This window comes from Larus michahellis, chromosome 4 (genome assembly GCF_964199755.1).
Source record: "Larus michahellis chromosome 4, bLarMic1.1, whole genome shotgun sequence".
NCBI classification, from domain to species: Eukaryota; Metazoa; Chordata; class Aves; order Charadriiformes; family Laridae; genus Larus; species Larus michahellis.
Window position 1 is genome coordinate 70,294,049 of NC_133899.1, and position 144,179 is coordinate 70,438,227.

Sequence of the window (144,179 nt, forward strand, 5' to 3'; positions counted from 1 at the left end):
CTTTCAATATTAGCAGGGATTCAGACACAACAGAACTTACACAGGCAAGTTTTGCCTATTCTGAGAAATACGTATTCACTCTGTCCTCTTTTCACTACTGTGAATGCATAAATAGAATCAAAGGTAGTCCATCCTGCACCTCCAGAAAAAATGTTCCTCCCCTGGCTAACGTATCCAACATACACACCTCTTAATCATCTGTTTCTTGCCCCCATTATAGGGACACGCTAAGAGCACAGCCCAATTACTCTGTGCTTTAGTTACCTCCGAAAGGCACAAAACATTCTGAAGAGCAATAAGAAAAACTGGAGTTATTAAAATTTATCCAAGGCTTAGGCCAGGACCTTGACACGTAGGAGGCTGAGTTGCAGAAGTGCTGAACACCGTATCTGCCACTGACACCAGTATAAACAGCTCTTGCTCACTGTCTTCGCAAATTAGGCCACTGCATTTTAATTTATCATGTAATCATTGATTACTTGAGAAAAAATCATTCTTCCTTTCATGCTCAAGACAAAAGCGATGCACTAAAGAAGGGTACAAAGAGAAACTTCTCACAGAACGTAACAGCAAAGCCACCAAGATTGTCCCTGTCTTCCAGAGAACTGCGTGGAGATGAAATGGCATAACCTGTACCGCACACCAGGGAACAGCAAGGACCAGCTGCCCCCTCAGAGAGCTCTCTCGGCAGAAAGCCAAGGGGGACGGGAGCCAAACATGGCAGGCAGAGCCAGCGTTGGCAAGAGGGTCCAACAGAGCCATCAGCACGGCAAGCAGAAGGCCCAGTCGATGCAAAAAACACTGAGAGCAGAGACAGGGCTGGAGACAAGGCAACATACTCGTACAAAGGGCCCATCCAGGTTGCAGGTGTGACAGCTGAAGACAGGTCAGCTCAAGAAAAGGTTAAACTCCCAAACCTGAGCCTAAATGGGGCTCCTGGGACCATTGCAGGGGTGGATGCCCCAGGTGAGGCAGGTCAGGGCCATTAAAGCCTATTAGTACCCTCAGGGCCCTGTCAATATAAGGTATTGTTGCTGCCTCTTATTGCAGTGGGCAGGGAAGGATTTGGAAAAAAAAAAACAACAAAAAAGAAACACAAGCAAACCCCCAAAACCTCAGTTCTGTGTCTGTTTCCTCTTATGCTTAATTTTTTGTGCTATCCATCTTCTCTGTGCTGAGGACACAAAGGCTAGAGTTCTTAGAGAAATTAAAAGGAAAACACAGACTTAGACCTATAAGAAAGAAAAGCTCAAGTGCAAATAGTCCTGCAGGTCATCTCCCTAATGCCTAATTTATTTGAACAGCTGTGTACCAAAGCTAGCAGAATTAAGTGTCTCCTTTTGTTAACTATGAACCATTTTAAGTAGAAGTCCGAAAATGTCATAACATTTTGTATTTAATCTATACAACTCCAGATTCAGTGGGATGTGTGGGGAAAATATCTCTTTTGTAAGGCTTTTAATCTCCCTCTGTTTATCGTGAACAATTGCATTCACAGTGGCTTTTTCTACACTTGGATTTTTTTGGCAATTAATACTCAGTGGGTACGGTTTAACCAGTGATAACATCAATGGGAATGGTATTGGTGCCAATGGTTTGGGAGCTTATAGTCTCATTTCATGTCTGAGTGCATCTGAGCAGTCTCAGGTTACAGTTTAACTGTAGTTATGGCCTGTAGAGCTGCACTTTCTTAAACATAAACAGATCCCACCGTAGATCAGGCCACTGCTAAATTTTCCCAGCACCATCATTGTCATAGGTGTGACTGCATCGGACTGCTTGGAAGAAAGCATAGAAGATGGAGACAGTTCCCCATGATTGTACTGTAAAGGTCACTATTATCATAGGTGCTAAGACTTAAAAGAACTTTTCAGCTGTGTTTTGGTTTCGATGTGCTTTCCACTCCTAACATTCCATTTATATCCCAGATCCCAGGAGAAAGTACTAAAGGTAACCCATGTTCGTAATCAAAGAAACAAATATAATGATTATGCCTTTTAAAGGAGGGATCTTAATGTAGCGTAGTCTTCTCTTCATGAAAGGCAACCGCGTGGTACCAGCTCCTTGGCGGTGGAGCTGTAAGAGGACGCCACTGTCCTGAGCCTCCTGGCCTGGGGAGAGAAGCGTCACAGTGTCACAACTAGTGTCTTGGTTGGTACTGAAGCAGGGAAAGGCAAAATTAAATTTCCCATCTTTAACTGCTTTGAGGATTTTGACATACACAAAGAAGCAACCCGCTTGCCTGTTTTGTAGCCATTCTGTGAATAACAAGACAATTTCAACCACTTTCTGACTTTCACAGTTAAAAACAACTTTGCTCTGGCATTAAACCCAGCTGAGTTTTTCCTGACTCTGCTGTGCACTGTGTCTCAGAAGTCAACCCCTGAAATACTTCACAGAACCGGAGAGAAAGATTTAGGCTGTACTTTGAAAGAAATGTAAATACAATGCTTCATTAGGTGGATTCAGGCAAAATTACCTTTATGTTTAAAATGAGGACCATGATCATTTAAAACCTGAAATAACAATAATGGGGAAAGAGTAATGAAGAAAAAGTAACAAGTTAGAAATACTTGTGTTTGGTGGGGAGTGCTTTCTTCCTCGCTAGCTCTTTCTTTCTCTCTCTCTCTCTCTCTTTCTCTCTTTCTTTTTCTTTTCAGATGAGATTACCAAAGGACTGAAAGAATCCAAGCCAGACTTTGTCAGATACTGATGCAACGGGACTTAGGATAATAGTTTTTTTTCTAATCTCAGACAGTTATAACTCAGGAGCTGGAGGCTGGCTTCACCAATATGATGAAACTAGCTTTAAATCCTTCAGATGATCATGATGATATTATTGATGGTTTGTGGTTTGTTTTTTGGGTTTTTTTTGTTCTTTGCCTAGTTTCTTTTTTACCTTTTAGCACGTGACAGAATCCATTCTGAGACTTATTCTATAGATGCTTTACCCTTCCCAAGAAAGCTGAAATTCATAAAAATTAATATGAGTCCAGAAGTGAAGTTTTTAGATCAAATAGCAAATGTCTGTGAGCTGTATCATAAAATCTTGAGAGTTTGCGACAGTGGATCCATGAGAATCCAAGTAGCTATAGGGGAAGATTTTGTTGCCTGAGCAGAAAGTGGCATGGGGAGTTGTGAGAGGTGAGGACCTCTCACCTCGAGCTGCTGGTGGGCAGCTACACTTATAAGGAAGGAGGCTTGAATGAAATAAGGCAAAGACACACTTGATTCTGAAATGAACTGACAGTCAGGAATTCATCTTGCTATGAAGATCATCTTCACAGCTTTCCTAATTTTGTTTTACATACTGTATTCATACTATTTTTATGACAATTGCAGGAAGTGATAAACTTGTTTTATTGCTCTTCAGAGGTACTATTGTGTCCAATTAGCTTGGTGCTATAGTTTTCTCTAATTAGATGGGAAATACACATCATAGTTAATTACACTGTACATCATTCGAGAGGCTGGAAATAATTAAACATGTTGTCATTATTCAACTGGCCTGGAAAAAGTAAATACATTTCAAACACTAGTCCTAAAATACTCTTTCTGACACTGGCATCCAGTTACATCAAAACTTTCAAAAAAGCCTGAATACGTTGTCAGAAATACACGGCAACTGTCAAAACAGTGAGCTGTGTGCGTCCACAAAATATATATTCTTTCCTTAAAGGAAGAAAGTATATACTTCTGTGGAAAACAAAACAAAACAAAAAACCAAAGTGACTATGTGAACAATATAAATGTAATAACAATGAATAACACTTAACATAAACAACGGTATATAAGCAATGAAGCTAACTGAAACTACAAATACACACGACTTTGAAAATCAAGCCAGCAAAATTTTCTTCTTCAGATTTGCCAAGTAATTAAAATTCAGCAAATACTTTCACTGCAAAATAGTGCACTGTGATATCTGAAGAAGAGATGACCTCAGTTATACTACTTCATTTTTGATGGCCTTGCCCTAAATATCCTCAGATTCAGCTGCAGCTTTATTTTCACTAAAGGCCAGAGCCTACAAAGGACTTAGTAGACTTAAAAAAAAATTGGGCACAGAAACCTCTGCGCTGAGTGCACAGGCTCCCTGCAGAGTGCATTCAGAGAGCCAGACCCCTCTCAGCAGCACGCCAAAAGGCAGCCAGGGCGGGGGGCTGGAGCCACTCAGTGTCCCTCAGGTCAGCAATCAGTAGACGAGAATTAGCCAACAGGGACACTCTGCGGTCAGAAGCACATTAGAAGTGTCACCCACCCCTCCTCAGGTGTGGGTCCCTCAGGTGTGGGTCCTTCCTGGAGGAAGAATCTCTTCTTGTTCCTTTCCTTACACTGAAGTAGGCAGACCTCATGTTTGACTTTATAATTAACCCATAGGCCCAGGTCATCACTGTGGAAGGGTACCCTTTTCATTTTGGACAGCAAAATCTACCCTGAATTGCCTGAGGTGTATATCTTGTATGAGATGTATTGCCCAGAGAGGTGGTGGAGGCCCCATTCCTGGAGACATTCAGGGCCAGGCTTGATGAGGGTCTGAGCAACCTGATCTAGTTGAAGCTGTCCCTGCTTACTGCAGGGGGGTTGGACTAGATAACCTTTAGAGGTCCCTTCCAACACAACACATTCTATGATTCTATGATCTATAACTTTCTCAATTGGTCTGCTCACCTCTACTTCAGATGCACCAAGCATTGGACACTTTGCAAGTGGGCTCTTACAGAATTACCCCTCTTTTACATGAAATCTGCATAGGACAGTAAAGAGTTTTAGGAAATTCGCTTACATGGGAGGCTGCTCTTCGAGATATCCAGGAGCTAAAACTTCTGTTTTGTGAAAAATTTCCAACATAGAACAAACCACCCAGACTCCAAACCGTCCAGGAAAGTAAGTTTTAGCAGGGGTGACACAAGGGAGGGAAAATTACTGTGGTTGATTAAACTTTTAAAGTGTAATTTACAGAGTGGGATAAACCACAACAGAAATAGAAAGTAAAATGTAAGTGGTAAAATCAAAAGCAAAACTTAATTGTTTAAAAATGGTAAAAAGATATTTTTTAACATTGTGGAGATTTTTTTTTTTTCTGCATAAAATGAAAATTTGACAACTGTACGAAATATGAGAAATGCAGTTTTGACAGAACCATACATTCCAACAGAATATGATTCCCTCAAGATTTCTTTGTCCTGGGCCATTTCTTAACTCTTTCAAGAGATTAATTCTGAATAGACACAAAATTTACCTTTAAGTCTGCTTGTTGTCAGAGAATTTAGAAAGGTTATCAGATGAGAGAGACAACTAGAAGAAAAACTCTTTCTTCATCAGGTATTTCAAATTAGCTTTTAGAACCTAATATCTCTGATGGTTTGTGAAATGTGGGGCTATGTTTACTGAGAACATCAGCAGGAAATTTCTTGCTTCAACTTGCCTTTACAAATGAAGCAAATCAGATACAAATTGGTTGCTAGTGACTTTGCAAATTTGAAATAACTTATTCTTCTCTGGAGCTAAGACAAATGAGATTTAACTGCCTTATAAAATATTTTTCTATTTAAAACTGTCATTTTTATGACTTTTTTTCTGACTTGACAGTTGCATTAAAACAAAAAGAAATTTAAACCTGAAACAAATATGCCTCCACAGTTGTAACTTGAACTTCAACCGGTAACAAAATCAAATGTCAGCAACAAAATGAGTTCAACCTAAAACAATATCAAGATTAGAAGAGGCATTTTCCTCTGATCTTTCTGTTCATTTGAATTTCTAAACATGATTACCTCAAATTATTGATTTATACAAATTAAACATACTTTTACTTAATTGAAACCATTCATGAACCGCCAAACTCTTTTGTAAAATTATGCAAGTGGGCAAAAAAGAGGTTTAAATAATTTTTATTTTTATTTTTACTGCAATGAGAGTGAAGCTGCGTAAAAGCTTCCTGAACAAAACCAAGCAAGTTTTGGTTAGTAAGTGAAAGCAAAATAGTCATGCCTTAAGGCTGATTCATTTTGTCATAGATAATTTTGTCTACTATTGCAGTTGAAATACACATCTCTGGTGACATAGGTGCATATACCCAGAATCTAACTGAAAAGCCCACCGAAACCACTAATGTTATTTTCATTGACCTCAAAGGGTCAATGTAGTCCTATGGCCTACCTGTTAGTGTGCAACTGTGGTTGCTTTCAAATGCGAAGTACACTCTGTCCATTTACAGCTATAAGAACAGGCAATAGAATGTACATAAGCAGCTTTATTTTTAAATGAAACATGTAGCAGTTACATACAAACTTTTCTATATGTCTATATTTCTCTGTCTATTCACATATAAAGCAGAGACATTCTAGAATTAATTGAAAAAATAGAGGATAGTATTATTTTTCTAGAGTTTTATATCTAATAATGTTGTTGTAATTCACCCTACTAGAAACATAAATGGATAATTTGGTGGTTTCCTCTTAAAAATCTAATTTGACTTGGTGTAGCAATGCTAAATGAGCTTGGTGTAACAAAAATCACCCCATTGTATTTGTTGCTGTTGTATTACATTTAAAACAAGCCTGCAAGTGACAGGAACAAATAAAAGATTGTCAGGTCCTAACTGCTTCTGCAAGAAAGGCACTTCACGAAACTTCAAACTGCTGGACCGGGTCCAGTAACATCAAGCACAGCAGATTGGCAAATTTATTGAATTTCCACATTTCCTTTAGTGGAAGGAAAATGAGGGCAAATTGAACGCCACATTAACACACTTTAGTCCAGCAGCTGTATGCAAAGTTGATAACTTCAGGAAGAGGATGTTCAACCTTTGACCTCTGGTTGCAGGTCTGGTTTTCTTACACACCTGGGAGTCCACGGAAAGCCCATAGAGCAAAGGAGCTTTCTTCCACAAAGCCCTTGGTAAACAAGCTATAACGCTTCAGCTTTAAAAGGGTATTTCTCAACCTTTATTTTGTTCTTAAATGCAAATAATGGTCACATGAGCTTCCATATCTTTCAGTCTGTCTGTGGGGTTTAGGCTGTCCATCTTTTTGTTATTTTATGGGGGACTGAAGATAGTGATATTGATTTCAAGGAGCTTGGAGGCTGAGGGGCTGCTGAACGGAGGCCTCTGCAACACCAAAGTGGTGTTGGGGTTGTGACACATACTACAGTAGCAGCAATTTAATGAAGCATTTCTTTATGTACATTAGTTAAAAATTAATTTAGAACCCGGGAGCCTGATCCTGATTTCGAGAAAATCAATGTTCAAACACCCACTGAATTGTACAAAAGAGAGATAAACTTCTAAATTATTGACCACTGCTGCTTATGTCATCTGTTTGCAGTTCAGGTGTCTGGTTTCTTAAGGGATTTCAGAAAGATTCAAAGCCTTTCCTTATCTCAAACACTGAGCAAACTCAGACAGACTCAGACATAATCTGTACCGCGGGAGGACTAGGCTGACAAACCAAGGCGATGCATCACTCCCATGGCACTCTGGGTTTTTCTAACACACGGAATTACACTAAATAGCTTCACCTTTGCTCTCCCAGCTGTTCAGAGCAAGCAGATCCAGTTCTGACTGTCCTAGACCATCACTGCCTCACCATACCAGTAACAGAAGGATATCTATTCCTAAGCAAATAGTCATGGCTCCAACCTCTTCTCAGGCACCTTTTGGTCTGCTGGTCCTTCAGAATCTCTTTATTTCAGTAGCATTGTCACAGACATGATTGCTTAGGGGTAAGAGAAATAAAAATTTTGTAGGAAGAGGAAATATTTGTCATTGGAATGAGTGATAACTGAAAAAAATAGTCCAGCTTTCTTAGACAGAAAAGACTTCTTTTTAAGGCTGAAAGAATAGTTTCTGTGTAAAACCTTGTCCACCTTTTCCAGCTATACTTACTTTAGCTTCAGTTAGCTTAACAAAAAATCTTCCTGTGCAGCATCAGGATTCCTTGAATTAAAAGTGGTAATAGTAGTATAAATCTGACAAGGAGTAGCTAAGGCTTTCCAGATGTAATGATGTGAAACCCAATTTGCACACTTAGAACACCATACTTAGGGGCAATAAAGTCAGTTTTGTTCCTCACATTTTGAAGATTTGTTCTACTTCATTTTGTTTTCTTATTCAATTCATTTTGGTACGTGCTATTAGGACTAGGTGTGCCCTATTTTTATAAACCAGGGTAGTTCTCTATCAATCACCAGAAAAGGCAGATTTATGCTTACTAAGAAATTGGAGGAGATTGTATAATTAGCTGCAAAGCAAGAGCAGAAAAGATCATTTCATTGCAGAGCAGAGCATAATAAAAATTCACTTACTTTGTTTTGTTAAAATATACATCTTCTAAATTGCTCATTTTGATGACTAGATGGTGAAAGTTAGGCAAACTGACTGAGGCAAGCAGGATAACAAAATAAACCCAAGGCAAAACATTACAAAAACAGTAAGAAGGGATTCTTTAATCTTTCAATGGAGCTGGTCCAAAAATAATAATAAAATTTCATTTTAGACATAGTCCCATGTAAAATAAGCCTTACTTTTGTATTATCTGATTCTGCCTGTTTTACTACTTTACTAGCTATATCTTTAATGTAATTATATGTTTAAGTATCCTTACCAGAAGTATGTTCTTACCTGTAATGACTGCAAGTAGATATGAATAGGCGTGGGAGGAAAATAAGATTTTCTGTCTTGTAAATAGATAGTTTGCCTTTTTACTGTAGTTTGCCTTTTTTTACCTTAACTCACAGCAACCTGGCAACCATTTTTCTGACAATCAAAATACGTAGTTTTGCTAAATTCTGGATATTTGTTCAGATTTTTTGTTCTCAAGAAAAATAGTAACTGAGCTTGGTAGAACAAAAGATACACATAGTCCTGTTTCTTGTCTTCAGTGCTGACCAAGGAAGATGCAAGAAGAGTAGAATAATCTACAGAACAGTATAGAAACACGGCAAATTTTATTAAAGAGGTGTTTTCGTAGTATAATCTAACAGCTTCCTCTGATCTGAAGTTCAAGGTTTTCCTGAGTAGCAGGTTGTATCTTATGCTTATTAGCCTTTGATAGATTATTCTTTTCTCAGTCTGCTTAATGAGATTTTAAATTCATGTAAATTTTTGGCATCGGCAACATACTGTAGCAACAAGTTGCACAGATTAATACTTTTTTTGTGCAGGAAAAAAAACCAAACTACCCAAACCATTTTGTTTGAACCTGCTATATGAAAACTTAATTTGATTTCCATTGCTTCCTGCATTCAGAGAAACGGTGAATAGTCATTGCATATAAAACTGTCTTCCCCAGATGAATAATGCTGCTTTAGATTTATGCCGTATTTGTGTCTTTTCTGTCTTGTATAATCCTAATCTATATGTATATGTATATGTGTATGTGTATGTATGTGTATATGTGTATGTATATGTATATGTGTATGTATTTGTATTTGTATTTGTATTTGTAATATAGAAGACATTTGTTTCATTAATCAGCCTTCTCTCCTTTTGATGCACCTTGTGTTATTTTACTGTATCCTATTTTAGGATAAGAAGATCAGAAATTAATTAAATGTTGAATCTGTGGGCACTCCACCAACATATACAGCAACATATCGACATTTTCCATTTCATGCTAAGTCCCTTTCCTAATACTTCATAAGCCTTGATTGTGAGGTATTTTTAAGCATTTTTTTTTAATATCAGACCTTGACAAGATTAAGTATGTCAACATTTGTAAAAGGCCTCCTTTCCTTTCTAGGGAGGAGTGAAGGAAGAATAAAGTCTGGCATGAAACATTTCAAATTTAAATCTATAAGATCTTAAACTGAAAAAAATATTGGTTTTGGAATCTTACTACAGAGACCTAAATTAATATGAAGAACAAACGATATAGGTAGTAAATTTAGTTAATTTCTTGAAAACAGCTGAAAAACAACTGCATAAATTGCCCTGTGCAGAATCCCTCCATTGTGCTGGCAGTCTCAGACCGGCTTTTCCTACCAACATTGTATTTGGATATATTTTTCAGCATCCGTGCTGTCTTTGCTTTTCTGCCCAAACATAGAAAAGCCTTCAATTCTCAGAAGAAGGTACTGTAAATGGCAAACAATAAAGCCCCAGCCCTCTCCTGTCATATGCCGAATGCCTTTTGTGCTCTTCAGTCTCCCATTTTGGAGACTGGAGCTGGATGAATTATTAGCTCATGCCGGCATTCCTGTGTCTTTGCTGGGAATGAATTATCTATCTCGCTATCTTGCTCTCTGGAGCTCTTGCTTGGCTCCTGGTCTGCCCTTCCCCACCGTGGAATTTGCACCACAAGCCTGTGCGCAGGAGAGCAGCACCCAGGCTGCCAAAGCTGCCCACATCACCCCCCCACCCCCCCGCTCCCCCCGGCCATTCGCCTCTCCACACCCAAAAGCAAGAAGGAAGCATTTGCCCTCTTGACTAGTCGCAAATGCGACTCCTATTTTTGACATAACCGATGCTTTTAATGGGAATTTCTCCTTCAAAGCCTTGCTCTGAACACTCTGACTTTGTGAAACCTATTTGCGTGAATGATATTCGAAGATAACTGTCTATGGCCTTTCCAATTTTATTTGAACTGTACATTTAGATGAAAAGAATAAAAAGATTCTTCGATTAAAAAGAAAAGGAAATCAGTTAGGTGACACTTAAGAGTTTTATCAAGTCTTCAATGATCTGTAGAAAGTTAAATATTTGTTTTGCAAAGCAAATTCCACAGCACGTTCATCACCACGGCTCGGCTCCCTCAGATATGATTTATCAGTGGGAGCACAAGACAGAAGTCAGTGCTCCGGCACTCCATTGCAAATGCAGATGCTGATCCTCTTTCTCACCTACAAAATGTCACTTAACTTGCAGCCTTTCACTTACCAGATTTTAACAGGCTGCGATTATTTTTGCCTGTATCAAAAGGAGCTTGTGAAAATCATGTTTTACCTGGCTACTATGAGGGCGTGCAAGGGGAGTGGAGATGTACTATCTTTTTCTCTCAGCCTCAGGATGTTTAGTCACGTTTGGCGGTGTAATATCATAGGGACGACAAACATGGTAAATGCTCACTATTCCTGCCCATCTGCCAGTGGCTATTACGATTATTACCTTTGCAGCAAGGAGAACAGAGCACATTATAATGCAAACTGAAATGGGATAAATTGTATTTTTGTTTTAGCGTGTTAGCATAAACTGAAGTCGCTGGTAGATTCCTGCTGCTGAGGTGCTGACCTGGAGATGAAGGGCTGCTCCCCTGTGCCTGCCACCGCGTCGCAGACAGCATCCCCCCCACCTTCTTCCAACGAACGGGGCGGATAGATACACCTGCTTTGATGTCATCTCCTTGGAGAGGGTCTCTGTAGTTGCTGGCCACCTAAAGGTACAGGCAGGTGTACACACACGCGTGCATGTGTGCACAAACACACACACACACACGGCATGCTTGAGTCCTGGGGAGACTGAAGCAGATATTTCCCTTGTGCAGTCAGGGTTACCCTGTAAAATTGTTTTGCCTCTGTGATGTCCTCTTTGAGAGGGGGATTTCTAAATTAGGCCAATGAAGGTCTTAATGGCACAATGTAGCTTTTAATTCGTATTTACGCTGAAGCCTCAGCACAGTGTTACAGCAGCATAAAAGACTATAAAATTCAAATAAATTATATTTACAGCCACTGTAAGGCCTCTTTATAGTGTGAAATTGACAGAAACGAGAAGCAGGTGCGTTTGCAAAGTACTTTGAGGAGAGCCTTGTTCTATAAATTGGAAAGTGTTATAATCTTTCAACTCGCTATATAGTGAAGGCTTCTTCAGCCTTTCCTCCTTTTTGTTGTGAGCAAAGGTTTGGCTGCAATCACTTTACACTTTTGGCTGACAAGAGTATAAGACATTGCCATCCGTGACACTATCCCTACTAACCTGATGAGCATGCTGGAGAGGCTTGCTCCTGCCAGATCCTTCACCACCCCAAAGGCTGTCAAACCTGTTGTCACTCACATATTTTGGAGTGTGGCAGCTCCAGCAGAGGGGGGGAGAGGGGAAGCTGAAAAGGTACAAGACATGGGAACAAATTAGGAAAAGAAGGGGAAAAAAAGAATATAAAGAGGACATTTTTCATGATGCCATACAATAAACTACAGAACAATGATCCACAGAGTGCTAAATCTCGCTAGAAAAGGAAATGGAAGTATTGTTGTAATGAACAGTTACACTTCAAGCATCTCTTTAGCTTCCTTTGGCCAGTTCTAAAATTCTTTATTCAGTCATTAGTGCAAGTCTTGAAACTGATACGATTTTTTTTTTCTTTGCTCCAGATAAAGAATTATAAATTTGGCCTTTTGTGTCTGTATGATTCATTCCTGCAGTGTCAAACTGAAGTCTTTAATGTTTGGGTTTGATAACCTACTGTATACAAGCAATTTATCAAAAGTGTTATTAAGTTAAAAGCTAGCTGATTACAAAAGATTTTTCTATTTGATTTACCAAAAGTGACACAGTAACCAAACACACATACTCTCCTGTCTGTGATTCATCTATATGACGCTTTTATCTCAAAAAACGGAACAAAAAAGTGATAAATAGGTCAGACACCGTGAGTTCTACTTTTCCATCGAAAGTTAAACCGCAGTGTTGCGTATGGAACAAAGAGTTGTTCATGCAAATCTCCGGCACGACAGACCTGAATCTCTTCTTACTAAAGTCACTACAAATTAGAAGGTAGCCCAGTGAAGCCAGCGTGCCAGTATCAAAGAGCACAGAAGAAAGCCACTCCCAGAGTCCTAGTTATATGAAAAGCAAGGTGATGCTATTTAGAAACCTCACCCTGAAAGGAAATCTGATGCATATAATTTCATCTTCTTAGAGAAGAGAACCCTGATAACTCTGTCAAGGAAGGCTTTAAATCTGGATCTGTAAATCTGGATGTTGGAAACAGGAAGCAAGGGTGACTGAAACACCATGGTGCAGTGGTTCACACTTTCTGAGCTTATTTTACATTGCTTACACAATGATGTGCAGCACTCAGAAGATTACATGCCCACAAATTCTTAGAAAGGCTGTGCGGAAAAAAAAAATCTATAAAGAGGAAGCTGAGGTGCCTTAATTTACCAAGTCGCTAAGGTCTTTAGACTGTACTTAAAATCTTGATACTCAGGCTAAAAATCAGTCATCAGTTCTCATTAATCACCAATGGAACTTCTCGTTCACGGGCCCAGTGCACCAAAGCATTAGAATTCCTCTGCCAGTGGCACACCTATTTAACACTTTGCTGGAGTTCTGCTCTCCCAGTCTTGATTTAAAAGGTCCCGATAGATATTTTTTCAAGCCTTGCAACAAAATTCAAGGAAAAAAGGGCAAAATTAAAATGAGTGAGGTGAGTGAACATACATTTTCTAAAAGTTGTATTAAGATTATATGTACCGAGACAATTTCCCGTTAGAAGATATGAAAGCTCTGATCTTGTCCTTGCTGTCATCAAAGTCAGCAATCCACTAGAATAGAAATATACGGTAAAGTGCCTGGAACCTTATCCTGGTGTACCACCGGTTTTGTGCTACAATTTATTTCAGGCAAGTTAATCCTTATTTCTGACCACATTTAGTTAAGAATTATGGCCACTGGTGGTGAAACCTAATGGGTTTTGACCACTAGTCCATTAATGAGTTATGCCAAGGGAGAGAACTTTAAGGAAAATTAAAGTCAAAATTGACTCGAGACAACTGCACACAACCAGCTGTCCAGTGAAGCAACTGTCCTGAGTATTAACTGACCTGATTGTAAGTGGGTCAAAAATTTTTTGGCTTAGAGGAGAGAGGATATTTGCTGCATGAGATCACATGATCCTCTTTCTGGGCAACAGGGATTTTCCTAGGAAATCCGTGTCCCTGTAGAGTTTGAACAGTAGTGAAAAAGCAGATAACTTTCAGAAGTCATACTTTTAAATAACTGTAAAAACTCTCTCTATTATATTTTTTTGAGCCATAATTCACCAAATTTGTGCAATCACATTTATGAAATTACAGTGTTATTAATCACTAAATAGCTGAGGTAATGTTGAATTCAGGCTAGTACCATTCATGAAGGTGATCCCTAGAAGACCCTTTCCGATAGTTAAGAGTAACCAGAGCTATTTAGCAGACAGAGAAACTGAAGCAAGGAGGTGAAATATTTTATATAAATGTGTTGTATATAAGTATCTCTCCCTGCTGAGGTCCCTGATAAGTTGATATTTGCTGTCTATCTCTCGTTATCTATGTCGTTGTGCCAAAAGAAGCAACATTAGTGTCTAATAGCAAGATCCTCAAAGGTACTCAGACAATTTTCTTCTCTTCCACCCTTCAGGATATAGCCAGAGATATGTAGATAAGCAGAGTGACTAATTCCTAAGCTCTTTTTAAAAGTAATGTTCAGATCCTATCTGTTTACTCGTGGGCACAAAATAAAAAGTTTTCTGTTAAGAAGACGACAGTGCAGAGATGACTCTCTGGATATCACTTATAGCTTAGGAGTTCAGCAGCACTAAGAGGAGCATTACCTCTATGGGATCAGAAGTTCAGAGCAAAGTTCGAGCTACAGCTTTTGCTGCACTGAAATTCTGAGCTGATTTCATTCTTTCAGGACTTACTCACAGTCACAAGAACTTGACGTGAGAGCAGAGACAGTGTGAAGGGAACAATAATTAGGATCACCATTTCCACCTATCTGTAGTTTATGTATCTTACAACTGATGGCCTTTTTAGTTGTCCCTAAACCCGGAAACTGATGTTGCTCTGCTCATGATTACCAGGTGTAGTGACACTAAGCATTGATCAAAGGCACACCAGCAAAATAAAAATTTGGATTCATAGCCACAGTTTATTTAACCAGATTATAAAGATAATGTACTCAGAAGAGAGAAATAGCAACATCAGAAATACATGGGACACAGAGATGAGCCTTTCAGGAGTTTTATAAATGTGTCAAGTCTTCAGCATTAACTTAAAAGTTCTTTGTAGAACAATTCTAGTGAATACATTTATAAATGTATTTCTAACCTCTTCCTGGAACTCATGCATTATTTCTCCATTTTTACCAGATGCAAACAGTGGTGAAATGACTGATGCAGTTTCGTCTTTAAAACATAACTGGAAAAATCATTGCTGCAACAGCGTAGTCTCTCTTTAGTTTTTCTTCCTTCCCTCTCTGAGTTACTTCTCATTAGCTCCATCCCAAACAGATACAGCTTTCAGCGCAGCTGTTCCTACCACAGCATATGCCTTGTGCTAGCTGTCTTTTGCTTCCATCCTTGACAGGAGAGTTTTACGCTTATCCTGTCATCTTTTTGAGGCAGCTCATAACATACCAAGAGGCGATAATCAGAGTTCAAATCCAAGTCAAGCCAAACTGTGAACTAATGATTACCAAAAGTAGACAAACAATGAAAGATGTCACCACTCTCATTCACTTTACCCCATTTACATTTATCTGAACAGTCAAGGAGGGAAAATGAGAAGCCACTTGTCACCTGTTAACCAGGATGTCCAGGATATATGCTGAAAAGTGTGACACTGGGCTGAACGAATAGTTTCCATGCAGTATTGTCAGGGCAGCGCCTGCCCTCCAGGATAGCAGGCTACACCAGCAGGCAGGCTGTACTCTGTGATTTCTGAGGCTCTGAACCGTGGTTTGAGATCTGATTTACTTGGCTAGCCCACTAATTGACTTTAAAGGAAATCCCAAGGATAACGAGGTGAGTTTTAATGGTGAGATATAAGGCACTTTCTTTATATTTTGAAGATTGGTATCACCTACTCTTTTTACTGACTGACTTAGTTATTCCTGAGTCTGCAAATTACTGGATTAGTTTAAAGAAGTTATTGTTAAGACTACAATTTTTTCCCTGTAGAAACAGAAAGGTCCAAACTTCAGTCTTAAGCCCCACAACCTGGACCAAAGAAAACCAAAATAGCATCTTAGAACCACGCAGTAATTTGGGATAGCAAGGATATCCAGAGGCCATTAGTCCAATATCCACTCAAAGCAGGGGGGAATATCTAAGTTAGATTCAGCTTTGAAAGATCAAGTTGCTCAGGATCCTATCCAGCTTAATCCAGTAGGTATTCCAGCTAAAGAGAAGCTACTCCTCACTGAGAAAAGGTCCAACCACCACCACTGTCTGCTTATTGTGCAACCAGTGCCCTCGTAGGGAGCAGGGGACTGACCTAAGTGGAGGGATTTGCCTGTGGTTCCATACATGCCTGGATCTTTTGTCAAAAGTTCTTTGATGGACCTTGATTGTTTCTTTTCATTCTGTTTAATAAAACTACGCAGATGGACACTCCCAAAATTGCTCTTCAGTGTGCCCAAGTGAAAAACACTCCATGGATTTTTTAATGGTTTTTGCTAATGCATATAGAAAATGCATCTTTCCCGAGAATCATGTCACATCTTTCAAGCAGATATTACAGGCAAAAGGAAAAAGGAGCTGGAGAGCCCTCTGGGACTGTGTCTAGGAACTATGTTCTTCTAAATAGCACATCATCTTCCTTTGTTGCTTGAGATATCCTATACAAAAAGGAAGTTTCAGCAAAATCTTAAATGGCACTGGCCCAAGCCCAAAATTTAACCATCAAAATCTTAAGAAGGGAAAAAGATGGAGAGGAGGAAACTCAGGATATGACAGACACTTTGACTTCCTTTGAAACACAGACTCTTCCTGCTTTCCATTAAAGTTCTCAATGAGTATTTCCACTCCATGAAATATTTGTCAGCTCTCCCTTTGTGTGGGCAATTGATCACTCCCAACAGATTAGACCAAGACTCCTCTTCCTCTCTTGCTGTGACTCTGGTCTAGACATTTCCTAAGTCATTACTTCAACACACTTCTCTTTCAATAATACCAATAGCTACCCTTACAGCTGAAGCTGAAATACAGGTGGTGAGGTGTAACATTAATACCACTGCCGTGGATTGCTTTTTCTTATTCTGTAATAGCAAATGTGAATGTGTTTGATGAACACAGTGGCAAAAACCTGACCCAACAGAGACCTGTCAGGGATCAGGGAACGTGCTGTTTTCAGTGCAGGTAGCATCACAAACGCAGGAATAACTGCTTAATGTAGAGATTGAGAGGACATAAACTATCCATGAATCAATCAAAGAAGTTGTAGCCTGAGTTGTTCACCGATTCATATGCCATTGGTATCTGATTTTGCTCTGCATTAGATACCTTTTCTGCTATTTTTAATTCTTCTTGGTTGAGAAAACTGCTCACTCAAATGTCATATGCTTCCAAAGCCAAATATAGATATGAATTTCCTTGGATTTTAAACATATGTATGGTGCTAAAATTCACAATGATGCATGTTAGGGAAAGATTCTGTTCTTGTTTCACACTTCTGACAATCTGGAGCACCTCTTTCTACTTCAGTGAAGATACAATCATTCAATCATAGCAGAATGTGGGTCCTTGACTTTAGTGTGGCTTTGTGAACTATTTAAGGTGTATTTTTCTTCACCCCAAAAACATGCATCCCATGAAAAAAAACAAACCTTACACACCAGTCTGCCCTTCAAAACAGAAGAGCACAGATAAAAGGTTGGGATTATGTCAATGTATGAACATCAGGGATCAGATTTTATAAAATATTTCAACTCTTAAATGTGCAGAACTACCCTAGAAAGCTGAGGCACCTCCAAAAATCCCGCTAACAACCTATCTGCTTTTTAAGACAACAATATAGCTTTTAAAAACTATTCCCAAGTCAGGATCATAGTCAATCAGCAGCTACGCAATAAACAGCTATAAATAGCTATGCATTCTCCTTATAAAAAAGAATTCTGGCTTGAACAAGCAGATGAATTTGGCTAATGTTGATTGTTTTACACATGCATAGGAACTGCTTACATATAAGGGTAATGTTTGAAGAAAATGCCTCATTTACTCATGCAAAGGCTATTAAGGCTTCTACAAAGCAGAAAATGAATTAATACACTCAAAATCTTGCCTTTGAACTACATAACATTGATGACTGCTTAAAGGTAGTTATGCAGGTTTACATTTCTTCCCATGCCTGATACCAATGGTGATGAATTTGGTGAAAAAAATGTTGATGATGTTTACTAAAAGTGTGGGGAGATGAACATGCTGGCAAATAGCTTTTGATTTTGTTTGATGAATTCTGGCATCCTCGAATTTAATTGCTCAAAGTCTGTCAAACAGAAATGAAAGAGACAAAAAACCAAACAAAAAAACCCAACAAAAAACCCCCCCACCAAACTAACAACCAAATAACCTTACAATTTAAGTATGATTTCGGACAAAAATTTCCCAATAAAATTGATTAAATCAAAAAGGAGAAAGAAAAATTAAAATTTCTGAATCTACGTAATACATTCTTTATGAAGTATTTTTGGGCTTCACCTTATAAGAGTTCACAGTCTGAATCCACTTGCTGAACTCCTCAGTCTGTGCCAAGGTGGATTTATATCTCCTGTGACTGTATTCAAAAGATCCATCATCCTTATTTATTTTCTGTCGTTTGCGATGTTAATTGTGAATCTTAGGGGCACACTGTGGTGTCCCCAAATATCCTATAAAAAGCAAAAATGCAGAAGGACAAGGGAATATAAAAGCTTCTCCTTGTACACTCAGCAGAACCATGGCAAGAGAAGTATCTCCTTGGGCCAGCACCATTATCCTAGCTTTACAGCTGACACCAAAATAGTACAGTAACTGGAGACACATAAATATCACAGATTATGTTCCCCTTAGTTAATTCCAAAACATCTGTGCATTAGACCACAGCCATAGCCAGACTTGTCAAATGTCAAAGTGATGCTGGTAAATCAACACTTCCAGGCATGTGACTATACTGTGACGAGCTCCCAGGTCAGCCAGGGCTACCCTGCAGGTGGCCCTGGTCTCACCCTGTTCCAAGTGGTCCTGCCGATCACATCCTGTGAAAGAGCTCCTGTGGGGACAACATGCTGGCTCCTCAGCTGCATTTACACATACAAACTCTTTCTAATGCCTGGATGGTTCATAGAAAATTGTTTCACTGGCATTTGCCGTAACTTTTTGTTTTGCTGAGTCAGTTTCCCTTAAAATAAAGATTTGCTCACATGAACATCAGCAGTTTCTCCAAGTTGACCTCATATTCATTATCCTCTTTGGGGATATTCTACGTAAGCTAGCAGGCATATTTCCTTTCTTCTAAATTTAGTTTCTTGTACTTTCATCTTTCTTTTTTAACAAAGAGCAACATGACAAATCCCTATTGTCAGTTAAGTTACAAGATCTCCCACACTCTCCTTTTTTGTTTCTCATCTCAGAATTAGTGCTGTATTTTGCTTGAATTTTATTTTTTCTTTCAAAACATTTGTTTTAAAATATAATGTTTACTATTTTGAAATAGAAATAAGTAGGATGAAATAGCTTTTTATTTGTGAGGTACAGTTTAAGAATGAGCTGAGTATGGACTGTAAATGTGACCGCCAATTAGGTAAAATTCTTTGATGGCTTCATATCTTTGTTATTGAAAGAAGGACTTAATGAATGGGGTGGGTGACCCTAATGTACATAATTTTAGTACCAAAATTACTATCTGGTAAAAGTGCATGCCTAAATTCAAGGGTGATTCTAAGATTTCATTCAGAAAAAGAATGAAAAGAAAAAGAGAAAAGGATGAAAGTTTGTTTGTTTTTTTTTGGCTAACAGGAACTAAATTGCACGTTCAAAAACTCTAATCAAGACAAAGCTAGTTATATAGAAAGTGGGTTGAGTTAATATTGAGACATAGGATCATTCTAATATGTAAAAAGAAAAGCAACTTCCCATGTCTTGACTACGGTTTCAGAAACCATTAGTTGGACTCAGTCCTACACAGAAAAAGCTTTTGGCTGCACTGGAAAATCTTCTTAGTATAAATCAAGATTTGAATGCAAACTGAAATACTGATTTAATCCCAGAGTAGGTTTTCTCATTGTGGTTTAGATACCTGTTTACAGTTTAGCTGTGGGAAAAATTAAAAAAATAAAACCCCACCATATTGCACAGGAAAATGAGAGTTCATATGAAGGCTTAACTCTTCCTGCATATAAAGTTTAACTACACCTGTACATCACACTAATATAGTTAGCAAAAACTTTACATATAGACCATACCTATATGAAAGCCTTTATCATCTTGTATACTAAAGTAGATCACCACAATGAGCTGGTAAAGGCTTTCTATAAAAATTTAGCATTAAAAAAAAAAAAGAAAGAAAGAAAAAGCCAATGTTAGTTCCTTGAACAAAATGAACTACACTTGCTGAAACATTTTTTGGCCAGAACAAATGTGTCTGGTTTTGCCAGCATAGCAAAAGCTAGATAGATTTTTCTGTTTTGTTTTTCACACTTTATGTGACATATGCTGCAAAACTTTCCAGAGGAGTCCAGGCCAAAGTCTTCCCAGTCTTAACTAGGATAGTTTATACCTCCTTTACTCTTCTTCCTTCTCTTTTCTCCCCACATATGTTCATCATGCTTCAGATTAATTTTAAACTTCAGTCTTGCTCGTGTGTAGCCATAATAACACTTAGGATAACTGTTTTGCTCAGGATTATTTTTTTATATATATATATATATATATGATTATATTGGTGTATTATCAGCAGAATTTTTTAAGGCAGTAGAAACTGAGATTAATAGATTTATGGTTCTTTATCCTGCAGGAATTGCCTCTATACTGGTAGTGCTTCAGCAGACGTGTTTCAAGTGGTAGAATTCTGGGAGCTGACAAGGCTTTACATAGCTCACTTGGCAAAAGAGCAACTTACCACAGGGTGAGAGTGTGAAATTACAGCAACATGGTAGCTGCCAGGTGCATGTTCTTATCCCACAGAAAACATGACGGAGCCTACCTCTTACCTGCCAGCTTGTCAAACAAGGCACCAGGGCACAACATGGTGCATTGGATGTAAAAATTTTCCTAATGGAAGGCAGAGCAAGCACCTTAGATGAGAAAATCTTCAGTCATTACAAGTAACTACAAAACTGCTGGGTTTGCAGCTAACTACAAAGAGGAATGTGAACCAGAGCCTTTACTTAGTTACTTATAAACCTCATACTCACTCTTCAGCACACAACTTCTATTACACTTCTTACATATCATCAGCGACTTTGGCCCAGAAGGTCTCACTGAATGCACAGGAGCTTAAGAAGGAAAATGCAAATGCAAATGTGTTTACTCAGGGGTAAAGAGGTGTAGCAAGGAAACCAGCTGAATATTGGAAAGTACTCATAAAAAGTCTATTCCCTCCTATAGGTAATACCTTCTCACTCTTCCAGCTCCTCCACATGTAAATCACATCAATTTACACTCCATTTCACTGACTTATACTCTAGTAAGTGAGTGTAAGTGGGTCTTAAGGTGTCTAACTGAGCATAAAGGACTCTAAATTACACACTTTATGCGTCACCTCTGAACTTAGCTCATAGGTTTTAAACAAAAGCAGAGTAATAAATCGACAGTTTGGAGGAGGGAGGACATTAAATGTATGTCCATTTTGGTTTCTTGAGGTTATCACTGTATTTCATCAAAACTAATAAAAGGATCCTGCCTTTTTACTTGAAACATTATTGAACTCAAACTGAGATATGCATAGAATTCTTTAAGCGATTATTTAAGCAGGTCAAAAAAATAGAAAGACCTGAAGACACTAAATAAATCAGGGTTTGGGTTTTTTGTCTGGGGTTTTTTCCTATCTCAGTTTTGATCTGTCCCTGAAAATAAAAGTTTCAGAGAAATGCATGTTATTTTCTGTTTTGGACCATGTGCTGAAATCTCTGTTGTTAAACTTCGTTCTGATTCACTGTCATTTTTACAATGGAATATGCATTTAAGTAAATTGCTGATGAGGTTTGTGGCAAAGCTACCAGGCTATGAATAGCATCTCAGAGTCAGTAAAATACTATTTAGAAACACTGGAATCTATTTATTACCAGATGACTTACTCCTGAGGTCAATTATTGCTACAAACATTTAATTAAATGGTGATGTAAATTTGATGAGCCTACTCAGTAAAAGCAAGGCCTGTTCTGCACTTTGAAAAGGTGAATAACAGAACTGTCCTTCCATCATTCCAGTTAAAATTAATTGGTCTCTTGGAAGGCTAGTTATAGAAAATATGCAAACCCCTTGATTTATCTTCCCCAGAATATTATCTCCATTAACTTAAAAACGTAGAGAGAGAGGTTTCTCAAAGCAGAATAAAAGAACAATGTGATTTACTTTGCTAATGAAAAAAAAATCCTGAGGGTTATATTTTGCTAAGGAGAGCTTTTGGGGGACTTCTTTCTTTTTATTTTTTCCCCTGAGCTTGGGGGTGGGTTTCTTTAAGGTACGAAGTGGAGCTGGAAGGGAAATAGTATTTAAGCTGAGAAACCTGTTATTATTACTGCTCTGCCTCCACAGTTTTAAAAACAGATTCTGGTACTTATGAGAGTGGGGAATTGCATTGCTTCGTGACTTCCTCCCTGATAACAAATTAATTAGATGCCAAGTGCTAAATGCTGGATTCAATGCATTCAAAGGGACACTTATGAAAACAAAAGAGTTTGGCATTTGAATAGCCTGTGTTTGTTTCTGGAAACATTTATTTATTTTAAGACTTCAAAATAATGACAGTCCATAGAATGTAACACTCAAATTTTAGAGCTCATATTTCCTCACAAAGATCTTTTATTTCAATTTTAATAGAATTCATTCTTAGAAATGATAATTATACACCAAGCTCACCCTGCCAGCATCACAGTGTACAGCTATGAAAATGAAAAGACTTGCTTTTATGCATTTGCTGAACCAGAGGTTTTCTTGAAATCCCTTTGTTGAAAGCCTGCACAATATTCTGAACCACACAGTCTTTCGGTCTTGATTCAGTAACGTTTTCAGTGAAATAAAGACATTTTCTGTTTTTATAATACAGCCCATCAATTTACCCTCAGTTCAAATCACTTCAGCTGGACAAACTTAAGAACAGTTAGGAGAGAGACTTTGTGAGTTTCAGAACCAGAAGGACACAATGAACTACTTGAATTTTTGAAACACAAATGTTGCATACGTACCTGTCCTGTTTAGCATCTCTAACAATAATCTGAAGAAGATAATGAAGTGCTCTTTCTTCAGGTTTGCAGGTGACACCAAGAAGAGGTGGAACAGCGGGTGGAGGGACCCAGACTTGTTGAAGAAATTATGCCAACAGGAGCCTTATCAAATTCAACAAAGACAACTAAAGTCCTGCACATGGGAAGCAGAGCCTCTTGCAGCGTTACATGCTGGGAATAGACTGGTTGAGGGCAGTTCTGCTGAAAAGGTTCTGGGGGTCATAGTGGGCAGCAAGGTGAGCATGAGCCAGCAATGTGCACCAGCAACAGCAAGGGCCAACTGCATCATGAGCTGTAGGAATAAGAGGAGAGCACACTCAGGAAATCAAGCGAAGTGTTTATTGCTATTTACACATAGAATGGTTAGAGTTGGAAGGGACCTTAAAGTTCCAACCCACCTGCCATTGCCAGAGATACCTTCCACTAGACTAAGTTACTCAAAGACCCATCCAACCTGACCTTGAACACTTTGAGAGACGGGGTATCCACAACTTCCCTGGGCAACCTGTTCCAGTGTTTCACCACCCTCACAGGAAAAAAAATCTCTTCCTAATATCTAATCTAACTCTACCTGCTTTCCTTTTAACACCATTACCCCTTTTCCTATCACTACACTCCCTGACAAACAGTCCCTCACCATCTTTCTTGTAGGACCCTTTTAGGTACTGGAAGGCAGCTATAAGGTTCCCTGGAGCCTTCTCTTCTCCAGGCTGAATAACTCCAACTCTCTCAGCCTGTCTTCATAGGAGAAGTGCTCCAGCCCTCTGATCATCTTCGTGGCCCTCCTCTGGACTCACTCCAACAGGTCTACGTCCTTGTGTTGCAGCCCGCAGGGCCGGATGCAGTACTCCAGGTGGGGTCTCATGAGAGCAGTTTAGAGGGACAGAATCACCTCCCTCGACCTGCTGGCCACTCTTCTTTTGATGCAGCCCAGGATACAGTTTGGCTTTCTGGGCTGCAAGTGCACATTGCCAGCTCAAGTTGGGTTTCTCATCAACCAACACCCCCAAGTCCTTCTCCTCAGGACTGCTCTCAATGCATTCTCCACCCAACCTGTATTTGTACTTGGGATTGCCCTGACCCACATACAGGACATTGCACTTGGCCTTGTTGAACTTCATGAGGTTGGCATGGGCCCACCTCTCAAGCCTGTCCATCCCATCCCTCCCGTGTGTCCATCGCACCACACAGCTTGGTGTTGTTGGCAAACTTGCTGAGGGTACACTCATACCCACTGTCCATGTCACCAACAAAGATGTTAAACAGCCACTCATTAGACCACTACAAGACTACTTTGTCCAGTTTGGGCTGACTCCATACAGTAAAGACACTGATAAAGACGAGTGAGTTCTAGAGGGGACTTCAACGTGACTGGGGGCTGGATTGCTTGCTCTGTGAAGAGAGGTTGAGGGACCAGGGCTTGTTCACCCTGGAGAAGAAGGTGGCCTCAAGGTGACCTAACACCTGCATGGAGGATGTTGAGAAGACAGAACCAGCCTCTTCACAGTGATATGTGGTGCAAGGATGAGAGACAAGAAGCATAAACTGAAAGAAGAGTGGTTCACATGATATATGGAAAAACTTTCTCCCCATGAGAGTAATCAAAATGAAATAGGTTGTCCAGAGAGGCTGTACAGCCTCCATCCTTGGAAGTTTTCAAGGTCTGATAGGATAAAGCCCTAAGCAACTTTATCTGACAACGAGTTGACCCTGATTCCAGCAACGTGTTAAGCTAGAGTAAAGCAGTACCGTAGTAACAGTGGAAAGGAAGTCCCTGGAAGAGATGTCCTAGGTGTCAAACTGCCTCATTAAGGATCTTGTCCTGAATACACATGTACCTCTCTAGCATTTGTGCAAGGAACTACTAGAGTTATAACACATCATTCTGAATAAACAAATTTTCCTCTTCTGGTTTATGCTAATTTCCCATGAAGGAAACTAACCTTTTCCAGTCACAGCACATTTTGGAATGACCATGTCATAGGTATTTGTGTCAGCCAAGCTGTACATATTGGTCATGCACTTCATAATATCTCTGTCCATCAAAAACATATTGCACAAATCTTTGTGATCTCTAGCTCCCTGAATTTCAATTAAATATACCTCTTTCTCTATGGGTTTGTTGCATTTTGATTCTTTAAGTGTGAGCTATCTTAATTTTCTTTTTATCTTTATTTAAGTAAGCAAATTACATTAAAGTAAAACCTTGCCTAGAATTTTTTATTTTATTTTATTTTCCATTAGAATTAAAGGGGACGTTATTTTGGAGGTTAGATAATAGTTGATGAAAATTCCTATCAAGTAGTGTGAGTTTCCCAGGTAAATATACACAGGTAACTCATTTAAACATCTTTAGTAGTAATTAGCCCATTTCCCCGATAATACTATGAAAGTATTATTGGAATGCTTTTAAGAAATGCATTTTATTCACTCAATAGGCCAGAAAACTTTCTTTGGAACCATTATTCTACATCACGTAAATACATATCCAGTCACATAATGATATTCCTCTCTTTGCCCATATATAATTTACAGTTTTGTAAATTCTATTTACTTTTCAGCTGCAAGTCAAGCATACCTATGAAAAAAAAATGTCAAACCTGAATATTGCTACAAACCTTCAGAAATGTGCACAAATTTCCAGTAGGTACACAATTAATCACTGGTTCTGCTGAGATCGCAGCAGCAACCTATTCATAATTCAACTTTTACCATCGCCAAAAATACCGGCATGCTGCACTCATTTGCATGTTTTTATGAAATCTGAAACCTAATACAGTTATAAACCCTTTTCTGAGATGTGGAGGATGCAGAGCACCGGCCATCTACTTTGAAACAGCTACGACTGAAACTGAGGATCAAATCAGTGAGAACAACAACTCCCTACCTTACAGAAATCCAGAATGGGAGGGCGAAGGAAACAGCACAGATTTGGCCATCCCTGAGAAGTTATCAAACCTTTGCAACATCATTTGTAAGTCTTTTTCTGGCTTTTAAGGGATGATATCTTCAATTGCTGTGAAAATAACTACTGCTTTTAAGTTAGAAACAAAACATAGGGGTTGGGGGGGAAGCAAGCAGGCAATCAGGCTGATGCCACTTTTATGACTTGAGAGTTCAGAGACTGCAAGAAAACTTGAAGTTTTGGAGATTTCAACACAGCAAGGCATTTACTGCTAGCCATGATGGCTTGTGACTTGTATGGGTTCTTTTGAAAGACTGGAGTCAATGAGGATTTACCTTCAGCTAATCATTGTCTTCTGAGAAGTTAGTAGGGGGGGATTTTCCACCCTGACAATACCAAGAGACTCCTTCCCCACCCAGCATTCAGTGATTCACCACTGAGCAAGATAACCAGAGTAGATGCTCTGTGATTCACACTGTCTCAAAAAGGGGCACTGCTCTTTCACGGCTGTCCGGCTGGATTTGGAATTGGTGAAGGGCTGACATATAATTTGGCATATTCCACCAACCTGAGCGAGAGACAGTCCTGTGGTGAGGAGATCCCTCCGCAGAGCACTGACACCAGGTAAGCAATGTAAAAGAGCCTGCTGCCATGTTCAGCTGAAGTAGGACCCATGCCAGGAAGTGATCTTTCCTCTTAGCACTTCCAAAATCATCTCCCAGATGTACAGGCTGTGCAGGGGAGGAAGGGAGAGTGTCTGATCTTTTATTAGAAAGTTGCAGACTTGCTTAATCTAAACACACTAGGATAATACAGAGAGGCAAGTTGTATAAATGTTGAACTTGGATTAAAGATTGTTCCATTATAGACGTATCCCTGGTTATACAAATATATTTATTTGTGTATAGATGCATTTGTACACTATACATATATACGGTGAAGATCCCTGCCCATGCTAGAAAAAACTAATGAAAAATTATTTTCAGAAAATATTGCATTGCAAAATGTAATAAAGCAAACAACCTTAATTTGCATTTAACGTTGAAAAGTGATTGGTTTGTCCTGTTGTTTCATGGTTTGAGAAGTATATTCAAATGAAAATAAAAATAAAAATGGCAGGCTGCTGATTAACAATACAACGAATCAAAATGAATATGAAACAACTTTCAGATATCCACTGCTCCCAAACTTTCCTCTGTCCCTACCTCATGTTTTTCAGCTTTCGTATCTTTGATTTTCCTTTCAGCCTTCCTCTCACACTTCCACTGAAGGTTGCACAAATAGTGTAAGTGATAGACTGTTCCCTATACCTTTTTCTTTAGGGGATTAATTTTGCTAATAGCTTTCAAATCAAGTGTGCTGTCACCAGCCATCTTGTCACTCTTTCACCGTGGAGGGAGGAGCTGATAAGAAGAGAGAGAGGTCACAGACATGCAGAAAATGCAGTGTAAGCCAGATGAACTATTTGGATGAAGACAGTGAGGGTTGTCTCATTTTAGAAGGCCCACATAATCCTCCATCAACACCCGACCAAAATAGGGCCACTGCATTCCCAAAATGTAAACCAGGTGTCATCCATCCTTTTTCCCAAATGATTTGTCCTCTGGTGGATGGCCAAAAGGTAGGTATTAAGTTTCATTCACAGCATAGACTTGTTATCAGAAGATGGGGGAGGACTTGGGATATGTGGCCTAGAACACTGCTGATCCATTCCAGTCAAAAGTTCTTCCCCCCCAGTTTCCTTCATGAAGAAAACTCTCAGTGGCAACTCCACAGAGCAGGAGATCCCCTCCTTGATCAGGAATTGTGCCACAAGGTCACAAATATAGTTACGTTCTGCCTATGGCTCAATATCTCTTCAGCTTACAGTTGTCTCAGGCTGGTTCCTCTCATAAACTTCCCTGGCAGTAGTGTGGCAGGAGTAGGAGAGCCAAAAACCACTGAATTTGAGCAGTTTCTGTTAGGTGGAGAAACTGTTAGGAACACCCAGCCGAGCGGTCAGTAGCTCTAAATGATGCTGTCAGCTATATAAGCTGGAACAGAGTTTTCACATTGACCTGCCATTGCTAAGCAGAACTGAGAACAAAGACTGTGGTGGTCCCTGGTATATACCATGCTCTGTGTTTAGATACAGGAAAAACACTTGTGATAAGACAGGAGGAGAAAATCTTAAGGGAAGACATAGTTTGCGGGGAAGAAAATGAAAAAAATATAAAAGTAAGAATATGTAATTTCCAGAAGATATGCATATCTATGGGGCACGGCCATTTCATCTTCCACTTTGCATTATCTTTGCCTGTGGTCAAGTTGGGGCAAAGTTGAAAGTTGCTGGCATTTGCTATCTGTCCTGCGGGGGTGAAAATGGCTGTATGAAATACAGGAACAGAGATTAACTGCAGCATTTTCCCTCACCTTCTTTCATTTTCTTTCATAAGTTATAACAGCACAATCGCCCGTGTTTATTACATCGCACTTGGTGATTTGGGGCTTGAGATTCTGGGGTAAGATAAGGGGAAGTTAAGAAATGAAAGGGTAGGGGAAAGAAGGAGGGAAAAGGAGTACAAGAAGAGAAAAGCAGGCAGCATGAGAAGAGTTATGTCCTTGGAAGCAATAAATAAGCTGAAGTGAAGAACTAATAGTAAGAAAGAGTTAATCCAGAGCATACCTCAGCATAGATGCATAAAATAACAATCTCAATTACACAAGCAGCAGCAGCGGAGTAGTCAATCCATTGGCAGAAAGGAGGTGAAAGCTAGCAAAGGTGATTAAATAGCAGCAAAGTCATTCAAAAGGCTTGAATATGCTATAGCATTTAGCAAGGCAAATTAAATGGCAGGAACAAGCAAGCTGTGAAATGGCTGGACAAAAAACTGTCAGAATTTGCAACAGAGCAGCAGAGAAGCAGAGGACATGGGAAGTCAGAGGTAAAGTCCTGTCCGTGGCCCTGAGGGCCAGGAGAATGGACATCCTTCTGGCTGCTGCAGCTGGAAAAGAGTTTTTCATCAGCTACCTCAGCAATACTATAAACTTGTTCCATTCCCATTGCGTGACTAGCTGTTTCTAGTGGAAGTTCAGAAGTTTCTTCAGAGCGATGTTATGCTCTATGCTGATGAAGATGGGGAAGTAGACTAGAAATAGAATTCCTCAATTTTTCAAACATGGATAGCTGTCAGGAGTCTTGGATAAATACCTATTTCTTGATTGTTTCTTGAGAATGAATGGCAGTATTGATAACAGGTGATGCATTCTGCTGTTTTGGAAGGAAAATAAGACAGTGGCAGCTGGGGTGTGTGGGTGGGTGATGTTGTAGTTGACAAGGAACTGGTAACCAACAAAAGAGTGGAAAAGAGGAAAAAGAGTATTTCATTACTTAAGAGAGTGCAGGAGCTGAATCCATTTGACTTGTGAAGAGAAGGTTCATATGTCATTTGATCATCATTTATAAGTAGTTGCATGAAGAAAATTATGTATAATCAGTAGTAGGAACCAATGACTGAAAATTCAAGACAGATGAACTTAAAGATATAATTAGCATTGAAGAAAATTAACCATCATGATGGATTATCAAGAGTTTGACTACCTTTCTAAGCTGTATGTTCTTTCTCAGTTAAAATTTACCCCCTTAATGCAAGCATTTTTAAATCAAATTAGGCGTACTCTAGCAATGCTACATAGACCCCTTAGATGATTACATTGCTACTTTAAAAACATAACAGCTATTAAAGATTATTTTGTTTAATTTCATGGTACAGAGTGTATGAAGATATAAAGTATTTCTGGTATTTACAAAATTAATTGAAATTAAACCAGTATATGAAAAGTTAAGAAGGCTGGCATTATTCTTCACTTTTGTGGTGCCTTCTGCTCTTTTTAATGCTATTTAACAGTTTGCACACGCTATCAGAAAGTTCTGTTTTAGTGAAAGTAGAAAAATTAATTACAGGGAGTTATGAAAGTAAACTGAGCCTCAGCAGATTTCTTGTGGCCTTCTACTATTTCTAGTCTAAAGAATTCCTAAGCAGTAAACAGTGTTTTGTTCACCTGAACTCAAGTGAATAAAGTTCCTAGGCCTCTGAAACCAGCCTGCATGATGTAACGATACTACAGTTAGATCTGCCTGGATCTCTGTTAAAAGCAAAAACAAATAAACAACCCCATGCAGATTCATGTTTTCCTTTTATATAAACCACCATAGTTTCATTGACTCCATTTAAGTTATACCAGTGCACATCAGTTAAGAATCTGAACCATAAAGTATATACTATTTTATCCTTCTACAGGAACTTTCTGTCTGATAATCTTCACTTATGAGAAGGATTTCCTTGTGAAGGAAATGATGCTCATTTGTCCCATTTTACAGATAAGGAATACAACATCTGTACAGACCACAATACATGGTTTTGACATTTATTTCTTTCAAAGCAGGCCTTTGACATTTGGGTTCTTCATCCAAGTTGCAAATCACCTTTTGGGACCCAACTCTGCCAGGTATTGCATATACGTGAAAAGACAGCTTTGCTCATAATATGTACTATTTAAAAAAAGAAAAAAAGAAAAAAAAAAGTTGTGGTGAATGATGAAACAGGCACTGAGGAGGAAAAAGATCTCAAAGACAAGCATAAGCAGTTACATGAGAAGAAAACCCAAAGGAAATACTTGAATTAAATAAAATAATACACGATGCTTAATAAACCCATGAATAATGAATGAAAACCATCACTAACAGTCCTTACCCATTTCTGGCCACCCATCTAGTCATTATCAGATGACAATTTTACCTTACAAAAGAAATTATTCACAAGGAATTTGGAGTGCTTTTAAGTTTTAGGCTATGTCAAGGACAGTGACCAGAGCATAAAAGATGGATTAGGAAAAAGTGTGTAGACAGCCATGGGATATAACAGATCCCCAATTCTGAGATTTATCCTGCCTTGCTTGGGCACATTGGTCTTGTAGATAAACATTAGTGATAGAGTATAAAAACTTGCTAAATGTGGAAAAAAAGCATTACCAATATTTCTGGGTTGAAACTGCTAGAAGGTTACAAACACAGCTGGTAATTAAAAAACCTAAAAGCAGAAAGCAGAAGCGGTTAGCAATCAGTAATAGATCGACGAGGAGGAGTAAATAATGAGGAAGAATGCAGACAAGTGCAGAAAGACATATAGAGCATTCAAAATGCTAACAGATGACAGGCAGTTCAGTGCAGATGAATGAAATGTAATTATGACTTTGATGAGCTTTCATGGCACAAGACTACTCTTTGTTCGAGATAAAATATGAGGAGTATAGATGAAAACAGAAGAAAAAATTGGGAGGCAAGTCATTGTGCATTATTAATGACTGATAAGAAACAGAAATAAAAAATACAACTCAATGCATTTAATGAGTCTTAATAGTCCAGTCATGTATGGCTGTGGATTGGTATGCGCATGCGTCATAAAATATGAGCACTTGGAAAAACAGTGAGAAACAAAAGGGAGCTTCTTCACGTACTGTTAAATACAAGGTGTCTGTCTGAGCACTGAGCTAGAAAAAGATCATCAGTTTCCCTGACTTCTGCTTCTTCATCCATAACTTTTTTAATCAAGATGTGTAACTTGAACAATTGACCTGGTGGTTTATGGATGCTTTGCACGTTTCTCTAAAGTGTCAAACAATGGCACGGCCAGAAGTAGCGGGGTGTTGGCATAGCTATAACAATTCTTTGATTCATGGCATCAAAATTTGTGCAGTGTGGTCTGACTCAGCTGACTCAATAGAGTTTTCCCTGCACAAACAGGAGACTTTTTTTGTCCGTTTATCTCAGAAGTATAGAACTACAGATTTGTAATAGTAATCAAATCCATAGGAAGCAATTTCATGCCCTCTCTTCTAGTACAAATGCTGAAGAGATATTCCCAAAGGACCTACTCCCATGCCTCTAAGGACAGATTTCCCAGGAGATGATAAATTTCTTAATGTTATCCACTGCCAATCTAGAATAAGTCTAGCTAAGTCAAACTGATTCTATGAGAACATAAGGTAAGTGATAGGAGACCAGGCCCTGAGGATATGGACAATGAAGAGTCCACAGGTACTGCAATGCACTCCTTAGCTCAGATATCACTTGGCACAAACATGATTCAGCATTTCTAGACAGTTTAGAATATGGAAAGGAAAAAAAAAAGGGGGGGGGGAACCCAAAAGAACTGCTAACTCCAATCACACAACTGAAAATTGTGAGATTCAAAACCTGCATTTCTAGTGGAAATCATGACGGCAATCTGCAACATGATATGTAAGTCTAAAACAATGTTGATTAGGAATTTCTTTTTTCCAGTAATTGTCTTATCCACTTACTTTGTATCGGTTGGTCGATGGGTTTGTTGGGTTTTTTGGCTTTTTTTTCCAGTTTGAGGATTTGTGGTTTTGAAAGTTAGAGACTTTTTTTTTCCCTTTAAATTAGAGGTGTGACTATTGACTCATTTGCAGTGGGGGATCAACCAGGGCTGGTTAAAGTTGTTACCTCCCCCAGTTGTCCGCCCATCTCTTTCCTCGTTTTCCCTCAGCAGGAAGAGCTTTCTTAGACTGGCAGCAACTCCTGATAGTTACCAGTTTACAGCCTAGCATAAAAAAGGAAGCTAAAAATTGACCCTTGTCAGTGGTAATACTTCTTTTGCTGTCAACTGCAGATGCTGAAGAATACATCTCAGTAATACCTGCTGGGCAAAAAGTACCTGCAGGAGCACAGCAAAGGGCTTTGAGCAATAATTGCTTAAACCACCCTAGTTTAGGTGACTGCAAAAGTCTGAGTGTCTCAAGGATTCACCTTAGTCTAGAAATTAGCACTGTCAAATTATAAATTATAAGGAAAATCACAATACAGCTCTTCAATACTGCAGCTCCACTGTGAGACTGTCCAATCTCATGTACAGCAATGAAAAAGACTAAAGTGAAGCATTGATACTATTTTCAATGAGCTTAAAAGCTTTCTCACATGTAGATGAATAATCATATCTTTCAAATATTTGCTGTATCAGACTATCCGGTATGGATTGGTGAAATCATCACTGCCTGAGAAAAGAGCCGAAGGTTGTTTGTGAGCTTATAAAACGTCCCCTCAGAGACTTGATGTTATGAACTGGCCTAATGAAGCATTATGTGTTTTCAGTAAGTCAGCTGTGCAGTTGCTGGTGGTTAATATTGTGTCAGAGTCCTGGGGGCACTCATAGGCCCTGACTGGGTCCATCCTCCCTGGAAGCCCACGCACACCCTCTCGCCTGGTGCGGGGGCTCTGTGTTAGTTTGGGGCTGGCACCTAGACCCGTCCTGAGCACTGCTGGGGGTGTGCAGATCTCCAGTCCTGTCTTCTGGATGGACCCTTGACATAGGCAATAGCTTTCTCTCCAGCCCTGTCTCTGGTCCTGTGTGGATTCTGAGCCTGACTCTCCACCCTGCCCTGTCTGGGACTGTCAGTGGACGCCGTCCCCAGCACCTGCTCTGCCCATCCTATCTCCCTGAGGTCACTGCCTCTGCCAGGGGGACACCCGTGACTCCCAGCTCATCCTCCCCTGTGGAGCAGCCTTGCTCTTGCTGTTCCCTGACAATAAGCTCAGCAATAGGCCAGTGATCATGAGGATGCTAAGACTGGACACAAAAATGTTCAATAGTGAACAACGAGTCAGAGACCAGAGAAATCCAAGAACAATGACAGTGGAAGTATGTAATTACCCTACTTTGTTCAATAGTGGTTAAGAGAAATTCTGTTTAGCAAATGCACAAAACAAATCCAAAGATGTTCCTGTAGTGAAAATCCAGCTTGTCTCTGCGCTTGCAGAACTCTGTCCCTCTGCTGAACGCATGCTGACAACTGTGCATGTGCTTCAAAAATAAAATGGATGAGTCAGTTCCTGAAAACTGTCCTCTCCCTAACTCATTTTGTTTGGACTCACTAAAAGTCACCAATAAACTATTACACACTCAAGCTGCTTCATTCTCTTCAGGGAGGATTTCACTGCCTTCTCTAACCCTACCACAAGAATAGCTTAACTTCTTAGCGTTCTTTTTGCCTGAGGCACAGAAAGGCAGATCATTTTTTGACGCAAGTAGAAGTTCAATTTATCCTGGGGGTATATTCCTGACTCTTCTTCGTAACTACTCCGCCTAGGACATTATACATGTGGTGTGTTTAACTAAATAAGCCCATGGTTGATTTCAAATGAAATTTATCACCACCAAGTAAGCAGAAGTAACTAAAGAGAAAATCCATCATAAACTTAGGAAGGCTCTGTTTGAGTCAAAAACAAAGAACAAGTAGACTGCAATTTCAATAATAATAATAATAATAATAAATAATAATATGAAGAAGTTGTCCAGAAAAACCTTCCCATGTGCTGCTGCCTTTGCATACAGCTGTTTCCTTTATACAAAATGGTCATGTCTCTCACAGGCTGAACGAATATAGTACACACAAAGCTGATATAAGTCCTTCCCCAGGGACTGTTCAAGACCTTGAGAATGGCGAAGACTGCAATATGGAAAACCAAGAGCGGTGGAATTTCCTAACAACCACCCCTAGCTGAATTAAACTCACCCTAAATTTGCAATAGCAGTGCCATTCTGCAGATGGGTTTTCTCACTAGACAGGTTCCTTCAGTATCCCATTCGTGAAATAATTCTAGTACCTTTCCCAGCTCTGCTATAATATGGGAATGAAATTAAGAAAAAAATCTATTGGTACTAGCAACTAAATATTCTTCATAGCATCGATGTAGCGAGTAGCCTTGTACCTTTCAGCAGGGCATTTCTGCTTCCACACCGCACACATCCCTCATTAAAGCGCATCCCTTCTATTTCTCTGCCAGCAGGCCATGGCTACCTGGATGGATGCTGAACCTTTCACAGGTTCAGTAGATCTCATCAGAGATCCTTGTTCCTTCTAACAAAGTTTCCCCTGTGTCTAAAAGGCAATGCATTCCTTTTCATAAAGAGATTATTGAAGTGGCATGAGCTCTCTTTTACTAGATCCTCAGAAAGTTTAGGACTAAACAAATTGAAGCTGGTGCCCTATGTTTCAAAACTGATGAAGAGGTGTTGACTGCTGTGACAACCTTCCTATCCCCCTCAGTCCACAAATCTGTGATGTGGGTGCTTTGCACTGCTGAAGAGCAACACAAATGGTTTCACAAGATATTTTCACTGCCTCAAAATCCTCTCAAAGACCTGAAAGCTTACTGCCAATTTATCAGGATTCAAAACAGATACCATCTGCCTAGTCATTCTGCCTGGGTTTGGGTTTTTTTTTTTGCTTTCCTTTCAGGTGATCACTCCATACCACAGTGACATCCTTTTCTGCCCTCTAGCAATAGACCCTGAAAAGGGGATCTTCCATCACAGCAACATGCAAAGACTTTTGCTCGTTTATTTCTAAGTGTGGAGGTATAATCAACGTAGCCTCTGATTCTTGACCTTGATGGCCAAGGCAACGTCTTTATGCCTTCTTCTTTGGGTAATTGAAACCAATTTTCCTTTTCACCTATCCCTTTTACAACAAAATGTTCTAAAATAAATAAACAGGAAGGATTAGAAAAGGCTTCACAAAATGGCATTACCTCTTTATCATAATCAAGGGATTAATCCAGAAAAAGCAAAAATCAATAAATTTCAATAGAAAATCTACATTCTCCTTTGTATCCCATTACACATAATTAGCTTATACTGGGATTGAAAGAGGTTTAACAACAGTTGTCAGGTAGCGCCTAAGGTTTTTTAAAACATTGTAGAACGAAGTTTGCTAGTCTTGCATAAACTGATGCATAGAAATCAAGCAGCTGTAAAGCTATAAGAACTGTGCCGGGAGCCCTGGGGTCTATGTAAGACATTGTAGCAATTTTTTCATGTTATCTCTTTAAATAATATAGAGAGAATTTGGCCAGGCTAATTGTTTTAAAATAATTTTCTCCTATCCAACTTCTATAAATCCTCATAATTCTGAAGCTGAAAGAAAACTGGATCCTCTTAGATCATTTAGGAGGACCCTTCCATAATTATAACCATCCCCTTGAAAATATAAAAAGTTACAGAAATGGACTTGACAGAGACAAAAGTGAAAGAATTATTTTAGCTTGCTGAACTTGTGGATAAGAAAGTACAAATGAATCTGTTTTTTTAATCAGTAGAAAATTAGAATGAGTGAGCTCTTGAGGCCCCTTGGGAGATGGGGCAGATGGCCTTGCAATCAGAAAGTGATGCTTTTTCTAGAGTAGATTGATAGTCTGCCTTCTAGCCTTCTCCACTTAGAATAAAAGAAGAGTGATGAACGCATAAGGGGCAACTTAATGAATGCTGTGTGACTTCCACTGAGGTAGTGTTTCGGTTCTATATAGTGCAGCTAGAATATGTCTGATAGAAGTGTGTGGATTTTTTTTCCAGAAAGGCAAAAGATCAGTGACAAAACCAGAGATGGAAAAATTTCCTTTATTTTAAAAGCTGGCTATGACAATGAAAAGGACCATAACGATTTTACTTAGAATCTGTTAAAGAAACAACTCACCCGGGCCATTTGTATGCTATTCACAAGGTTCTACTTACACCTTCCATTCCCACCATGGTAAGTAAATAGTCGATTGTAAATTTTTTTTTTCTTAGGTGTGTTGATTTCACCCCATTGCTTTTCTTGTCATTCTATGTTTCCCTTGCATTTCACATATATGAAGAAAACCAAAGAACCAATGCAAAACAATGTTTAATGACAGCCAGATTCTTATGTCAGTTATGGTTTAGCCATCTCAGTTATCCGAATTTCATCAGATGCAATTAGTCGTTGGCTGAATTATCTATATTTGTGCAACTGTTTTCAGCATGTACATTAAGATGAGAAACGAGAAACTTATAGGTAGAATTTTATCTTCCTTGCAGAACTTTTTACTTAAAATGAGATGGCACAACATGCGACGCAATTTGTCATAGTTTACTTTGGTCACAAAGTGTGGTCAGAAAAATAGACTTTTTATTGCTTCAGATATAAGAAAATGTTACAGACCAGTCTTCCTGTCTTACCTATTTATCTATCTGTTTCCAACATGTCTATCAGATGGCATCTGGGTGGAACTATTTTGATTTGAACAAAATTTGACATGAGTCTCTAAAGTACTCAGAAGGGAAAAAAAAAAAATCAACAGATTTTGACCAGCTTATTTCCTGGTTTTACTGGAAATCAACTTGACGAAGAGGCTGCAAAAAAAAAAAACCTTGGAACATCCTCCTCAGTATTAAAGACAAAAAAAAAAAAGATCTATAAGACTCCTGGATTCCTATGTCTCCTGGGACAAGACAGTGAAGGATGGCAGAAGGCAATCTATAGAAATAGTTTATCATGATACTGTCAAAAGCTAAATGCAGAAATCCCTTGGAGGACAGAAGGGAGAGCCTCTACTAGGTCAGGGCTATGAAGTGCAGCAACCCAAGGCATTATGCATACTATTACAAGGTGATGTCTAATGACATACACAAGTTAAAAAAAAGAAGGTAACAGCAGACTGAAGGAAAAGGGGGAGGGAATAAAGAGCTGAAGAGAAAGATCACAAACAAGGACAGTCCAATGGCACACTGAAGCTTTATTAGTAATTTTATTTGGAAATTAAATCCAATCCCTACATTCCAAAATGGTAGAAATTTACCATTTAAGTCATGTCACAAACGTTGCCCAAGTCTGTTTCAGAACCAGTATGGTGCTTTTATTTTAAGCTCACCATAGAAGTGAGATGTCACAGAAAATTCCCTTCCCTTCCCTTCCCTTCCCTTCCCTTCCCTTCCCTTCCCTTCCCTTCCCTTCCCTTCCCTTCCCTTCCCTTCCCTTCCCTTCCCTTCCCTTCCCTTCCCTTCCCTTCCCTTCCCTTCCCTTCCTCAAAATATTTAAAAAAAATAATAAAAATAAACTTATTTTGCCTAAATTTGATGAAGAATTCACTTTGAGTTTTTTATCTTCTGATGGCTGCATGAATTTAAGGCCTGGTCCAAAATTTGACATTACTGACAAAAATTTAGTTTATTCAGTATCTTTTAGACCAGCCTCCCAGTTACAGAACTACTTCCAGCTCCTTTTGCCCTCTCTCTTGCAAGCTGTAGAAGTCGTTCTAACAACATAGCTGGGGGAAAAAAAAAAATATTGAAAGAGACTTTCATTTTTATAATCTTTCTTAATGTTACCCCATTTCATATTCTCTTTAAAATAAGTGAGATGGTATTGTGGATCAGTGGACCATCACTCCGGGCTAGCCATCTTGTATGATCGCAGATAATTTAAAGAGAATACATTTCTATATTCACCTTTCAGTTCACAGCCTTTCAACCATGCAAAGCAGTTTGAAAATAAATAAAAACGTTTCACACTTTTTTTTTTGGGGGGTGTGTGTGTGTATGTGTTTGAAGTCCACGTAATCAGAGTATAATCAAGACTGAAAGTGGGGGGTGGGAGGGTTACCAGTTTTAACAGAGTGTGTTGGAGGGAGAAAACGGGGGAAGTTTCCCCTCGCTGCGACTCCGGCGCCGGCCGCATCCGAGCACCCGAGCATCCTAGCGCTGTGCTCTGCTGCCACCTTGGCCGCGCCGCGGGACGTGCAGGCGGCCCCGCTCCGCGCCCGCGGAGCTCCCCGCTGCGCGCCTGTGGCAGCTCTCCTCCCGCCTGGGAAACCTCAGTCGGTCAGGTCTTGCCACGCTCTCCGCTCCTGTCACCCGCTGTTATAAATAGGACAGGGATATATGCAATGTCTGAAGGGTCTGCTTTTTTTTTTGGAGAGGGGCTGGGGGGTGTGTGTGGGGGGAACGCTCTTCAAAGGAGGTTTATTTGATTGTTGTGCTTAAATTCGAAACTTAGAAATGTGAGTGGGAGGAGAATAGTATTTTTTTCTCCCCGTTTGCTCACTGTAGGATTATTCTTCTTCCTTGTCCAGCCTTATCTTGCACATTTACTGAAGGGAGCACTCAGATTCCCCTTCACACACACCGACCTGCCTCCGTGTCCGTCCTGCTGCGTGGCCACTGGGGCTCTGGAAGGAGCTCCCAGCAGTCCATCCCACGTCCGGGCTCTCAGTGTCGCTCAGCTGCAGTTAGAGGACCCCCCTCTTTTTTGGCGGGGGTAAGGGGGGTAAAGAAGGGTGACAGAAACATCATAATTTACTGAAAAAAATATATATAAATGGATATTAGAAATCCAATGGAGTTTGCTAATTTCCTTGCTTCCCTCTCTACATCTTCATGTTACAGTGCTACAGCGTTGTCTTGACATCAGTCTCCAAGCTGGTGGTACTGAGTTTGGAAAGCTTTCGTGCACTTCATTTCATCTTTGAATTGCACATGCTTTTTCTGTCATTTTTAAGGCTCTCTTCTGCTTCGGAGGAACCATGTTCTGACATGCTGGAGTTTGCTGGTGGTAAATATTTCCTTTGACTACAAAGTGCATGTGTGAAAAAGGCTTTATTTTTCTTTCTTTCTTTTTTTTTTTTTTCCCCTCATGGAAATATGTTTCTTTCTCGCTTGCTCCTTTCTCTGCTGTTATTAATAACCTGTAAATGAGTTGAATCTGGAGGTCTGAGTGAAATAGCACTTTCGGATCCATACTTTCAGCCACACCATGCTGAGGAAAGTGCAGAAGCTCTGTATATGCATGTGTGAGAGGGATTCATGCGATGCGTGTGACAGTTTGCATACCAGACTCGGTGACAAAGTAGGGACCACAGGTGAGTCCCCAAGAGATCCGCTTTGCCGAGAGGATTTTTCCAGCCCCTAACCACAGAGGAGAAGTATTCAGCTCTCCAACTGCTCCCCAGAGCTGGCGGTTCTGATTTGTTTCAACTGAAAATAATCAAGAATAGAAAATGACACGTAATAAAAAGTCCCCAGCCAAGCAGCCGTGTGCGCTGCGGTTCCTCTCAAATAAGCGCTCCCCCATGGGCTGAGGTCTCGGTGCCCAGGCAAGAGAAAGGGCTGCAAAGGGTTAAGCCGCTGACTTGCTTGCTAGGCAAAGTTTGAGGAAGAATATGTCTGAGGCTGAGTATGCTGCAGCCCCGCGTTTGAAATCTGTCACCCTCACTTAGGAGCTCTGCATCTCTGGTTGTCACCGGTGAATAATGATCACACGGCGATAAGATCGCTCTGTGGCGTTGCGCCGGAGCCGCCGGGGGAAATAGAAGAAAGGAAATTACGAGGCGTTTAACCGCTTTAGCAGGGTGTTCTTCAGTGTCATCGGTGGGTGTCAGGGTCAAATGACCGGCTGGACAGCAGCTTGGAAAGAAAATTTCCTTCCTCCTTTCCTTGAGAGAAACCTTGGGTGATGGTGACCATTGGCAGCTATGGAAAACAGAGACCTTGGTGGTGATCCCTAAAATAATACCATGCCGGAGCCCAGCTGTTCTGCCACTTTCTCCCCTTTCAACCTGCCGGACCCGGTGGGCTTTGGGTGACCTACCGAGGAGGACCCACCTCCGCAGGAGCAGGTAACGGCTAGTTAAGTCACTTTCTGGATTGACACGATCTTGATTTGACCAAAGTGTGTCCCGAGTATCTTTCTCTGATTTGAAGGGTGGGCTGATTGAGGGGCCAGGGGCAGGGAGGGGAACAGGAATAATTCCGCCTAACCTCTCTGAGCCCGTGGGGCAGGGCAGCAGCCGGCAGCCTTGCAGAAGTTTTTAGCATTCCCACTTTCCTCCGTGGTAAGGGGCATTAGGGGCAGAAATGCCTGGAATCGATGAAGGTCTGCTCTGCCTTATGTGTTGCCGACAGGTTGCCAATATCGGGGACGTGGAGAAAGAAGGGATGGGTGAACAGAGGGTGAGAGAGACTTATAAGGGTGATTTTTCTCACGAGAAAATGCACCGGTTGTCTATCAGCTTTGGGAAAGAGATATAAATCATGCGCAAATAAGCGCTCTGAAAAGTATACAGAGCCTTTAAAAAAAAAAAAAAAGACGACAGGTCTTAAACAGTCAAAAAGGACCCAGAACAGCCTTTGAAAAAGGTTTTTCATTCGCCTTTGGACCCTACGGGGCTCCTGATCCTTTCATCCCTCGGGACCAGCTGGGAGCAGCAAGCATAGACTCGACTTCAGAGCAGCGCCTTCTCCGAGCCGGGGACACAGGCTCCCCCCGCGGGTCTGACCCGTGCCGGACCCGCTCCTTCCCGGCCGGCTGAGCCCCGCGGCGGGCCCCGGGCTCCCTCCCCTCCACCCCGGGGGCCCAGAGCAAATCCCGGCCCCCAAAGCAGCGGTTCGGGGCGGGGGGCGGGGGGGAGCGGGGTCTTGTCCTCGACTCCTTTCCCCTCGCCGAGTCCCATGAAAAACGCCGGGCTACCTGCGCTCCCCCTTCCGCGCAACCACCCACACCCCCAACCCCCCCCGGCCGACGCTCTGCGCATCCGTGTAGGTGAGGGCGCAACCTTTTCTCCGAGCGGGCGGGCAGCGCGGCTCGCCACGGGGCTATCAGTACGCGGGGGCTCTCCTAAGCCCCCTCGGAGGGCAAAGGGGTGGAGAGCAGGGCGCGGGGGGGGCGGGGGAGGGGGCAGAAACAGCGCCGAGCACAGCGCGGTAGGGCTGACCCTCGCCGGGGCTCCGCGACGGGCTCCTGGGTACGGCTTGTTAAGCCTTTGAAGTCTTGAATAATTTAGCGCCCCCCCCCCCCCACCAAGCGAAGGGCGAAGGAGGTGCAGAGACAATGGCGAGTGATTCAGCTTTTGAGGTACGGCTGAGCAGAAAACGCAAGCCAGCGAGCAGCCGGGGGTGAGGGGGAAGCAAACCCCGAGGCATTTCAGTTGCTTTTTCTGTTTCCTCGACACATGGCATTGATCAGCTCTCCTCTTCTCTCCTCCATCCCTCCCCAGCCCCTCTCTTAAAGTAACTCGCAGGAAAAGACGTTATTGTGCATTTTCTTTACTAATGGGGGAGTCCGAAGCAAATTCTCTTCGCACACCCCACGTCCCACCTTGACGACTTTATCCTATGGCTCAAGTGCTTCTCGGTTTTAAATAGTACTGCCTTTAAAGGGACTTGTCAGGACAAGGCAGTAGCTTACCAGGGAACTGAGCGGCGGGGGAAGGGTTACCCCGAAACAAGCGCAGACAGCCCGGGATGTATATACACACGCAGGCACACACATGAACACTCACACGCACACGCACTGAATGTGCTGCAGGAGACATGGGGGGGGGGGGGGGGGGGGGGGGGCGCGCTTGTTAGCGCTTTAGGGCAAAAGGTGGTTTCTCCAGCGGTTTTAAAGTCTTTCTGACTGATGATGGAAATCAGACGGAATACTAAAGGAGGTCCGTCTCTTCCCTGAGGGTTGGACTTTCTTTTATTCTATGTTATATTTATTCGGTGCTGCTATTGCCTACCTAAAAGTTAGCGGGGGGGGGGGGGGGGGGAAGGAGAAGGAAAGAAGGGGGGTGGGGGAGGCGGGCTTGTCGCTTGCTGCACATGAAATATCGCCATGTTGGTGGAGAGCACGGCTGTAATTACTGCTAGCGAGGGCATCTCCCAGCTAGGACCGCAGCTCGGGGAGTTTTTCAGCTCATTCCACGCCTTCCCTTCCGATACACCCCGAGAGTCCCCAGAGCAGCGGGACCGAGGTAGCCCCGCCGCGAAGGGCGGCGATATCCGCACCTTCATTTCCCGCAGCCCCGGCCCGCCGGGCTCCGCGGAGAGGCGGGGCGGGGGTCCGGGGGCTGCCCACCCCCACCCCACTCCCCCGGGCAGCGCCGCCCGCTTGGTTCTCCTCGCCGAGAGTAGGGCGAGTCCAAAGGGACGGAGCTCGTTAAAGTGCCCTCAGCGAGCAATGGGTTAAAAGCGGGAGGAAAAAAAAAAAAAGAAAAAAAAAAGCAAAGAAAGAAAAAGAGAAAACCTAGCCTGACTTTGCCTCTTGGAAAGCTTTAGGTTGCAGCCCTGCCTTCCAAGCATTCTTTAAACTACAAATGTGGGAGGGACTCCAGGAGAGAGAGAGAGAGAGATGGCTATCAACTGAATTCATTACTGTAAACATCTCCCTGGGGTGTCAGGCAGGGAGGAAAAAAAGGCACGACTTACATTAGCAGGGAATAGTCAGAACTGAGGCATCGTTACTGCTAAGATCAGCCTGCAATCCCGGCTGAAGGCGGGCGCAGGACTTGGAGGGAGCCAGACACACGGACTCACACATATACTTACATATATGTGTCCGATGCCTTCTCCGACTTCCAAGGGTCCTGGCTCTCCGTGCCTGCTCCTCATGTGATCCTTCCACCAGTTCCAGAGGACAGAAAGAGAGAGAGAAAAAAAAAAAAAAAGAAAGAAAGCAACCCCAAGATCAGGCGTACCCGCAGTCCCTTCTCGTTTATTTTTTACCGGAGAAGGAGGAGCGGCGGGGGGAAGAGCGAGCGAATCGAGGAGAGAAAGTGCGTTGGGGATGCCAGAGCCGCGGGCTGCGCGCCGGAGGAGGAGGTGGCGAAGGGGGGAGGACGATGCCGCTGCCTCGTAAGGGCGGAGGAAGGCGCGGGAGGCGCGGGGGTCGCTCCGGAGCGGCGGCGGCGGCCGGCGGGGAGCGGGGCCGGCCGGGAGCGGCGCTGGGCGGCCGCGCTGCGCGGCGCGGAGGGCGGCGGCCACCACCGAGGAACGGCGGCGGCGGAAAAGTTTTGGTGTGGGGGGCCAGAGGCGCGGAGGGGGATTATGATTGGTGCCGGCGAGGGATTCCCAGACACCGCCAGGTACAGTTGGGATTTCATTTCTCTCTCTTTTCCTTCCTGGTAACTCTAGCCTCGGGCGATTTAAAGCCGCGGTGCCCTTTGCCTTCTCCGAGAAGGCAAAGTTAAGGAGCCGGGATCAGGTGGCGTGTCAGGAACATCGCCTCCGCCTCATTAGAGCCCCACGTCTGCGAGTGTGCGGCACCCAGGCACACACACGCACGAATTTATGAATGGCCGGCGGCGAGCGTTAGCGGGGTCCCCGGGTTATTTTCCACCGGCGTGTGCGTTAGGAGCGGGGCTCGGCGCTCGCAGCTGCAGGGGGCTCCCGGATCCCCGATCGCATTTTAGTGCCGAGCCGGGAGGGTGCCGAACCCGGTCCCCCCCCGCCACCCCCCCCCCCCCAACCCGTGGCCCCCGCACGGCGCCGGGCGGGGAAGGGAGAGCCGAGAACTACCCCTGCTGCAGGGGAAGGGGCAGAGCGCCTGTGTTAGCCACCACCATTAGTATTATCTGGGAGGTGGTTCTGAGAAACGGGACCTTTAAAGATGAGCTTTGCTCGGAAGAGGCAGTCGGCTTAGCTCGGCGCTGGAAAGTGTTTAAAGAGATCTACGGGGAGAGCAGGGAGCTGCGCCCGGCAGGAGGATCCATCAGATCCCCATCAGCAGCCTCCGGAGCGGGGCTGGTGGTGAGTGGGTGGAGGCGAGGTTAAGAGAATTGGATCAGGATTTCGGAATACAAAGGATCCCTTCCTTGGTCTGCTGAGTTACACGGTGATCTCTGGCAAAATAGTAACAAATACTGCGGGGGGGGGGAAGGGAGGGGGGGTAACAAAAAATAACAGATCGCAAAAAGAAGTCAAACAGCTGAAAAGACCTCTGTAGAGCATGAGATAAAACCCCATAAAAGATAAAGAAATCAGCAGCAAAGTAAAAGAGTAAGACTCTCCACCTTCTTTTCAGAGTGGGAATCAGTCAACAGGAGCTTTTAATTAATTTTAATGGGGGAAATCTGTTTTAAAGCTTACAATAAGCTAATAAATCCAAGGCACAAATCCGTGTAAATTCCTGTACTGTGTGTGGAAGGTACTGGTTAGATTTCTTCAGATGCTGCTTTTTGCAATGCGGAGCTCAGCTAAATAGAAAGGGAGAGGTTCCTTACACGAGGAGCAGGAAAAGATATTAAAGCAAGTCAGACCTCTCACACACACACAGACGTGTACACACACACGCACAGAAAGACGGGGTGTGTGTTAGAGAGGTTTATTTACTGCATCTAACTTTACAGTGCTTGCAGGGAAATTAAACCAGTTTCGAGGTTGAGACTGATTGCTACTTGGGATTAAAAAACCCAACCAATCAGACAAAAAAAAACATCCCCCAAACTTCCGTGGACTTAATTCCTTGCTTCATTCACTGACGTGGTCTTTCTCCAAGCGCACCTTTATATGTTTGTAGTTTCAGAGAAAATTCATGAATTGGTTTCAGATATATCTAGTTTTGGAAGGAGAAAAATCCACCTTAGCATTTTTTCAAACACTTAAAAGGTACTGTACCTATGCCTTTATCCACCTTTCTTTCCTTTCTTCCTTTAAAGAGTCAATGTATGCAGTGTTATCATTGAGGCATAATCTTTGCATAACCAAAGAGATACAACAGATGTTATTTAAAAGTCACCATTTCTAAGTGACAAAAGTGATGTTGAAGTGTTAGTGTTGTTCCTGAAAATTGTGTGAGAGGAGAGATTTCAGACATCATTACCATTTGTTGGAGGCTTGCTGTTTAAACAGTTGTTCTCTGTCCTGATCTGGTAGCGAGACAGTTAAAAAGTAAGAGAGTTCAGGCCTGGAGTACTGTAGGTGAAGCAAGTCAGAGCACTGTGCAAATACAGTGTCTGTAAAACTACCTGTGACTAGAACAGTCATCAGTGTTTTCCAAAGTCCAAGGCTGCAGCAAGAAGAAGTGGTGCTGGAATGCACCCAGCATTCTTAAAAGAGTCGCTCCTCACATACACCCACACCCTATATTTTGTATAAGGTGATGTTATCTGTGTTTGGCTTTGAGAGTCTGGATCTAATTTGAGCCACTGTTACAAGTCACATTTATATCCTGGCCTGCTGGATAGTTTGATTTAGGATGTAGACATATCTCCTTTGCGCAACCCTACACCCTCCCAGTTGGAATCTGCATTACATAGGCTATGGTTTCCTTCGAGAATCAAGAATGTGCTTGCCTTTAACTGCTTAAAATAGCAGTACCTAAACTGTAGGATGTTATTAGGGCTGACTTCCCTACCCTTCCCGCAGAAAAGAAGGAGAGGCATAGTTTTACCAAGTCAAGAAAACAAAAAGGAGTTCAAACAAGCATCGCTATCAGGCTTTTCTTGTACTGCACTTTCTATTTAAAGGACTAGAAAGAAGGCACACTTAAGATAATACTGTTTCCAGGAAGGTGAGAGCTTTATTTCTTAATCTTTTCTGCTACCTCTTTAATCTCAAAATGAGTTCATTTTTCACTAGATTACTTTCATGTAACTTTCAGGCTTTTACCAGACGGATTCAAATCCAGTCCATTAGTGACCTCTATCTGTGGGAAGTGTATAGTCAATGGTGGTGTTTTTCCCTTTTTCTTCAGCATAGTGGATTGGAAACACAGGCTATAAATTGATTTGGTCTTTTATACCTGCAGATCACCTAGCTTGTCAGGTTATCAATGTCATAGCCATTACAGGCAATACGATTTCCTAGTGTTTTAAACAGCAAAACAAGAAAACTAAACTCCAGTTCCAAACATGAATCCTGAACTTGAAAAGAACTCTAAATCAATTCCAGCTATTCCGGTGATAATATAATGAACATTTGCAAAAATCAGGAAAATAAAAACTATCCAGTGATCTTAAACATCAATAATGAAGGAATTGCATTTATGTCCGTCTGATGGTTTAATACTTACTCTAAAGCAGGCTGACTCTATGTGAAATTTTATTGCCCCTGAGTGCTTACATAATAACTGAAACTTGAGACAAACACTCAGACCAGATATACTATAAGTAGACTTTATAGTAGCAGGGTGTTTAAAAAATGTAAAAAAAAAAAATATCCAGCTGTGTCTATATTAGGAATACATGTCAGAGATCAAGGAAAAGGGGGTCTTTATAAACAGATGGTCTCTTTTAGGGGATTATTAAACCCAGCTTCCCAATACTAATTTGTCTCTTGTTTATATCCACGGCTATATTCCATGTTTTAGTTAGTGATTGTAAATGGCAGTTGAGGACTTGATCAGCAATATCTCTGGGTAGGTGTATACCATTGTTTGACATTTCCCAGATTGTAGCTGATTACCTCAGCGCTCGGTAATATGATGGGTTTAGGTGTTTCCTTGCGTCCCCCTTGGGCAGTCTTTTTAGGAGTCGTTCTGCCAATGCTTTTTATTTATTTCCTCAAGAAACCCAAAGGGCTGGAACTTGCCTCAGAGGTATAAAAATTGCTTTTTCTTTTCTTTTGGTGAAACAAATACTTGTTTTTTTTTTTTTTGTCTTATAAAAAAAACGTAGAAAAGAATAATGTAAAGAAGGCTAATTTATCATACACTGAAGATATGAGCTTTAGTTCCCCTACAGCTGTGTGTAACCCACACCTTTCAAGTAATTGACTTCTTTTACAGAAAACCAATGAAAAAATCATCATTAAAATATGTTTCTTGACAGGCATGTTTTATTCATTTCTTTAAAACAAACTCAAACCTTAATCCATAGGTAATATTTAGGAAAGAAGTGTTTGAAATAATTCTGTTTACCAAATTATATTCTAGTCACATCAAACAATATGTCCCAGGAATAGTGCAATTTAATCTGATATTTTCAGCCACTGGTGAAAGGTGTTAGGACCTTCTTTGCCTTCTTTTTTTTTTTTTTATTGATGTTTTACCCAGCTAACACTTTGGGTTTTTTGCCTCTTCGATTCCTTCTTCTGACATGGCCCTTTGAACTGAATCAAAATTAAATACTAGCAACAACTTAAAACAAATCCATCATGCTCTATTCAGCATTCGTGAAAACTTAATGATGCATAAAGAGGTCTGTAAAATATCTCTTCTAAAAAGAAATCATGTGCTATTTATCAGCTCTACGTAGAAACTATCTCCTGTATATTTTACTTCAAGCTGTAACTGCTTTATTTATTAATTTGATGTAGAAGAAACCCTTTCTAGCCTAGTTTAATGCGAGGATGTATTTATAACAGCATACGGCACAGAGAATTGTTGATCATTCAGAGGTACACTGTCACTGAAACTGATCCTTCAGTCCTTGCAGTCAAAACTCAACAGGCTTCTGATGTACAGGATCAGATCATCGCTAGACTCGGTCCTGCAAAGTGTTGATTTTACTTTGGCCCCAGGTGAGAGGTGACTTGCTTCCAACAGGCCCTGGTCAGTATTTTGTAGGATCTGTTCCTTACGAAGCAGCATATTAAAGGTCGCAGATAATATTCTGGCTTGGCCTTCAAGTCAGTACGCCACTTTTCATAATGCTTAATCACCAGCTACCTATTCACAAGGTAAATTATCATTGTAATTTTCTGCAACAGTTATGGATTAAAGACTGCAGTAAAAAAAAAAAAACTGAAGAAAAAGAATCATTTTGAAAGGTAGTTTGGACAATAATCTTCAGATTATTGTAATGTTCTGCAGTCTGGTTTTACAAATCCCGGCCCAGGCAGGGACATACCTTGAGCCACAGAATACAGAAGAGGGCATTTAGTTCCTTTTGTCATAATTTATTTGCGAATATATCACAATGAAAATGTTTGGATGAAAGGGCAGAAGTTCTGCTCTTTGGTCAAAGTTCTTTATTGTGGCCAAGTTGTCAAGGGTAATCTAATTATCTTTAAAATGCAAAATTGTATAGACATCATATCAGTTCCTTCCTTAAAACATGCTAGATATGACTGAATTAATCTGAAACTATTCCACGAGCTTTATGCAGATAAAATTGACAACACTTTTTAAATGTCAGGGCTCTTGAGGGAGAATTACAGGCAAAAGATTTTGGAATTCCATCTCTCGGACTCATTAGCCGTTCACTGTCATGCATATCGGTGTTCAGCAAGGTCTGGGCAGGCTGATGCTGGACACTTCTCTTGTAGTAAATGCTGTAAACTGTACGGAAGTACTACATGACCCATTAAAAGCACGAAAGGTCAGAGCTCTGAATGAAAACCCTCATCAGCACCTTCTGAGAACTGAAATCAGTGTGCGGCAGTGTCACTCCCAGTTTCTGCTGGCAGCCTTTGTCATTCCTTCACCAAAACCAACAGGGAAAATTAAGAGAAGAGCTTTTCTTGAGAGTACTTCCAGTCCTGCACCACGTAGCCGCCTGAGTGGCTCATACCTCGCTGAGCTGTTCCCTAAAAGGTAGCCAAGAGACACCATGTGGAAAAGGGCTGCCCGTGTGGAGAAAGGACCCAGCGCTCCCACAGCGTGTCCTAGCACTGCTGGGAGCTTTCGATTATGTTCATACACAGTCCTCAATCTTCACACAGGTTGCAGAAGACCAAACCATGGTCAAGCTGCAGTCATAGGATCATCAACCACAGGCTTGTAGGTTCAGAGTTAAAAATACTGAGATTTCCTGCATGCGTTTCCTACAGAGAAAAAGAAATGCAGTATGAGAACTGTTTTAGAATGGGTATGACATTCACAATGTCATTGAAAATGAATGCAACAAAAAATAAGTACAATTTTATATTAACATCTTAGTGACAGAACAAGAGATTTAATATACGTTTCTGAAGAAGAAATGCAGGTTTTATGTATATATACATACATATAAATAATTTGTGTGTGTTACATATATAGGTGACTGTGACTTTGTCTGTAATCACAGAAGTCTCCGTCAGACCCTTCAAAACATATATAGTTAATTTTCCTTCAAAACTAATTTTGGGGGTGAACTGCAAATCAAATTAAATGAGAAGAAAAACTTATATTTTTCTTTCAGTGTGTTGGAAGTTTCTATACTGGGTAAAAAACCCGAGATGCTCCCAAGAGGTATCGCTCCCAAGAGGTATCGCTCCCAAGGTCGATGGAAAGAGTCTGTAGCAAACTTACCTGTGCTTATGAAGTAGAACTTCACAGCTGAAAAGCTGCTTTTTAAATTAATGTATTTGACTCTAGACTCAATCCTCCTCTCTTTCACTGGCAAGTTAATTTCACAGACACTCTTCTCATGATTAGAGATTACTCATGTGAGTAATAATTTGAATACTCAAAAGTGATGTCATTTAGCTGTAATTGAAGATGATACAACCCCAACAGTGTGTCTCTGGTTATACTAATGTATATGTGCTTTCATTAGGAGTTTCTTCATGTGGGTATGGAAAAACAAGCTGTGTAGGTACAAGTCATTAGACTAGAATTGTATCCTTATGAGGGTTGTAGCAGTATAGGCGTTTGTCACAGACACAGCCTACACAGGTACACTTCTATAAAAACTACCTGTAGACTCGGCATTGGGTGTGCATGTCATTTAAGGAATTACGATTTTGGTAAGCGAGGTGCTTTTACTGAGCCTGTTGCATGCCTGAAATGCCAGCTGAAGCCATGTGAGGTGTCTCTAAATGAAGAAATATTTGTGAGTAGTACCACGTAATTTCATTTGTGATCTAGGAAGTTTTTCCTAAGTGGTGCTTCTTGTGTCATTGAGAGATTTGCATCCAGCTAAATGTACCCCATTTAGCAGTCTTGTTTGTCTGGTTTCACCGGCCACCTCATTGACTGATCTAGGTTTAACCTTATTCTTATCTTCAACCACTTAGCTTTGGAGTTAGATGCAAATGCTCCTAGACTAAACATTATTTCTTGAGCCCTATCAGTGGAAAACTTGCTGTTTGTTTTATAATTTGTTATAATTATGTAAAAAAAAATAAAAAATGCCACTTTGATAACTGAATTGCTATGAAAATTGGTATGAACCTGGATCGGGTTGTTGGAGGACTCCAGTTTAATATCTTAATGCTCTATATGCATATTGCATCATGTTGTACTGATCCATTACTGTAAGCCCCGCATTATTCATTGAACAAGGGAACGTGGAGGTGGAAAAGACATATAAGGCTAACCAACAGCTTACAGTCATCTCTCTAGTACACTTATAAAATTTTTCATTCTTGATTTAAATGTTTTCAAAGATTTCATCTGAGACATTTTATCCTTTGAACTGCCCATAGGAAATTAATTTCCAACACAAAATAAGTAAATTAAACAAGTAAAAAGTGCTGTTATCCAGGCTGGTAAATTTCTCCTTCTTCAAAACAAATTTAACAGTCTAACAACAAATTTCCTCATGCTGAAGATGAGTATACAGTTAGAGACTGCTAAAATTTAACAGAACGTGAACACATACACACAGACACACAGGGTCATTCCCCACTGTATTGCTAAATCCTGTGTATCAAATTGGTATATGCCCAACAGTGATTTTTGAAATAGCTCATCCTGGCCCTGTGCCATGCTGCTCAGTGAAGAGCTGCTTCTTGCAGCAGTTCAGCAGTAAATTGTAAAATGCATTTTGCCAGTAAAGTCTTTTTTTTTTTATTATTTATTTGAGAAAGGACTTTTGCTGTTTGACAAAATTAATTTCAGAACCTTATTCTTTAGCAGTTGCGCGATAGAATAACAGTCTTTAGTCAGAGAGAAAAGTGTCTACCATTATAGCTTTGAAAATACTTGGGCAAGAAAGAAGCATAATGGACACCTCTCGGGTTTTTTTATATGTGCACTTTGAATGCTGCAGGCAGAGCCAAGTCCCTTATAATTGCCCAGAGATGCCTAAGCCTCTGTAGCAGAACATCTGACAGTAAGGTTACTCTAAGTGCTTTATCCATGTTGTGCCCTATCAAAATCTTTTTTTATTCATGTGGTATTGTGTATTCATAATGGTAAACATGCACGTACATGCATGCAGGGACATAGACACAAACAAAAAGTAAAAATAAAAGAGATTTCTGAGAGAATTAGAATGGGAAAAGATCTTTTAGCAAAATCTAGTTCCTTCTGAAGCTTAGTTAACATCTTCCTTTTTTATTATTTAACTAGATAGCAGGGCAATCAGTGATACTGTAGAACTTTGAAATGTAAACTGTCTGTAAATTCTGTTCGCTTTTCTCCACTAGTGTTTTCCCCCCATAGTTAATAGAGAACTGTTTTCACAAGTAGTTTTCACAAACTGTTTAATACAGTTTTTAAAAGAATGATGCAATTAGATTTCTTTTTTTTTTCCTTTTTCTTGAGTTCTGGCTACAGGGTGCCTGTCTTCACACTAGAGCCTTAGTTTTTAGTTACGTATAATTCCAGGAAAATGCAGTGATTTAAAATTAAATAAAAGGAAAAGAAAAAAAGCTAACAAACCAAACCAAACCAAACCCAAAAGCAAAACCAAAGGAAACCCAAACCCACAGCCTGTGGAAATCTCAATGCTGACAAGATGGTTGTTTTCTGTCCGACGCTGGATAATCTTATCAGTATCTATTTAACTTAATATTTATTACAAAATACAGGTTTCAACTAGATAGTCTGTTATCACAGAAGTCAAACACTCAGCTCTATCCTCAGATCAGCACAGTGGATCTTTATAATCTGGAATAAATGAGATGTTAGAGTTGCTGCCAGCAGCTCTGGCAACAGAAATGTTGATCTGCCCAGATTCTTTCCTGTAAAAATTTCTTATCAGCAGATCCACACATCCTACATGGTGTGACTGTGGATTTACAGATAAGAGGACAGAATGACTGAAAGCGGATGGATGGCATGAGCATAAATAGGTCATGAGTTACCAACTGTGGAGCTTGATCCTGAGCACCGGGAGAGGTGATTATAAATTTCAGAGCCCCTCCAAGGATAAGGAGCTCTCTAGGTAGAAGAGTTTGGCTTTAATTCTTCGCCCTTCATTTGTCCAAAGTTGAAAGTGCATAAATCAGTCTGTACGAGCAGAGATGACTCTGAAATTCATAACCACTCATCTCTGTGACATTGATGGAAACTCTATTGGATCAAATGCATAGGTATTCTAATTATGAACCTCTGATATTCAGAACTTCCCTTAGGCCATCAATATCTCATATGCAATCATATTTTACAAGCTGCCGAACGATTGTCTGGTTGTGCGTGTGCCGACCGAGAGAAGACATCCTACAGTCTAGCCAACCAGCTGCAGAAAGATGATCCTCTTTAAGAACTAGGAGAATAAACACCTCTGAATTTCAGATAACATCAGTATCAGTTCACAAGCTACTTAGGTCTTGGGAAGAAATATTTGGCGATCTTGGGAAGGGGTGTTTAAGTATAGCCCTGTATATTGTCTTGTGTTGAATGATAACTGTGTTTGACAGAAAGGCGTTTCTTTTAACTCCTTCAGTGCTATGCTAAAAGAGCATCTCCTGCATATTAGAAGCAGAAATAAGGCAAAGACCTGTAGCCTTGCTATGAAATTTATGCTCCCTGCCACCATCTGGGGTACTTTTATTGACATGTATTTATATTCTGGTAGCAGCGTACTTCTCTCCTGTTTCCCTCTCTCACACTCTCTCTATTTTTTAAATACATGCGGCAGCACAGGCTGTATCAGAATTTTTAGTTAGCTCTTCAGCTAAGAAGGATCTCTTTTCAGCTGGAGTTCGTTCTGTTATGTCTGTCATGTCATTGAGGGCACAAAGTATCCTAAGGATACTATCCAAACTAAAACAAGCAATAATGCGGATGGAAGCTTTTATTTTACATTTAGATATTTCCCATATTATTTTGCAGGTCAAGTATTGCAGTACTGTACAGAGGGAAGATAAAAGCAGGAAAGGGAAAGTGACTAGAAAATAACTGTGGGAAAAACAGGATGAAAGTGAGTAATCAAAGTTGTCCAGACTGAATGAAGCCCAGAGATAAACAATCAACTTTCTGTGCAACAGGAAATCGGAGTTTCCTAATGATCGCATTTTTAGCCACCTAAGCTGTTATTCGGCTGAGGGGAGGACTGTCGGTTGTCATGAGAAGGAGAGGTAGGGCAATGCGCGATTTAGGAGGAGCTGGGAGGGGAGAAAAGGGTCTGTGAAGTTCCCCCAGTTCTTTCTGCGGTGGGCATAGCACATGGGAATCACCAGGCAGAGTTACTGCTGTCTCAGAGAGGGTTAGCTCTACAACAGAACCCCTGCTGGTTTGGTGAGTCCGGTTTGGTGAGCTTTGGTGTATTCCCTCTTAATATTACTCCATGGCCTCGTTTTTGTGACCTTAGAAACCGTGCGTGTTAACTGTAAGAAAAAAAGGATACAGAGTAAAGATGGGATGGATAAAGCAATTAGTGAATCACTAGTCTTAAATTTCCCTCTCAGGCATGGGTATATATACACAGAAAGTCTGCTTTACAAAGATAAATCAAAGGGGGATAATGAAACTTATTTGTTATTTAAAATATATGATATAGATCCTGGCAACTTTTATGGCATTTAGTTTTCTCTTGCCCTTAGACCTCTCCTCTGAAAGAGATTAAAGATTCATTATGTAACGAAAAAAACCCAAAAAACAGTTAAGGGGGGACAATAGAGTGGGGGCAAATGGCACTGAAGTGGGTCTTTATTATTCTTGCTTATAAGAAACACATTGAAGGAAATGATCATTGTGCACTGCAACATACAGGATTGTGATGTTGCTTCCGTGTCATCAGCACATTTATGCTGTCCTGTTGATTAAATCACTGGCTAGGTCAAACACTGATCAAACTCTACGTTACGGTCTGAGCTTGCAGTGTGCTCTTTCCCCTTGCAGCTGAAGGCAAGGCAGAATTCAACCCTGGATTCTAAAACCAGCGAGGGGCCAAGAAGTGGTGCACACTGAGGGCTGAACTGGCAGCGGTTGCAGAAACTCCCTGCATGTGTGTACGTGTGAGAGGGTTGGCATTTCTCTTGCCTCAAGCACAACAAATGCCCACAATCATCAGCAGCACCAAGTCTGGGCACTTAATAGGAAGGAAGGAGATAATTTATGGGGAAGGTTATACTAAAGATATATGCCCTTATTTTGTTGGAGAGGGTGTGCAATTTTTTAATGATTTTAGCATTCTCCACAAGCATTCTGGTAGAAATAATAATTGGGACAATATGTAACTCTACTTATTCGCTTACTTGTATTCTTGCAGAAAGTCTAGTAAAGAATCTGACTAGAATTCAGTGACCGTAACTGTAAAAGAGCAGAAAAAACTCAGTGGAAAGATGGCACTGTATGAGTTAACATGTTAGCCCTTCATTCTTTCAGATCAGGCTTCCTGTGAGTAATAAAACACAAGTCAGATGAATTTGGCTGGTCTCAGTCAAGCCTCTCATGGATAGTTGCCCACACGGGAATAACTACTGCATAGATTAGCTCTGTGAATAGTTCCAGGACAGGTGTGGGGCTGAACTGCATTGGCAGAACTGCTCCGGGGAACTCGTGTGCGATGCTTCACGCAGTGGTATCTGTTTTCCCTTTTCATGAGCACTAAAATTCAACCAAACATATTTTTTGAGTAATTGTTTTTAGGGAGCTGGAGAAAACTCATATTTTGTCAGATTTGCAAGTCTTTTATTAGACGTTTCAAAGAAATGAAGTACGAGTGAAAATTAAAATACCCCCGAATTATTTCTTACTTGCCAACATTTCATTCCTGAGAACAGAAACAGTGTTTAAAGCCTCTGACCCATCTTTCCTAACAGTCTAAGACAAATAACAAAAAAGGGCACTATTTTTAAAGCTTAAGAGGGGACAGAATAACACAGGGTTTCTCCTGCTGAATACAAAATCTTTCTGTTTCTATTTGAAATCCAGACATAGTCTACAGCGATCTATATGAAATGAAAGGTGGACTCAGGTAAACCCACCACTATTAACAGAGCCTCATTTTTCCAGTCCCTGCCAGAAGTGAAAAGATTTATTAGGTAAGGAGGATGAACTGCTCTTTCACTTCCACGTCCTCCTCTTCCTCTGTTCTTACAAAGCAGAACTGAGCCTAAGTCACATTGTAAAAGTCCTTGTAAAAAGCATGTTATCAGAAACAAATTCTGCACTATTTTTCCTGACATAAAAAAAGACAATGCAAAGGAAAGATAGAAGGAGGAGTTAATAAAAGCATTTGATCAAAGGAGCGCTGACGCACAGGCAGATTCGGAAAGCTGCTTGATATTAGATGTGTAGCGCTCACGTAAATCAGGGCTGGACCAGTTTAAAGCAGCTGAATACCCACAACATAAACCAGAAAACTTCTCTATTGAGTTCCTTGTCAGAGCCGTGACTGTAGGCCAGCCTTCCTTCTTTAGCAATAAGGGGAAAGGATTGTCGTCCTGGGGCTGACACTCAGCTGTTTGTGCCCTAGCTGCCTCAGAACCAATAGAGGGCCCTGCTCTTCAAATCTCTCACATAAAGTAAATATTTTCTTTTCTTGATTTAACTGGTCATTTGAGGAAATGCTCGGGCATACGCTTGTCTAAGGTCAGGTTTACAGCACTGCTGTAGTTGATTGCGTCACAGTTTGGTGTTTCAGATTCACATGTAGGCATGGTTATGTAATTTATTGAGGCATCTATTTATACTTCACTTATGTTTCTTATATCTGTCTATAGCAATTGCTATACGAGTTCCGACTGACATATTTTCCATGACATTTTTCACACAGTCCACCATTGCTATATCTAATGAAGCTTGATTTTCACATGTATGTGACCATCACGGATGTGTAGTATGGCTCTAAAAAACTTACCAGCCTAACCTTCATCTCCTTCTGCCAGGTGACTACAGACATAATGGTTTTATCAATACAAATGTAGACTTTTGGCACTTGCATTAAATTTCAAACTGATCGTTTTTAGTGAATTAAATTATTTCTCTTGCTACAGGAGCTCTCTACTGCAGGAGTGGGAAGAATAATGGCAGAGGTCCTCTATCAATTTGCTATTTTTTAAATTTCACTTAAGCCTATAGTTGTGAGTATTCTGATGATGGTGTTGTCTAAGAAAGATAAGAACAGTATGAGGAAATGACATTAATGTTACTGGAGAGAATCGAGTACTTCTGCTTTGCGGGTGAATATTTACCTCCGGAATCTACAGTGAGACTTTACACTATTGTCTGCAAACAGAAACGGGCAGCAAAGTGTGTGGAGCTTTGCTAGCTGGTAACCAGGGATATCTTTTAATACATGATTTAGTGGCCTTTTTCCAGTACAAATTTCAGTAGCATCCCAGAGGCAGTTAATGTCTAAGAATAAACGTATCCATTTTGTTAGTCATTGTTTCCTGTGAAGAAACAAGTATAGTGTTTTGCAACTAGATATAAAACAATCCGAATAATAATGGGCCGCATTCTGTTCTGTTCTGTTCTGTTTGATCTTATGTTCTGCCCATCGCTGTAGTAGCCTAACGTCAATTTGTAAAACTTTAGTGAAAGGTGTCATTACAAAAGAATTCTGCGGTGTTTGATAATATCAAATGACTTTATTTCGCGCAGAGAGTTATTAATAGGCAACATGAGACCTGGTCAGTCAGAATTGCAAAGCTTTAAATTCCCTTCTGAAAACGAAATTCAGGGTAGTGGTTTGTACCCACAATTATTTATGAGTCCGTGGATCATATTTATAACTCCACTGACTTTATACATATGAACAATCTAGATAAGTAATTAGCAAAATGACATCAATTGTGCTGCATATTGCAACTGCAAACGACAGTGTTGCAAAAGTGATCGTTCTTTTAGAAATGTAATACACAGCATCTCTCACCCTTGCGCTCTCTCTCTTTCTCTCTCTCTAACTGCTGTCTTAACCTCCAATGCTTAAAACCCTAGATATATTGAAACCTAGGTCTTCCCACCAAGATTAGAGGGTTATACTTTCATGGTCCTTTGATTCTATCTATTTTAACATCTCTTATCTGAGAGAGCTACGTTAGGAAGGAGTCTACAGGTTCACTAATAGATACAGGCGCAAAGCTGTCGTTCTAGACTGTGCGGAAATGAGATTAGAGCTGATTTGACAAGAAGCAAATCTCCCTTTCCTTCACTCTAGTTCCTTTCCCCCAGGTAATTATACAAGTTGAATTCATCAGCCCAGTGTATTGCTTGCTTTTCTGGCAATTTCCAGTAGGAAGATTCTTCTTATTATAAATAAGTATGTGTGCTCTATAATTGCTGACAGTCACATGGGATCCTGATTTCTTCCCTTTATATGCACTGCAATGCTGCAAATAAAATAATGTGAACTAAATATCTCCATATCTTACATTACTGGCTGGAAATAGAGGATGATCTTCCTGACAATTTTTCACTGTTTAAATCTTCTCATGACACGCCACTACCAATATGCGAAAAGGAATTGTAAGACCTGAAATAACAAGAACTAGTGCGTGACTGGTCACACTTTCACCACAGAGTTTCTCCAGTATAAATCCAGGTTTAGTCTTCTGAAGTCTGGAGTTATTTTACATCTACATAACTGAAAACGAAGAGACTTGCTTCTTGTTTCAAGTCTTCATCCATAGGGTAAAGCAGAAAGAAGGTGAGCATCCTTACGTCAGGCCAATTGAGAGTCTCACTGCAAAACGTATTTAGGGCTGTAAAGAATCAGAAATGCAGTGCATGTGCAGAACTGTGTGAAATGCCTGAAGTAAAGTAGAGGGTGCTGATGGTTTATGGATCAATGAATGCATAGATATCAGTGCATTGACAAATCAAATGGGTAACTACAAAGAGCTGCCTATTTGTACACGCCACCCCTAGCAGAATTTCAAAAGCAAGTGCAAAAATCCACAACATTTTTGAAAACAGAGTCAAAAGTAGAACATTTAGTCCAAAGGGAATGTCTGAAAAATCGGTTTTTTAAAGTGTGTTAGCTTTAAATCAGGAAATGAAAAATAATCCTCCACTTTCTAACATACACTGTGAAAAAAATTGGTCTTCCATAAACGGCAAAATTATCAAATTGTTTGAGCCAAGTTTCTTGATTTATTTTGACGATTAACATGCCATCCTGTAGAGAAACTCATACACGTGCTTAGTATGTGGCCATTCTGCCACTTGAGTGTGTGGGACCTGGGAGAATACCAAAAATAAATCCAGCAAAACAATTGTATAGTTCCAGCCCGAGTGCAAACATTAAAATTGTTCCTATAATCAGATAATTCTTAATGAAGCTGCAACTTCACAATGTCTGATTTTTTCCATATGCAAACTGAATTTGGAGTAAATAGAGGAAAGATGTTGTAAGGCTGTCCAGAAAGTACAGCAAAAATCTGAAGAATACTGTAACGAAGTGACTATTACTATAACAACTTATGTATATATCAATTTTTAAAGGGCATTATGGGTAGCCATGGTTGATTTCTGAGGGTTTTGCTCTCTGTTGGAGCAATGTAAGTCAGGAATATTTTTTCATGAGTATTTCAGTGCATATAGAGTATTGCTCCTGAGGAGAACCAACTCCACATTACTTGAATTTAATAGTATTTAAGACTGTGTCGTGTCCCCCCCCCAGTTGAAGAATGGTGCAGCAATACTGGTTTTGCAGTCATTCCATGCCAAAACGATAGAAGTTTCTTTGATTTGTCCCCTGCCTTCACCTCCTCCCTTCAAAGTGGCTAAGGTTTTATTCCTGTGAGATGCAGGCCTCCATTTTATGCTATATATGACATTGGCTCCCGCTAATTCCACTTTGATCTAAAATAAATTTGGGAAGCAGTCCCCTTTCCACGGCTGAGGCCGTGTTCTGCAAAATTCTGCATACTTTCAATTCCAGTCAAAGTCAATAGGTTTTGAATGTGATAACTATTTTGCAGGGTCTCCACATATATTTAAGCTCACAGAAATGTCTTGTGGCTGTCTCCGTAGGGATCAAGAAGGATCACCCATTATATTGCTAGGTTTTTGAGTGAGAAAGATTTAATTTCAAAATATAGTATGAGGTAAAATATAAATCTGATACGGTTTGAAATAAAAGCCTTTTCTGAAGATCAGATTTTCTCATGCTGGCATTTTTTTTTGTTTAATTGTAGCAGTATCACCTGCAAAGTCCACAAAACAACAGCTATAAGTAATAAAAGTCTTAAGAATAGGTAGGAGGTTGGCTGGCATACAATAGAGAATTAAAGCAAAGACCAGTCTCCCTTGGTAAGTGTCGATATGAATTATTAAATGAAGCAGTGGCAAAATACAGTCTGTCAAAAGCAGTTTCCTTCTGGAGGCATGGGAGGAATTAAAATTTATTTCAAAGGAAAAGCTTTTATGCATGTCTCCAGCATCTTGGTTTGCTTGAATTGCACAACTTGTCTCTGTACTAAAACTTCCCAAACTGATTTCCCAAATAAAGAACGTGTATTGGAATAACCTTCGCAATACGAGGCTGATCCTAGATCATCCTATAGATGATTTCTCATCTATACCTGAATTTTTTCTTCTCAAGTGTTTCCTGGAGACAAAATATTGTAGTAGTGTAGTGGGTATGATTCCAGTGGACTTGAAGTATGGCATCCAGTTACTGATTTGATATTTAGGATATCTGATGATGCTAGAATATATACTCTGTAGTTTGAACGTGCAGGTCTGCTCCTCAGTTGGTCTGTACTGACATAATCTTCTTAATTATCTCATCGTTAGATGAGTCATGCTAGTTTAGGGTTTGAACCAAGGAACGAGTGGCCAACTAGATGATCTGATCTCTAGATTAACTTTCCAGAGTAGCAAAAAACTAGAGAATGTCAGATATTAGTGATGAATCCATTCCTCTTAAATTTAACACAAAGTCATGAATTTTATCTTTGATATTAAGCTCAGAATTGGCTTAAAATTTTAGAAATATTTAAATAAAGTTCAAAAACATTTTGTTTTGGGGAAACAGGGTATCTAAAGTGATATAGAATTGCTTATTTGCTTCCATAAATACTATTTTGATCTGCATAAATCCCTGAAATTTAACACCAGCCCATGCAATTGATTAATTTGAATATGGTTCATTTTTAGGTGCTTGTGTGACTAATAGGACCAAAATAGCTGAGAGTCTCTGTTTAATATAAGCATTTCATATAAAGTTCCTGTAGTCAAAGACCTAGGTGATGTTTTGGCCTTCAGCAAACTCAACAGAAATAATTCCCACTGACATCAAAGGAGTGGGGTAACTTCTCCTGACTATCCTTTCCATATCCCTTATGGCTAATTAGGACTTCATTCAAACACATCATTGAGCAGTTGCTAAACTTTTAACATGCTTATGAGCTCTTTATGCTTCCTCTGTCATGCAAAGGAGCATCCATCCAACAAAAAGGCCACGTTTAAACGCTTAACCTGTGATCTGATTGCTAGTTTTAACTGTACTGTAAAGTCCCATAAGCCACCTGGAAAGGGATATATTTCTTTTCTTCCTGCTCGGAGCACCGATGGAACATGGGTACTGAGAAAAGCACGCACCCTACAGCCAGACAAAAAAATATTATACAGACACCTGGAATCTAAGATAGCACATACGAGTTCTGTGTATAAGACCCAGTACTGTGTGTTAGCAGCTTTCAGCAAAAACATGTAAAAATAACTTTGAACTTAAATGATCTAAAGAAAGTTTGTAAAACCAGCTGCCAATACTTACATGTGTATTTTGCCATACAGACTTGCAACACTCGGGCTGGAATTCCTCGTAGACTCTAATAAATTGCCTTTCTTAAAAGTGTTTGTCTCCAGATAATCAGGCAAAAACTAGTGAGAGATGCTGAGTATTCTCTGGGAAACTGAAAACCATGATACTTGTCTCATTAGCTGGAATGCCATCGTTACTCTTTTAGCCTTTGTCTCAAATAAGCTGAACGTCAGGACATTTTGTAAGAGCCAAAATTATTACACAATCTCCAAGAAATTATGGAAGCCTCATTTCTAGGCACAAATAAAATGATGGGGCTGGTACAGCTGGCATAAGGAAACTTTCTTGTCACTTAAGATAAATTAATTAATGGAATTCGGTCATTTGGAATAGCAGAAAGGAATGACCAGGACTGACTCTTAGCATAGGATTGATATATTCTCCTTTCACAAAGAATGTACTGACTGCAACATCATTGTCTTCAATTGTAGCTGGGGGTGGGTAATTAAGAAGATAATGGGAACACATGGCACTGAAATAACAGCAAGAGTCTATTGAACACTGGCAGAGTTTTTGTCCAGGCACCTATTCGTAAGATCTGTTATGTATATATTCCAGATCTTATATCTATGTGCCCAATTTGCTAAACCCTTATGAATGTCTAAATTTCCATTCACTTCAGGAAACCACATTCACATAAAATAAGTCCATGTGTTACAGCCAGCAGTTAAAAGTGTGTACTGTAGAAACCTCTGGAAAGATACTATGATCATTTATGTTATTGAACTCTGTGTGCTTCCGGTTCTCCTTTCTTTTCCTGATCCTGTCTTACTCCCATCGTGCACCTCCTCAAGCTCTTTTTCCTTCCTGGTGGACTTCAGTGCAATAAATCATTTTAAAATAAAAGTTATTGCATCAGAAGTAATGCCTTGGTGACATAAACTGCTATGTTGCACACGAGGTAGGGAGGTATATATTATATTTCGATACTTTAGGTGGCATTAATAACATCGATATTTATATTGCCGTAAGCTTAGCTTGCACTAGAGTGTCGTTTATATAGTGTTATGTTTCCTGCAAGTATTCTTCCCGTCACATCCATTTCTAGCTTTTTGAAGGTAAACATACAGCAGAACAAAGCCATGTGTATGGAGTTTCCAGTATTTTTAATGTTACAGCTATAAAAATAATGACCTTTATGCAGCCATCTGCAGCTCTATGCAATGCCTTCAAAGTCAGAGGTTCTTTGAGATTATTAATAGCAATAACATTATCTCAGTAATGTGAGAACTGTGGCTGTCCGGCTTGAATGTCCCTGGTAAAACTACGTTGGAAAATATGCCCATCTGTATTGGTTAAAAATACGAGTATTAAATCAAAGAATCACTTCTTCCATTTCAAACATTTCTCAAGCATTTTGAGAAAAATTCTGGAGAGTTGCTATCATCAGAAAATGATTAGGATTATCAAGGAAGTATTGAAGATGTCCAGGCTAAGCTTCCACTATTTTTTGGCTGCATTGAAAATGATTTGGTGCTTGCAAATGTTTGTGATAAACCTATCAAGTACAGTAATAATAAAAAAGAAGAAGGAAAAATAATTATTTTAAGAAAATACCTGAACAGCTTTGTTGATCTAAAAAGAAGGGTGATTTAAATCTGCTGGGATATTTGAGTTTCTCCAGACTAAACAAAAATACAATGGTTTTATTTAATTTACTTTGTTTCACAGTTTCCAAAGATTTCGGACAGAAAATGTAATCATTATTTATTAGTATGAGTCCCATACAAATAAACAGGAGTTGTTAAAGCATTTCTAGATCAAGTACACAAATACTGTACATTATCATCCTGTTCCTTGGTGCAAATAGCCTGAAGTGAGATCTGTCTTTCTACAGAAATTTTGTTTATAGTTTACTTGATTCAATTTTGATATTACACTTTCATTTTCATTCCCTGTAAGTTAATGCGACGAAGGAACTATTTAAAGGGATTATAGTGTCAGTAAGTTTTAAATCACACTACTTGCCTAAGCTTATGTTACCAGAATAATGCATAATGAGCACACTTTTGTGAAATCATGTGAAATCAAGTACACGTGTGGTCAAAAACGAACACCAGCACCACCACCTTTAAAAGTTTAGTAACTGAAGAGCCAGTTGGTGCAATTGTGCTTTAGCGATTAGAGGAGAGAGGAGCATATTACAGAAACGGAGGTGAAATTCTGGCTCTGCAGAGAAGGTTGGGAAATTTATGTTGGCTTAAAAAAGATGAGATTTCACTTCTGGGTCTTATTCCTTCCGACTCTGCTGCTGACTCACTGAGCTTACTTGGTCAAGTCGTTTAATCTTCGGTCCTATCTGGTTAAAGCTTCTGACCTATCCCAGAAAGTTTGTTCAAAGTTGTGTTGGAGAATCATCTGTTGTCTGTAAATTAAAGATGATGCAGTGAAAGATGATCTTTGTATGAAATGTCCCATAAAAATCTAGACATCTCAATTTCTTCAAAATTGAAGTCAACGCCAAAAGAGAGTTTCCTGTGTTTGGTTTTGCTGCCCTTTTTTTTTTTTCCCAAAGGAAACCCGCATTTTTCACAACAAAATTTGTTAATATTGTGAGGAGATGCTACACAAAATAGAAATATTTATCTCAGAAGGGAGATGCCAGAAAGGAATACAAGAGCTATTAGGTACATGGGGAGAAACAAAATATTCTAAAGTGTCTTTTTCATTATATCAGATCAAGGGTCTGTATAAAGAATACTATAAAAATAGACAAATACTTACTAAAGTTATTATATTCTCTAGAGTTAGAAGCTATCCTGCTGAACTCAGTGCCACAGGATATCCATAAAGTCAAAAAGTTATGATCAGGAGAAGTATCAGCTCCTTGTATGGATAACAGGACATTCTTAGTTGCAAAATAAAAATATTTTACGGATATGAGGATATGCGCCCTTGTAAAGGAGTGAATAAGACATCTGTTAATCATTCAGGAGCTAGGTGGACGCTTAGGAACTTGTTTACAAATATGTGAACAATTAGAATTTAGGATCTTTTTAGTCTCATCAGTCTCCGGGACTTTCTGAAGCGTCTGGTAATGACCACTGCTTTTGACTGGTCTGGCTTGCCCCCCTTCTCCCTTCTGTCATGTGTAGCATGCATTTTCCATATGAAACAATTATTTTTTCTAGTTATGATCTTGCCACTTACCATATTGTTTAAAAAGTTATACTATCTTCTTTTTCATATATTTTTAGCACTAGTCCTCTCATTCTGACTAATACTGTCTTGCCTTTTCAGTGTCTACTTACCCGGTTTAGTACCAATTAAAGTGCATTTATCTAAGCTGCTAGTCTACATTACTGACCTGTATTTTATAAATATTTTTCATGCATGGATATATGCACCTGTACATAAATACTATCTACACTGCATACATTTGTTATTAGAATTTTCAGCCTATGTAGCATTTTCTGATTCTCATTTGATTTCCTGAATTATGAAGCTATTGTAAGAAAACTGTAGCAATTTTTGCCACTGTAGGATTAGTCTGTAACAATAGTAACAGTATAATAACTTATTATCATAGCACAATGGCCAAAAGGTAGGCTGTAATGATTTAATCTAGATGCATTCCTAGAAAATACCCAATGTGAGAGTTTTTCATCCAGCAGAACTTGCGAGAGACCCAAGAGGGTTAGCATTCGGACACTTAGGAGATCACAGTGTCGTTTACTGGGGACATGATGATGCCACAGACAGTGCTTTTTTTTTTTTTTTCTAAAGCAGCACATAAATATAAGCAAAGCAAAACTCCTAACCCTACTTTGAGTGACACATATTTCGTTATCCCTATTGTAGAGAGCAATTTTTGTAACTCCTTCCAAGTAAGTTAAATTGGTCTCAGTATCAGCGTCAGAACTCTGTTACTGAGTTTTCTGTGAAGATGACACTGAAAAATGCCACGGCAAAAAAGGCTAATAGAAACATGTATTTAAAAACAGATGTTCCTTCGTCTGAGAATGCAGCAAGAGTTAAATTTCACCCTGGAAATCTGGAAGATTTCGAACAGTAACTCCTGAAGCATCCTTCATAATAGGAGAACATATGAAAAGGAAGGATGATGGTTGATGGTTGGACTTGATGATCTGAAAGGTCCCTTCCAACCCAGGCGATTCTATGATTCTAAGGAGAAGAAAAGAAGGAAGTGGTCATTTTTGCTATTGTGGCTAATGGTTGTTTGCCGTTGTCATAATCAAGGTTTTAAAACCCATTTCGAGACAAATATTTAAGAACATAGATATCTGTGAAAAATTGGGATGGAATGCCATTTGCATTAGCCAAAGATAGAGGGAGGAGTCATGCTAGACTAGCCTGACAGCTGGATTTAACCAGATAACTGGTTTTCTAGAAGAAAATTATAGTGCACTTTTCTATCTGGATTTCAAGAGAACATCTGATATGGTGGCATTATTTAGCCTGAGGAAGAGACTTAGAGACTTAGAAACAATTACTTTTCTAAGTGTAAAACAACTGAAGAGAGCTAAAAAAAGGAGTAATTTGCCTCCAGAGATATTGTTATCAGAATTCCTCTAGCATTATCTTTGGAGCTGACAATTTTTAGCATTTTCATTTAGGAATTAGTTTATTAGGAATAAAATCAACCAACGACACAAATTTGAGATAAGTTCTCATTGGAATACTGCAATAATATATGAAAAATCTTTGACAGTTCTAAGACACAGAAATAACAGATTTATGATTAAATTAAGCAAAACAAATAAAAATATTAGCTATTGATGCATTTATATTGTTAATTAACAAAAAGTTGAACTTTCAGGCTGGGAAAACAGCAGATGGGAAAGGAGACTTGGATGCATGAGTCAATCACAAAAGACTTCTGTGACTTGACCATGACAGAGAGAGATAGAGAAAGGAAAGGAAAGAAAGAAGGGGAGAGAGAAAGAGAGAAGGAAAAACATCTTAACGTGTGAAGCAAAGTATTTCCAGTAGGTAGTGAAAAATTGACGGTTAATAGTAATTGGTTAAAACTATTTGCAACATTGTAGAGAGTATTATAAAAAAAGGTGTTTGGACTGAAGCAGGTACACAGACCAGCTGCTTTGATAATTAGAGGAATGAAGAAGCTATTTTACATGAGGGGACTGAAAGAGCTGGACTTAGCCTAGCGAAATAATAGCTGAGAAAAAATATGATTGCTTTCTATAAATAAACGGGGGATGGGAGGAGGATGAGCTATTTTTGCTAAAGGACAAGGTTACACAAGAACAAATGAATATAAACTAGCGATGAATGCATTTATTCTGCAAATTCATAAAAAGGGTTTTAAGACGGAGCTCAAATGAGATGAATGGGATTATATGACATGATTACTTATGATAACAGGGAATTGGATTCAGTGACCCAGGATGGCTCCTGTAGTTCTACAGCATGTGCTCATACAAATTGCAGTTCTGTGCTCGGACCAGTAGATCACCTGTTTCTGTGATTAGTTGCTTCCTCTGCTGAGATCTTGTTCAACATTGTCTAAAGTCTCCTCAGTTTTCTTTTCCAGCGGTGATGCAGTCAGGGAGACAGTTTGGGATTTGTTTCTTTTCTTTTTCTTCTCCCCCCGTCCTCCCCCTTCCCCCCCCCCCATTATGTGTAAGGGAAATAATGCTCAACTTCTGCATTTTCCAGTGAAATTTCAAGTTTTGCTTCAGGTATTGTGGCAGAAAAACAGATCAGGGTGAGTGAAGGCAACAAAGTACATGAAAGGTAGGTGGTAAACTTTCTGAGCAGGAATAATGTATGAGTAGGTATGAACAGCAACCAGTTTTACAGCTGCAGTAGCACTACTTCAAATTTGAGCAGTAATGTATACACGCATGTTACATTTTAATTTTGGTATAAAAGGCATTAACGGCTACTTTGATTTAACATTAAAGAAGTATTTTATTTTTACAGACACACAGGAAATTCAAATACAGAGATGTAAATATTTCTCTGTAGATGTTTTTGTCTAAGTTCTGCTGATTCCACAGAATTTTCTTGCTCTCCCAGATCACCGAGGTGATTCAGTGAGCAACTTGGTGCCTCAAAGTGCCACCTTGGCTCAGGTGACCTAATTGGCTCAGGTGATCAAGGTGCATCTGCTCATCATGGTGAGTCAGATTTCTTTCTTGATGAATGGGGTAGACATAATTATCTTTTCAAGAACAGGCATTGTTGATAATTTGCTTAGAAGGACGCTTGTGTAAGCTATGAACAACCATGTAAGACTGTTCATTGGGCCTTGAAGGGTTAGCTCTATAGTCCTTGGCCATGACGTTGCAAGAACTTGTTAGCCAAAAGAAAACCATGTGCAACTGGTCAAATGGCATACATAAAAAATCTCTTTACTAGACAGAAGGTTTCTCTTTGCCTTGCAATTGCTTTTGAAAAAGAAGTAAGGAAGTCTTTGGAATACAGGTGAGTGATTTGGGAAAGTGGGATCAGAAAGAAAGGAAATTCTGGGGAGAGTTAAACAAGGGCTAAACTTTTTATTCATCCACTGTGAGTTGTGAGGGCTATTAGTCAGACATAACAGTAAATCAGTCCTAGCATTCAGAATTTCATCTCTGTCTTCCTGCTGCTGAGCACGTGCTGGACCTGACTATGGTCTTGTCAGGCATGTTAGAAAAATATCAAAGGAGTATGAGAGGAGCAATGCAGAAAAATTTGAACTTGTGTGTTGCATTATGCCCTGTCAGTCACAGTGAATGTGGCCTGACACAGCATGGTATTTGTACCCGGCTGGTCTCAAGGGCTTAAAATTCTTAAAAGGAAAATTTCTCCTGAGCTACGTTATTAAAAGTTTCATCTGAATAGGGAATGAAGGATGTGGCCCTTCAGAAACAATGGTGCCCCAAGAGATTCCTATGTCTTTGTCAATTTAAAATGATGGCAAGCAGTAGCAGCATATTTATTGTATAGCAGTAACTTTATTAATAGCCACCACATAACAGCTGAAAAACATTCCTTTTCTATCTGGGCATGTCGCCTTAGTACATCAGCAAAGGTTCAAGAACAGAAGATGACAGGCTTTCATAGAGAATCATGCTGTTAAAATAACATTCTCTCCTGTGCCATAGCTTCTGGCACTGGAACCCACCATCCCGTCATAAATTGCTGACATCAGTGTAGTACAACATTAATATTATGTCTTTAACCCCTTTGATGCCATTTCTCTGGGTAAACCTGTATCAGGTTTAGAAGGAAGGGAAAAACTTCACAGGAAAATATACACATATATATACATGTCTTGCAGACAAATTTGAGAACACAGATTTCAGATTTTCCGTAGAACTCTCATAACTTTTTCGAAATGATGGCATTAATGATGATAGTTCTTTACTTTTAATTTATAAGCGAAAGAGAAAATAAATCCCATATATTAAAAAAAGTCATTCTTCAGAATATCCTGATAAAGTCCGTCTACATCAATGTATTAATTTCAATAATAGCAGAGTTCAATGGAGAGGAGGGAGAGGCACTCTTCAGCTATTTCAGTAGAGACTTTTATTTTGGTGACTACAGCTTCTTTCTGTGTATCGATCCTAAATCACAGTTCTCTATTTATTTCTGTGCAACTTTTAGGTTACTGTGAAACACAGCCTTCATCATTTTTTGTAGCTATTTTACTCTGCTGCTTCTTGATTCATAAAGAAATACATTTAACTACAGATACGACTGAATGCAAAGTAAAAGGGCAGCTAGAATGGACGCAGAGTAAGCCAAGGCTTCATGGTTTGCAAGGGGGCCAAACGAGTTGCAGTGTCAATTTACAAGTTATGGATGAACTTCGCTACAGCTGAAAGGGGAGTGGAAAACAAGTTGTGGTTAGTGACTTGAATGAATATAGAAGGGTCCTGCACATTTGTTGGAAACAGGCAACACAGATAATGTATCACACAAATGTTGACCAAATCTGAGTTTCTTAACTTAGAATCACAGTGCTAATCACAACTCGGAGAACAGTCCTTTACATGTTAAATTAATGCTTTACTTTAATCCTTCCTGTTCAACTCCTTAAGAAGCTCGCCTTTTTCTAGAGCACGTGGTAAATGAAATCTTCCAGGTGTAAAAAATACTTTCTCACGCCATATACTGGAGATCCCCAGCCTAACTGGGTCAAACTGCTTTAAACTCACCTTCTTTTCTGCCTTTCAAATGGCTTTTCCATTTAATATCTGTATTTTTGCAGCCCCTCATTGCATGGAAATGATACATTCTGGTATTTGTTTGTCTATACTTAAACTCAAAGGTGATAGCATAGTAAAAAACGTTGATTAGATTTTCTGCTCCTGTCACCCAATTCACTGGCAGAAATTCTATTATATGCAGTTTAGCCCAAAAGTATTCTTGGCATAATTCCATTAAATCTTGCTTCTGTTTACATCAAATTCTACTGCCATGTAGGGGGTCTGATCTGATATGGGATTTAAATTCCGAGATGTGGGATAAGAGAACAGAAGTTGTTGTAAGGTACAATTGCTTAGATTGCCAAGACTGATGTATTTGTCCCTGTGAATGTGTCTCATTTTCTTTCAGTGCATGTAGAGTGTGACGAGACAGAGGAGAACTCAAAGACTGAACTTTTAGGCTGCAAAGTTGTATTTAACATACAGCCAGCTATAACAAGAGCTCATCTGGTTTAAAATATTATTTTGACTTTCGTTTGCTTGGAAAAGCACAGGGTTGTTCATATATATATCTTCTTCCATGTTCCTTTTGCTGAAACAAGGACAGATAAATTTCTTTTCAAGAAACCAATTACCCACTAACAAAACACAGTATACAGACAGAAAGTATCACTGATTCATCCCTGGAAAATAACACCATATCTTCCATCCTGCACCATCATGGAGGCGTATGCCACTATTCCTGGAGGTGATGATAGGCTACTGAGCTTCCTAAGCTGTTTGGACTTCTATCAGTCCTTTTCACACCAGCTCTATTTTTACCTTTTCAGGACTCTGTTGGAATCCAAGAACCCTATTGCTTTGCAAAGTGCAAATTTCTGCAGTGTTCTTGCTGTTCCCTACTGCAATTCCAGTTACTATTTGATTTATGCTGTGTTTTTTTCATGTTTGTTGGGTCTTACTCCACCATCTTGACAGTGCTTCCCCAAATTATAAAGTGTAGATGTCTGCTGCAGGTCTTGGGGATTTAGCCGAAAGCTCCCATTAACGTTAATGGAGATCGTACATAAATCTGCGTGCAGCATAGAGAAATCTTTCCCTTCATTTTGGTGAAGGGTGAGATGAGTGTGATTAATTTTTCTTTGATACCATATTAAGAAGGATAAGAATAAAGACATTTAAATGGCTTCTCATTTAAGTACACAATAGAAAATACACTGGTGCCTATACTTTGTATTTACCCATCTTGTCATGTTAATGAGCAGAAAAGATTTCACCATTTTCAATGATTAATTATTAGAGAACTGGTTTCGGACTGAAAGCCTTGAACAACCAAAGTCTCTGATTATTCATAGAAGAAATATAGCACAAGCACTATGGAAGCACGAGCCATGCTTTTATCCTTTCACACATACATATTGTCTCACTCTGTTCCTCAACTTAGCCCAGAGGGACCTTTCAGTGAATAAGTGGATAATTTCACTTCCATGCTTATTTGCTTTTTTGTCCTCACAAGGGGCCAGCTATTGCAATTGCAGACTGTGATGTTTGCTGTGCACAAGGGCCCAGTGAAAACTGTGTTGGAATCTACTTACATATTTCATACAGAACTGCCATCAACTGCCAACAACTGTTGGGTCCAGCTGAGATTCATTTGAAAAATATGCCAAAGTTTGAGGGATCTTGAATTCTATTTCCAAGTTTTTCAACCAAATAATTTCTCATAATTATAGTAATCTAATACCATGTCTACAGTCTGTATTCTTTTCAGGACGGTATTTCCAATCTAAACGTTTATAGGCTGAAACTAGAAGCAGGTCATGCAGAAACTGTTATAGATCTGTCTGGCTTTGATGTGGAAGCTAGGGCTAATTGCATTTGACCCCTACAGCTTTGGGGCAAATCTGCACTGTCCTTGCTCTAAATCCTGATTATTTTCTATTTGTCCCTCAAAAAATGAGAAAATGAGAACTATGTTGAATTTTATATGTTTTAAATATGTTTTCTTCTTTAATAGTAATGACAAACAGAATTCTTGAGATTTTCCAAGGCACTTCAGCCTTACTAAATTTTTTTTTTTTTTTTAAGACTGAGTTAGTTAAAACTAGTTTGTCATTGGTAACTGTGAAACCTAGACCTGGCTATATGAACATGGCTATGGCACCTTGTTGCTAGAATATATCCCCGTAGGAAAACCGACTCCACATGTGCATACATCCAGATCCACCTTTTCTCCCTTCCTGGATCCAGAGAGCCAGGGTGGGCTGTGGGAACCTGGCCAAGAGGAGGTGCAGTACCTGATTATGAACAAGTGTGAGACTGGTTGGAATCAATCCTCAGAGTCATCTGGTCCCAGGTCAGCAGTAGGAAGATGCTGATTTGTACGAACTATGAAAACATCACCCATGTCTGAATAGTTTGTAAATTCAGTTTACAATTAAAAATCTCATGATAGCAGTACAGTAAAAGCCTTTTCAACGTCATCGATTCATGATTTTCCACCAGAAAATACGCACCGATGAAAAATAAATACCAGTCTAGTGCTAAGCATCTAAAATCCTATTAGAAATCAAGCTAACTGTGATTGCTTAGAGTCTCCAAAATACAGTTCTTCAGTTTTCTGCTTCTCCTAGTTTGCCTATAGTATTTATCGACCCTACAGAAATTTTTGGCAACTTGTTCATGTTTACAACATGCTTTTAAATGCAAAAAGGCATGTAAATCAACTGTTACTGTGATGCATGGACTGGTAACAGCTCTTAGTCTGAAAAACTTCCTGATCTCACTCAGGGCTTGACTGCCATACCTCTAAGCTTCATTTATTTTTGACGGTCCTCCCTGAGATTAAAATCTTATTTTCTTTATATAACCACAGTCTCTAAATTGCAGGAATAATAATTTGGCATCTAGGAAACACTCAGATGTTAACATTATTATGATCATATGATTGAAAATGGGGAACTTCGTTAAAATTTTCAAACGGTTGCTTTTGGAATGTTGACCTAGTATTAGTTGCCTCTAACTTTTTCTTAAATAGATTAGAAAATTTTATTTTTCATGTCTGTTATTCCCATGTGGGTTTTGACTCAATAATTGTCATGGGAGATAATTGCAAATTCTGTATGTAGGTTGACTATCAATTCCTTCACAGAAGATTACTGTGAGCTCTCCTTTCAGAAACTTTCACATCTGTATTATTTACAGCAGACATCTGATATTAGTCAAGAGACAGCCCTACGGCTTTGTCCCAAACAATTCAATTTCTGATTTGCTTGTAATACAAAGTGTTAAACATTGTTATTTCTGTTCTCTTGCTTTTGAGTCTGTGATCAGTATTCTCAGACAAAATACAGACTACACCTTTTCCAATTATCAGAAGCTGCTGGTAATGTACTGAGAACATCCTTCATTTTTGACAACGGCCGCAGTAGTTGGGGTTGGGATGAAGGCCAGAGTCCAGATATACATCTTTTCCTCCCCAGTTTTCCACAAGAAGGCAGGTGTGCTGAACACCCCATCGCTGAGGCTGGTGATGTACATGAGCTCTTCCCATAAACCCCCCCATCTGACGTATGGCCTCGTCCTGTTCTGCTAACACTGTCAGTGAAGCAAGTGAGATAGGAGCTCCTGCACGGCTCTAGCAACTGAACAATTAAAGAGTCTCAGCAGCCAATTGATGAGAGCAAATTTCACAAGCTTCAAGGGCGAGGAAGAAGCTGTCAGTAGTGCATCATCTCCCCTAGGGGACTCACATGAACCAGAGCCCAGGTACCCTCAGCAGTAATCCCATCACTTGTTCTTATGGGAAAAAAAAGTGGGAAACAGTCTGCATTGTCATCAAGATCAATTTCTAGACACCTACGTAGCATCCTTTGAGCGGTTCTTCATTTGCAAAACACTAAATACTTCAATAGGTTTTGATGTATTGCTTACCCTATAGAGAAACGTTCAGAACTCGTCTGGCAATTCGGCTTTGCTCTGGCAGAAGAAAGTAGAAGAATAAGTAGTACTGCTTATTCCCAGTTGGCAATTCCATCACTAGCCTGGCCACAAAAACATGGGTTACCCTGGGGTCAGATGGGCCAGAGCCAACCGTTTACCAGAGGCAACCGCTTGGCATCTGCTCACAATTGCTCTCAGATGGCGTGTGGCTGTGCAGAGGCTGCTACCAGCCAGAACGGTTTAGAGCAGTCCAAAGTGCCTCTAAATTTTGCAAGTACCAGAGCTACCTTAAAGCAACAGAGCAGGCATTACTGTAGAGCAGAGATCATCTGAGCGTAGATCATCTGAGAAACTGGGATTTGCAAACCCTTCGTGGCAGCATTCTACGCCCCGTATGTTCAGTAGAGGTGTGAGGAGAGTACTGATTCTGCACCAGCACCCTTAGTATTGCTAGAAAAATACTGGAAGGCACCTTGCAATCTTCCACATCATTTGCTTTGTCTACTATCATATGCCACAGGCCAGAAAATAAGTTTTAAAGCTCAGTTTAAGATGAAAAGTCAAAACAATTCTAGCGGTAGGCATAACATAGGATTCATAAGTAAGAGCAAGTGAATTTATTAAAGGGAACTCCCCATGTGAGCCTCCATGTGAGCGCAGGCGGTGGAACGCTAGCCACACTCGATAGGACAACAAATAACGCCCTCTCTCCAGAAACTATTGGGAGTGAGAAAACATTTGATTTTAAACTCAAATCTGACAATCAGTTTAACTCAAAGCATGTTTTTTTCAGCCGTACCAAGTCTGCGCTTGAATGATTGTGCTGGTGCTAGGGACGCAGGAGAACAGTGCCGGGGAAAAGAGGCTAAGGTGCATCCGCTCCCTCTCCCCTTTGCAAGGGTGGTCCAGCAGCCAGTAGAGGAGAATGTCCCAACCCCCAGATTATTCCAGGCAGGTGGACAAATACCTTTTCCTCTCCCATAGGAGACCTGAAAATAATATGGCACAATCAAGAAATTTATTTAATCTCTTTGAACCCCTGGAGGTAGTAATGTGCCTGGTAATCCAGGCCTCTTATCACAAGTCTATGTTGTTTATATCCAGAATTTGTCTATTCTGGTTAGAGGCCTTATTGATGTAGAATTAATTTTCTCTGTTTTACATATTTTTGCATTGGTCCCAATTATGGTTGTGTGTGGAAGTCTACTTGTAAATATTTTATTTTTAACCATAGGAGATGTTTCAAGATGTGCTCTTCTATGCTTTTTGAGTCCTTGACCACTTCTTTGTTCCTGATTCCTGAACTCCCCTTCTGCAATCTTTTCCCAATAAATCGTCACTTACCGATGTTTAATAGTAATTTTCATAATTTCTTTGTTCAGCTTATTATAAGCAAATATACTCGGTTATGTAGTCCCTACTTCCTGGGTATCCAGTACTCCTTCTTTGGTGCCTAAAATCCCCAAACCCAGACATTTAATTAAAAAGCAGCATTTGAAACAAGTGTTTTATTAAAATCAGTAGGTCAAGAGATTCCTTGCACATTCGTCTCTCAGCAGGGGGGTGTCTGCTGGATATTATTATAGTTACAGCTGAAATCAAGTTAGACTGAACTTAATGAACTGGCCTAGCTGCATGTCTGTGTTTTTATAGGTTTTCTAATGTTCATTGTTTTCTTAATTATCCATTTGCTGTTTTTCTATTGGGCTGGAGCTTCATTACTTAATGTTTCTACTTATACTTGAGAGATGCAAAGTCATTTAGCAGAAAAGTACATTTACTGTAGTGCTAAATGTTCTTATTATCTCCTATGAGCAGAGTCTGGACATCCTTAAATCCATTTATTTAGCACAGAAGATGTCTTGCTAGAAAAATGGATTTATTTTCTATGGTCTTTTCATTGATGCCATTTTGGAAAAATATCAGCACACTAAAGGAAACAAAAAGTTCAGTTCACAAATCTAAGGGGAACTTAGTTGGAGCTGCTGGAGACTTAATTACTTTGATATTTAAGAGGAAGAAAAAAATCCCTTAGAAATTCTGCTTTGAACAATTAAGAATCAAAGAAGTATTCAGTTTCCAACCAAATACGGTCCTTTCAAAAATCCGGATACCATTTAATTCATGTAAATCACGGGAGGGAGAGAACAGCAATCAGAAGCCAGTCCACCCTTGCTGAAACCCACAGAAACCTCCTGGATGGACTGTGCTTCCCCTTGGGGAGCGGGGAGATGAGGGAGAAAGAATGTAGGACAGATGCCCAAAAGAAAGAAAAAGAAAGAAACGGTGGAAATACAGACATGTGTGTGTGTCTTTGTCTCTGTGTGTGTGTGAACTTACTTTATTTTTACAGAATAGAGGAAAGAATATCCAATACATGGTTCTGGTTGGGTTCTTCCTCGGCGTTTCACTGGTACCAAAGATACCTTTGTTAAGACGGGTGGGGAGGGGGAGGGAGAAGAAGAAGAAAAAGCACTTTAGAAAATTTATCTGACAGCAAATAAAATAGCATTGATTATTTAGAAAGAGGTGAGGATAAAAGTAAAAAAAGAACAATGCCTGGAATAAGTTAAAGTTTGGGCTGACGATCATTAGCAAAGCTGTTGTAACATGTAGTGGTGTTTTTATCTTTACTTCAAATTAAATCAAACCATGTTGTTAGATTTTACACAGTGCATGATGGTGCATTGCATCACCAGATGAAACTTTGGGATAAATTTTCATTTTGAAAAGTGAATTAGATACTTAAATATCCTATGAAACTGATGGAGCCCATTATCTTCTTTGTTATTCAGGTCTTCAAAAAAAAATCCCTTGATGCAGCAATAATTGCATGCCTGAATCAACTGACTTTATGTAAAACAAACTTTCAGATACTTTCTTCAAAATATTGCTCTCAAGCCTATTATACTTAATGTCATTCAGAACAGTCCCAAGAAACATGGAGAAAATTGCCTTTTTGCTTTTTTTCCTACTGTTCTGAAAGCACTCTCTTGCAGTTTTATGTCCTTGTCATTCCACAAAGTATTAACTGTGTTTTTCTAGTGAGCTGCCATTGTTAGCAATATAACTACTGCATAAGCTGCAGAGCTGTGTATCGTGAATTATAAAGTGGGATGAAGAAATCAAGTGATGTGATTGGCATTCCATGTGGTTAACAGAATATAGCACTATAAGTGGTGGTGTTGCGTCCAGCCCTCCAGGCTCGTTGACTTCAGTAACTCTGTCTGCTCGTGTGCATAAGAATTCTTTCAAGATCACACCCAAGGTTAAATCATGGGAACTTGGAAATGGGAAACTTTAAAAAATACTTCTGAAAATAAAACAGAGGGACAACTGAAACTAATGGGAGATTTTCCATTGACTTCAAAGGCAGTAGAATAGAATCAGAGCCATGAAGCTTCATACATGGGAAAGGAATCCGTGACTATGATTTTGTACTGGTTTCTCCAAACTGTACTTTTATTATAGACTACCTTCTTTTATCAATTTTAATAATTTCTGGCTTCTCTTGAAGTAAAGCACATAGTCTGGCAGCCTAGTGCAAATAAATCTACCTCCCTGTCAAAAATATAAAATAAATATGAGAATTAAAGTATCATAGAACTTGAATATTAAAAATTAAGCAATAAAATAACTCTCCTTCCCGGTAAAATCTGTTTGTACTCTACTAACAATACCAATGCTAATTTTGTTGAGAAAGTGTACAGAACTAGATGTTACTCTAATATATTAACATACAACATTGGAAAGAAGGTCAGAATGGGGGCTTTTTTTGTTTGTTTTTTTAGGAGAGGAAAAACGTTCACATTCTCAAAATTCATTACCAGGTAGTGGTGTCAGTTTTGAAATACAAGTATTTCTCCACAATTCTTAGATAAGTTTAGAACCGAACCTGAAAAAAACGTTGTAAGGTGCTAAGAATTGTACAGCTCCTTTTTACTCATTTCTTAAAATGTCCGTGTAATTCCTTAGTCAGACTTTGGTTTGAAATGTCAAAATACTGTACAGTATGTTCTCTGCCGGGCAAAGACAATAAAATGGCTTGTTTTCATCAACAGAGAATTTGGCCCTGGAAGCAGAAATGCCTGAAAACTGGAGAGATGCATTTGCATTCCTTTTTTCTTGGTGTTCAGGCACATTTGCGTGAGTTTTGAGAAGGCTTTGAAAAGTGAATTGTAAGCTGTTGTGTTGAGTTTGTCTTACATATCTTTCTGTGAACATTTCTAGCAGAAAATCAATCATTGTGAGCACTGAACATGAAACCAGAAGGTCTCCGTATGACTAATGTGACCAACTGCAAAAAATAAGGACACTTTCAATAACAAGCCATCTCATTACTGTAATTTGCAGAATATTTTATTGTATGATTCCAAATAATTAATATATTTTAGAAAACAATGATATTTGAGTCAAGAGCACTCCACGAACAGAATAAGAGGTTTTCAGTTAGCTGTTGCCATTTTTTTGTCTGAGTTTGAAGACTAAGATGGCGCATCCAATCCTGTCTCAGTAGAAGTGCAAGAGGTGGTGAAAGGTACAAGGATTATTTAATTTTGGCACAAAATTTGGCCCAAGTTTTCCATGTAGTATTGTTGAATCAAGAGATGGGGGTAGCCGGCCTACATGGAATATCCTGGCATTACCAACATGAGGTATATTTTTTGCTCATGAAGTAAAATAACTGCCATGAGTTCTACCGTGTCTCATTCAGGCTACGTTAAAACCTGCATGCCATAAAACCTAGGCACTTTAATTCATATTCAGTACAAACCATATTCCAGGTTTATATTGGCTTTGTACTGTGCATAGTTGACACAGTATGTGAAGCTATTCTTTTTGGCTTTGGCTCCGCAGTGCCATTCAAAAACCACAGATTCCCTCTGCAATTCAGAAAAGGCGGACTTGCAACTTTTCAGCATTTAAAAGGACTTCTGTCACCCGCTGTCAGAGAGACAAGGTAAAACCAGCATGGTCACTTTCATAGTTGGTACTTAAAACAAAGATGGATTTGAATAGTTGCCGTGGCTTTCAGCAGTGTGTGTTTGTGCTGTTCTGTCATACAGCACAATAGTTTTCAAGCTGTTTTAACCACAGCATCAGGGGAAGCTGTGTACTTGTTTCCTTGTAACCTTGTAAATCATACTGTCCATTTACATACTTTCAATAAACAAAAGGATTTCTGCAAGTGCTTTCATTAAAATGAGTTCCCCACTGTGACACCAGTCTTCTTCCCTGTACTTGCATTGAATGACTGTCTGAGGTTGGTAGTAAAGACTGAAGGAAAAAACCAAACCAAAATAACAAAGCTGGAACAGTCAAACCTCAGGCTATTAAGGCCAGGTCTTCAAAGCTGGATGTCTAAGCAGAGAGAACATGTGGTTTCATTGATTGAATGCAGACTAGGAGACAGGAACTTGTAACTTTTAATTTTACTTGTGCTCCCATCTCACTTTGCAACCCTTAAGCAACTTTATTTAACTCTGAGGAAGATCTAGCATTGCCTTTTTTAGAGTTGCAACACCAATCCCAAGGGCCAAGGGAGACTTAAGACACACTTTGAGTTGTCCTCATTCTTGGCTGCTCCAAGGGTGCAGGAAGACCTCCTGAAGGAAGCTCAGAATAACCTCCCAATGTAGTACACTTACGTAAGATCCTAAAGCCCTCAGTCTTACTCCCTTATATCCCATATACTGGGTCTTGTCCTGCATTTCTTGGAAAAGTCTGAGCTGCTTTTGATATTGGCTGTGCCAGAGCAGTTTCCTCTGAGGCGACTAAAGGTTTTCTGTAGTTACTATATTCTGCCACAATGCCATATGCAATCCACAGCTGAAATACACAGCCACGATGTCTCGGTTTCTCAATCTAAACTGAAAAATAAAATTGTTCTTTGAATTCCAGGAGGAGGCTAATAATGCTTGTCATGCCGTGATTTTGCAAGGGATCGTTAGCTAACCCTTGGAACAAAGGCAGCTGAAGCACAGAGCCTTACCTCCCAGGAGAAAACGGAAAGGGCCACGAAAGGATTCACAGCAGGAAGAACATACATCAGCTCCTAGCTAAGGTATTAACTTGCAGCGATGGGGCTGCCTGTGATCGCAAGGGTCTGGACTCTGTGACCCAGGAGGTCGGTCCCAGTCCTGCATTCCCATAACACACAAACAAACCAGGGAATTAACCCGTCTCCTGTGGCAGCCATCTAGTCAGAAACACAGACAGTGTTGCCATTCCAGGTCAGAACTCTCAAATCCCAGACTGACATGTGTAAATGAGTGCTGGGGTGAATATAATTAACTGTATCTTGTATTACCAAAAAGTACCTCCACAAAGCCGGCACATAAATGTATGAGGCCTGGACTTCTGACTGCTTATTTTGAGGATGGAAATCCAAAACCTGACAAGATTTAAAAAAAAAGTGTCAGAAAATGAAAATTTCCTTTCGTTCTGCCATGACACTGGCTCAATGAAGCCTGTGGTGCTGCCACAGACCCTGTTTCTTTGCCTGTTGAACACAAGCCAGCAGAGGACACTTTATCTTGTTTATTTTCATCACCTGGGACAGCCTACCTACGCAGGACAGTGCTGGTTTTAGGCGCTTGGCTTCATTTTACTTTCTGTTATGCTCAGGAGAGGTAAAGTTATCATAAGTATTCAAGTGGGAAGCCAGGGGGATAACTGGATTAATCGGTCATATTTACTAAATGCTCGCATTGAGTTTAAGAAACACATTCACTGGTTTTGTGCCTGATTATAGGTTCTGACTTGCAACCTTGCCAGTTCTCATTTTATTGTGAATTTTAAGATACTTGGCGTTTCTTTTATAAGTCCTTCTCCTGGAACCTGTGTGTCCAGAAGAACTTGGGCTTTTCTTTCTAAAGATGCAAGACTCTGTAATTATAGGGATGTGAATAGTGCTTGCAAATATCAATGCTAATTGCTGTCCAGGCCACCACAGCATTTCTTGTAAAAAGAAATTATTTCAGCAGTTAACCAACACCATTTGGAGCTTCTCTGGGTGCAGGGGTATTCTACTGCCATACATTAGGAGGATGGTCTCATTTTCAGTCCTGTCTTTATCTACTTTTTCCACCAGAAAGGTGGTTTTCACCCAAAGAGCTTGTTGGAGAAAAACCAGTGTCTATAAAGAAGAGAGCCTGAAGAGTAGAGTTTTCTCTATCAGTGGAGTGACACTAGTCTCCCCAGGCATCCCTTTTAGAAGTATGCCTGACTGCTCCTGGCTCAGTAATTAATCAAAGGTTTGGTGCTGGAGTCAGGAAAGAGAAATAAGACTGTCTTACATGCAACTGCCTCCTCTTCACACCATTTCAGACTCTACTTCTCCTAAGGAGTAGCCTTAAGTTGCCACCTCATTTTTCACCATACCCATCACCCATTCTAATGACTGATGGCGGGACACTGCTGACCTAGTCTGGATTAGAAAGGGCAATCGGAAGGTGAATAATGACAAGACATATACAATGATAAGTATGACTGTGCCCAACAGATTGTGGGATATAATTATCCTTTAGCAATAAAGCAGTCTTTGAACCTTCATGGCTGTGTTAACACACTAAGATCATGTTCACTATGTCCTGCAGTATCTGATGCAAAAGCTGGGCTGACTCTCTCAGAGATACTGCAAAGACAGCAGGGGAAGGAAATTCTTATTTGTGATCATAAATTTGTCACTGCATTTTTTAGAGAAGGAGGAAATAAGCAAGCCTTGTTTGCTGTTACCAAGCATTTACTGACTGACAGTACCATAGCTGTCAAGACCATCTCTGGAATTTATTTTATTTACTTTAGCACATTCAAACAGCAGGAAAATAGTGTTTGATTAGGAAAAAAGAATTTTTAAAATGCGATTGTTATTACTTAGGTAATAGTGTCAGAGAGGAGTGGAAGTTTTTGAAATGTTCATCCACCAAAAGGGATTGATCAGGATGGCTGCTGAGGTATTACTGGTGGTGACAGGATGAAGTTGAGTGCAGGATCAGAAGAAACAAGGGTGTGGATATCCTCTGCTTTTGTTTCTTTTTCTCACCATATTTATTCTGAAATTTCATTTGTCAGAAGTATAAAATTTGGAAGGAGCTAACATTTTGGCTAAACTCTCTCTATATTGAAGCACAACCAAAGTTATTGCTTCTATAGGTTAGTGAAAGATGAGACTCTTTCAAAATATCTTATCTCAAAGGAGGTGAAGCGAGCTTGTGAGCAAGTCCTTCTTACAAAGGACTCTGTTCGACAATCTTCCCAGCAGTCAAAAAGGAAAAGACATAACCTAGCAAGTTCACAGACTTTATTTAGACTTTATATAGTGGCTGGTCTAATGACCTCTTTCACAAAAGTTTGGTCAGGAGACTGAGAAGAAAGATCCCATCTATATCATACAAAGAATAAAAATTGAATTGAAAAAAGAATCTAATGATGTTTCTGCAAAGCTTAGAGAAATAAAAATTACAGTTGTGTTCAAACTGAAACCCTAGATTCAAAACAGTCTGAGCTTCAAGGCAGTGCAAATCTATATACAGACATTGTGGCTTGGGTTTTTCTCTACAGGAAAGGTTCAGGGGTCATTGAAGAGAAGAGTCCAAAACATGATGATATGTTTCAGTTCCTTGTGTGGTCACTACTTCACTCTACAAAGTTTCCAGTCTTCTAAAGCTAAAGCAGGACATTGCTATTTAGGGAACTAGAACTCACTGTAGCCCTGGAAGTGCATTTTTGCATCATCGTTTTACCATTTTATTTTTGCTCTCACTTTAAAAACTCATGGCCTCAAAAGCAGAATAGAGCAGTGAAGACTCCCTTTTCCTTTTTTATTGCATCTGGAAGGCTCAGGAGTAACTAACAATTGCTTAAAATCACATTATTTGGTCAGTTTAGTTTTAATACTATATTTATGGTCATTAGCGGCTATCCAGAGTTCCAAAATGCAGAATTTGCAGTGTTAATGACTTTTAAGCTATCAGATACATTACAGGATCACACCATATTTAATTTCTGACTCAAATACTCTGCAAGTGTAATGGACAGGTCCATGCATGCTACATTTCCGCTGCTGTGCTCAGTCCCTAGTTCCGATCGTAAAGCGTGACTCGCTAAAATGTAAGAACCTCTCGAGACAGGCCAGCAGCCCATCTAGCTCAGTGTTTTCCCCCGACAAAGACAAGAAATTGTTGGAGTTGCTTTTTGCCATCCATTTTCCCCCTGCATGACCCCAGCAGTACCTGAAATGTTGGACCTAGGCATATTAGAGGGTGCCTTCGTATTCTCTTTAAGGGAACCTGTTTAAAGACCATGAAATTGTGGAATCCTTTTCTGAACCAGCCAAAACTGTCTGCTCCACAGGCATCTGTGGCAGCAAATTTCACTTCACTCTCTGCTGTGTAAAGGAGTACTTTGTATTATCTGTTTTAAACAGGTATCTTAATAATTTTAATGAATCTCAGTGGCTCTTGGTATTAAAAAGTATGATTTTCATACAGGAATTTTCCTAAGCCAGCACTTGTTGTCAGGCAGTGGGAGTCAGGAGCTTCCCAGGCGAAGACTGGTGCCTGTGAATGTACAGTTAATTTGCTACAGGTACCTATGCAAATCACCACAAGTTTTCTTTTGTTATAGTGTAACTGAATGATTTGTGGAAAGCAAATACAGAAAGTTACCAAAACAGCCACAGTGAATGTGTTTAAACATTCAGTCCTTAGCCAGTCCTTACCTTTGCTTCAAAAATTGTTGGTTATTAGTAATAATAGTGAACACTATTGCTTTGGCAAAGCTTCCTCCTTCATATAAACCCTACACAGAAGATTTGAGTAAATTTTTGGGGGGGAGGAGGGTTAACGCTTAAAATATTTGCAGTGAATGTGGAAACAGATATTTTTTTTTCTCTTGAATACAAGATGGGTTTCTGCTTCGCTGGAACAGAGGAGGGCAATATCTCCCAAGAGGCTCAAAAGCCTTGAAGATAATTGCTGCCAGGGTGGGTTAGTTTAAGCCTGTGTTTGGATAGAGCATGTGGCAGTATCTCTCAGGATGTACGGTATTACGAAATGCAGTTCATTTTGATTGAACTAGCAAGGAAAGGATTTCTAAAATAATATTATACAGTAAACAAACTCCACTGCTGTGGGCTGAGCTCATTCAAGCTCTCAGGAGTCAGTAAGTCTGTTATCCTCTGGAATAGCTGCAGCTGTTTCGGTTCTTGTTCTTTATTTTTTCACACCACTTTTTGAGTTAAGGTCAGCTCTTTACTACAATGGGTCAGAGATGCCTAGGTAGATCCGGAGTGAAATGTCTGATAAATTCCTGCCAAATCTGAACTGAACGTGTGCGCGCACGTGTGTGTGTGTATGTGAAGGCTCAGGTGACTTCCCCTCTTCATATTTATTCTCATCCTGAGTGCCACTTCTGTTGTGTAGGCTATATATCCTGAGTAACACAACACAGACGCAGTAGCCCAAAAACAGAGGTGTAGTAAAGAGGGCTTTGTGCTATAAGAAAATTTCCTTTGTGTAATCTAAGCAACATCTGCAGCTACTCCAATTCTCAGAATATTTTTTCCAGGCTGCTTGCAGGTTCTGCTGCAATTCATCTGTCCATAAAGCAGAGGATTTTGTGGTTTTTTTCTCATCTTCTCCATAAGTATCCTTCCACACCTGTATGTGTGTATCCAATATGAAATTAAACAGAAAGGTGGAAACCTCGGACTGTGGTTATGTGTGTATGCAATAGGAATACTTCCCTGGCCATCAAAGCTGATTTGCTTTTTAGTTACCTTACCTTATAGCCCCCTGTATGAAAGGATTGTGTAGCGGTCAGAACAGACTAGCAGAGGTAAAATTGATGAAAATACTACGGATTGGATGTAAAGTTAGCATTGGCTTTATACCCTACATCAGTGGGTTACAACAAATGTATGCCTTATTAGCAAAAGTCTGAGTAAAGAACCTGTGCTTCTACTATCTAAAATTTTGGTGTAGGTGTAGGCCAAGATCCAAGATTTCCCATGCTTACAAAGATACTTGTATTAGGGACCTACCTCAGTTTTTAGTCCAAGCAAAAAACCCATCAGCAAACCCCCAAATCCCTTAGTAGATCTTCATATGAGGTCCATTTAAAGTTCCCAGAGGTCTACACAGAAATCATAAAAGAGTGTCTCCTTATTTGATTCATGCAGTGACCTGAATAGATAAGAGTGCTCTGCAAACAGATGAAAACAATAATTGCCTTTTTGAGCAGGCATATTTTGCTGCCTGTAGAATAGCTTAAAACTCTATCTCACTCTTTTTAAAAAATATTTCTCCCTCTGGCCCTCTCTCAGGTTTTATTGTGCGCTGCCTCTCTGCCTTCCTGAACTCATTGGAGATGTCTAGTTTTGTATAAGCACAAAATGCTGATAAGAATACTGCTGTGATTCCTTGCAATAACGACTGTGCTGAAAAGTAGCACAAGGACACATATTGATAAGGAGTCCATTGCCTGAAATGCTTTGACACATGTCAGATGGAATTTGCTTTTGGGCTGAAGGCCAACTCCAGGCTTCTGTACCTCTTAGGACCCACTTAAAAGCTATTAGGAGAGTTTAAGTGGTGCACAAATCTCTTGTTGGCTGTCTGCACCCGCTGTGAAGCATTAATGGTAGAGGACTGTTTCTTGCTCTGCTGCTGGTAGGTGTCGTTCATGGGCCTGCTGGCAATTTTGATCTCGCTGATGCAACCACACACAGACCTCAAAGGCAAAGGGGCGAAGTGGAAACACGAAGCTGAATTGCTTTCTGTGCTCTGCTCTATCTTTGTCAGGATTCATTCAACATGAAGGCTTTAAACTTCCTAAGTGAAATAAGCTTAGGAGAGCTCTTTAAAAAAATTTTAAAAGATTTAGAGCAGTTATTGAGAAAATATAATGACAGAATACCAGGAATTTATTCTGCTGTGAGCTGCTTCTTCATAAACACACACAGACGGCAGGCTCTTTCTGTCACTCTGTACATTGCGGAGAAAATTGTACTTATTGCCATTACTGTATCCTCTTTCCTCTGTTCATGCTCAGAAGACCTGTGATGCTGTATAGCATGTGAAACTATTCACAGAGAATAGTCTGTCCTGCCGCCCTCAGCATGGGGCAGAAGAAAAATTGGCTCGAGCAGTACCTTTCCAGCTTCTGGAAATATGATGTCCATTTGGCTCTGCTTTGTCTTCGTGCACCCCTTGTGTTGGCAGCATCTCTGCTCCTTCAAGGAAAGGGTAGAGCAGGAGGAAGGCTGAGAAGTGACTTTAATCATAGCTGCAGATGTAAACACCATTTTTTCTTCTGCTCTGTCTTTTCTTCCCCAGGGAACTGAGCTGCTGCCAGAAATTAAAGGCAGCTAGTAGTTCCCTGGTTGCAGCCAGTGTTTAAACACGTAATCTGTACTCCTCCATCCTGCAGGAGCAGTGCTCTTGCTGGCTGACTCTGCCTTTATTTATTAATTTGCGATCCCTTAAGACCTCTCACGATCTTCTTGTGGTTTTAATTCCATGGCTGAGAATCACTGGGTTAGAAATGTCTGTTTACTATTTCTAGCTTGTTCTTACTTCTACTTGTACCTAAAACTGAATCTGCCCTATGTTAAGCTCTGTGCAGTCCCAATGCAGCCTTCCTTTCTCAAAGAACTTTGAAGTTAAATGAGAAATCTGAAGGGCTGCTGGAGAAATGTAGTACCGTACCCTTTTACCAAAGGAGAACCAAACCTGAGCAAAGTGCCAAAAAAAGTTTGCTCTCTGTCAGAATCAGGACTTGGGGATTCGCATCCCCATTGCACCAAATAAATTCTTTAATCCCACCATCTATCATATTTTCCTCAATCCTTTTATTCCTCAAATGTGTACATTCTTAGGATGTGTGCTTGGCCATCAATACTGAAAAGGAACGAGACCCTCTAACTGAAAGCAGTTATTATCATACAGAGTTACTGGAGTCCTGAATGCAAATGAGCAAAAAAAAAGTGGCAAGACCAAACAAAATTAACTGAAAAAAAAAAAATAATATCTGTAAACGGTCCATATCCTTGGTAACTGTTCTCCCCTGCTGCCTCTGGTGTTTCTTTCTTCTCTGTACTGTAAGGGAAATCACTGGTTCTACTGATGTCCAGGTAAACAGTGGATTTTGAAAGAATGCCACCACATGCTGTATGTTTTTGTACTGCTATGAAATACTTACTTCTGTATCCTTAGTGTTTTATATTGCTTTAAAATGAAGTTTTTGATTCCGGTGAAATGTGGGAGCGCAAGGTGTTTCCTGTATGAAGTGCTCTAGTGTCATTCCTGGAGCAGTGAGAATCTTGCGCTTTCTCCACCTGTGCATACAGAAAAGTGTACTTGGATCCCTGGGAAAAGATAATAAATCCAGATCCCCAGACCCTTGTCAGGCGCTATTGATGCTGAGATATTGTTCAGTTGATAAATAATTAAGCTATTTAACTGAATAGGGATTTCAGAGGTTTAGCTGTACATTTTTCATCCATCATTTTAATATCTTTCCCCTTTTCTGTTAACTGACCATCTGATGGCAACGATTTAAAATATTTGTTTGATAACCTTCTGTTTGCCTGTTACAGAAGCTGTGCCCTATAAGGAAGATTTATTCTCTAGCTGGGGAACATCTTTTGTTCAGTAGTCCCATAAGTGACTACACCATACATGACCGGTTTCCTGAAGCAGTTAGGGTGCAAACAACTTTATTAATCTTTCGTGATAGCTCCTTAACAGTGTTTATGGAGTAGTACTTAGTACTGTGAAGGAGCAGCATGCTATGTGATATTCAAAGGGGAAGGAGAGATCTCCATCTGGCTTTGTTGGAAAGATGAACATATGATGATACTTTCAGCTTTATTTATATCAAGGTGCCTAAGAGGTTGAGGGGCAGCTAGGGCCATATTTTCTCCCTGGGCCATATGCTACAAATAGGGAAGATAAGAACATGGCAGCCCACACTCATTTGCCGAAGACCCTAAATGCATGATACCCCACAAGGTAATGTGACACCACGCAGAATCTCATCAATGATGTAGCACCATGCAACACATTTAAAACGTGTCAAGATGTTGTCTCCACAGAAGCAATGTTTAGTCACTTAGGTCACTAAAAGCAGCATTTTCAAATTATCCACTGACGTTTTGCCAGGCTGCCCACATATCTCTAGATAAAAGCAAACTGTTTGCTTCACAGTGTAGAATAATTTATAGGTAGGGACCAATTTGCTTGCAAAGAAACAGCAGGTTGCCTTCATTTTTTCTTAGCACAAAATGCATTATGCTAAACACAGTACAGAACATTTGTGTTCCAAAAGGGGAATTATTTTAAATTAGTTTAGTATTATTAGTTTTTCTCAAGCAGACGTGTCCAGTTTTTGTCACAGAAAGCTGTAAGCCCTCTGGAAAAGGGTCAAGAAAGCAAACAAAGCATATCTGTCTTTTCCTTTTACAATGTTAAGTACAGCTGTCCAGAGGGAGATAATTCCACAACAACTTTCAGCGTTTTAAAATGTGGAATGTAAACATTATTTTACGAATGCCTTCATGAAAGGAAATTGTGTCAAAACTTACCTTTTTGGGTAAAAAGGTCAATTTTTTACTCTTTCTCTATCCTTTTTTCTCTCTCTGCCTCTGGTCATAAATGATCAGAAAGCATTGGACCTTGGGCACATTTTCTATCGAAAACATAATCAAAAATGACAATCAAATACATAATCAAAACATTTTGGCTTCGGTGAAATCATATATTTTAATGAAAATGCATCTTGTTGAAATGTTCCAGATAGCTCCTCATGTAAGATTATTTTCATTTGCCGTTTCCAGCTTTCTCAGTCCAGCTGTACATCATCACGTAGTACATTGATGAGTTTATGGAGTCCTAGATGAGATCCATCAAAACTATTTCGCCTAAGACGTGAGATCAGTTCTTTGGGGATGAAAGACTAGGGAATTAATTCACCACTATGATCATACTCACTTTTTGACAAATTTGTTAAGTTTTGAACAGTGCAGCATTAGACCGGTGAAAAATTAGACTAGGCCTTGGGGGAAGGTTAATAAAGACACCAATAGCCTTTTGCTAGTAGGTGCAATACTCCATTTAATATGAGTCCTGGAGGTGATCATCTGTTCCTCTTTGCCCATTGGAGTGAAAATATCATGATGGTCACCATCTGGAGTAAATTTTCAACAATCAGCAGTTTTATAATGAAAGTAGGGATATTTCCTTCTAAACATATGCTTGGGCTATCAATGACTTTGGGCTGCCTTGAAGTCCTATGCAACTTAGAAGCTCACATTAGGTAAAATCCTGGAGTTCTGCACGTTTCATTCTCCTGCGTGTTGTATGAGGGAGTCCTACCTGCTTGTGCAGTCAATTAAAGGGTTTGCTTTTTAATTTGCCATGTGTGCCCTCATTACCTTTTACTCTGACAGCTACAATTAGCTGAAATTGTTGTTTTTGATGATTCCTACATTAGAATTCAGGACTCCACAGGCAGGAAGTCCTTGGTGGCAGTTTTTCATTTCTAGAACTCTCCTTCTGGTTCTGCCAGAAGCTGAAACAATCTTTAGCAAAGATCTGTGCAGGATTAATCCATGCAGACAGGCATTCAGATTGGACTGGGTGGTATGACAAACCAAAAGATAAATTTAGATGGATGGCACTACAGTGTCCACTAATGCAGCTTCCAGTAGGAAATGCGCCTTTTCTTTGATGTTTTCCATTAGATATTCTATAGTCTTTCATTTCTGAAATTGAAAGAGGTATACTGTTTTATATAACTAAAAATAGTCGTATTCCTTGACGTACATTGACTATGACAAAACACTGTACGAACCCATAGGGTATCTGTGTGCATGAGCAGGGTTGATTTTTTTTGTCGTAAAATGGAAACACAAGTCTTTCTGTGTTCAGAGGTTTATTAATTATCACAGGTGATAGAGTCTTGATGAAGTTATGCAACACGAGGTTTTGAGAATAAATTCCTTCTATCATAAATAAATGTTAAAGTAAATGCAGGAATGAAGTCTAGGCGGGTTGTATTCTTCACATCTGAACTTTGGCACTTACATGCCCGCTTATGGACAAGTCTGAGAAGCTGAGTAGGATGTGTGGCACAGCACAGTGTCCGGCAGGATGAATGGCAGCCTTGAATTCATGGTTCCACCTGAAGCCTTTATGACATTGTTCTTGTAGCTATTCCAACTCTCGTGACTCTAGTGATTATGTCTTGTAGTTTGTTCTCTCTTTTGACCTGACACTGGCTCCTACTAATCTGTAAAGGAGAAAAATCTGCTGTAGCTGAGCTGTATCCCTCATAAAACTCCCTTTCTTTTTTTCCGTTGTTAACTCTCTTTCCCCCCCTCCCTCTTGCATATCTCATATCTACGCAATAATTGTGCTTCATAGTAACCCACAAATAAGAAACAGTCCTGAACCATGAAGTACATAGAATTCAAGCTGGGAATAATGCTTATTGTTAGAATATAGAAATATTAATTTTCCAAGAAACAAAGTGCTATACTGCTCAAACAGTTTGTCAGGCATATAACAGAGACGCTGTCGAACAAGCCAGCAGTCACTGGAGATCCCAGACATCTGTGAGGAAGTAGAAGTATCTGCATGTGTGTGGAGATGGACAAAGTGGGAAGAAAACAAGTCCCACATTTATTCATTTATTTGTTTATTCAGGGGAGAGAAAGTTTCCTGCTGCCTTAGCTCCCCCTCCTGGCGATCAGGAATTGGTCTCTGTGGGATTCTCGTTGACTGAGAAGAACCTGTACAGGACCCAAATTTCCAAAGACAAAGCTTTTGTTGATTATAGAATCATGCCCTTTAAAAAGGGATTTCCTGAAGCCTGCATCCTTCTGGGAAATGTGTCTGCTTAATACTTTGCAGGAATGTGTCTGGAAAGAGATAAAAGGCCCGGAGGAGCGGAAGGTTAGCGAAGAGCAAGAGGGAGAAGGATGGTGAATGACATCTTTACAACCATTGTTGCGAGATGTACCACTCTCTAAACTTCCTCCTGCCTCCACCAAGGCAGATCCAAATCCATTTCACTTGCCTTCAGCAGGCTGCCTGATCTGAGCTTTTGAGAATAATTGTAAGTGCAAATTGAGAGGCAAAACCAGAAACGTCCTGATCAGAGCAGAAAAGAATACAAGAGGGAAGAGCTCATTTGTGTACATTTGCTGAATCATTTTGCTAACAGTATTGCAAAGGCAATAATGTCTTTCTCTCCCAAATCTGTCAGTACAGACTTCATAGTGTCTGTAACAGTATGGAGACACCTTAAGGTTTCCTTCCAGTACTAGCTACTGATCATTATCCTGACATCATTATTCACTTTAGAAGAGGCCATCAAAGATGGTTTCTCCTCTTCCTCTTCACCTCTTTTTCTTCCTCCTTACCTCTTCTTCTTGCATAATACACACCCATAACTATGACAGAGGCACAGCAGTAAGCATGCAAAGGGGCTTCCTGTAACAACATTTTGATTCCTTTGGGTCATTTTCTCCACGCCTTTGATGCAGAGATTGTAGCCTCATATTAAATTTTCAACACAAAGTTCAAAACCAAGTAACTTATGGAGAAACGTATACAGTAAACCATCACTTTAGGCTCCTAATCAGTTAAAGAAAAGCATGATTTTCATTCGTGTGTAGATGTGAACTCTACTTATGTGGAAAAAAGAGTTTTGTCAAGTATTATTCCATAATTATTTTTGTTACCAGATGGCATTTTTCTTAAGCACTAGGAACTCTGTACTAGGTTTCAGAGGAATGGAATTAGATTTGTTTTCTGGTTGTCATTCAATTCCAGACATAATAGCCTTGTACTTACTGTATATTATAATTATGTAGAGGAAGATTATGACTTGATTATGACCTTGGTCTGCAGTAAAGCCAAGAAAATTTATGCCGAATGCTTTTGTGCTAAATTAGAGTCACTGGCTGGTAGTAGTGAAAAGAGTAGATATGACCATTTGGTTTTGGTTTTGCTTGCCTTTCAATTTACGTTGCATAGCACTCAGGTTCAGATAAATGGATGAACTGCTAGGAAAAGTGGTGCTGAGTGGTTAGAATATCAGAGAAAAAACACTTGGATTCCTAGGACCTATTTTTATTATTTTCAGGATTCCTTGAAGGAAGGAATAGCCAAGCATTGTTAATTTTATTCACCCTAAAAACTTAATAGCCTTAATATAAAACATGGGAAGACTAATGAAGACAGACAACCTTTCTTCAGGAGCACAACAAAACTCCGTGCTTATAACATGGGGCTGTAAGTATTCATATGCAGTCTGTGCTCCATATGCTGTCTCCTCCCTTGAGTCTCTGTTATCTCCCCTGAACATTAATAGGTTTTCAGGCAGCCATAGGAACCTTGACTGCTATGCCTCGGACTGCGTGTTTGGAGGACTGCAGCATGAAAGATGGGGAGGATGGCCCTGATGGAAGCTTTGGAGCTTCTTTAGCACCATAAGTGTAGCCACTGAGGCAATACTGGTCAGTAAGGTAGGAAAGAGTTCCATAAGCAGGCTGCTAGTGGGTTGTTGGTTTTGTTTTTTTTCTCCTAGATACCACACATTTATGATTAAGTAGCATTTTCAGTAATATATTAATTATTGAAAGCTGTTTTTTTATTGCAGCTAAATTATTTCATAGCTATGCATAGCAGGGTGACTAAAGCTTGAAGTTCTGTGGATGCTTCTGACCAGTGAAGGGAATACTAATAAAACCTTCACCTTCTGAACTTGCAGCCAGATGTTTCAGCCTTTAAATACCTTTAATCAAATATCTTAAAGGTGCTGTTCAGTTCCAGAGTTGAACAAAAGCAAATCTGAAATTTTTATCCAGTACACAAAGCCATAATTGTTCTTCTCCAGCTAGCATTAGTCATGCCAAAATGGAATTTAAATAAGTCAGGTTTGAAAAAAGACAGCGAGATAAAAATGTTGATCAGAAACTCCTCTTAAGATACGAAAGGGAACACTTCCATTAATGTCAGGAACTCAGGCCACTAAGCCAAATATTCAGACGTGGCCACCTAAAACGTGTGCATATGTTCTCATCTATTTCAATGTGATTTTCTCAACTTTATTATATCATTCCTGAAATCCTAATGGGATTTAATATCCTGGCTGCAGCAAGACAGGAAATGTCCTAGACACTTGGAAGACATGGCTTGTGCTCCAAGGAGGATGTAGTGAGAAATAATAGAAATCAAGGGTACTGAGTAAGGAAATAGAAACAAAAAACGACCAAGGTGATGATGGGCAAATGTGTTATTGTTGAGGTATTTGCTTGTTGTTTTCTTTAATTTTAAGTTAACTGCAACAGATTCCCTTACCCTCCTCCTCTCTTTTTTTTAGAGAGGTTTTTAGAACTTTCCAGCTTCACAGTAAGAAAGGTCTCTGGTATCTATAGTGTATGAGTCAATTCCCAAGATTTAAAATCATGTATCATCAAGGATATTAAGTACCCTTGATCCCTCCACTTCCAAAATTCTACTTCTGCAAATGATCAGTTCCTTCGCAGAGAAACTCTGTTCAGTTTTTGTCAGAATATTGAAAACAGAAAACTTGCTTCAGGAAGCCAATAAGGGATGAGGAGAAAGCTCCATTACTCTACCTGCCTTCAGTTTTGGCAATTTGCTAAAGAACAAACTGTTTCAGCTTTTCCAGCCTTCTGGAATTTGTCGAGGATGTTTTTCCTTCACAGAGTTTCTTTTTTAAATCAAGCAGGTTGCTCAACTCTTCAATCTATTTAATGTCTTTGGGGTAGAGATTTCTAACACAGGGACACAACTCACTTTTGCATTAGGGTCCCTGAGATTTGCTGAAAAATACTGCAACTACAACCTCTACTATGAATTATTATTAAACAGTTATAAAGACTGCAAAAGACTACTGAGGTAAAGCTTTTCCCCCCAAAAAATAGTTAAACACATTCACTTGTATCCTTGCTGCCTCATTCCTTCCCTGTGTCACACCACAGTCAACCCTGAAGACATAAATATCTAATTAGATTTGTCCTTGTGCTCTTGCTTGATCTAATCAACAGTAGTTACCAATGCATATTTTCTGTATCAAGTTTTGTAGTATCAGTTTATTAAGGACTGATAGCTGGAGATTATGATACTGGCATTAATAAGAGGACTTCTTTTCTCACTATCATAAGGGGAGAAAACAATAGGAAAGGTTTAACAGATTTCTAAGATTTCATCCATGTAACAAAGAAAAGGAGATAAACTCCAGAGTGACAGCTTCCAAAGTGCTGATATACTTAAGTGACTGTCCAGTCAAAACTCTTTTACAGGTAATATCTAATGATAAGTACTGTGTGTTTGACCCAATTTGCTAGAATCATTACTGAAATCTTTTATTCAGGTGCCACATTTACCTAGGTGAGAGGTACTCTGGGTACAGTCCAAGAATAAGGTGAATGCATAAATCAGTTTTGATAGGACATTCTTTCCTTCGGAGTTTCCCAGCAAATCAGAAGCTGCAGCTGCCTGTGGCTGCAAGTCCTCAGCTGGGCTTTCTATCGTACCCAGGAGTCAAATAAAACCTAATCAGCAATCGGACTTACAATTGAAAGAGAGCTCAGAGAAGGGTATTGGCCCTGTTAGGAGGTACAGACTGTCTCTCTCCGATGATGGAAAGGGAGTGAGAGAACCGCTATTATTACTCTGTGTGGTCTCAAGCATCCCAGAGGAGGCTCTGCATGTCCTTTCTTATTTTAAAAAGGCAGTGTCATGACGGATCAGAGCAGCATGATCTAGACGGGAGCCAGGCCATATTAAAGGCGGATAAACTGTCACACTTAGGCTCATGTTAGAATGTAATCCTGTTAGAGTTTCTCTACAGTATCACGTCATCTTACATAATTGAAAAGAAACCACTCTTGACTGAAATATGCCTGTGAGAGAGAAAACTTGAGCCGTGGGGTAGCTAATCTTACTGTTTTCTAGAAAAGGACAACACACAGTATAGGCTGCATTACAATATATGTCCATTTACCATTTGAATTCATAATGATAAGCTACAGGACTTTTCAGGGTCTGTTTTTTTATCTCCAACTGTTCTAGCCTTGGGGCTGATACCTGATGATGCTCCAAATAAATATAGTAATCTACAAGTGCCAGGTTGCAGGGTTATAACAATCTGCTCCTAAAGAGACTTTCTACACTGTCAGTCCACGGGGTTCCCAAAAGCAGCATTTGGGACATGTTATAAACTGCACATCTGTAGCAGAAGAACAAGCTTTCATGTACTCCTGAATTACATTTCTTTCTGAATTACCTGAATGGTGCTTAAACTGCTTAAATAAAGGGAAAAAAATTGTTTAAAACATTATTTCTGTTCACTGAAATTCTGTTTTCCTGAAATCCCAGCCAACAAGTTTTGATCTGGGTCAGCAGAATTTACCCCTGGTATCAATACAGGTTGGGGGATGAAGAGATTGAGAGCAACTCTGAGGAAGGATTTGGGAGTACTGGTGGATGAAAAAGATGGACATGAGCACGCGATGTGTGCTCGCAGTGCAGAAAGCCAACTGTATCTTGGGGAGCATCAAAAGAAGTACGGCCAGCAGGTTGAGGGAGGTGATTCTGCCTGTCTTCTCCACTCTGGTCAGACCCCACCTGGAGTACTGCATCCAGCTCTGGAGCCCTCAGTACAGGAAAGACATGGACCTGCTGGAGCGGGTCCAGAGGAGGGCCACAAAAATGATCCGAGAGTTGGGGTTGTTCAGCCTGGAGAAGAGAAGGCTCTGGGGAGACCTTATAGCAGTCTTACAGTACTTAAAGGGGGCCTACAGGAAAGATGGGGACAAACTTTGTAGCAGGGCCTGTTGCGATAGGACAAGGGGTAATGGCTTTAAACTAAAAGAGGGTAGATTTAGACTAGATATAAGGAAGACATTTTTTACAATGAGGGTGGTAAAACACTGGAACAGGTTGCCCAGAGAGGTGATAGATGCCTCATCCCTGGAACCATTCAAGGTCAGGTTGGACAGGGCTCTGAGTAAACTGATCAAGTTGAAGATGTCCCTGCTTATTGGCAGGAGAGGTTGGACTAGGTGACCTCTAAAGGTCCTTTCCAACCCAAAATGTTCTATGATTCTATGAAAATCTCTAAAAATACTGTGCTTATGTAACTGCAGTTCAAGGTCCAAGATCTATGCATGCTTGATACTTGTCAAGATTTATATCCTTCATTAGGTTCAAGTATGTAAAATGCAGCATATTTTTTTTCAGTCATTGGAAACAACCTATAACAAGACAAGAGAGCGTCATATAATACAGTACCTTTCATTGCATGCTTTAGACAGTTGGATTGTTTCATTATAGATCTGAATAATGAATAGTAGCTGTGAAGGTAAAAGTTTAAAAGTACACTTAAAAGCTGAAAATACACATTACAGAACTCATCTATACTAAAGCTAGCATATTTGTTTATGTAGCCATTCACAGACAACTGTGTAGCAGAATTAAAAAAAGTATCTAACCTTTATGGTTTCAAAGAAAGTGCTCTCCTGCAGAAATGCTGTAGTTTGAGCTGATATCCTAAAATAATAACTTAGCAGATGTGAGCCTGTTTCATTTAGTGGAAAACTAATTCTGAAGGCTGTTGACAGCACAGTTCACATCAGAAACAACATCAAGATGATAGTTTTAGCAAATATATGCCTTACAGCAGGGTATCTTGTGTTTGTGGATTCCCATACTTATTTAAAAAACTGTCCTCACAAGTAGCTAATTCACTGTGGAGGGAGGTGCAATAATTTGGCAGCGTGCGTTAAACTGGAGAGTATACATAATGGCATTACAGAAATAGAAGCAGAACATTCCAGAGTTTGATAGGAAATTAAAAAAAAACATAGAGTGTGATTAAATAGTATGTCCTAGAGCCTACTGTCAGGCACCAGTGAATAGCATTCATTGAAGTCAGTGGTTGTGCAAAAGAAAAAAAAATCTGGGAAAAAATTCCAGTTAAATGGTTTAGTTTTATGTTTGAAAGATGTTTTAGTTTTAGTATTTGAAACAGACTGTGAGAGGACAAAGACTGGAGGTACAATATGCAAACACAAATGATAGATCTAGCCTTCACTGTGGTCACGGAAAGTCCTTCAATCACTGCAAGGACTTTGCATCAAATCTATTCCAAAACTATTTAACAGTAATATTAAGCAATGATTAATATTAATGCCTTTTTTTTTTCCAGAAATCCATAAAGAGCACAGCCTTAGAATAGTCTTCCAATGGGCTTGATCTTCCCTATTAAACATTACATGCTATTCTTTTCTTTTTTCTTTTACAGGCAGGCCAGATCCGGCAGATAGCTGGTATGAGGACTTTGCTGACTTCAGAAAGCTGAGTGTGACACCAGCAGACTTCAGTGAAAGGAAATATCATCCCTCAAAGCAGCTCATACACAGACAACTTTTGGTAGCTTTAAATTAACCTGTTGCTGACCTGCAAAGACACAGCTATTGTTTCTTTCAGCACACATGGAGGAAGGCAACAAACTTTGTAACCCTGGCTAATAAGACTGTGGCTTTCTTGTCAAAAATAGGAGGTAGGCCAATTATAAAAGGATTGTTTTATATTTAGCCTCCAGGACTTTAACTCTGGGCTGAACACTGGACATAAATAGAAGTCAATTTTAATGACCTGAGATTTTGCTACCTGTGCTTTATTGTTATTAGTTCTTTAACGCTTTGGTACTTTATTTCTTTAAATTAGAAATGGGTTTGTGGACTAGAATGTGGCCCACAGATTGGGCTGTTCTTATGAAATCATGGCTTATCTTTTCCCTGGGGGTCTACATGCAGGTGTCCAAAACTTTCGCCTGCCCAAAAGTGTGTCGCTGTGACCGAAACTTTGTCTACTGTAATGAGCGAAGCTTGACCTCAGTGCCTCTTGGGATACCGGAGGGTGTAACCGTCCTCTACCTCCACAATAACCAAATTAATAATGCTGGATTTCCTGCAGAGTTGCACAATGTTCAGTCTGTGCACACAGTCTACCTGTATGGCAACCAATTGGATGAATTCCCCATGAACCTGCCCAAGAATGTCAGGGTTCTTCACCTGCAGGAAAACAACATTCAGACCATTTCTCGGGCTGCCCTTGCTCAGCTTTTGAAGCTGGAAGAGCTGCACCTGGATGATAACTCTATCTCCACTGTTGGCGTTGAGGATGGGGCATTCCGGGAAGCCGTCAGCCTCAAGCTTCTGTTCTTGTCCAAGAATCACTTAAGCAGCGTACCAGTAGGCCTTCCGGTGGACTTACAAGAACTTCGAGTAGACGAAAACCGAATTGCTGTCATTTCAGACCTGGCCTTCCAGAATCTTACAAGTCTGGAGCGTCTGATTGTGGATGGCAATCTCCTTACTAATAAAGGCATAGCTGAAGGCACCTTCAGCCACCTCTCCAAGCTCAAGGAATTCTCAATAGTGCGGAATTCACTGACGTACCCTCCTCCCGATCTTCCAGGTACACATCTGCTAAGGCTCTACTTGCAGGACAACCAGATAACCCATATACCACTTACAGCCTTTTCAAACCTCCACAAGCTAGAACGTCTTGATATTTCCAACAATCAGCTTCGGATGTTGGTAAAGGGGGTATTTGATAATCTCCACAACCTGAGGCAACTCACTGTAAGGAATAATCCCTGGTTATGTGACTGCAGTATTAAGTGGGTCACTGAATGGCTCAAATTTATTCCCGCTTCCATCAATGTACGGGGTTTTATGTGCCAGGGACCAGAGCAGGTCCGAGGTATGGCAGTCAGGGAGCTCAATATGAATATGTTGTCATGCCCCACCACCACCCCTGGTCTGCCGCTTGTCATCACCCCAGTCCCAGCTACAGCCATGCCAACTACATTAGTTCCCACCTCATCAGTTCCTCCCCCAAGTAGCAAATATAATCCTCTCACTCCCACCATAGCCACACTCCCCACTGTGCCTGACAGGGAGGACAGAGAAAGGGTGACACCTCCTATATCCGAACGGATTCAGCTCTCCATCCATTTTGTGAATGACACTTGCATCCAGGTTAACTGGATGTCTCTCTTTACCGTGGTGGCATATAAACTCACGTGGGTTAAAATGGGCCATAGTCTGGTAGGAGGAATTGTTCAGGAACGAATAGTTAGTGGTGAGAAGCAACATTTAAGCTTGGTAAATCTGGAGCCCAAATCCACCTATCGGATTTGTTTGGTTCCCCTGGATACTTATAACAATTACCGAACTGGAGAAGACACTGTCTGTTCAGAAGCCACAACCAAGGCTTCCGTTTTGAGCAATGGCAGCAACATCCCCTCCAGCCATGAGCAGACGACTTCTCAGAACCTGGGCTCCCCGTTTCTGCTGGCAGGGTTGATTGGGGGTGCAGTGATATTTGTCCTCGTGGTCCTGCTCAGTATTTTTTGCTGGCACATGCACAAAAAAGGGCGTTACACCTCCCAGAAGTGGAAATATAACCGGGGCCGTCGGAAAGATGACTACTGCGAGGCAGGGACCAAGAAAGACAACTCCATCCTGGAGATGACGGAAACCAGCTTCCAGATTGTCTCCTTAAATAATGATCAGCTCCTTAAAGGAGATTTCAGACTGCAGCCCATTTATACCCCAAACGGGGGCATTAACTACACAGACTGCCATATCCCCAACAACATGCGATACTGCAACAGCAATGTCTCAGACCTGGAGCACTGTCATACGTGATAGTGAGGGGTGATGGGGGTGTCTAGGACAAAGAGAAAAAAACTCTGGAAAAAATAACCCCCCAACAACAACGAAAAAAATTACATTTGATAAATGTTACCCAGATGCATTTATGCATTTGAATACTCTGTAATTTATACGGTGTACTATATAATGGGATTTAAAAAAAGTGCTATCTTTTCTATTTCAAGTTAATTGCAAATGGTTTTGTAACTCTTTGCTTTTTAAATCTTTAAAAAATATTGCTAAGTACTGTACAGGGTTGTACAATAAGAACCCAATGTCATGGCAAAGGAAAGAATGACTCATTCTTCAAACATTAACCACTTTGCTGTCGAAGCTGTCTGAGGGATGTTAAGTTTCTAGGTGTCCTGTAGTACAGGAAAATAAGTGCATATTAAAACAGGGTCACTAGAAACGGACAAAAGCAATTCAGATAAAATGGGTGCGACCCTCCTGACTTGAATCCGGCAGTTGCTGTTGAGCTTCAAACAATTGGAAATACTTCTGTTCCCCTTTGTCAGTTCTGCATTTCCTACCTCCGACTGAAAGCTGGAGTTCTGAGTGCTACCAAAAAGGCTACTTGTTTGATTAGTTTTCTCCCAATATATTAGGAATAGGAAAGGTAGACAGAGCTCTATGTCAAACTCAAAGTGACCTTGTTTCCAATTTGCAAAAGCTACTCTGAAAATGCCCCCCAACACTATATACTTTTATGATAGAAACCGTTCCTGCTTTTCATTATGATTAAGAAGCTTTAGGCATTCTCTGACCCTTCTCAGTGGGAGATGAAGGTTATCAGTATGTAACAGATAGCTGTCATTAGGTTGCACCTCTCTTTAATAGAGCAGCATTTGTTGACACAGCATGTTCAGGTAAAACCTGAATGAGGGAAATTCTGAGTATTCTCAGCTCTGCGGTATTCATGTAGAATTTGGAATCTAGAAGTGTAAATTGCTGAAAACATGATGCAAAATATGATGCCAATGGAAAGGTTGCTATTGACTTTTATGGCTGAAGCCCTGTTTGATTTAGGGGTCTGAATTATGTTCAGTACGGAGAAGTAGGAAAAAAAAGACAAACAAACAGAGAAAATGAGTAAGAAAGATCTTAAAAAAATTTATTTATTATTGGAAAGGCCTTCAGGCCTATTATGAACTGGAATATGTTCAGTGGGGAAAATCATACATAAATACTGTTTTGTTTTTTTTTTTTTAAATTTTTTTTTTTCAAGTATACAGAGGCGGACACTAACTAAACGTTTGATTAGCTGAGGAATTTTGAGAACACAAGAACACACTGTCCCTCTGAATTACCCTTCTTTTATCTTAAGCTTTTGGAATTTTTCCACAATGATCTGTGCTTTATAAGCAGTAGGTGGGCTTAGAATTTGCTTTTTTATTCCCTCAGATTCTTTAGCTGGAATGCCTTCTGAATCCTTGGGCTTTACATGCAGCATGCGAAACATCGTGCTTGTATTTAAACCATGATGCTGCTCTCAAAATGATATAATGTTCCAGCCATTCCATTGACTCTGTGACTGCCAAGAACTCTGGATTTCTTGCCAGCTCAGTGGTGGAGTCTAATTCTTCCTTTCTTTCAGTTTGTTTGTTTGTTTTTTAATGCAGCTCACTTTCTCCTAAGCTTGGGGACAAGCAAAAGTTCACAACAAAGAGGAAAAAAAAGAGAGAGACAAAACTTTCCTGAAGGAGTAGGGAACCAAAGAGAAAACCTTTTACAGTGACCAACTAGGGACAAGAAGAAGTTGTTAGAAATGAATTGGAAGTAAAGACTGAAGCACTTTCACTGTGGAATGCTTAGACTTTTCGTTGCTGCTTATGTTGGGAGAGAGGGTTTTAATCCTTTCCTTTGCTCATTTCACTTAACCCATTCTTGAAACCCAACAGTCTATGAGTGTGCAGTCGCGCAAATTCAAATTGCATGATAACACTCATTCTCTGCAATGGCAAAATGAATCCAGTTATGACTGATTGCAAAGTACAATCATTGTATAAGGAAAACCATCCTCCCCCCAACACCTTTTATAATCACATTTTGAAATTCCACTCTATATTCTGTATATTTGCTATTTTTTCCAGCTATAACAGGTATTTTAGGCAACCTGTGTGGCTACTGTAATAGTAAAGTCACTGAAATTTTGCTGAATAAAAGGCTGCCATATGATTTCAAATGGTGTAATTCTAGGTAGAAACGTCTATGCAAAGTGTTTTTTTCTGTGACCTATTTACTGAAGATTATGATGAGAAGGTTGATACCTTTCTTTCGTTTGTTTAATATGTTTTAGGTGCCAAAGCCCACAAGACAAGCAGCAAATAGTTGTGCTTCTGCACGCTTCCATTGCATGCTGGAGTTTGTTTGAAATTAAGTAGAGCCAGAGATTCCCATTGGGCGTGGATGTAGTATTTAATTTCACCGAAATAACTAGATGTATGTTTGATTTCAAAAGGCATCCTTTGAAAGTACATGCTTACTAGAATTTTGTACTTCAATGACTGATGCTGAAGGAATCTTTGTCCTCCTTGATGAACATCTTCTGTTCTAGGCCTCAGGATACCATAGTTTCAAGGTGAGCTAGGCGCCTTATTTGTAGGAAATGACTTATTCAGGGAGTTCAGCCGTACTGCAGGTGAATGATCCACAAGTCCAAACTGATGACAACAAATGTGGTTACTGTCCTAATAGGGGGAAAGCCGAAGGCATTCACAAACTGTTCATTTTGATCTCAGATGATGAAATGTATATATATCTATCTGTGGACTATGACTTGCTTACCTAGATCAAAAATCAAAAGGATATTAAAGATAGCATAATTTATGCTTCTTTTCAGTATGAAGAATAATATATATATATTGATATGGGGTTCTGACAAAGTTTCTTTTCTATAAATACTCTTCTGAAAAAAAGTAGCAAGCCACTTATACCAAAATTTGTGGATAGAGCTGGGAGTATTATCTAAACAAATGCACAGTTGTAGTCAAGTGAAAGGTCATGTTTTCATTTGAAGAACGTTTCTCCCAATTCTAATTGCTATCCAGCTGCAAAAGAGCTAATGTATTTCAACCTACAACAGGGTTTGTGACTTTTCAAAGTGCCAGTCACACAAACAGCTGAGACTTCATTTCAAGTCACACCTAGATAAGTACATAACAGGCAATTTTCACTAGGTAAAGTATTTGGAAAAAGTAGAGTTAAAAATGGACAATGATATTTTGGCCATGTGAAGTTTAAGATTAGTAGCTTTTTCCTTGGGCTTCATAAAAATGCGTTCATCTTCACTTAGTGCAAATATCTGACCACAGATACTAGCTAAATGCTGTAGAGCAGAAGTCCCATCTGTGTGCATATGCAACTCATCCAAAATGTTCACTTCCAGGTCCTGATTTGAACAGGTTCATTGGACCTAGGGGCAAATGTGTGGTTTACAGACAGAATCTCATCCATCTTCCATTGTATTCTGCTAATATAGCTGACATAATGTACAGAAAGATTTGTGAGTGGAATAAAATAAGAGTTTAAGTGAAATTATGTTGAAGCAGTATCACAACACTGCTGTGTCCAGTGCTTGGATTCCTTCTGAAGACCTGTTTATTTACAAACAGGTCCCCATTTTCACAGATTCTGTCACTATAACAAGTGTTCCTTGCATGTAGCTTGCTGGCAGAAACAAACACCCGATGAATGCATGGACTTTGTGTTAACAGGTTCTTATTGGAGACATTATTATTGAATTTGTTCATAACAATATTTAGGGTTTGGGTTACTTTGGACTGAAAAGATATTAGCAGTTTTCCCTGTAAGACAATAAAAGACTACAATGAATGTCACGTAAAACAGAAAAATGAAGCAACATATGCTATTTGCTGCTACAGTAGTTCAACTATACTTTTGTCTCAATCATTTTCTTTTTTCGTGAGAGAAAATTTCTCCCTCTGAGAAATGTATCTATTTTGATTTTGCAAGCAGAACTTTATGCATCTTATATTGTTGTTATGGTTTTAAGGGTCTACATAAGGCACTTTATTAATGACCTTGAAGTGAAAGTTCAGTCTCAGCTTTTGACAGTGAAGTGGTTAATTCCCATTGAATTCTCCATTTATAGTACTTTTTCACCTCAAATTATAACATGGAGATATTAAAGTTTTTTCTTTAGAACATAAGAATAATGGTTTTAGTCATGACCTATCTTTCCAGCTCAGTGGAAAAACAAAACAGAAATGAGTGCCAAAACCAAAAGTTACTGGCTCTGAGCCTCATCAAATCCTGCCTGATGCTCTCTTTTAAACACAAAGATAATCCTAGGAAGCTGGTGATCTCTCCTTCCCTGAACTCTACTGAACAGGGCACTTTGTATCCCAGATGATACTACAGGCAATATTGAAGCATTTGGCATTAAATGTTTGTACAGTAGAGAATGTCTTGCTCTTTAGAAGGACACTGGCTAGTAGTCCATCTGGAAAACTAGTATGAAAGAGATTTGGCGAGCTTTTGTTATACTGGGGCTCTCTGGAAATGTGCCTCATAAGAGCTGAATTCTGATCCTCTCAGATACAGATAAGCTACTAAAAAAATTGTTACCATCACTTGGGCCCAAATATCTGAAGGTGATCTTTCATAAAATTGATTTTAACTGAGACATGCACACTTGATTCTGTTATGTGTTTGGTATACTTTCTATCTTTAACATGGAAAAATAGATGGTTTGAAGTCTGCATTATCTGTTTTCTGCAATCTGCCATGTTGCACGCATTGTTAACTTCAAAACCTCACTATACACTATATATTATCTTGTTGGCATATTCAGTAAAGAGTTATTTAAAAAAATACAACAATCCTGCTGTATTTATATGAGCAAGTTAATTAAAATAAGGATGTGAATATCTGAAAGGGAAAACAGAAAAACAAAAATATCAATCATCTTCTGTACTTTCATTCCTGGAAATATTTTCAAATGTTCTACTGTATGTCTACCCTCTCTTCAGTTTCTAAAAAACAAATATTTTCATCTTCTGTCTCTCAAAGAGTTAAACCATTTGTTTTCAATTTCTTAGGTTTGATCTTATCTTTATAAAATTATCTCATTCTGATATGCGTATAGGAAAGCACTGTAAAACAAGAACAGATTGTATTTCGGTGTTTGCAATTAATAGGTACACTTAAGCAGCTACACACATCTATAACAAATAGATATATGTGGAAGCTGTGATCCATTATATGCAAAGTCATTTGATAAAGGCATTTGACATTCATCCTTGACAATCTTAAACCTGCTTTTAACCTATTATTATCTGTTTCCTTGAAATGAAATGTGAATTTTTTCAAACCCTCCCTTTGAAATTGTTCTTGAATTTTCAGAATGCACAACATTCAGACATAGGCCTTAATAAATTTTTTTATATCTTATACCTAACATATATGGTAATATATACAGTATATATAAAGACATGCTTTAGCTACTTAGAAATGAAAATTGCCCCTCTTCTAGTTACATATACAAGAACTAATTTTTTGGCTTTGCCAGAACCTGAAATATGGAATGTTACAAGCTGTGTCACTTCAAAGCTTAGAAATGTACTAGTACTGAGTGTCACAATTTCTCTATAAATTATCGTACTCTCTTCTTAACCCTGTATATCAAGGAAACTACCGAGAGCTGCTGTGCAATACATCTACATCAAGGCCCCACCTTCCTTAAAATGCTTCCCTGAACTTGATGTTTCTTCTGAGCCAGATTAGACCCTCGTAACTAAACCTTATTGCCTTACCAGAGGAAGCTGGACAATCGAGGCAAACGATCAACACTTGCGATCACTTATGATTTTCTGGCAAAAATAATGATATCACCATTTTCAATCGATGATTTTGCTTTCTCTCTCAAAAAAAAAACCAAAACGGTGACAATCACTGACTACATCAGATAATACTTTAGTAACCCAAAATCTTTATATTTACTTTTTATAGTTCTAACCTCAGTTATCTGGAGGCGTTGACACACATGTGTGCATGTGTATAAATTACTGGGGTTGTGTATAGAGGATTTAGCTACAAGGAACTCCCAAAGCAAGCACATCGAGGAGTATTTTTCATTATTTTTCAGTCAACATTTTTCAATATTTCACTCGAAAAGGAGCTGTTCTCTCTAAGAATAGTTATGGTGCCGTGTGGAGAAACTACATTTGGTCATTAAAGTATGAAACAAATGTTTCAATTCTACTTGAAGAAGTGCCACTGTCAGTGGAGGCTTGAACTAAAAATCACAAAAATGCTTCTATTACGCAGGTAGAGACTTGGTGAAGTTTTTAAAAATAATTTGCATTCCTAAAACAAATTAGTACACTGTTATGGTGAAATCCTGACCCCACCGATTTCAACTATAAATTGGAATATTTATAGGAATAATACATATGTCAGAAGAATTATTAAAAACATCTAGCATGACACATTGTAGAATACGTCACACTGTGTATCCCCAAATGAAATGCATCAGCTGAGAAGGCGGCAGGTCTACGTACCTCTTTAGAAAAGCTAGGGGAGCAGTGAAATAGACTTTACAGAAAATGAGGGGAGAGAGAAATACGTAGAGCAACATTGTCCGATGTAAACCCACACAAGATATGGACATTTAAAGCCACAAACAGGTCTCTGAGCATAGCAAGAACGTTCTTTTACACATAAACGCTCACACTTTCTGCTTACAACTCTGCATTATGGGTAACATACGTGACTGCAAAAATGCATGTATGAATATTAAGAGTTTATAGTATAGTTACACTTCGGTGGGGACATCTTATACAGAATAAGAAGAATCTTGACTCCAGGGACTGTCTCTATTATTTACCTTCCTCTGTGTAGGAAGAATTCATATGCAGAAGGAAGTAAAAAAAACCAAAAGTCATGATGATTACAGTATGCTGTTTTCTAAGTGTACAAAGCCTCGAAGAATGAAGACGGTGTATAAACTATTACAGAAAATCCAACTCAAATGCACACATTTACAACTTTAACATGCTCTGTGCAAAAGCGAGAAGTCTCTGTGATGAATACTAGCCAGAGAACTAAGTTGAACACAACCATTCTTGAAAAGCACAATTGCCAGAAAGATTCTGTTAAAGCGGTGTATTTCTTGAGTGAAATCAATATTTCTACTCCTATAGACTTTGAACAGGTGATCACACAGCTAAATAAAATTCTCTGTGGTGGGGATTGGAACACTGTGTCTAAAGATGGCATGCTGTATTTTTCATAACTTGAAACTGCCTGTTTGTGATGAAGAAAAGGCATATTTTGTTCTTTGAAGATGAAGTATAGTAATAATGATGGACAGAATATAGAGATGCTCCTCTTCACTGACATTTTATGGACATGAAAAAGGACAGATACATTTGGTCCATACACATACATTTGTGACATAATTTTAAATTTCCTTTACAATTTTCAGACTCTTCAGATCAGATCCACTTCTAATACATGTACAATATTCCAAAGCATTTAAATCCTCAGAAATGATGGCAATCCCTTTCAATTAATAGAATCAAGAAAATGTGATAAAATAAGTATTTACAGAAAGTGCATGGTACTTTCTCAAAGCTTTATCAGTGATAAAGTAAGAAAAAAGAAAAGAAAAGGAAAGGAACAAGAGGAAGGAAGGAAGGCAGGAAGGAAGGAGAGAAAGGAAGGCAGGAAGGCAGGAAGGCAGGCAGGAACGCAGGCAGGCAGGCAGGAAGGCAGGCAGGCAGGCAGGAAGGAAGGAAGGAAGGAAGGAAGGAAGGAAGGAAGGAAGGAAGGAAGGAAGGAAGGAAGGAAGGAAGATTACTGTTAAAATAGAATAGCTTTGTATTTCTATTTAGATGATAAATCCTTCCAAACTTGTAACACACTCACTTAAATGTCAAATTTTGGTTTGACTTGAACGTCAAGCAATGTAAGTGATAGAGTTGTAGGCCTGAACTCATATACCTTCACAAACTGGTTTGTGCATTCACAGCTCAGGAACCAATATGTAATTCATTGCTTTCTTACTTACAATGCGAATGTTAAGAATTTTTCCCCATTAAGGAAACATGTTAAGAAAATTTGAGAGTTGGTGTGAAGTCAAATACTGCAGTATATGTTAATGTGAACAATTTCATTTATTCTAGCAGGGCATTAGCATGTCTTTGTAAGTGAGGACTGCAGAAGCAAGGCATGCACGTTAACTCTGTCATTTTCAAGAAAACCTTTCTCACCAGTACTAGACTCTACTTGTAGCTGACAAAAGGCACGTGTGACTTACCAGGCATATGTGATTTAGAAAAATAAACAATGGAAATCTGAGAAAGGGGAGATATTCCAAATTACTATATTTATTTTAATAATATGTTGTTGAGTACTTTAAGCAATTAAAAAAATCTCATAAAAGTATTGACGCTTTTCATATTAAAGATACCTAGCAGGCAAAAAGTGAGTCCCGTTCACAAGAAATTAGCCTAGGCAGCCTTTCGCTTTAATCTGCGTTGTAGGTGTGTCTTGAAGTCAGTATTTTCTTTTTTTCTTTTTTTTTCCAGATTACAGGGAGTAGCGTCAGGATCATTTTATGAGGGATGCAGCAAATTACAGGTCCTCTGCAGCATTATATAGGACCTTTGCTTTGTACGGGACCCTAGTATTGTACCTTCCCTGAGGTGAAGGTCTCACCTCTTGGAGGTCTATAAGAAAATGCACAACCCATGCTGGGAAGGATCTGAGTTTTATTTTGTTTTGTGGGCCTTCAATTACGATTTCCTGTAAGTTCTGGAGTTCCAGGTACAGCACTATGTTCAAGAAAGAGTGTGTAACAAGGCAAGTTTGGAAGGTTACACCTTTGATGACTCTCCATTTATCGATGCAAATATTAGTAAGGTGCTTGCAGACAAAATTCCAAACTATAGTAGATGTGATCATTGCGTTAGTGGTCAGATCAGACACTCCTATTTTCAGTCTAAATATCTATTCCTTATCTCCATTATTCCTTGTCCAATTATTTGTTTTCTTAACATTGAGATCTTAGTAGTATTGCTTATTTACCACAATACAAGGAAAAAGCTTCTGTAGAACCATTATACCTGCAAACTGTGATGAAGATTACCCAGTAAAGCTAAGGTACAGAAACGCTGGCAGCAAAGTGAACCATTTGTCATGAGGTAATGATCTTCTACTGTGATATCAATTCAGTTTATACCCAGACTATGAAAAATCCAGAGGCACCAATCTCACAGTTTCCTTTGCATTTTCATCATTTCTTCTATGACACATCAACCTTCTCTAGCGCGATTGGCTTAAAGGACAGATTGCTGCTTGCTGCCTCACCTGATAATGTAATTTATAAGTGTTTACATTTAAGATAAAAACAAGAAAAACAAAGCTGTTTTCTGATTGCCTGCATTTTTGGGCTGCTGTAGTAGTAATTTGGTGTGTATCTGTCTACTGCGCTATTTGTCTCTCACCATTTTTACACATGCATAAGACACACACAAATATATGCACAAGCACACTGTATTTATACATCTTTTATATATATATTTAGATGCTTAAACATACACATAAGCATATATAGAGACATATGCTATGTATTGCTGCATGTATAGATATGGATTCGTCTAGGTTGAGCCCCATACTGATGTTTTGCTTTGGATTTATGCATTGTCTCATTTCTACTTAAGCTTCTGAATGCAAGCAAAAATGTAGAATAGCATGACTTTTTTTTTGAAGAACTGTATTGTCAGTACTGGTGAGAGCATCTTTTCAATAATGTATATGCTTTGGCAGTCCGTGCACTAAAACTTGAATAATACAGAGAAGATTAAGATAGCTCCTGAAAGTGGATACTATGCACCTTCTGAAATAGACTTTCCAATGCACAAAGCACATCTGAGGAGTCAGTTTATAGCAGGACTGTTGTGTGGTTGCTAAATAAACTGTAGAAGGAGGAGAATGTGGGAAAAGACAGTATGTAACTAAAACCTAGTATGAACAAGAAGGGAAAAATTCAGATGTTTCTACATAATTAGCATTACAGTTGAGTTTTTCTATGTCATTTTCTTCTCTGCAGCCTATTTTTCTTTCCCTTTCTTTCCCTTCTTCCCTTTCACTTTCTTTGACAGTTTTTCCTTCTCATGTTAACGGCCTTTTAAATCAGTCTTCACCTTCTGCTTCATGAAGAACCCTTTGTTATATGGGATATTTGTGGGATGCCCAAAATGAGGGCCTCTCTCATACATGAGTGGATGCATGTTCATGTAGCAGCCCAAATGGGTAGTGTTCATTGCCACCCATCTTCCTCAATTCACTTATCTAACTGCTCCAAAAAGATCTTGCTGAGAGAAGCCATACAGCTGGTGTGCTATTAAAGGCAGACTTAGAAATGTGCTGTGAAATATTCTTCCAGCGTTTCATTTTAGAGGTTCTCTATTTGCAGCAAACACGCGAGGAAATTTGCATGCAACAACAGCCTTCTCCCCTGCACCAACAGCGTTTTTTCCCTGCCGTTCCATTTGCATCTGGCTGCTGACTTGGAATATGAAAAGCCCAGTTTGCTTCTGCTGTTCATACACAGCTTAGGTATCCTGACTCCATAATTAAAAGACATGAACAACCACCTGTCAAATTCAAGGACTAGTAGCAGGAGCTGCAGGGCTCGGGACGGTGACTGTATGCCTGGACATGTGGTAGCCTACAAGCCGAGTCCTCTGCGCTCCATACGTGGCTCCAGTCACCTGTACTGCCTCTTTCCGAGACAACTCTGGTGTTAAAAGCAGATCGTTGCCTTTTAGCTCCACAAATCTGTCCGTCCCTTCCTGAGGTCATAAATTGTAATACAAGTATTATCTCTCCCAAGGGGAGGAGAAAAGGATGAGACGGGGTCTCCACCCATTTCTCCAAGAATGGGTCAGTCACCCTGTAAAATGGTCTAAGAACCGTCTCCCTCACTGAGTACACACTGTTTCCTTGTGCTAAGCAGGTTACATGCCCCGTAGTACCCTCAGCTACTCTCCTTCTGCCAAATATGTTAACGCTGTAGTTAAAATGACTCCTGTCCGTGCTTATACTGTAGTGCTGAAGATTCAGAACTTCTGTGTTCACAGGCATTTTACTGTAATTTTTAGTTGTTAGTTTACGTACTCTGTTTGATAGGACTCCTGCCTTACTCATTGCTGAAGGTGGAAACAAAGCAGGGCAAGATACTTCATGTAAAGCCGTGAACCTGACATTCTTCTCTTTTAAGTACCTGCCTTTGCAATTTAAAAAATATTTTACTATGGGTTTCCAGGGTTTGTTTGTAACCCATAATACTGCATACATTTTTCTGAATATATCTCTCATATTCAGAAATACAAAAGCATAAAAAGTGCATATTATCCTAGAATTTGTTAGTAAACATCGCTGTTTTCCAGCTAGAGATCGTCCCTGCTTATAAATGAAATGAAATAAGCAATGAGGTTCCTTCTAGTTCCTGAAGTTTCTGTAACAGACTACTCTGAACTTCAAAGCTAATGTAATTTTTTTTTTTTTTTGGGGGGGGGATGGAAATAGGGATTTAAAAGGAAAAATTGTGCCAATACAAAATGTATATTAAATAAATCTGGGCCAAAACATAAAACTTCTGTTCAGATCTGGGGTATACAGATAAAATTTTGGTAAATATAAAGATACAAATGTTCCTTATTTGAGCAATATTCTCTATTTGTGGGATTTAATTAGGGTTGCTGCTTATTTTAAGCATCTGAATTAATAGACCATTGATAATTTTTGACAGGGTTAAGAAAAAATATTCGTTATGTACATGTGCCAACTATTTATTTTTTTTAACTTGAATCACTCCAATTTCTTTAAACATTTTTTCTCAGAGGTACCAGTGTCTGCTAAGTTGCAGAGAGTTTGGAAAGCTGCATGTTTGTCAGTGTAAACAAAACAAAACAAAATTTCTCAACAAACATTCTTCTGCCTTGTTATAGAAGATAAATTGTTTAGAGATAAATTTCTGCAAGCCCAAATAATCCGGCAAACAGAGTTTGATCAGGAGACAAGATTTATTTATGTTTCAAAGGCTGATCTTAATTTGAAATTGTAGAGAAATGCACTGTCAGATGAATGCCTTCACTGCATCGATTCTAAAAGGTGACAGGTACTCATTTGGATTTAGCTTTTGACAGCTGATGAAGAATGAGAGTGAAATAACCACAGCAAATAGAAAAGTTATGAGTAAAACACTAACAGCATTACTCTGTTGAGTGCAGAGTATTGTATGCCTGAAATAACATGAATTTCCTTATGTTGGAATTTACTGCTTGCTGTAAAATACAGTTGTATTTTCTAATGAACATTATGGCCTTCAACATTTTATTCACAGGAAATTTCTCATAATTATTTAAAAATTGTGTTTCAGAAACCATCCACTTCAGAAAGGTCTTTTAGTCATGCTAAATACCAGTCCTCTGGCGTATTAACTGCTTCCAGTCCTGACAAGTCTTTGTTAATGCTCTCCTGGATTTGCTCACAGGGTTTTTTTCGTTTGTTTTTCCTGCTTGACTACACCCCCAACCCCCGCCAGAGCAGATGGTGTGGAGAATATGTCACTTTTCCGTGTGTAGGTTTTTCCCAGGGCAGCCAGGCAAGATGGTGACCCAAGAGCAGTTTGCCAGGCATGCCCACCCGCACAGCTAACACAGAACCCTCAGCAGGTGCTGTGAACGGGGAGGATTACAACAGCGTGATGGACCATCACCATGTCTGTCACCTCTCCTTGCTGTCGCAATACCGGCCACACGTGTCTCCAACAGTCAATCTAACGCATGTGTATCACCGAATCGATGCCTGGTGAATAACCTGTAGTGTGTTTATGAGCCCTTTGGGCAATATGAATGGCATAGAGGGGACTTAAACCTGGTTTGTGAGTTTAGCTCCGTATTCTCCAGTTTCTATTCACTAACTATGTGCACTACATTCTTAAAAAAAAAAGCTAAGACGATAAATTAGCTGACAAAAGCCAAATCTTTTGGAACTTATGAGGAATTCTGGGTTAATGCTAAAGGCTCTAGCTTTTACATATTCTATAGTAATTTATACTCATATTTTTAATAGGAGATCCACATCCTTAAAGAGTACTTGAATGCATCTCTTCATTAAAAAGATATTAGCAAAATGTGGATTGCATGGGAGTTTAAAAGGGCTGGAATGGTCTGTGGATCGCATTACAGACTTAGTCAGAGGGAATTATTCTAACAGCTTCAACAAATTCTGGACTGAATCCTGAATCCTGAAACATGTCTTTAGCCAAAAACATGCTAAATCCACTGTCAGATTAGAATACTTTACGTAGAAGACCATCTAGGTCAGTTACGGTTTCTTCTACATATCCACGTAGAAAGTTCTAATCTTCAGTGTCATCTAGTGCATAGAAAATAGAAAATCTGACACCAAAATGCTAACGATTCTGAGTCTGCATGCCTGCTGTTTCTTGCTTATAATGGGACAAATGATACAGCCTTTACTGACCTACTTGGGATAAGCACTACCTAAAAGCTAGGCATTTTTATTATTTCACCATATGCAGCTATATGACCTCTGCTGAAAAACAGTAGATTCACCTAGAGGCATCTTAGTAGGAGATAAGAATCTGGTTTACCATTTTAGCGAAGATATTTTTTTAATCTAACATATGGACTCCACAGGATTTCAATAAAGATATACAAACTACGATGGATTTAGATCATCACAATATCCACATTTCTGCTTAAAAAAATTGTGGGTAAAAAGGAAACAACAATTATATGTAAAGCTTGGAGTTCATTATTAATATAATTGAAATCTTAACAATCTAATTAGAGAGTTCATTAACACCTAACTGTAGCAGAAAAAGAAGAAAATAAGGAATATAAAGAAAAGGATACCACCACACCAAAAAACCCAACGCAACCAAAACCAAAACCAAAACAAACCCCTTCAATAATAATACAGTTAGAATTGTATCACACATTTCCCAGTTGCTAACCCTCTTTCTGGTGGTGTGCTTACCCTTGCACTGCTCCTCAGGATCCTTCCGTCCATTGGGGTAACACAAGGTGAATCACCAGCACCCCAGTTCCTTCACTGGGAAGACTATGATGTTGATGTTGTTGGTTTCTTCTTCACTTTAGGATCTGCAGGGGTCATTTTTATTTGTTTGCTAATTCTCTTTTACACCTTTCTTTTTCTTCAATGGTCTGCATGGCCACATTACATCCAAATTTACTGCATATGGTGCACTTGTGGTACTCTTAAAACCAGTTTTGTCCAGGTCTGCATTTCTTCATCTAGCCGTTGATGAGTTGTTTACAGCCACAGGCTTTCCAGTGCCAGCCTGTGCCCCATCTCCTATCACCTCATGCCTGTATTCCTCTACACTGCATCCTGTGCCTCCATTTCTCAAGGCCTCCACTGTCATAATGGGCCTGTATTTCTCTACATTGCTTCATTACATTAGTCAAAAATATCTCATTCTATACAGGACAACTTCTTATTACAACTATATATAAACCTGTGGTTATACCATAAGAAGACAAGCTGTATTAAAACCAACTAAGCATGGTCATCTGGTTATTAGAGAAAAATACTGTTACAGCTAAACCAGGTCAAAGTAAAGTTCCAGGCAGATCGAGACAAGGTCAGACAAAGTAATTCTGACAAGCCATAGTCCTGAGACGTCATAAGCTCACTACAAATCCTGTGGTCTATTGCTAGCAATGGAAATACTGTATTACTGAGCTACAAGCTAGGCCAGAAAGTATGTGTGTTAAGAATGCTGTCATAGAGTCCCTGTACATCCTCTCTAACCTAGGTTATAGCATATGGACTATTATAGAAAAGAATCTATTTAAGAATAAAAAGCATTATCTTAGTTGCAGGAGTGCCTATAAAGTGGCCTAAAGTGTTTATAATATAAAATGTGCTTAAAAAAAATGTTTTTTTTTAGTTTTCTACTACTACCTCTTTACAATTTAAAGTTTATGATTTAGGCTAAATAAAGCCTTCTGAAAGAGAATGGAAACCCATGCCAAAGTAGGTAATAGTTTCTGCAGTGATTCAGCAACCTTAACTTAGACAGGAAATATCTGTTTCTAAGAAATCTTTACAAGCTGTCAGTTCCGCTTTAGAAGACACTATCCTTCTCGGTGTGATGGTTGGCTTCTCTAATAAGATTACATTTCTCATAAGACTTTCCTAAAGTCTTATTGTCGTGCTCTGGCTTATTTTTTTTCTGAACAGATTCCGAATCTTTAACTTTACCAACATTTATGGTAAGTGATTAAGTCTTGTATTGAGATATTGCCCTCTAAATGAAAAATTTAGTGGATCATTGCTTATTCTTAAGAAGGCAGATATTTCAGATCAGTCAATACTTCTCTAAGAAGTATAGTTTCATATTTTATATGCCAATTCCTCACTCATGTAAAGGCACAATGATCTGAAATCCAGCTGAAGGTCAAATGCAATACTAAACAGATATTAAAAGAAATTATATCATATATAAAAGGGATGCTTTAGTGCATCTCTGTTGTATAGGGCACCTTCCATATTTTTATTGCTTAAATAGAATCCTTAGTAGGTTTCCTAAAATGATACTGGTTCCCATTGCTTAAATCAAGGACATCCTCAATGACAAGATTTCTTTTCTTGGTTTTGAAAGGCAATCTTTCCCTTATCTCTTTTTTTTTTTTGACAGGCATCTAATTACACCTTGTATACAGTATCAAGTGTGCCTACTTCATGTATTTGTAAATTTATAGTGGGATAATGGGTATTTTTTTAATCTAATGAAGGGTTGTCAGGTGGTTAAAAGCAGCTAGCCTTTACAACAAAAAAACCTTCCTCTCTTAAAGGAGGAAAACCCATAGTCTCAGAAGAAAGCATTTTCTATATTATTATTTCATTACTGCTACTTATTGTTCACAGACTTTCTGCTCGTAAATAAAACATCACAGAATAGATAATGTTGAAATGAATAAACCTTCATAATAACTATTTTCTGTTGAATTTTCCAGCAGCTAATATAACTGAAGCATGTTTGTACTTCAGCTCTAAAATTCCATACGTTGAATTTCAAAAAAAGTTAAAGAAAAAAAATGCCAATACGATTTGATGGCAAAGCCTACCAGTGTTGCTTTCATTCCTCCAATGATCAAATAAAACAATTTGAAGTTGTTTTCAAAACAGACTTTTAATATAGCAAAAACAAACTCCTGAACATGCTGCTTTGCCTCTGATCATTGCTCAGCTGGATGTCCTCCATATGCCTTTCCTCTTTTATTCTTGAATGTGACTTGTTTTTCCAGCCCAGATATGACAGAAAAATAGGTTTTTTAAGCTGGGAGAATTCTGTTTTTAACTAGTGGAAGAATGTATTCTAGTCACACCTCTGTGCCCTTCCCATCCATCCAAATATGACTATAAACAGCATTAGATCATTTTGTCAATTTATCTGGCAAGGATTATTTACAGCTCATTTTCTTAAGCTTTGCTGAGCCTTAGTATTTCTCAGCCATGTTACTGCATCTAATTGTTAGCTGGTTTAACTCTTTTGCTTTTCTCAAAGAAAAAGTCTGTTTATTAGCAACCTTTTCCTTTTGATACTTCCATAATTTCCCTTCTGCTTAGTGTTCACATAGTTTGTATGTGGAAGATGTGGTATTTTGAGTAGAGAGAAGTATTACAAGTCTGTGTCTGTTTCTCTTCATACTTCTGTTCTTTCCTCTTCCTCCTTGTTCTTTGTTGCTTCTCTTAATTAACTCTAATTCTGTAGAACCTTCAAGTGAGCATACCACAGAATTCTTCCCCAAAATGTACTGCACGCTGCTGAAAAGTACAAGTTCCCAGCCAGGGTTCTCCCTCCACAATAAAACTGTTGCATGAGCAAGTAATGAAGTTGACCTGCTACGAATTTATTTCGTGTGTCCCATATCCTTCTCCATTTTTCTCTCCCCTCCTTTTTCAAGTACATTTCCACTGTGTCCCTGCTTTTGGCTCAGGGCACACCTCTAAGGTGCCTACACGGTGCTTTCAGCTCCTTCCAGATTACCTACCGCCATTCAAATATGGAAATAGCTGGGAAACAGACAAAAGGTGCTGTAGGTGACGGAGAGAGAGCAGTGATGTGGTGATGCAGTGATAAACCAGTGCAGGGCTGTGGATCGCCCAGCTGGTTGTGCTCTCTCTAGCTTTTCCTGAGGACAGGCATTTACAGAGTCTTTGCAATCTACCCAGTCACCAATTTTCCCACATTTTTGAGCGTCTGGATATCTCTGAGACCTTTTATTCTTCTACTTGCTTAAATATAACAAAAACATTAAACCAAAACAAAGCAAAACAACAAAACAACCCAAACAGGCATGACTGACAATCTGACAGGCAGACGCAGGACACAAAATGTTTGTTTGCTAAAAAAAACAATCCAAAAATGATGAAGTGATGCTGCAAGAAAATCATTTAAGGAATTATACTAGACCAAGCTGAATAGGGAACAACAGGGTATCACTGTGATAAAAGAGCAAGAAAATCATCCAAGTTGCATTTAGGGTTATGTTAAAGGCACTGCTACATGTTAGAAAAACAGGGTGATTGATTGCGTAAGCCTCACTTAGGGGTGGTGTCTGTAAATTTTAAAACCAGAAAGAATAAGAAGAATAAAAGAATGAAATAGTATCAGAGCATGAAATTCACCCAGTGCATCACCTTGTTCTCCTGTTAAAACATTAATAAATGGACAATATTTATGAAAGCCTCTTTGCATTTGAAAAGATGTCTTTGTGAAGAAACAATACAGCCTATACTTTGGCACAAGTTAAGCTACACAGATGTGCTCCAAATGGTAAGATTTAAACGCAGGTTTTAATTAAGTCATGCTTCGAGGGTCCTCTCAACAGAAGGTTTGATTTGAGGCTTTGCTGAAAACCTTTTTATTATACTGTATTGTGTAATACAGCCTTAAATGCAAGGCCATTTTTTGTTTTCAGAATATGTTTACATTTGTGATTTTTTAATTTATTTAAACTTCAAACTAATAACAGCATGTCTAGAGAAATGCAAAAAAATAATTATGTTAAATGATTTTTAAAATTTCCCGTATCTTCTAAGGAACAGTTGCAGTTATGCCCCTACTGGATCAGTGGGGTTGGAGTAGCTTGATTTGGGATGGAATGAGCTTGATTTGGGATGGAATGAGCTGATTCAGTTAAATGTTACCAGGTCCATGGATTGCAAAGTCTATGAATCAAGCAAACAAATAACAAAATTAAGTATAAAAATACGGAAATTTTTAAAAACATACATTTTGCCTGATTCTCATTTTGCTTTTGCTAAGGAATATTTGACAATCAGGCAGATTTTCAAACCTTTACGGACAGATAATTTTAAATTTAGGAAAAAACCAAACATGTCATGTTTGATTGTAATTTAAAAGATGACAAAACACCAAAACTGTCAGTCATACCACTGGTAATAAAATCAAAAGAGCTATTAAAGCAAATAAGTTCCATCAGAGGAAAAAATACTGATTTCCTGGTTAATCCAAAATTATTCCACTGAAGAAAAGCCTGGAAAAGGGCAGAAAAAGTAAAGTCTGGTCTCAAAGGACATAGTAAAATTTAAATATTTTGATGCATCTTAAATGAATATAAGAAGCTGAAACTTCCACATTTTCCATCAAGCCACAGAAATATCTAAGGAAGTTTTTTTGAAAAATATCAAACCCCCAACATCATATTTTCATTGACTTGACTTCAGTGTCCTAGTTTAACAGCGTCCTTCGTTCCTACAGTTGTGTAAGGTGAATTCCACATTTATTTTTGACAGATATATTCTTGCAATAACTTCCTCTAAAAAATGGGTAACAAGAATAGGTCCTTATGCCATGCCCCTGAGATTCACATTCTTCACTATGGTTCCACAGTCTGAAGAATTTTCATAGTCACTGATTTTTGGCTTTCAGGTATCCTGTCTACTGTGGCTTTCACTTAGGGACTAGACCTCAAGCTGGTGGCACAGGTGATTAACTGTGAATACATTAGATGTTCTCCTAATAACCAGGATCTTTTTTTTCAAAGACAACTCCAACCTGTTCAATGTATTGTTTGCAGCTGCTTCTGTAATGGATTGTCACCAAGGTAACCATGGGCAAAATAATGGAGTCCTGGCATCTCTTCTTTAATCAGTCTCTGAAATGTAAATTCTGCACTGAACAGTCCTTGAGGAACTATCTTGATCTCCCAAATTGTCTATGGTGAATGCAGACCTGAACAGTTTGAACAGAATCTGAAAATATAAACTGATTAAACCCAATGGAAGTTTGGTTGAGATGGCTCAATCAGTTCTAAGTTTCTAGTAAATTATTTACTCTGGAAAAAGGAAATACATGAAATAATGTCATTGTGATGAGCCTTTGTAAAGTCATATGGAAAATGCATTTTCAAAATTTTCTTACTGTGTCTCAGGGGCTACTTAATTTTGCCTCGGTCCTTACTTGCAATGCTCAAACCTCCCTGATTTCATATTCCTGGTTACAGCTTAGTCTGATAGGATCTTCATCAAAGCCTGCTATTTTATCAAAAACATTTTTCTATTGATTTTGCAAAGTGTGGTTCTGCCTTTGTAGAAGGAGCTAACTCCCAGAGCAAACTTATGTTCTTGAATGAGCTTCCTTTCATTGTTGGTGAGTATATCTGACAGAAGAGGGGTTTGGGATCCCTTCTCTTTCCTACAAACCATGCTTATAATCTCTTTACATCTTTAACAGGCTTTCAAACTATGAATGTGTACAGTTTATGGTAGAGCCTGACTGTGTCATTTCCTGACATTGTAAGTAGATTCATTAACCTATTCATTTCCTTAAAGGCTTCCCTCCCAAGAATTTTGCATCTTAAAGTAGTTTTCAAGGATTAAAGGTAACACCAAGTCCTCTACTTCAAAAGAATTCTTGCAACTATTCCAGCTGTACCACTTCTCCCAGGTCTTTTGGCCTTTGATCATACTTTGTTGCATCAAATGTAATGTGGATTTTAAATCACCACATAACACTCTGAATATATGAAGTTCCTCCTTCAGCCTCGTGCTGCTTCACAAAAAGTATACTTTGAGATCTGAAGATTTCTGTTTTTTCTTTCTCTATGGGTGTCTAAACTGATGAACCACAGATTCTTGAAGTACCTTGTAGTAGCCAGAGAGTAAATGAAGTAATACTATGCTGCCATTGCAACCTTTCTGGTTGCATAAATTTTCAATTTAGCCTTTTAGCCTTAAGCATTTTGATGAAAACATCTATTAAACAACCTATTTCTGGGTGGTAGGAGGCAAGTGTCATAATTTTATAATTCTTTAAAAATTAAGATTATAAAAGTTGTCTTTTCAGCTTTTATCTGAAAGGACAAAGCACTTGCTTTAAGGTATTAGATAGCAGAATTTCTTGCTGGGAGTAGAGGCAGGGTATTTTTCTCCATTTAGCCTGATCCATAAGTGCACTCATAAAGACCATGAAGACCACTCAAAATGGCTGTTTAACCATCTGAGAGAGGAACTGAGTGGGACTTTCATGGACGCAAATATACTTGCCAGCTTTTGAGGTCTGTTCACAGAAGCTGCAGCAGTCCTTACTTCACCTTTCCTGCTAGGATGAGGAAGAATAATTTCTTGAGCACCTCAGAAACATTCTTGACCTCAAATTAGAACAGTAATGTCCAAGCTGTAAAAGTAAAACATCTGTCTAACAGTCTACAGATCTCTCTCTGACAATCCCTCTCATCTTTGAGGTACCTCTCTGCCTAGACATAGTTTTCCATGAGGAATTTCTTTTTTGTTTTAGGCCTGCAATGGCACATTGAGACAAGCTCGTCTATACAAAAAGAGTTTCTGTTCTGGCACATAAGATCTTCTTGTGGTGCAGGTAGTCTCATTCAGCAGAGCTGATCCTCACCCCATAACTCCTCTGACTTCCCAGTATTAGCATCTGTGAGTGGATACTAGTCCTTAGTTACCTCTGCCTTGCTGACAGTGGCAGCTCGATCTGTCATCCGCAACTTCTCTGTTTTGAGACATTCTGTGTTTATCATGGAAGAAGAGTCATCATTTCATGCAGCAAGGAGTAGTAACTCCCACTAGTGAGAGGCCCCCTACACCTCCCACTCAAGGATAAATTCCTGCTCTTCCCCAGCCAATTTCTCCAAGTGTATTGTCTTAATAACACTCCCCATTCTTCATGATGTATTCCAGATCATGGAATATATATATATTCCATGGTATAAAAGCTTCTGTGTATTCTGACATTTCCCCCCCCCCCCAGTCCTATATTCTACACTCTGTTTATGTTCTCAGCAGAGACATTATGTCTTGCTTAACTGCCGTCGAAAGCAACCAGTTGTTTCTCAGTGTGCAGCTATAGCTCTGGCTGTGACCGTTCTCTTGGGTAAAGCAGTCCTTAGTCAGGCAAAGGATTTTTTATTCTGCAAATTCCCTGTGCTGTTTTATCTTTTAATCTCCAGCAGAAACATACTGGTTGAACATTTTTCTCTTACCTGCTCAGTAAAGCAATAGTACCTTCAAAACACTTATTCTAGCTTGTTTAATAGACTGAGATTCAAGTGATTGGGCAGTAGGAACACAAACTACCTTGGCTACAGCACTCAAACAATTCCTGTGGGACCTTCGGGCTTCAGTTGTCCTGCTCACCACAGCTCACACATTTACCACTGAAAAATATTTCTTTCTCTCTTAATCTCACAATATGGTCTCTTATCCATGCAGCTGAAATGGAAGAATAGGGTTTTTTACCTTTAGAGTTTTTTTGCATGAGTATTTAGTGAAGCTGTGGACTCAATAAGAACCCAATTTTAAGGATCACCGCATCTGTTGATGCAAAATAACTTGCTGTTAACCATATGTATTTTAATGGACACAATCTGTACCAGATTATGGTAAAATGAAAATAAAAATCTTTTATTTTTATTAAAGTATTTATTATTAAAAATATCTAAACCTTTAAATATACAACAATGTTGTAGATGCTTGTAAACGACAGGCAACAAAACATCAGATTTTTCTGTCTACTGCCAGTATTTAGCTGGAGACCCTCTCATTCAAGATGGGTCTCCATTTTACCACATAACTACTTTCCAAGAGACTCCTCCTGGAGAATCAAATATTCTTTCTAAGCCACACTGAGCTTTGCTTGTTTGTTTTGGTTTTGTTAGTGTAAATCTTTTCCTAGGAACTCTTCAAGCCTGTCATTTCTCAGGACCCTCTAGCGTTTCCCTGCCCAAATAATTTTCTCTTCCCAAAACTTGTTCACCTGTAATGATCTAAAGATAATTGTGATGTTCTTCCTATTAAATTATAGACTTTTTTTTTTTTTTCATTCTTTGGAAACACAAAGTCACCTGTTCTTGAATTGCCTACTAATATCTCTTGAACTCTTTTAGTAGTAAGGTACTTTCTTCCCCATTTGATTACTAAACGTGTACATTCCAATGTAAAATATCTCCACATACAAAGCCTTAAATTTGTAAACCTGTAAACTGAAAAACATACTTAATTCAAGGTTATAGATGGAAAAAATGTCTGTCATTCATTACCAGCTCTTAACTGAGACCAGGCATGACATTAATCAGCAGTTTGGAATGATAATGGCTTGGGATAAATGTTGCCCAAACTAGTCTTTGAGGAATACTGTAGCAATTCCCAACAAGCATTGGATCGGTGCTTTCCGATGAGAAAACAAACAAAACTATTTTGTGGGAAACGTTATAATTAAAGTCATAACTGAACTATTGTACAACTATTGAGATTAGGTGCTTAGATTAAAATTCCTGAAACAGAACTTGAAATGTGTGGATATAATTACTGAAACAGAGAAAATTATTCTGGGAAAGATGTTCTAAGCCCTCTAATCCTTCCCTCTCTTCTGCCTCATGACATTCCAGATAGATGTCTGTCTGTTCAATGCTTTATATTTAGTGATAAATACTATGTCCCAGGGAATTACATCTGGGGTTTAGTTAAAGTTTCCCAACACCTTGTCTAAACCCTTGCTGGAACTTCAATCCATTATTACTTACCCTACTAGCCCTGGACATGGAGAATGAAATAATATTTATTATTTGTTTCTACACAACCTTTTTGATTTTAAGAACTACTAGTTTTTCTAACCTCTCACATGACTTTCTTGACTAAGCAAGGTCAGATTCTTCAGCCATTCCTTGTCGTTCAAGCTTCTAAGATCCTTTCTTTTGCTTCTTTTCTTCCCTGATGACTCTGTCCAAGCAGTTTACTTGTTTTTTTCAAGTCCATCACAAAAAAACTATGTATGATATTGAGATGTTACCAGTGCTGCAGAAATCAGAATTACATCACTCTTACAGCTGTTGCTCCAGATTGGCATTTTCTTTTTCACAACATAGCATTACACTGTTGATTCCTGTCCAGCTTGTGACAGCATCCTCTCCTCATGTTTTACCCATGTGTTAAGTCATCCTTGAAAGACCTTTGGTAGCTCTGTTAGACCAAAAATTTCATTTTCAGAAATTATACTGACCTTCCCATGTATATTCATTATTAGTTTTATTTTGCTTATGTACTTTGTTTTCCAGCATGGAAGTCAGATATGTTGGTCCTTAGCTGTGTCAGCCCCTAATAACACCTTTTTAAACTACTTATATTCATTTCTGTGAAGCACATTTAAAAATTATTAGATTTCTTACTACATTTAAAAATTTGATTTCTGAGAACTCATAAGTTAATATTTCATGGGTTGGCTATTTATTAATATTCATTTTATCTGTTTATTCTAAAAGCTTGATTTGATCCTCAGTTCAAAAATGTTCCATGGTTTGTAAGGATCTTCTGAACTCACATGTTCTGAATCTTCTACACTGTCTCTTGACCGTGGGTTCATGAATATGTATATGAATATGAAACATCACTACATTCATGCAAGTTCCTCTTCTGCCACTTCATCCCTCTTTGTGCTCTGTGAGATGTTGATAACTCTGACTGTGGAACCAGTTTTGCATCTCCCCTGCAGTGGTTCTATTATATTTCCCTAATTTGTTGATGAAAATGGCAAGTGAGACAAAAGTGTCACAGAAAACAAACTGTATGACTTCTATTGCTTCTCCATCTGTATTGACTCTTAAAACATCATAGACAGAAATTGGATTGCCTTGTTACAGTTTGTGCTTGATGGTCAAAGTTGGCCAATATTCATCATCATGTTTTCCCCAAGTGCTTACAAATCTGATTTGTTTGCTGACATTATTCAAATTAATTGAAATTAGATGGATTGTTCCCCTTTTCCACCTCTAGTTTCAAGATCTGTGGAATGGAATGAGTTTAATAAGATTTAAAGAACCTACAACATACATGTAACAACAAGAGGAATTTTCATTAATTTTTTCTACATCAATGTCCTTTCACAGATACCTGAGTGTCATAACATTTTAAATGATTGAAAGTATACCAGATTTTAGTTTTAGGTCTCATCTGAATATTGAGAACTCAACCAGAACCGTGCCACTTAACACCTGAGGGAACTTCACCCAGGTAATATTGCCAACCACGTCTTTAGCAAAGTTTCATTGCCCTCTTCTGTGAGCTACCTGCGGGAAATGTATATCACAGTGATACTATTGTCTGTGGAGACAGAGTCCAGATGGGATGTGGGCACCCTGTGCACCTTCAGCTGTCTCTTTTTAAATCTTCTAATGAGTTACTGGAACGTGGCTTCTTCATAACACTCATTAGCAATGGACATGTGAGATGATGCTCTCTTGTTCAGTCACTGCTTTCTCAAAGTAGGATCCGTGAAAACTTAAAAGAGTCTGAGTAAATATTTTTTTTTCCTCCAGAACTCAGTTCTGGCTCTTATTTTATTTCATCACCTGGCACCTAAAAATAGAAGGGTAAAATTGCCCCTTAGGCAAATTATCGAAACAGACCCTCCATATATGAGGTAAGGCCTTTCTGATCTTTTCTACAGGCCTGGTAGATGGGGTTGTTATTCAACCCCAACTCTACTGATCTGAAGGGGGGAAAAGCATAGTTTTGGGGATTTGTTGTCTTATTTGTGGCAAGAATGATAAATCACACTCCGCATTCAGGCTTCAATTCCTAGAGCAGTTCTGAATCGTAAGTGTGAAAGCAGGCGGCTGGCTTATTTTGCACTGAAGAAAAGGGAAGATAACATAAGTTCTGTTTGTCTGGCAAAATCTGACACTGGAATTTGGGGTGAAATCCTCATCCCTTGGAAGTCAACAAGGATTTCGTACAAAGAATTTTTGTATTAAGTCCTAATGCACTTTAGTGGAACTAAGATTTCATAAAGAAAATAAAATTCAGTTATTTTTTCTGGAAGTGAGCTGCTCTTCTCAATTACATGAATATATTTTTTCCATTTCAAAGGCAAAGTTACTTTAATTGGAATAATCTTGAAAATAGTTTAAGCTAACTTACTCTCTTTTAGTCTGGGATACGATTCCAGTGGACACATCACCTTTTACCACCACTCGGTTTTAACTTCCATTAGAGACGTAATATCAGACAACCACATGGGCTGTGACTGCATCATCTTAAACTGTTGTGGTAGTTATGGATGCAGTAGCACATAAGAGTTATTAATAAGTTTTTGCTGATCATGTTAGGACTTAAATTTTATCTGACACAGAAATGATCCATGTGGCAAAGTTCTTTGATACAGCAACTAAGAAAATGCTAATTCTTTTCCTCAGAGTACATCTGTCTCACCGGAGATTGTGTTCTAACGTCCAAAAACACAGTGGTCAAACTCCTTCCTGAGAGACACTTTTGGCTCTTCCAGGGCTAGAAACAGCTTGGTGAAGGTTTTGGCATCACAAGTTTCGATGTTGGCAAGTCTCCCTGCCATTAGGTGGAAAGTAAACCCGTTGAGCTATTTTGTAGCTTTCTTTGAACTATATTAATTTAACTTTATTCTTTTGTCTTAAAGAATGCCATTTAAAAAAAAAAAAACAGCATGTACCAAAATGCTTAATGCTTACGTAGCAAAAATTGTTCCTCCTCTAGATAAGTGATTAAATTTCAGAAGCCATTTTCAAACTCCATATTTTCATTAATAACACATTGCTATTAAATGCAGGTGCTAAAGTTCCACAATGTAGAATTAACACACTAATTGGATAGAGCAGTGTTAGTTTTGTCTTAAGTCTATATTGAGGGACAGTTTAGCAGATGTCTGAATTACACTTAGTTAATAACAGGGGCAATGCACAATTTGACGAGATGTCTTCAAGATTCATTTTTGGATTCAACCGTAAACAAACAGAACACAGGCCTTAGGCAAATTCAAATAAAAAAGGAAATAAATTGGATACAACGGCCCATATGCTGCATACAAATCAGGTCTATTATCTTTGCTTACCTCGTGGCAGAGATATCATTTATAAACCATCTTTATTGGTGAGCAGAGATAAAAACTGTATCTTAACAGTACATTACAGCTTATCTCTCACAAACAGGTAAGGAATCATCTCTTTCTTTAGGAAAAAAAAAATTAAAAAAAAATGTGTGTATATTTGCTGTGTTTATTTAATTGCCACAGAGTGCAAACATAACTAGCAAGAAATACCAGCTTCTTCTTCCCAGACACAATGTATCCCACCTGCTCAGCCTGAGTAATACCAGCTCAGCACCAGCCATCTCTTCCCAGACACCTGAATATTAGAATTCAATCGCACTGTAAAATTATTAAATCAAAAGGCCAAAAGGGTCAAAACCAATATCCCTTGAGGTTGAAAAATGTCCAGGCTAGCTCAACAGCTGGTGGCTTGAAATATATTTTGATGATTAGAATGAATGTTATGTTGTTTTCTTATTTCTCTGATTGTTTTAACATAACTTTTCTGTGATTGCAAAAGGCTTCCTACTTTCAGATGTGCTGTTGGGTAGAGGAAATGCTTCTGCTCATACATATGGGAAAACCAAATTCACCTAACCTTTTCTGATGATGTTTTAATGTGATCCTACTCTCACCATCATCCTCATTATTTAAAGTCAATAAAGGTTGGTGACATACTGATGTACATTGGGAGACAAAATGTTTCATTTTTTCATTAGCAGAGGGAGACCCTGTGGTTAAAAACAACATAAAAAGTAAAAAAAAAATAATAAAAAAATGATGGAATATTGTTCTTACATATTTCCTATGCTTGTTTAGCCAAGTCACTCAAACTGTTACTGTGGTATAAAATCTATTATTATTATGTATGATAATGTATTGATGTGATAACATATAATAATCTTTGACTGGATTCCTTGTCTGTAAAATAGGGACAAGACAGTGACCTGCAGTGTAAAAGAGCTACAAAGCTAAATCTATTAACACCTAAATTATAACACAAAATTATTCTAGGGCAATCAATGAAGGGTATACCTTCATTACATCATCTGTCTGTGTATACCTTACTATACAAGTTGTCCCACCATCTGCTGCTCGCAGCATAATGCAATACTAACCCTGTGAAAGAAACTGTTCTGATTTGGATTAATACATCTTTTTCACTGGGAGTTTTGGAAAAATTCCCAGCTAAATCTAAGCACACTAGCATACTGGAAAGCTAGCAGTAATGTTTACCAACTAGACTTAACAGTTAGCAAACCTATTATTTGTTCTTCTCCCGCAGTATGTTATTTATATTATGTTCTGTTAAAAAATGCGACTGTACAGCAGGGAAGATCACCTGTTTGACTTTTCCTTGCTGCAAAATTCTGGATCCCTTTTGGAGATGGAGGGGAAGCTTATGCCTTTTTAAGAGCAGGAGTGCCTGTGGAAGTAAGGGATGCCACAGAGTGGATGAGGGATCAGCAGGGACTGAGAGAGGGGGCAAGCTGCGAACATCCAGCAGGAGCAGAGATGAGGAGGCTCCTGAGAGCAGTAGGAAGCAAACACACGGCCAAATCAAACAAACACAGAATGAGGACTGTGTCGAGAGTGCTACAGCTCAGAGGCCTGGCAATTGCTGGAGTGAGAGAAAGAAAGGAGGAAAAATCCACCCCGCAAAAATATGTGTGTTGGGGGAGAGTTTTTACATCTTTTATTTTAATCTGTCTCTACTGTGCATATCATATGTTTTTCACATTCTTCAAAAAAAAAAAAAAGAAAAAAGAAAGCATTAGGTCTTGTCAGTGGAATCCAGTGGGAGAAAAAGAAGCAATCAGCACAAATTGAAATACAAAAACTCCATTTAAACATTAAAAAAAAAAGAAAGTTGTTTTTCCTATAAGGGCGACTGAGCAGGGGAACATATTGTCCAGAGAGGCTGTGGAGTCTCCCTCCTTTGAGATATTCAAAACCCAACTGGACAGAGACCTGGGTGACCCTGCTTTGAGCAGGGGGTTGGACTAGGCCAGCCTTGACCTTTCTGTGATTCTGTCTTGGGAGATGTTGGTTTGGGGGGAAGGGGAGGTTGCTATGTTTATCCCAATTAAAAATATTTTTTTCCTGTGTTTATTTAAGGAAAGAGTGTGGACCTATACCTATCCATAACCCCTGGCTGACTTGTGCTTCCTCAACAGAAACCCAGCAGTAACTAACATCCGTGTAAATATACTGCTGCATCAGCAGGTCCAGGTGACTTCCACAAATTGAAGGCACAGGGACACAGAAGGCAGCAAAGGCCACTAGAGGTCACACAAACTGTTTAAAAGAATGTAAACCAAGTCATTTATACTCCAGTTGGGAGTCTTTTCCCTTTCCACCTGCTCCCCTTTCTTGGTCGTCTCAGGTCACCTCCCTTCCTGCTACAAGGCTGTGGCCAGGTACATTTAGCTTGTTTTCTTCCTGAGCCTGATTTTCAGCTCTGGTTTAGTCATGTGGAGATGATATCACTTTATGGGGAAAATTCCACTGTGATCACAGGCCATGGAAATGTCAAATGCTAGTAAAAAATATAATCTCATGCTAGCTGAGAAATGTTTTTCTTGCATTCCGAATACAGACTCAGTGAGTGAGCAAGACAGAGTATGGGAGAGTGAGAGCAAGCAGCAATAACAACAGTATTCATCTTCCCCAAACCGATTCAGCAATCAGCTTTAAAATTTCCAAGATCCATTTCACTGGGTTTTATAACAGCAGCTGAGATGAAAGAGAAATGAGATTCTTTAAGGATGGAAGTGCCCCACCCAAAGCTTTATCATTACTTTCTCTCTACTCTAATATCCAGTCTCCTGACTTACAAATTTGAAGCTAATTTTCTCACCGCTGTCCCTTCTTTACATTTGCTTTATTGTCTGTCACATGCACGTGCAGGCAGAGAAATAAGGTTTCAAATCCAAATACTTAGACTTAGGTTGTTTTTCTGTTTATTATGGTGTCCCCTCCTCTCTTCTCTTATTTGTCTATTTTGCCTAGAATACTTATCTATGGGTTTTTATTTGATTCAGTGTGTCAAACTGCTTCCTTCAAACAGGGCAAAGGAACACGTGCAGAAGAAAGAAGACAGAGCTCTGCAGACTTGCCAAGAGCTGCAGTGTTTAATTCCTGTATTCAGTGTACAAAATAGCTAAACATTCTACTTGGAAAACAAGCAAACCAACAGGATCATTTTCATCCTTTACTTTGTTTTAGCTGGAGTTATCATTTGTAAAGAACATTGCTAATAATTATTTCTCCAGAAATTGACTCAAGATGCTTTTGATTCCTGCTTCTTCCTAAATACTTTTAGGCAAGTTGCACCAGCCATCCCCATGTCTGGAATGATAAATATGGCATTTCACTATCTCAGTGTGATGGTACTGATGATGAGGGTCGTATAGATAGTGGTGAATGAGATATGGCTTTACTGTTGTATAAAGGTAACTGGTTTGGAATATTGCAAGTTATTCATTAGGACAACCCATTTTTATTTGCTCTGTTTTCAAAGAACAGAGAGCGAGTGAGCACACACAGAAACCATAGGACAGTTATCGTAGAAGAACACCTGGTAACCAGAGGGGATCCTAAGTCACTTTTATGATCTGAATTATGGCTGAAACTTGAGTTTCCTGCTGTCCTTAACCAAGGCAAAAGCTCTAAATACCAGGCCCCTTAAATTAGTCCCTTTCTAGCTTCTCAGTTTAAGCTTCTCTGCACTGGATTTTGTAGAGCCACAGAATAACTTGGATATGAAAACATCTGTGTCATATCCCTTAATATATTTTTTGCTCACAGCACAGTGACCACAGCAGAATATTTCCTTTGCTGAAGCCTCCAGTAAGAAAGCTAATGATCCATTAAAACATCTCTGCTTTAATGCATGCTCTGTCTTGCACCACAGAAATTCCCAGAGGAGGGAGAAAGAAGCGCAGGATTTAGTGTTATGCAGTGAGGAACAATGGGACATGGATTAATTTCCTTTCCCCCTATAACAAGGGTCTTTTGGATATCATAACAACAAGGAATTTGCAATGAAAATCTGAAGAATGAGCTGATTGCATATGGCAGGTTACCAGATGGTTTTTAGTTAAATAGTTAATTAAGGAAAAAGGAGCTATGTGAGTTATGACTTGCAGATTTGTAGTTTCCTTCATAACCAAAATAAACAGTCTATGAGAATATATAGCTGGATGAAACTTCTTCTTTAACATAAATCACTTAATACATGAGTTCACTGGGTACGTAGGACCCAGTTCCCTGTACTTTGCAGAATGCACTTTGTGTGCAGATGCAAGTTAGACAATTCCTTGTTCCCTTCCTTCCTCCCTTCCTTCCTTCCTTCCTTCCTTCCTTCCTTCCTTCCTTCCTTCCTTCCTTCCTTCCTTCCTTCCTTCCTTCCTTCCTTCCTTCCTTCCTTCCTTCCTTCCTTCCTTCCTTTCTTCCTTCCTTCCTTCCTTCCTTCCTTCCTTCCTTCCTTCCTTCCTGTTTCTCTCTTTTTCTCTTTCTGTCCATCATTTTCCCCTCCTTCCTCCCTCCATCGTCCTCTTCCTCCCTCCCTTCCTCCCTCCTTCCTTTCCTCCCTCCCTCCTTCCTTCTTTTTTCCTTCCTTCTTTCAGTGCTTCATTGCTTGCTTCCTTTCTTCTTTCCCCCCTTCCCTCCCTGCCCTCCCTTCTTCCCTCCCTCCTTCTCTCTCTCTTCCTTTCTTTTTCAAAACCTCTTTTATGCCCAATGTAGAAATTATATTTTTTATCATTTTTCAGAAAAAAAGAAAGAAAAGAAGGAGTTAAAACGTGAGGAAATAACTTTGGAAACCTAGTTTGCTTATGGTAATTATTTTGTTGATCTGTTGTGGCTTGTAGAAGAGTGTGCTTTAATAGGTTACTGGGAAAGAAGAAATTAGCTCTTTTGGAACTAAGAGCTGGGCATTGACACAATGACTGTTTCTGACTTTTCACCATTTAGGCTGAGTGCTTTATGCAGGACAATAGATTTTTCAAAAATCCCTGCTGATTCTGAATCTCGCTTAGTTTTGTGCAGGCACATGAGTTTTCGGATAAGGAGGCTGGGGCGAGTGACCCTGCACTATCTGTAATATCAGACAGCATTGTATGAAGCAGGCTAAATGTCATTTCCGTAGAGGCAGAGTGACGGGGGGATGAATGTTAGTTGTGAGAGGGATGGCTGCAGATGATCTCATTAATCTTTCATTTTACGGACACCAGTTTCAAAGGCAGACAAAAGTGACTCAGAATGTACAAATGGCATAAAGGCTAGTGTCTGGCCACTCAGGGTACAAGGAAGCATGGTACAGAGTTTGCTTAAATGTCACATGGAGTTGTTATCCCTGTCTCTGAAAAGCTTTGCAACTCCACTGGAACCTGGAAATAAGGATCACATAAATGCAAAGCAAGTTGCTCACATTTAAGTCCAAGCGAGAAATATTATTAGGATGCTCCATTAAGATGTATTACTAGGATTCCTACATTACAGGAGGATGTGCACAGATGCATTGCCACCTGAGACACTCCACAGCCAGAAGTCCAGGAACGACATGAGGCAGAACAGGAACAACATGCATTAGTGGCAGCATTCTACTACTGATGCTCAATTATTTCTCCATATTGCACACAGAATAAATCCAGGAATTGTCATATGATTCTCTTATACTCCTGCCCTTGTGCTGATGATGAGAGCTTTAATTTTACTTTTATTCAGACCCTCTGCTTTTTTAAACCAGAAAATAAGCTTGTGCTTGGGCCTAATACCTTCTCCCTACCAGCCCCCCATTCTGTACCATTAAGGAGTTACTGTCTCAAGGCACCTCCGGAGGTAGAACAACCACTTAGAGAAGTCTGCTTTGGCGCAGCTGAAAGTTCACCTCACTGAAACCCTGACTTTTATGAAAAGAAGTGAAAGTTTCACAAAGAAACCCACGTCCAGTAAACAGCTCCCTCTCGTAAGGAACTACTCTAAAGGATCCCCAAGGTTTCTAGTAGGATTTCAGCTGACCTTTACCTAAAGAACGTCTCTGCAAAGCAGCACATCTTCTCATTCTCCAGGTAGGACTTAAGACAAGTTTTGCTGCGTACCTAGCTGTATAAACAGCCCAAGGCAGCATCGCTACATACACAGCTCACAGTGGATTATGTAAATCATTTGGGAGTTCATAATTATAAAAAAAATCCCCAAAATCAGGTATGGATGAAGCAGAGATTTTAAGGGAACAATAGCTTCACCCCTACGCACCGTAGTCATCTCCAAGGAAAGAGCGAGGTTTGTCACAGCATGTGTCAGGGCAGGCTTTTCTGTGCGCTCTTGTTCTGGACACCTTGGGAGGCCCCTCTGAGTGCTTGGTGTGACACAGTCACTCTGCCCACACTTGACTAAAGATGAATATGTCCAGAAAGAAAAATGTGTTTCCTCTATGTATTTCAGCATGGCTCAATATTTCTTCTGAATTTGCACCTGGTACCTGAAAAATAAAAACCTCTTAGATTTAGTCTCCCAAATGCCTTAATCCCATTTCAACCTCTAGGACTGTTTTATTGAATAATGATTTTTGTTACAAATGTTCCAGCTGATATATAGGAGAAATATTTTAAAGATTTGAGCTGAAGTTGTCAGAGGAGATCTAAAATACTGCAGACCTCAGTGAGAATTACATTTCCTCCGTGCCACTACCACCTGAGCATAGTTCTGGATAATTATTTTCTTCATAACCTTAACTTTACTTCAAGGAGAGATTCTTAGAGTCTTTTCCTTTCCTCACAGTACCACCCAAAAAATTGTAAATTAGTTGGAAGTTTTTCACCCACAGCAGGAGCTCAGCTTCCCACGTTCAGACAGGTGCCATGTGTCTATATATGCACAACACTACTGAAGAGTGGCCTGTTATTTGCACTGTCAGGGGACTCGTCCTGCAGATTTTTTCTGGTAGGTGAACAGAACAGAAAAGACTTTTAAACACCTTTTTTTTTTTTTTTTTTTTTTTTTACTTTCCCTATTCCTCCAAGCACAATATTTACCTGCGGTCAGATAGTAGCATTTCTTTGTGGGTGCGTGCAGCTTGGGAGGAGCACATGAGGAATCTTCTTACTCTTTTAAAGCTTGTAAAAGTCCAGACGGAATGGCTGTTCTCTGTAGGGAAGGAAAGTTCCTATATCTAAGATCTTTGAACGGCAAAGTGGTCAGAGGAGAAAAATACTGGGATTATGACCTGCCAGAAATCAGCCAGAAATATCTGATTTACCTACAAATAATCCCCCTGCAAGTTCTAGGAAGCAGCCAGGCTCTTGTAAATGTCTGTAGAACCGCTTTTAGCTCGTATTTGGTAATTGGTTAGATATCAGGTTGACCGTGTCCCTTTACTTTCATCCAGCACAACCACATTCTATCTACTTTTAAAGGACCTGCATAATTTCTACAGCCAGATAAGAGATCGCAGATTTTGAACTGCTTTATTAACCCTTGGCTTGCACCTTAATACAATAAGAGCTATACCCAGTGGGACTGTTGAAACATTTCTTCAGCGCTATCTTGGCATGCCTTATTTATAGGGGGACTTGAGAGACCAGACTCCGCACTCTTCTCTGAAACATAATTCTATTCATCTGTATGATAGGTAGGTAATATTTTATTATAAGCCCAATGAGGCTGTGAGCTTTAATCATTGTTTGTAAAATATTCAGAGAGTACTGGCGTAAAGGAAGTGTGTAAAATGACACTGGCTGCTCTTATGAGTTGTATCTCCCTGCTGATGCATATACCAAATCCTGCTAACATAAAATCTAGCATACAGTGAAGCAAGAAGGGCTTCCTCCAATGAATTACTATTTATTTCATGATTTACTCAAGCAAAAAATATACACAGCATATGAGTGGGTAATGTTAACGAGCCCAGAATTTTTTGGTTCAAAATATTTTAAATTACTTTATGAAAAGCACATTGACTGATGTTACTTTAGATGGAACTAAATATCCCAAGTTACCGAGGCTCTATATTAAAGAAATCTGTATCAAGAAAACTTTGCCAATGTGAATATTCTGGTTCAAATTCCTTCTGCAGGTGTTTTATATAAAGGCAGAGACAGGAACTTTTATGGTTGAAAATGTGATAAAAACAGGATCATCTGCTTGTTTTGTCCCTCCGAAGGGCGTCAAATAGTAGATGTTTGCAGCGGGGAGTTAAGTTACACTAGCACAGAATTCATTAGCAAAGACAGAGCTGTTGTAACTATATTACAAGCCTTTTTAACATGTATAGAGCATGCAGTCCTGTCTCCTGTGTACACCCATTGGCTTGAGTCACATTGTATGTGCAGATATTTTGGATATTATTATCTGTACCTTTTTCATCTGGTTGGCTGTCAGGTGGGAAAATGAATGTGTGAATAAACAAACAAGGCTCAGCTGCTTACACATATGCATACAGAAATCAGCCCCATCCCTCCTTCCCCAAAGAACCATATGTAGCATTGTTTATAAGCTTAATAAAATAGACATACTTCTTGTACAACTAAAAAGTGGAAGTATTATTATGCCTTAAAATCACCCCAACCCTTAAGCATCATTAAATAATATATTCTTTTTTTTCTGAGAGACACGGGAGATGGAACTTTATTTTAGTATATAACATCAGTCAGATTCTGTCTTCCACTCTCATTGCAGAATAGTTCACTCACAGGGGTGCCACAGAAGGTCCATTAATGTCAGCTGCTTTTGTAACGCGATGCTTTTCGCACTGGGAGGAGGATTGTTGGCATCTGCCTCTTTGTCATCAGTCAAAGTACTCGAAGAGTTATCAAGACATGGAGCCTTTATAGGCTGAATGCCCACGCAAACTTTTCAGGTAGCAGCAGCTACAGATATATATATATATATATAAATACAGATTGGATTGTGCCTAGTGCTTGTTCAGTGCCTTATGTTTTTCAGACACTGATCATTGTTTTCCTGCAAAGCTATAAAGTGAAAATTAGGTGAATGAAATGCGACAGAGAAGAGAATCTACAGATAATCAAACAAATTCATAGAAACTCTGCCTGTCTCCTTCCCCCATCTTTTTGTCATAGGCACATGCAGACACATACAGTCTTTTTTTGGATTTCATTCACTGAAATATAAAATAGATGTCACATACTCTGAAAGCAAATTTTTTTTTTCTCTCCTTTTTTTCCCTTTGGTAAAAAGGACCACTAACAAAACGAAGTAGTTTGTAGATATTTATAAAAAAAATCTGCATGGCGATAGTAATGGCTTAGCATAGTACTCTACCTGTCAGAATTATATCAGTGTTCTGGGTGTTATATAGTGATGTCGTATTTTTACTGAGAAGATGTTTTTTTGCAGTGTCACTGGATTTTACAGCCAAGTGGATGACCTGCAGAGAAGCTTGTGTGCCCAATTAACCCCTTTTAACTCTACGCAATTACTGTTCACATCCATTACACTTTTGATGAAGAACAAGCATTAACAATCACACCATGAGCCAGTACAAAATTAAAACTTTAGCAGCAGTAGTGCAACAGCTGCCAGGATGTAAGAAAATAGTAAGAATAAGATATTGAGTCATCATACCGCCCAGCACAGAATTTTTATAAAATGAAAGAGGTTATGCAACAGCGGGCTGATTGTTTGGGCAAGTGAAGAGGGGAGGTAAGGAAATTGAGTTTCGGTTTGTAGCTCAGGCACAGGCTAAATCGCTTGCTCTCATAAATTTAGCTATATTAAATCTAATTGCTATCTTATATTCATGCACCGTTAGGTAAGTAGTGCATTGTGCCTATCAGAATCCAGAACAGAAAATGCCCCTAGGACATGGGTTCTCGGTCACTCTCTCTGTGTGATGAGTTGAGCTGTTAAGAATGAAATATATTAGAAAAGCATCCTAACAAATCTGTGCCTTGTCTATTTTTTCCAGCACAGTTCTTAGTTACTGAGGGGAATCTAACCAAAATCCAACGTTTATCTGAAAGCAAAATGAACTCTCATGTAAGACAACATTAGAAATATGTTGCTTTGAAGCCAGAGTGCAGCAAAAGAGTAGCAATAAAATAAAAGTTTCGCCCTTGTTTTCTGATTTCCAATAGTAAAAAAGAGATATATGACCTGAAAACGGGAGTCCAAAAGCTCTCTACCTGGAGAATCCAGGCTAGCAATTTGAGGGTCTTGAGTTTAAACTTGTTCAACTGAAATCTTGGGTGCTGTATACATGGATCCTAAAGATCAAGGCAGAAAGCGTAGCCAACTGAAGGACATCTCCAGTATGTTCCAGTATGACCAGTATGTTCAGTGTACGTCATGCTGGCAGGTCAGGCGAAGGAGAGCCACAAATGGCACTTTCACTGTGCTGTCAGGAAATGATGTTGCAGGAAAATCTGCAGGAAATCTACAGGAAATCTGGAGGAAATCTCTTCCACACAAAAGGTATACAGATTATTATGAAATTTTAGAAAGACTTGCAAGAACAAAAGCCACTGAGGGTATGTTTCAAGACAAAAGTACCAGAACATTTTTGGTACTTGTCTTTCTATCAAATTAGCTCACCAAACCAGCTTGCTCTGTAGCTGTATGATCATCAGACCTGACACAAAGGTAAACTGTGTAGTATATTGTTACGAGCATGGTGGGGGTGGGAGGGGAGCATGATTTTTTTTTCCGCAAGTCCCTATTAGATATTGTATCAAGCTGAATAATATTAACATCTTCGAAAGAAACAAAAACCAGCAAGTGAGAAGTCCTAGCATAGCAGTCTACAAACAATACTCTGCAAAGCAGAAAGGGTTCAGCCTTTGTACAACAAATAAAACAAGCAAGTAAAGACCTAAAGCAACGAGATCAGCTTGCTGCAGTAGAAGCCCACTTGAATCCAGAAAATCCACATCAGCTAAGTGAATTTTATTTATTTATTTATTGCATAAAATGAAAAATAAATTATTTGCGTGCCATTTTCTGGTTATCGGTGAAAGGACTGGTAAGTACACAGAAACTGTAGAGTTACCTCTGATTGCGCATTCCAGAGAGCATTCTTGGTAAACCACAGCTTCTACTCAGCTAGAGCAGCATCACAAAGCCAGAAAGGCTTTAAGAAAGCCACACATGGAAGTGTAATATGAGCCTGGAAAGTAAAGACATACTTCACTTATCACATATGAATTTACAGAAAACAGCAATAGCAAAGAAAAATAAAGAGAAAAAAAGCTTGGAGGAAAAGCTAGCAGAAATAAAAGCTGTTGCATTTTAGTTTTTAAAAAGAATGAATAAAATGTTCGTGACTTGTTCACTTGTTCACAGTTTCTGTTGACTTTGAAAGGTAGATTGCAAACTGCTGGTTGAGACTTGGTTACACTGAAGAATAAAAACTAAGGGTCCCAATGAAAATGTATCCAGAGAATCAGTAGAAGTTTGATCAGAACTAGCTTATTTCACAGTGTACTGAATTTGGACAATATTTAAGTTCAAGTAGAAGTTATACTTCAAGATTTCATATGTTAACCTTTTCAGGTGTATTTGGAACCTGCCCCGAGTTATATATTATTGTAGCTGTAGGATAGGTACACCTTAGGATAGTCTTTCTGTGTGCAGACTTGAGTGTTTGAGAGCACTGCAAGTTTGAAATTTGTTGTTGATAAAATGTAGTTAATTTGTCTTATCCCAAGTAACCTACTCTGCTGTGAGCAGTCAAACAAAACCAACAGTTCAAAACCCCGATAAGTATCTATCAGAAGATGAATTATTGTTAATTATAATATTTCTTTCTTCTTTTTTTTTAAGAGTCTGCTATCATTCATATAAAATAAAATTCTTACCACACAGTTGCTATAAAATAAAAAAAAAAAAAATTGGACAAAACCTTTCCAGTTGACACATATAAGCAACCAGTTAATAGAAAGCTAAAGTAAAATTTAAAGACCTGCGTATGCATTGTCAGGTAAGCTTTACAGAATCACATAATTGCAGGGGTTGGAAGGGACCTTTAGAGATCTAGTCCAACCCCCCTACCAAAGCAGGTTCACCTAGAGTAATGCAACCAGACAGGTTTTTAATATCTCCAGAGAAGGAGACTCCACCTCTCTGTGCTGTTACAGTGCTGTTACCCTCAAAGTAAAGAAGTTTTTCCTCATGTTGAGATGGAATTTCCTGGGTTCTAACTTGTGTCTTATGCCCCTTGTCCTGTCACCGTGCACCACTGAGAAGAGTTTGACCCCATCCTCTCGACACCCACCCTTTAGATATTTATAAGCACTGATAAGATCCCCTCTCAGTCTTCTCCAGGCTAAACACACCCAGGTGTTGCAGCCTTTCCTCATAAGAGAGGTGCTCCATTCCCTTGATCATTTTTGTAGCCCTTCGCTGGACTCTCTCCAGCAGTTCCCTGTCCTTCTTGAACTAGAGGGCCCAGAACTGGACACAGGACTCCAGATGTGGCCTCACCAGGGCAGAGGGGGAGGATGACCTCCCTCGACGTGCTGACCACACTCTTTTTAATGCACCCCAGGAGACCATTGGCCTTCTTGGCCACAAGGGCACACTGCTGCCTCATGGTCAACTTGCTGTTCACCAGGACTCCCAGGCCTCTCTCTACGGAGCTGCTTTCCAACACATATAAGCAACCAGTTAGTACAAAGCTAAAATAAAATTTAAAAACCTACATATGCATTGTCAGGTAAGCTTTACTTGATTACCTCTTTCACCACTGTGTCTTAATTAGATTGTAAGAGCCTCAGGGATCACGTTAATTTTTTAATAAGTTTATAGAACCTGGCCTGCATACTAAATAGACATCTGGCATAGTACTGTAATAAGAGTATTAGCAAGTGACATCAGTATTAACTACCATAGTAAATGGAAGATTTTCTTCTCCAGTTATATTTAAGAACCTCACAAGTCTGAGGGAAATCAGACAGATCAAGGCAGAATCAATAACGTGGGAATTTGGACATTTTTGCTTCTGCTGAAATAAGCCTATCTCTGCAGGCAGGAGCCCACGTTCCTGGGGAGTTACCAGGACGTAACAACAGCCTAACAACACTACCTTTTTCTCAGACATGCTCTTTGAGTGTTGTCAGTTGACAAAAAAGAATATTCTGATGGATCAGTATCACCAGAGTATTTTTAACTCCCAGCTAAACTGGTATTCAGGAAGCTTGTGATTCATGAGGCCAGCATAAAGTTACCTTGACAGCCACAGGAATGAGACTTACGCAGGTGTGAGAGATATTACAATAAAGTGAAGAGACTCTCCTCCTTCTTCAGTGACTTGGGCAATAAATAGGTTGCGTGGAGTAAAGTCTAAGTCCTTTGATGGCTTCATCATCTTGCAACTGCCCCAACTGCAAGGGTGACATGTGCTACATGTTACAGTATTGGCTTCTTTGCAGCTGTAGTACCATTTCTTTACATAACTTGGACTTTGGCGCTAGAAAAAGATTATAATAAATGAAGTGTTGCTTTCAAAGTTTCAGACACCAAAATCTTTTTTTTTTTTTATTCTGTTTGGCAAAGGTGGCTTTAATTTGACTTTCACAAGTGCAAAAACCTGTCCCCTCAGAAGTTGGTCAAACTATTAATTTTATAGCAAGGACAACAGAGTACAGTAAAACCTTTTCACAAAGCCAGACAGCTTAACCTAATTAAACGGCTGTTTTGACAGGTGGTTTAAAGTGGAATGAACACTATTGAGAATGGCTAGAGTCGCATATGATGAGTGTCTGTGTGTTTATGTGTGCAGGTGAAAATGTGACTGTGCGGGGGGTGACAATAGATCTGTGTCCATAAACCATTTTTTTTCCCAAAAACTGCAGCTGTTCAAGACCTATAGGTTTATTTCAATTAATTGTGTTAGATATATTGACTCAGGTGAATAACTACACCTGGACTATAGTAAAAGAAAGATGTTTATGAAGGTCTGTGATGTCATTCATCGGGGAAAATGAGATGTGCATTTTACAAGGGGAAACGAGCTTTGTAGGAAATATATAAACATTGTCATAAGGGATCTGATTTCTGGTTCTGCTCAATATCAGAAAAGATCTTTGCCTCATTAAAATGGTGCATTCGTAGTAGGATCTAATGAACATTCAGGTCTCCAAAAGCATGCTGAAAGGGCTCTGAATCCATCAGTGTTTCAACAGTTTGGCAAAGTGAGCCAGATTAGTAATCTTGAACCCGGATGAAGAAGTGCCGCTCTTCCTCAAGCCTGTAGCGCTGCATGGGTTTGTTGTGACCCAAGTGCAGGACCCAGCACTTGGCCTTGTTGAACCTCATACCATTGGCCTCAGCCCATTGATCCAGTCTGTCCAGATCCCTCTGCAAAGCCTTTCTACTCTCAAGCAGGTCGACACTCATGCCCAACATGGTGTCTTCTCCAAACTTACTGAAGGTGCACTTGATCCCCTCGTGCAGATCATTGATAAAGACATTAAAGAGAACCGGTCTCAATACCAAGCCCTGGGGAGCACCACTAATGACTGGCTGCCAACTGGATGTAATTCCATTCACCACCACTCTCTGAGCCTGGCCCTCCAGCCAGTTTTTTACCCAGTGAAGAGTAGAATCATAGAATCATAGAATCATAGAATTGTTGAGGTAGGTTGGAAGGGACCTTTAAGATCATCGAGTCCAACCTTTAGCCTACCCTGACAAGAGCCACTTCTAAGCCATGTGCCTAAGTGCCCCATCTACCCTTTTTTTAAACACCTCCAGGGATGGTGAATCCACCACCTCCCTGGGCAGCCTATTCCAATGTTTAATAACCCTTTCAGTGAAAAAATGTTTCCTAATATCTAATCTAAACCTCCCCTGACGTAACTTGAACCCGTTTCCCCTCGTCCTATCACTTGTCACCAGGGAGAAGAGGTCAGCCCCCATCTCTCTACAACCTCCTTTCAGGTAGTTGTAGAGGGTGATAAGGTCTCCCCTCAGCCTCCTCTTCTCCAGGCTAAACAACCCCAGCTCCCTCAGTCGTTCTTCATAAGGTTTGTCCTCCAGACCCCTCACCAGCTTTGTAGCCCTTCTCTGGACACGCTCCAACACCTCAATGTCCCTCTTGTAGCGAGGGGCCCAAAACTGAACGCAGTACTCGAGGTGGGGCCTCACCAGTGCCGAGTACAGGGGGATGATCACTTCCCTAGTCCGGCTCACCACACTATTCCTGATACAGGCTAGGATGCTGTTGGCCTTCTTGGACACCTGGGCACACTGCTGGCTCATATTCAGCAAATTCATATTCAGCTCCCGTCCAAGCCACAGGCAGCCTGTTTCTCCATGAGAACGCTGTGAGAAACTGTATTAAAGGCCTTACTAAAGTCCAGGTAAACAACAACCACAGCCTTTCCCTCATCCACCAAGTGGGTAACCTTGTCACATAAGAAGATCAGGTTAGTTAAGCAGGACCTGCCTTTCATGAACCCATCCTGACTGGGCGTGATCACCTGGTTGTTCTTCATGTGCCACCTAATGGGACTCAGGATGATCTGTTCCATAACTTTCCCAGGCACTGAGGTCAGACTGACAGGCCTGTAGTTCCTCAGATCCTCCTTCCGGCCCTTCTTGTGGATGGGTGTCACATTTGCTAGACACCAGTCAACTAGAACCTCCTCGTTTAGCCAGGACTGTTGGTAAATGATGGAAAATGGCTTGGTGAGCTCTTCCGCCAGCTCCCTGAGTACCCTAGTTTAGTTCAGGTAAGATCCTTATTATTTTAGCTTGACTTGTAAGGTCTTGTATTCTAAAGTATTTTGATACTGTCTTTGTTGACCTCTAATGGCAAGGAATACATTTTGCTCTGCTGTGACCTATGCACGCTTTCAAGGAATGTTAACTGTTGCCATAAAGTGAGGACAATTCAGTTTTAATATCCGGACAAACACACTGTAAACAACGAAACCTGCCAAAATTGTAGTATGATTTGGTCTGAGTTCGCCTATTATGTTAAGAAAGTACATTTCCTTCTAGAAAGGTAAAGCTGTTATACCAATTACCCTTGTGCCTTTGAAGAAGATTTTGTTTGGGTTTGATGGGGTTTGTTTGTTTGCTTTATACACTGCTTGCAGTCCTGTAGTTATGCCGTGGATACAGTACAAAATATCTTTCTTTAAGCTTTATTTTTTAATATATTCCTAAAAAATTACTGATGATAGATTTCTGAAGAGTAAGCAGGAGCTTTAGGTTCACACTCTGTCTTCAGTACTCTGATTCTCACTCTGATGATATTTTCAGACTTCCATTAACTCATTCTTTATTAGCTGTGGCATCTATTATGTCACTGAGACAGAAGAAATCCTTAATCACCTAAACGTTGCTCTGGTAGGTCTGTTGATTATTTCTGTTTTCTGGTGTGAAGATCAAGGGAGAGTTCTGCAATGTGGCTGGATGGATTTGAAGCAAGGAGAGAATCTGCAGATCGACTATCTCTCTGTTTGCAACTATCCACCTGGGTGGCCTTGGGTCCACCTTCAATGTCCCCTCTTCACATTTTGTTAGCTGCTTTCATCCTTTCTTCATATTTAGAAAGTATTCTCTATAAAGATTCACAAAATTACTTCAGTGTGCTCCCACTTATAGCTCACTTGAAGCCATTTTGTACTGTGATGCCTACAAGAAACTTTAAAGCCCAGGATGCCACTATCAGTGAAAACCACCCACCGTCTTAATCAATAGTCTCACCATTTCTTCATGCTTCTTAGTCTGGCTGAATCTATTAGTTGTCTCTGTGGCTGCGTCTCTCACTTTTGCTCTGAGATGTGCTTAGCACAACAGTGTGGCAATGAGCAGATCTCTGAAGCTCTAAAGGGACTGAGAGAGCAACGAGTTACCTTGTATGTGCCTCAGTTTTGCCCAAGCAAAAGTGAGAATAATACAAGATCATTCAGAAAAGCATTCCGAAGTGCACTGAGTCAGGTATCCTAGGGCCAATTTTTCATCTGATCAATAGTAAAAATCCCACTTCCACGTATCATTCAAAATTCTTATGTACACAGACCCTACTTATGTATTATTTAATAAGCTAGACAAATGTTTTGCTGAATTATTTCCACAAGAACTAAAACTAAAGTATAAGGAAGTCTATCAGGACATTTTTTCTTCTAGAAAAAGGTACAGTAAGAGCAGTACCAGTTTATCTAAAACATTTAACTAAGTTTCAGAAACTTTGCAAATCATGCCAAAGCAGCATGGGAACCCAGGCTTCTCAACCATTCAATCCTAGGTCTTTATTGGTTCTTTCAGATAAAGGGAGAATTGCAATGGTCGATAAGCCTTGTGAACTTTTAGTCATTCAGAACATCTAACAACTATTCGCTCATTTGCGACAACTGTATCACACGTTAAATGGCTCTTATGGTACTGTGGGTTTGAATCAAGTTGGTGATTAAAATGGAATAAAGTTCAAGCAGACTGAAGAAATACTTAGAGGTCAAGCCAAGGAAAGAAATATTTTGTACAAATTATCAAAGGGAGACAGGTGAACATAGTGAAATCTCATACGACAGAGGAAGAGGATTCTGCATTTTAGATATTTCTGATTTACATGTACGCATAAAGCTACCTCTTTTTGATAACTATGTCTGAATATTTTGTTCTTGGTCTGACTATTAATCCTTTTCTTCCACCTTACACTGCCATTTGGCTTTCCTCCAAGACATTTCAGCATTTCTTCTCTGTGAGCCTCTGTCTGTGAAGATAAAAATCATTTGTATTAAGAGGCAAAGTTTCCACATTCTTTTCACGATAATTGGTAGCATCTATTTTTCACTCAGTGCTGTGAGACCTCTCATGATAATGTCAGAAGAAAATCCCAATAGGGTAATGGGATTAAGAATCTGAGGTTTATTGCATCCTTGGCTGGTCAAATAGATGAACACAAGCCACCAACAGGTTAAAAAGGCCAGGTACTCACTTTGATTATACCTGATTCTAGGAAACGATGTTGTCCGCTTCGGGGCCCAGAGAAAACTTTCCTTTTTGTCCAAACTTGGCTGATGTTCATGGGAAGTGAGTTGTCCCAAAAGAGTTCTTGACAGAACAGACAGTCTGTTAGCTATGTAGTACACCCACAGGGTCTCAGGAATAACAGGCTATCAGGGGAAAACAAAAGTTAAGACAGGAAGAGTGGATAAAAAAGGGAGAGAGGGCAGAGTCAGGATTTTGAGCTCTTTCCAACAGCGGTACATATCAAGGTTACCAACAGGACCTATTGCTTTTGCCAGTGCTTGGGGAGTTTGAAGTAATCGCAAAGTACGAGCACACTGCCAAGCAGCACTGAAGAATTTCAGCTCCTATAGGTTTCAAACAATAACAGGGAAATTTCAGGACAATATAGACTTGGAACTTGCTGCATTTAGTGACAAATTAATTCAGAAAAAAAAATATTTATCCATAAAGAAGTAAGCTGTCTTCTGTTTTCTATGGCTTCAGGTTCCACTGGGAATGAAAACAAGAGGTTTTTACTGCAGAGGGAAAGGCTGGAATCCATTGGAATCTTGGCATAAAAGTAAGGAAAAACAAATTTAAAATGGGGCAAGGCCAA

At 39.4% G+C, this 144,179-nt stretch overlaps 1 protein-coding gene across 8 annotated transcripts; it reads left to right on the forward strand.

Moving 5' to 3' along the window:
- The first annotated feature begins 38,701 nt into the window (after window positions 1-38,701).
- On the forward strand, window positions 38,702-111,572 carry FLRT2 (fibronectin leucine rich transmembrane protein 2). 8 transcript variants are annotated; one of them, XM_074585443.1, is made up of 4 exons: window positions 43,625-43,731; window positions 78,318-78,420; window positions 79,362-79,524; window positions 96,804-111,572. In XM_074585443.1, the coding sequence occupies exon 4, from the start codon at window positions 97,231-97,233 to the stop codon at window positions 99,217-99,219; it is 1,989 nt and encodes a 662-aa protein (XP_074441544.1). In that variant the 5' UTR covers window positions 43,625-43,731; window positions 78,318-78,420; window positions 79,362-79,524; window positions 96,804-97,230; the 3' UTR covers window positions 99,220-111,572. The 8 variants fall into 8 exon arrangements, with proteins under 8 accessions (XP_074441547.1, XP_074441548.1, XP_074441542.1 ...); XM_074585446.1 differs by lacking the exons at window positions 43,625-43,731; window positions 78,318-78,420; window positions 79,362-79,524 and adding exons at window positions 38,702-40,500; window positions 67,399-67,499; XM_074585441.1 differs by lacking the exons at window positions 43,625-43,731; window positions 78,318-78,420; window positions 79,362-79,524 and adding exons at window positions 38,703-39,437; window positions 40,102-40,500.
- Window positions 111,573-144,179: the final 32,607 nt, after the last annotated feature.

Bases quoted from the DNA above. Each gene is read 5' to 3' on its own strand.
- FLRT2 (XM_074585446.1), top strand. From the start codon at position 97,231: ATGGGTTTGTGGACTAGAATGTGGCCCACAGATTGGGCTGTTCTTATG.